Below are 144,179 nucleotides of genomic sequence, written 5' to 3' on the forward strand. Positions count from 1 at the left end.
CTTGGGGGTCAGATTTAGAAGTTAAGTTAGAGTATCCTGTAATTGCAAACTCATCAAGGGAAATAGCCTGTCCAATGCCAGTTTCACTTAAAAATAAAAGGTCTGGTTTAGTCTCCTGTAATTGGGTTTCAACCTCTGGAAGGTTAGAACGTAGACCCCTGATGTTGGAGAAGGAGACATGGTAGTAGGGGTCTACGTTGGAAGTTGGAGAACCGGGTTTAATCGTGTATTTTTTCTTGAAACTTGTCATGATGAAATTTTGGAATTTGTGGACTAGGTCGACAGATTTACTTAGAGCAGGACAGAGAGGGGAAACTAAGAGAAAAAGAAACGAAGAATTTTTTTTTTTTTTTTTTGTACCACATGATAAGGTAAAGCCGTAACAATTACCCACTAGTATGGCATCGAGAGGCCCCACCAGAAGCTACTACATGGTCCAGATTCCATTCACCAAATGGCAATACAGCAGCCCCAGTACTTTGCACCTGCTGATAGGACAGCCTCCTTAGTGGTTAATCCAAGGTTCGGGTCCCTGACTATCAGGCGGATAACGTCAGCCCAGACAAAACGTTTACCTCCAGCACCCTTACTAGTGACATGGCTACAAGGATAGACATAGAAACAGAAAATTTCCACCAACTCTGCCAACTGTTCGCGCAAAAATACTGCCAACCTAGAAAACAGCTTTTTCTTCTCCCTTTGTCAGAAAAATCACTCATTTAAAAATGAGGACTGAGGGACAAATAAGAAGAAGCGAGAGTAACAGGAGCTGCCGATAACGCATCCACAATGCGTTTTCTACTCTCCATTAAAAAAATAAAAATAAAAAAATAAAATAACTATTAAGTATTGTACTTAATAAAAGTCCAACGGACCTGTTTAAGGGAAAGCATGGTGATAGATTCCCCTCCCACGAACTAAAAATGAGTACAATTAGGTAATCTATTTTTGCAATCAACTCGGTAGATAAATAAACATTTATGGACGAGGAAAAAAAAAAAAAAAAAAAAAAAAAAAAAAATTAAAGCTAGCATTTAATACAACAGAAATACATAAATTAAATACTGAAATAAAATGTAGTTATTAATATTTGAATCTTAAAATAAAATGTGCGAATTAATAGAGAAAATCACTTATCACAACAACGCATTCCGTCTCCAAACTAGTGAAGAATTTAACTTTTAATAGCGTTCAGAAGATTTTTTTTTTAAAATTAACCGTTAAGAGAAAGCGTGATTTTATTCTGAACTTTAACTAATCACGTTTTAAGCAACTTATGATATAAAACAAAATCGGATGGGGGGGGGGTTCTTCCGAAGGTTAGTTGGTGACGTTATAAGTAATTGCGAGATAAGATGGGAGCCAGAAATTAGGGGTGGGGGACTGAAAATGATAATATAATGGATTGATTATACAATATTTAAGATCAACTTGGTAGATAAACATTTATGGACGAGAAAAAAAAAAAAAAAAAAAAAAAAAAAAAAAAAATTAAAGCTAGCATTTAATACAACAGAAATACATAAATTAAATACTGAAATAAAATGTAGTTATTAATATTTGAATCTTAAAATAAAGAGTGCGAATTAATAGAGAAAATCACTTATCACAACAACGCATTCCGTCTCCAAACTAGTGAAGAATTTAACTTTTAATAGCGTTCAGAAGATTTTTTTTTTAAATTAACCGTTAAGAGAAAGCGTGATTTTATTCTGAACTTTAACTAATCACGTTTTAAGCAACTTATGATATAAAACAAAATCGGATGGGGGGGGGGTTCTTCCGAAGGTTAGTTGGTGACGTTATAAGTAATTGCGAGATAAGATGGGAGCCAGAAATTAGGGGTGGGGGACTGAAAATGATAATATAATGGATTGATTATACAATATTTAAGATCAACTTGGTAGATAAACATTTATGGACGAGAAAAAAAAAAAAAAAAAAAAAAAAAACTAAAGCTAGCATTTAATACAACAGAAATACATAAATTAAATACTGAAATAAAATGTAGTTATTAATATTTGAATCTTAAAATAAAAAGTGCGAATTAATAGAGAAAATCACTTATCACAACAACGCATTCCGTCTCCAAACTAGTGAAGAATTTAACTTTTAATAGCGTTCAGAAGATTTTTTTTTTTAAATTAACCGTTAAGAGAAAGCGTGATTTTATTCTGAACTTTAACTAATCACGTTTTAAGCAACTTATGATATAAAACAAAATCGGATGGGGGGGGGGGGTCTTCCGAAGGTTAGTTGGTGACGTTATAAGTAATTGCGAGATAAGATGGAAGCCAGAAATTAGGGGGGGCTGAAAATGATAATATAATGGATTGATTATACAATATTTAAGATCAACTTGGTAGATAAACATTTATGGACGAGAAAAAAAAAAAAAAAAAAAAAAAAAAAAATTAAAGCTAGCATTTAATACAACAGAAATACATAAATTAAATACTGAAATAAAATGTAGTTATTAATATTTGAATCTTAAAATAAAATGTGCGAATTAATAGAGAAAATCACTTATCACAACAACGCATTCCGTCTCCAAACTAGTGAAGAATTTAACTTTTAATAGCGTTCAGAAGATTTTTTTTTTAAATTAACCGTTAAGAGAAAGCGTGATTTTATTCTGAACTTTAACTAATCACGTTTTAAGCAACTTATGATATAAAACAAAATCGGATGGGGGGGGGGGGGTTTCTTCCGAAGGTTAGTTGGTGACGTTATAAGTAATTGCGAGATAAGATAGGAACCAGAAATTAGGGGTGGGGGACTGAAAATGATAATATAATGGATTGATTATACAATATTTAAGATCAACTTGGTATATAAACATTTATGGACGAGAAAAAAAAAAAAAAAAAAAAAAAAAAAAATTAAAGCTAGCATTTAATACAACAGAAATACATAAATTAAATACTGAAATAAAATGTAGTTATTAATATTTGAATCTTAAAATAAAAAGTGCGAATTAATAGAGAAAATCACTTATCACAACAACGCATTCCGTCTCCAAACTAGTGAAGAATTTAACTTTTAATAGCGTTCAGAAGATTTTTTTTTAAAATTAACCGTTAAGAGAAAGCGTGATTTTATTCTGAACTTTAACTAATCACGTTTTAAGCAACTTATGATATAAAACAAAATCGGATGGGGGGGGGGGGGTTTCTTCCGAAGGTTAGTTGGTGACGTTATAAGTAATTGCGAGATAAGATGGGAGCCAGAAATTAGGGGTGGGGGACTGAAAATGATAATATAATGGATTGATTATACAATATTTAAGATCAACTTGGTAGATAAACATTTATGGACGAGAAAAAAAAAAAAAAAAAAAAAAAAATTAAAGCTAGCATTTAATACAACAGAAATACATAAATTAAATACTGAAATAAAATGTAGTTATTAATATTTGAATCTTAAAATAAAATGTGCGAATTAATAGAGAAAATCACTTATCACAACAACGCATTCCGTCTCCAAACTAGTGAAGAATTTAACTTTTAATAGCGTTCAGAAGATTTTTTTTTTAAAATTAACCGTTAAGAGAAAGCGTGATTTTATTCTGAACTTTAACTAATCACGTTTTAAGCAACTTATGATATAAAACAAAATCGGATGGGGGGGGTTCTTCCGAAGGTTAGTTGGTGACGTTATAAGTAATTGCGAGATAAGATGGGAGCCAGAAATTAGGGGTGGGGGACTGAAAATGATAATATAATGGATTGATTATACAATATTTAAGATCAACTTGGTAGATAAACATTTATGGACGAGAAAAAAAAAAAAAAAAAAAATTAAAGCTAGCATTTAATACAACAGAAATACATAAATTAAATACTGAAATAAAATGTAGTTATTAATATTTGAATCTTAAAATAAAGAGTGCGAATTAATAGAGAAAATCACTTATCACAACAACGCATTCCGTCTCCAAACTAGTGAAGAATTTAACTTTTAATAGCGTTCAGAAGATTTTTTTTTTTAAATTAACCGTTAAGAGAAAGCGTGATTTTATTCTGAACTTTAACTAATCACGTTTTAAGCAACTTATGATATAAAACAAAATCGGATGGGGGGGGGGTTTCTTCCGAAGGTTAGTTGGTGACGTTATAAGTAATTGCGAGATAAGATGGGAGCCAGAAATTAGGGGTGGGGGACTGAAAATGATAATATAATGGATTGATTATACAATATTTAAGATCAACTTGGTAGATAAACATTTATGGACGAGAAAAAAAAAAAAAAAAAAAAAAAAAAAAAAAAATTAAAGCTAGCATTTAATACAACAGAAATACATAAATTAAATACTGAAATAAAATGTAGTTATTAATATTTGAATCTTAAAATAAAAAGTGCGAATTAATAGAGAAAATCACTTATCACAACAACGCATTCCGTCTCCAAACTAGTGAAGAATTTAACTTTTAATAGCGTTCAGAAGATTTTTTTTTTTAAATTAACCGTTAAGAGAAAGCGTGATTTTATTCTGAACTTTAACTAATCACGTTTTAAGCAACTTATGATATAAAACAAAATCGGATGGGGGGGGTTTCTTCCGAAGGTTAGTTGGTGACGTTATAAGTAATTGCGAGATAAGATAGGAACCAGAAATTAGGGGTGGGGGACTGAAAATGATAATATAATGGATTGATTATACAATATTTAAGATCAACTTGGTATATAAACATTTATGGACGAGAAAAAAAAAAAAAAAAAAAAAAAAAAAAATTAAAGCTAGCATTTAATACAACAGAAATACATAAATTAAATACTGAAATAAAATGTAGTTATTAATATTTGAATCTTAAAATAAAAAGTGCGAATTAATAGAGAAAATCACTTATCACAACAACGCATTCCGTCTCCAAACTAGTGAAGAATTTAACTTTTAATAGCGTTCAGAAGATTTTTTTTTAAAATTAACCGTTAAGAGAAAGCGTGATTTTATTCTGAACTTTAACTAATCACGTTTTAAGCAACTTATGATATAAAACAAAATCGGATGGGGGGGGGGGGTTTCTTCCGAAGGTTAGTTGGTGACGTTATAAGTAATTGCGAGATAAGATGGGAGCCAGAAATTAGGGGTGGGGGACTGAAAATGATAATATAATGGATTGATTATACAATATTTAAGATCAACTTGGTAGATAAACATTTATGGACGAGAAAAAAAAAAAAAAAAAAAAAAATTAAAGCTAGCATTTAATACAACAGAAATACATAAATTAAATACTGAAATAAAATGTAGTTATTAATATTTGAATCTTAAAATAAAATGTGCGAATTAATAGAGAAAATCACTTATCACAACAACGCATTCCGTCTCCAAACTAGTGAAGAATTTAACTTTTAATAGCGTTCAGAAGATTTTTTTTTTAAATTAACCGTTAAGAGAAAGCGTGATTTTATTCTGAACTTTAACTAATCACGTTTTAAGCAACTTATGATATAAAACAAAATCGGATGGGGGGGGGGTTCTTCCGAAGGTTAGTTGGTGACGTTATAAGTAATTGCGAGATAAGATGGGAGCCAGAAATTAGGGGTGGGGGACTGAAAATGATAATATAATGGATTGATTATACAATATTTAAGATCAACTTGGTAGATAAACATTTATGGACGAGAAAAAAAAAAAAAAAAAAAAAAAATTAAAGCTAGCATTTAATACAACAGAAATACATAAATTAAATACTGAAATAAAATGTAGTTATTAATATTTGAATCTTAAAATAAAGAGTGCGAATTAATAGAGAAAATCACTTATCACAACAACGCATTCCGTCTCCAAACTAGTGAAGAATTTAACTTTTAATAGCGTTCAGAAGATTTTTTTTTTTTAATTAACCGTTAAGAGAAAGCGTGATTTTATTCTGAACTTTAACTAATCACGTTTTAAGCAACTTATAATTGGCATAGTAACATAACGGTGATTAGAGAGTTTAGTTCCTTTTATGTGATGGACGGTTTCAGATTATTTTTCCACCTAAACTCCAGTCTTGCCTTTATTTTCTTTCTTTCTTTTTTTTAAAAACGAAATGAAAAGAAAAAACTTCATTTATTTTCGGGGTGTTTTCTTTTTTGTTTGTTTTGGGTTTTTTTTTTCTTTCCTTACGGTGATAAGTGCCACAATTGCAACCAAGTATTGCAGTAATTAATGAAAGAGATAATAAATTATATAATATACGGAAGTTTCGTTTCATTTTCGTTTAATTTCCTTAGGATAGGATTCCATATTTTCATTCTTAAATAAATTACTACTCCTCAATAAGACTTTGAGACGAACTAGTTTTAGTCGCGGAGACCGGTAAGTAACCAGTCAATATTACCACAGATTCAACGGCTAAATGGATGTTTTTTTTTCTTTCTCACTTGTGGGAAGCAGCAGCAGCAGCAGCAGCAACAACAACAACAACAACAACAACAACAACAACAACCGTACTATACTTTTTTCGAGATAGAGGACACGCTTCCACAAAGCAACGCCGGTTAGCGGGTACTGCTATTTACTAATATTTTGACTGTTAGTATTATATTGCTTTTTATATTTTGCTATTTTTTGTTTTTATTATTTTGATTTGTTTTGTTTTTCGATTTTATTATTATTATTATTATTATTATTATTATTATTATTATTATTATTATTATTATTATTATTAGTAGTAGTAGTAGTAGTAGTAGTAGTAGCAATAACATCAACAATAATTGTCTTATTATGTTTATTTTTTATTCTATTATTACTATTTATATTATTACTATTATTGGCTGTATTACTGTTTAAACGGTCATCTCTTAATGCATATACAATGCATTTGATAATACAGAGAAAGTTAGGGCGGTAGTCCTTGATATATCCAAAATCTTCGAAAATTAAATCATATAAGAATTTGGGATAAATATTTAACATTTCAGATCCTTCCTAGACAAGAGACAAATCAAGGCTGCCTTCAATTGGCGTACATCCAAACAACATGATATTAATACACATGTGCTTCACAAACAGGAAAGCACAAATTGGAATTCTCAAATTATAACAAAGCTGCATTTACGGCGGATAATCATCTCTTGTTTATCCAATAAAAGTAAACCATGAATCTCGTGTCTAATATTAAAAGAGATTTTAGACTGGAGAAAATATGTAATCAATCAAATCAATTGGAATTTCTTTCTTTATATTAAGAACAAATACCGAGAATTTAACGAATTTACAGGCTAGAAAGTATTACATATTAATTGATCAGATGCAATGCTATGTAGATCTAATTTATTGAATCCGACCGACTTTTCATGTATTAGATTAGATATTTTGTTTAAGAGTGAAAGAGAAAACCTACCGAAATGAAGAGAGTGAAATTTGTCCTTAATGATGCAAACTATGAGAATGTTTGCACAGTGAGTTTATAGTTAGACAGGGGTTGTGCAATCACAACCGCATCTCTCTTGAACTGTCATTGCCGAAATCCAGCGACAAGGAGAAGTAGAGGCTGACAGGGAACAGTGACGGAATAAGTAGTTAGTATCATTTTGGAAAATTGCACAACGAAAACTAGAGTCTAGTCTGCCTTACTATTTAACTCATAGCTGGAGGCAGGATATCTGTATTTGTACCTTTCCCAAGTCTATTAATGAAACTAGTATAGTAGCACTGGTAGACCTCGAATCTGGATCATCCGAGGCCAGCAGCATGCAGAGAACTTTTTCAGATCATATGAAAAAAAAAGGCAAAAATATAGTAATGTTGGGGCACAGGCCTATAATATATTCCTCTGAAAAAGGCACTTTAAAACAGGAGTAAAAGTGGCAGTTGCTTGGGAAGCTCTAGCACCCTTCCCCCTGTACGTCCCTGTTCGAGGCAACTATTAAGGATAGATAAAAAGAAAAAAAGGAAACACAATGATAAAAATAGAATAACATTTTTTTCTTTGTAAATAAAAATGAAACTGAAACATATTTTTAAACCGGAAAAGAAAGTGGGATGGGTGGGGGTCTTGTTTCATTTTTTTCTTGAAAAGGAAAAACTTACGCAGAAAGTGTCTTCATAAAAACGAAACTTTCACAATGAAATAACTTAAAGAAAGTAAATTAATCCTTATTTTGATTTGATATAACACACAAGAAAACTATTGAATCAATTTTCAGGTAATTTTTTTAACAGAAACACAGAATATAATCATTGAAACATGGCTAAGCGTACAGTATTTAGTATAAACTTTGCAGGCTTTGGTTTGAGCTACGCCAATGAATCGGTAAGATGATGTTTTCTACATTTTTTGTTTCTTCTTGAGTTTCCATATTTATTTGCCTCCCCACTAAAGTAATGTTTCCATATTTATTTGCCTCCCCATTAAAGTAATGTTTCCATATTTATTTGCCTCCCCATTAAAGTAATGTTTCCATATTTATTTGCCTCCCCATTAAAGTAATGTTTCCATATTTATTTGCCTCCCCACTAAAGTAATGTTTCCATATTTATTTGCCTCCCCATTAAAGTAATGTTTCCATATTTATTTGCCTCCCCATTAAAGTAATGTTTCCATATTTATTTGCCTCCCCATTAAAGTAATGTTTCCATATTTATTTGCCTCCCCATTAAAGTAATGTTTCCATATTTATTTGCCTCCCCATTAAAGTAATGTTTCCATATTTATTTGCCTCCCCATTAAAGTAATGTTTCCATATTTATTTGCCTCCCCATTAAAGTAATGTTTCCATATTTATTTGCCTCCCCATTAAAGTAATGTTTCCATATTTATTTGCCTCCCCACTAAAGTAATGTTTCCATATTTATTTGCCTCCCCATTAAAGTAATGTTTCCATATTTATTTGCCTCCCCATTAAAGTAATGTTTCCATATTTATTTGCCTCCCCACTAAAGTAATGTTTCCATATTTATTTGCCTCCCCATTAAAGTAATGTTTCCATATTTATTTGCCTCCCCACTAAAGTAATGTTTCCATATTTATTTGCCTCCCCATTAAAGTAATGTTTCCATATTTATTTGCCTCCCCATTAAAGTAATGTTTCCATATTTATTTGCCTCCCCATTAAAGTAATGTTTCCATATTTATTTGCCTCCCCATTAAAGTAATGTTTCCATATTTATTTGCCTCCCCATTAAAGTAATGTTTCCATATTTATTTGCCTCCCCACTAAAGTAATGTTTCCATATTTATTTGCCTCCCCATTAAAGTAATGTTTCCATATTTATTTGCCTCCCCATTAAAGTAATGTTTCCATATTTATTTGCCTCCCCATTAAAGTAATGTTTCCATATTTATTTGCCTCCCCATTAAAGTAATGTTTCCATATTTATTTGCCTCCTCATTAAAGTAATGTTTCCATATTTATTTGCCTCCCCATTAAAGTAATGTTTCCATATTTATTTGCCTCCCCATTAAAGTAATGTTTCCATATTTATTTGCCTCCCCATTAAAGTAATGTTTCCATATTTATTTGCCTCCCCACTAAAGTAATGTTTCCATATTTATTTGCCTCCCCATTAAAGTAATGTTTCCATATTTATTTGCCTCCCCATTAAAGTAATGTTTCCATATTTATTTGCCTCCCCACTAAAGTAATGTTTCCATATTTATTTGCCTCCCCATTAAAGTAATGTTTCCATATTTATTTGCCTCCCCATTAAAGTAATGTTTCCATATTTATTTGCCTCCCCACTAAAGTAATGTTTCCATATTTATTTGCCTCCCCATTAAAGTAATGTTTCCATATTTATTTGCCTCCCCACTAAAGTAATGTTTCCATATTTATTTGCCTCCCCATTAAAGTAATGTTTCCATATTTATTTGCCTCCCCATTAAAGTAATGTTTCCATATTTATTTGCCTCCCCACTAAAGTAATGTTTCCATATTTATTTGCCTCCCCATTAAAGTAATGTTTCCATATTTATTTGCCTCCCCACTAAAGTAATGTTTCCATATTTATTTGCCTCCCCACTAAAGTAATGTTTCCATATTTATTTGTCTCCCCATTAAAGTAATGTTTCCATATTTATTTGCCTCCCCATTAAAGTAATGTTTCCATATTTATTTGCCTCCCCACTAAAGTAATGTTTCCATATTTATTTGCCTCCCCATTAAAGTAATGTTTCCATATTTATTTGCCTCCCCATTAAAGTAATGTTTCCATATTTATTTGCCTCCCCACTAAAGTAATGTTTCCATATTTATTTGCCTCCCCATTAAAGTAATGTTTCCATATTTATTTGCCTCCCCATTAAAGTAATGTTTCCATATTTATTTGCCTCCCCACTAAAGTAATGTTTCCATATTTATTTGCCTCCCCATTAAAGTAATGTTTCCATATTTATTTGCCTCCCCACTAAAGTAATGTTTCCATATTTATTTGCCTCCCCATTAAAGTAATGTTTCCATATTTATTTGCCTCCCCATTAAAGTAATGTTTCCATATTTATTTGCCTCCCCATTAAAGTAATGTTTCCATATTTATTTGCCTCCCCACTAAAGTAATGTTTCCATATTTATTTGCCTCCCCACTAAAGTAATGTTTCCATATTCATTTGTCTCCCTATTAAAGTAATGTTTCCATATTTATTTGCCTCCCCATTAAAGTAATGTTTCCATATTTATTTGCCTCCCCATTAAAGTAATGTTTCCATATTTATTTGCCTCCCCATTAAAGTAATGTTTCCATATTTATTTGCCTCCCCATTAAAGTAATGTTTCCATATTTATTTGCCTCCCCACTAAAGTAATGTTTCCATATTTATTTGCCTCCCCATTAAAGTAATGTTTCCATATTTATTTGCCTCCCCATTAAAGTAATGTTTCCATATTTATTTGCCTCCCCATTAAAGTAATGTTTCCATATTTATTTGCCTCCCCACTAAAGTAATGTTTCCATATTTATTTGTCTCCCCATTAAAGTAATGTTTCCATATTTATTTACCTCCCCATTAAAGTAATGTTTCCATATTTATTTGCCTCCCCACTAAAGTAATGTTTCCATATTTATTTGTCTCCCCATTAAAGTAATATTTCCATATTTATTTACCTCCCCATTAAAGTAATGTTTCCATATTTATTTGCCTCCCCACTAAAGTAATGTTTCCATATTTATTTGCCTCCCCATTAAAGTAATGTTTCCATATTTATTTGCCTCCCCACTAAAGTAATGTTTCCATATTTATTTGCCTCCCCATTAAAGTAATGTTTCCATATTTATTTGCCTCCCCACTAAAGTAATGTTTCCATATTTATTTGCCTCCCCATTAAAGTAATGTTTCCATATTTATTTGCCTCCCCATTAAAGTAATGTTTCCATATTTATTTGCCTCCCCACTAAAGTAATGTTTCCATATTTATTTGCCTCCCCATTAAAGTAATGTTTCCATATTTATTTGCCTCCCCATTAAAGTAATGTTTCCATATTTATTTGCCTCCCCACTAAAGTAATGTTTCCATATTTATTTGCCTCCCCATTAAAGTAATGTTTCCATATTTATTTGCCTCCCCATTAAAGTAATGTTTCCATATTTATTTGCCTCCCCATTAAAGTAATGTTTCCATATTTATTTGCCTCCCCATTAAAGTAATGTTTCCATATTTATTTGCCTCCCCACTAAAGTAATGTTTCCATATTTATTTGCCTCCCCACTAAAGTAATGTTTCCATATTTATTTGCCTCCCCACTAAAGTAATGTTTCCATATTTATTTGCCTCCCCATGAGAGTTATGTTAGACACGCGAGATCGGTTTTTGATGTGGAGAAGTGAGGACGCTCTGGATAGAAGAAAATGCCTATTTAGCGCTATCGACATTCCCCTACTAAGTATGAGGTCAGCTAACATGCAAACTGATCCACTCACCCCAAAATAAGAAGATATTGCTCGGGATAATAGACTCCTGATAACGAACAGGAATCTTTTGTAGAAGAATCTACCCACTCACCTTAAAAACAGACAAAACGTGTGTTGTAGCAAAAGAGTATTAATCCTAAGCCTACACACAACGCATGAGTAGTGGGTCGTTTTGTGCAAAATAGTAGTAGCACAAATAGTCTACATGATCCCTTCCTCAAACAGATACTACACTTTAAAATATTTATTTGCACAAAATATATATAAAAAATACAATTTGAATAAATTAGGCACAAGTCTAATAAAAAATGTGAGGATAGTGTGTGTGGTTATTCATTCTTGTTCTCAAGTCATTAAAATTGTCTATCCTACTTTTAACTAGAAATATATCAGTCAACACAGTATCACATTCACTTCAGGGGCTGCCCTAAGATCAAACCAAATTTGAAAGAATAGGTCCAATATTATTGTTATAAAAACTTCTTTTTTTTTTGCCACGGTGAATGTACTAAAGAAAACAATTAATAAATTATAATCATTTAGTAATTTTATTATTTTTCCAAACCATATGGCAAAAAGTAGAATACATAATTTACGTTTGTAAATTATGTAGAGTCAAATTGATTTTAATGTGTAAGATCCCTAAAGAGAATTCCATTTTATCGCAAATAACTTATTATATATATTATTAAAGTTGATCATCGTAGGTTGAAATCAAGTAAATATTAATGAAATGGTGGAATTTAGCAGCTTTATTATTTATATACGAAAAATTTAGGCACAAAATATATATTAGATATTAAAAAAAAATTTACTCGATAAAGAAGAATTAAAATATATTAAATCAAAAATTTATGTATTTCTTTGAGAAAAGAAAAAAAAAGGCATCGAGTGTTTTTAAGGTAAAAACTTGTAAGTAAAATTTGACTAGTTTTCATCTATGGGGTCATATATTTCTTCACGCACAAGGCTAGACGGCTAACGCGAACGTGTGGTTTTAACTTCCTTCTGCCCATCCGTAGTTCAAAACAACAACAAACACTACTTCCAGTGTTTTGATAACAACGTAAAAATGCTTACATAATGGCGGCTTTTTCAAATAGTCGTTTAAAACAATTCTTTTATTTAAAAAATAAATGGAATTTAGAATATAAATATGGATAAATTCTTAACAATGAAGAATGGAAGTACACATTGAATAGTATTTTTATAGGCAAGTGATTTTTTGGAATTTATATATATTTTTTATAATCGAAGTAAGTAAAATTTCGTTGATTTTCTTCCAATCTTTTTAAAAGAAAACCGATTTAAAAAACAAATATTGCATAATTTGCTATTAAACCAGTTATTTTTTTGTTTAAATTTGGTCGTTACTCCTTTAATTGAAAAAAAAAAATAGGGTTTGAATTACATTTTTCAAGTAGTTATAAGCTTGGAAAGATAGGAGGTCGAATTATTCAATTTTTTTCACGCATTCTTAATGTCGATTTTTGACACTGCTACTGCATCTGCAGATTAACGTTTAGGCATGACAATATTCAGTATGATACAATTAGGCTCGACAAATTTCGGCAACGCGTATTCAGGCATTACATATTAACGCACGAAAATTTAGGAACAACTTTAGGAAAAACAAATTAAGTTACGACAAATTAAGGCATAACAATTTTTTTTTTTTCGCTAAAAATCATGATAAACAAATAAACAAGATTTTTTTTCAGGCTTGAGGAAAATAAAAAAGATTAAATGTTCCTTTCAGTTAAAAGAAAAATATTTCATTTTTAACGTGGTAAATGTGCCTTTGTCTTTCTATAGTAATTTCGTTTTTGTATAGTAATTTTTTAAATAATAAGTGCTTAAAAAAATGACAATAAAAAGGAAATATATTAACAAAGTATTTAATGATCATAAATCTTGGTCAGTCTGAAAGAAAAATTGTTTTAAAATCAGTTGCATCTTGTTATTCTTGGCATAATAATCCCAGGTTGCTCAAATGACGTGCCTAAATATCACACTAATAGAGAATGAGCAGGAGCCAGTTGTCATGCTTTAATTTGGGCGATTTACGTTTTTCTTTGTTTTGCTTAATTCATTAAAGGACTTTTACACTTCCAGAATAAAAAATCGAAAATAAATTCAGTAAATGAATAAATAACAAACAAAGTATAACGTTTCTGAATTTTTGAGATGAGGATTGGTTATTCGTATGATATGGATTCATCGGACTGCTGTTTTCATCTTTTCCGCAAGGACCCGTGGCGCAGTGATTGAGTACTTGGAAAAATCAATTGTAAAAGTGATATTCACCTGAAGTTTGATGGTTCAATTCTCGGTGTGGGTGATCGAAAAATACAATTGCGAATTACTTGGGACCTCTATCCAGTCATGGATAGACGGAATAAGAGCATGCTACTTCCGTGAAGTAAATAAAGGGTTTCGTTCGAAATTCCGTCCAGATTCCCGAGTTCAGCAGAAACATTCCCGAGTTCGACAAGATACACCTGAAGAAGGTCATAGGCTACATCGACCGAAACGTTGTGAAAATTTAGGTGTGTCAGAAATTTCGTAAAAAATAGTGAATAATTCCACCCCGTCTTTCCAAGCTTATAACTACTCGAAAAATGTAATTCAAGCCCTAATTTTTTTTTCAATTAAAGGAGCAAGGACCAAGGTTTCATTAAAAAAAACAAAAAAACAAAACAAAAAAAAAAAACGAACAACGTGGGTTTTTTAAAAAGGTTTTAAACTTCGGACTTTACAGGTAAATTTATAAAAAAACACTACTTTTTTTGTTTTAAATTTGAATATATTATTTATTGACCTTTTCTCTTCAATTTGCGATATATAACACTTTGGTGAGTAAATTAATTATTTACTTTTTAATAGACATTTCAAAATGGGAGGCGTGAATTATTCGACCCCCTGTCTTTCCAAGCTTATAACTACTCGGAAAATGTAATTCAAGCCCTAATTCTTTTTCAATTAAAGGAGCAAGGACCAAGGTTTCATTAAAAAAAAAAAAAAAGAAAAAATAAACAACGTGGTTTAAAACAAAAAAGGTTTCAAACTTCGAACTTTACAGGTAAATTTCTAAAAAAACACTACTTTTTTGTTTTAAATTTGAATATATTATTTATTGACCTTTTCTCTTCAATTTGTGATATATAAAACTTTGGTGAATAAATTAATTATTTACTTTTTAATAGACGCTTCAAAATGGGGGGGGGGACGTGTATTTAAAAAACGTTTGTCTAAAATATTATATTCAATTTATTGGAAAGAGCATAAAATTTCACATTGACTCTGAAAATATCGTAAAAATAGAATCAATAGAAAAATTTTGATAGATTTTAAAAGTTTAAAAATTGAAAAATATTGAGTTCGTAAAATTCATTACTGTTTTTAAAAAAAAATAAATAAAATATATTCCTATTACTTTTAAAACAACTTTAATAGTTTATTTTGGAAGTATAATCCATAAAGAAAATAAACAACCACTTTTAAAAGAGAAATTACGAGTTGTTTATATTTTATTTGCAGTTTCGTGTTAGGGGTGTCAAAAATTCCTACAAAACTTCTGATACACCTCATACTCCAGATGTCCGATGAATCCAAATAATACGGAAAAAGCATATTTTTGCATACATAGATTTCTTATTAGTAAATGTTTACCAAAAAAATAACAATGAAAAGTAATATATCAGTAAATTAAGTAATTCACTTAAATCTCAACCGTCAATCTGGAAAACAAAACAAACGAACAAACAAACAAACAAACAAAAAAGGAAAACGAGTTCATCTTTGGCAAAGATTTTTAGTGAAAAAAAAAAAAAAAAAAAAAAAATAGCATAAGCGGTTGCTTCTTGTGCGTGACATAACAATCCCAAGTAGCTCAAATGATGTGCATTACATAATTTGTAAAACCCTGGAACTTAGTACAGTCCTATGTCATCAAATTTCATGAGTGGGTTGGATGAGATTTTATTTTTCTTGTTTGTGTTTGTATCGGGTGATTATGTGTGTGTGTGTGTGTGTGTGTGTGTGTGTGTGTGTGCGCACGCGCGTCAGAGATACTTTTTTCTTTTAATTGTTACCCTTTCCTTACTGTGCTTATTTTTTTCAATTGTCGTCGTGTGTGTACTCAAAACACATTTTTAAAAATTAATTAAATTTAATTAATTCAATTTTTTATCAATATGAACCTTTTTGACTAATTAAATTTATTTTAAATTAATTAATTTGATTAATTAAGAATTACTTACTTTTATATTTTTCTACTTGTGCGTCACCACTTATCAAGACCCGAAGTCCACTTGAGGATAAAGGTTAATGAATGTAAGATGGTAGTGTTGTAACCGTTAATGGTTTAAATTGGGTAGCATTTGATTATTTATGGGGACTGCTCAACAAGAACCTAATAAAATCAAATAAAAATATTTTGTTTCTTTGAATATCTTTCTAATTCACTTTAATATTAAATTACTTCAATCTCTCTCTCTCTCTCTCCCTCTTTCTCTTTCTCTCACTGTCTATTCCTTCCGCTCTAATGAAAAATGTTGCTATGCGTAATCGAATGAAAGAGAACATAGTTTTCGCTAATAATCTTTACACTAGTATCTGTTGCGGACCAGGATATAAAATACCCTAACTCGCTACAAGAAAAAATAATGAAACGAATTGAATGAAGGAAACAAAAAACTCAAATGCTGGAATAAAATAAACATGTTGTTTATTTTCTGTTGAGAAATGAAAGTCTTCGGTGAAAACGTGTTCATTCAGCCGTTGACGACTCAGCACGTGGAAGGAAAGGGGGAATGCAATAGAGAAACGCGAAGTGGCAAGCCGGCCTGTAGAAAGAGAGGGTTAAGCTCAGTAGAGCGTCACGCACATGTCTGTTTTGATGGACCAAAGGCGAAGGCGAGATAGACTGACGTTAGAGCACGCGGTCGATTCGTCGACTAAGCAGCTCAAACGCTGGTCCGGACGAAAAAGGGAAGTTGACAGGCTTTGTTGACTTTTATACTGGGGTCAGTGTTCTGACTGCGCATGTCTGGCTTTGACTTTAAAGGAAGTGACGTCACAGCTCGGGGGGGCACGTTAGCGTGTGTGTGTATGCGCATGAATGTGAGTGTGTGTATGAGGATGTGTATATGCGTGCGTGTGTGTGTGCGTATGTGCGTGCGTACGTGTGGGTGTGTATATGTGAAGAAAAACGTGTTCGAACATATCGCAGCAATATTGAAAAGTATGATAGTACACACACGCACGCACGCACGCACGCATATTCATACACACAATTTGTACTGCGCTCTCCCCCCTCTCTCTCCCCCCTCTCTCTCTCTCTCTCTCTCTCTCTCTCTCTCTCTCTCTCTATATATATATATATATATATATATATATATCAGTCTCTGCCTCTGCATCTGTGTTTTCAATGGAAATAAGCAGGTACTGAAGTAATAAGCAGGTACTGAAGTAAACACGCGATTAAAATATTGTTGTCTGTAATCGAATGAAAGGGGTAATTAATGGGATTGATATTCTGAAAGAAGAGAATGTAGCAGCCATGTTGAATGGAATGAAGACATTCTCTAATATTCGATAAATATGAAACCTGAAATGACGGATTATGTCCGTTCAGCAAATGGAAATGTTGCTATAAGTAGTCGTGAAAGTAACAGAGACCGTTCATTATTAGCCAAGACAATGCACTTTGTTCGAATGGTGAAAGCAGGTAATGGGCAAACAAAATAATTACGGTGACTAAGGCTAAGCATAGACTATGAAATAGTGGCTCTGGTGATGACTGGAGTAGTGAGAAAATAATTAGGCTACCACCTATAAGGATGTTTAATTGGGAGAGTGAATCGGAGCGGAGAAATTGTAGCAATTTATGAATAGTAATTACACAGAGTGATTAGTAGCGGAAAACATGTCTGAAATACATGCTGTTAGCGTGGCCATTTTGGATTCATGTCTGGCTCCAGTTTTTATTTTGCTATGATGGTATGCTATGATGTCATTTTGTAGACGGGAATAATTTATTGTATTTTATCATATTAGAAGAAAGATAGAAAATTAGCTAGAAGAAGAAAAGGTGTCTAAGAAATTTTACGTCAATATCATATAGCAAGCTTTTCAGAATAATTTTATTCACTTGTGGAAATATTACAATTTGCAACGAATTTTACTCTATATCGCTTTATGAATTTTATCATATCCACACATATGAACATAAAAAACTCTCCATTTGGTCTGGATTATACCAGTCTTCTGCCTTGGAACTGACGACTGTGTCTCTACTCTTCTTCATTTAACCTAACCACATCATGGAATATCCTTTTTTTAATCTTCTTTTAGACTTTTCATACAAGCTTTTTAGTTTTCAATCTATGTGCTAAATGGCAACATTTATGACTTTCTATGAATAGGAATGAAAAGATAAGGAAATTAAACGAAGAAAACTATTTGCTTGAACTCTTGCTTTCCTACGACTAAATTCAACTGCAATTTCTACCGTCCGCTCTCTCTCTCTCTCTCTCTCTCTCTCTCTCTCTCTTTCTCTGCTGTCGAAAAACTAACTGCCGTTTTAATAAGATTCTGTCTTCTTATGCAAATTTATGCCATATGTATATTATTGAGCCTTCTATAAACGAAAATTTGTCCTTTCTTTTTCCTACCCTCATTCCGTTATTCGACAGGAAAGAGAGGAGCACATCTGTTTGTGTAATCCACTTTCTTTATTACTTTCACCACATAATCAATTTCTCTAATGTTCTTGTTCAATTCCGCTGCAGAATATTATTTTACTAAAAACATTTCCTCTGGTGAGATGGGCCATTTATTGAAAATCCATGGATAAAGGAAAAGACTTTAAATTTTGTATTCCTTGTCGAATAATACATTTGACGTAATGTTTTTAATCTACAGAATTTATATATATATATATATATATATATATATATATATATATATATATATATATATATATATATATTAGTGTTAAATCGATAAATCCTGTTGGCAGGCGCAGTGAAGGGAGATGTGTCGTCTCTTGGTGTGATGTTATACCAGTAGACAGCTTCCTGTATGAGACAGCGCATTCTAGCCGCTATTCGTTTCACTGTACGGTGACATCGCTCCGCTATGCCATTCCCGGCTGGAGCGTACGCACAACGGAATCGCAAGTGAACTCCCCATTTATGTGCAAATGCTTGAAATGCGTTGCTGCAGAAAGCCGTGTCATTGTCTAAAAGGATTTTGTGCGGCGAGCCACGCTCGAGGAACACTGTTTCCAACTGATGGATCATGCTTGCTGAGTCCTGCCTTGCCAATTTCCTCCAAATGGAGAAACGCGATGGACCACAGTCTGCCAGAGTTAAAAAATGGAAGGTGCTATAATGCGTGATATCTATTTCAATTCTTTACCAATTCTCGTTAACTTCCAGCTTTCCCTTTTTCCACCTGACTGGCGCTGGGTCAATGGACTGACATTCCTTACATTTCCGTATGACCGTTTTAACGGTTGCTTTTGTCGTGGTTGAGCAACTTCTCCTTTGCATAATCGCGCGAGAGCAGATGTGATTCAACGATAATCACATTGGGTAAACGCTAATAAAAGCCCATGGACGCCATCTTGGAACTCTCTTTTCGCTCAACCCAAAACAGACGTATCCGAGGTAAGCTCTATTTCTCATTTTGGTTACTGCTAATTCTGCTACATAAGGGAAAAATTTTTAGCCGATAAAACCTTAACTCTAGATAAATGCCTGCAAATGGGTAACCTCAAAGCAACAGTAACATGAAACCTCAAAGCAACAGTCACAAGCTATATCCTCAGCAGAACCAGATACACAAATAAACCGTGTATTTAGAAAAAAGAATTTTCAGTGCAATAATAAAATGACTAAAAGAAAGTGCATACGATGTGGATATTTTACCTCACACGGCAGAGATGACTGCCCAGCGATGCATGCAACATGCAATAAATGTAAAAAACTAGGACATTATGCATCGGAATGTAGAACAAATCGGTAAGGGGAGTTGCAAAAGAAGAAAATGACTTCCTAGGGTCGATCTCATTGGGAAACATTAAAAACGGTGAAGAGGAAGAAAAAATTGACTGGCAAGCCAATATAAAGGTCACCACCACGAAGAACAGCAGAATAGTCAACTTCAGGTTGGACACAGGCGCTGATGTTACTGTAGTGCCGGACCAGTTATTTAGGAAAAATTCTCCTATAATAAAGCAGACGGATAAAAGACTATATGGACCAGGTCAGAACAAGATAAAGGTGATTGGAAAAGTAGATGCTACACTTCGTTATAGAGAAAAAAATTCACTGCAAGAGTTGTACATCGTTAAGGACTTGATGGAACCATTGTTGGGTGGACCAGCAATTAAAGCTTTGAACTTGTTGAGCAAGATCAACTCTATAGAAGGCAGAGATCACCAATACAAAAAAAAGTTTTCAAAAGTATTTATGGGACTAGGAAAACTGAAGCATGTTTATAAAATACATTTGGATAAGAATGCTCAACCTTTTTCAATTACAACTCCCAGACGACTAGCACTGCCTATGAAACAAAAAGTCCAGGATGAGCTTAAAAGATTAGAAAGTGAAGATATCATCCGCCCAATCAAAATGCCTACTGATTGGTGTGCTCCTATTGTAGCAGTTCCTAAGAAGGATGGTAAAATCAGACTTTGTGTTGACTTCACTAAACTTAATGAAAGTGTGAAGCATGAACATTTCCCACTACCTTCTTCAGACCAGTTATTAGCTCAACTTGATGGAGCCAAGATATTTAGTAAACTGGATTGCAACAGCGGATTCCATCAAATTATGTTGCATAAGATTCTCAGAAGCTTACCACTTTTATTACGCCATTTGGAAGATATTGCTATAAGCGCGTACCATTTGGAATAAGTTCAGGCCCTGAAATTTTTCACCGCGAAATGACACACATTTTGTCAGGAATACCAGGAGTCATCTGTGACATAGATGATGTTCTTGTCAGTGGGAGAAGCTAACAGGAACATGACCAGCGTTTAAAAATAGTGCTAGAGAGAATGGAGGCAGCAGGAATAACATTAAATGATAAATGTGTATTCTCTGTTAGCAAAATTAAATTTATTGGGCAACTCATTTCCGAAGAAGGTATCCAAATAAACCCAGAGAAGATTAACGCAATCATGAACATGACCAGACCACAAAACGTGTCTGAACTGCGACGACTGCTAGGGATGGCAAATCATGTTGGTAAATTTGCTGAAAATTTAGCAGAGACCACAAAACCACTCAGAGATCTCCTGAGGAAAGACAATGCATGGATTTGGGATGAGCCTCAGGAAACTGCAGTTAAAACACTAAAGAAAAATCTGAGTTCTGCACCGGTACTGCTCCATTATAGTGCTGATAAGCCAACAAAAATTTCAGCTGATGCATCTTCCTATGGCTTGGGAGGAGTACTGCTCCAGAAACAAGGGAATGACTGGAGACCTGTATTTTATGCATCGAGAGCACTTACTGAAACGGAACAGAGATATGCTCAGGTTGAGAAAGAAGCCCTTGCAGTCACGTGGTGTTGTGAAAAATTTGCCGACTTTTTGATTTGCCTGCATAAGTTCATAATTGAAATGGATCACAAGCCATTATTGGCATTATTAAAAACAAAAGGGCTTGATGAACTAACCCCAAGAATACAGCGTTTCCGTATGCGCTTAATGAGATTCACCTTTGAAATCATGCATACCGCTGGGAAAAATCTCATTACAGCAGACACTCTATCTAGAGCTCCAAACAGCCTACCAACCAAACATGAATTTGAGCAGGAGACAGAGACAGACATGTTCATCCGTTCAATTATACAAAACATCTCTGTTACCGACAGGAGGTTGGAAGAAATAAGGGTGAAACAACACTCTGACAATATCTGCAGTCAAGTCATGAACTATTATAAAATGGACCATTGGCCTGAAACTGCTACACAAGGCCCTCAGCTAAGACCCTACTGGTTTATAAGGCAGGACCTTACAGTCTGCCAAGGACTTTTACTGTATCAGAACCGACTAATCATCCCTGTGGATCTTCAAAAAGACATCTTGGATCGTCTTCATGAGGGACACCAAGGTATAGTGAAATGTAAATCATTGGCACAGAGTAATGTTTGGTGGCCAGGACTTTCAAAGCAAATAGGGGAGAAAATAGAAAAATGTAGTATTTGTGAAAGAGAAAGAAGATATCCGCCAGAACCCCTACAACCAACCAAGTTGCCAGACTACCCTTGGCAAAAAGTTGCAATGGATTTATTTGAATTGAATGGCCACAAATACCTCATAGTTATAGACTATTATTCAAGATGGATAGAAATATTACATCTTGAAAATACCAATGCAAGTTGTATCGTAAACCACTGCAAATCAATATTTGCTAAGTGCGGTATACCTGAAATGATAATAAGTGACAATGGCCCTCAATTTATATCTAAAGATTTCCTGGAGTTTGCAAAAATCTATGGTTTTATTCACCTTACCAGCAGCCCACACCATCCTCAAGGCAATGGCGAAGCAGAACGTGCTGTTCAGACAGTCAAAAATCTTTTTAAAAGTCAAAGGATCCTTACATTGCTTTACTTAATTACTGTATTACTTCACTACAGCATGGCCAAAGCCCTGCAGAATTGTTGATGAATAGGAAACTCAGGACTCGCATTCCAGCACTTCCTCACCAAAATGAAAATTATCAACAAAGTGTCGAAAAATTCAAAGAAGCAGACGCTCGGGTCAAAATGAAACAAAAGTTTTATTTTGATAAACGTCATAGAACTAGAGAACAAACCCCTGTTACCCAAGGACAGGCAGTTTGGGTGAAAACACCCAAAACGAGCCCAGCCAAAGTGGTAGATACTGTTACTCCAAGATCAGTCCTGGTTGAAACGGACTCAGGATTGTTTCGTAGAAACAGAAACCATCTTCAAAAAAGAAATGAGCACATCGATTTTCCTCAAATAGCTGCACCGACAGAATTGTCTGCCTTACCAAATGCATCCAGAGACATTCCTGGATGCAGCTACAATAATTTAATGGGACAAACTAACCAGACATATGTGCAGTAAACTGTACACGAGGATATTCAATCCTTTAACTCAGAAAGTCCTAAAGTAAAATATACAAAGAGTGGTAGAAAAGTTTAACCACCAGAGAAACTTTCACTATGAATTTGGGACTTGAAAGGGGGATGTGGAATAATCGGAATTATCTCCCTTGGACAGTTAACCCTCTTTCTTCTTATTGAACTCTTTTGGAACGAGAGACAAAAAAATGTAATGTAGTCGAACTCCACGCGGGCTGTAAGAGTGAGTCAATAAATCCTGTTGTATTCCATATTTCTCTTTTTGTTCTGTTCTTATACTAAACCCTTCAAAACCTTACAGACATATAACTTGATTTGTTCCTTTTTATCGCTCTCTCTCTCTCTCTCTCTCTCTCTCTCTTTATATATATATATATATATATATATATATATATATATATATATATATATATATATAGCGTGTCCAGGGGTATCGAAACCAATGGTACGACCTTGAAATATGTATATATAGTGTCATAATAAATATTGTATATATATATATATATATATATATATATATATATATATATATATATATATATATATATATATATCCTAACAAGCCAGCTTTAGTTTTGTTGCCTTGGAATGAATTTTGCTTTCGCCCTGTGGCCCTGCCATGCCATTAATATATGACAAAAAGTCTATATTCCAACTTTCAAGATGTTATCCATCTTACCATTTAATTAATTATGTTGAAATGTTTAATGTTAAAGAAACAAACGGTAAGATGGACAACATCTAGAAATTTGGAATATAGACTTTTGTCATTTATTTGTATATGCTTTGTAGTTACATCGAGCTTCATAAATGAAAGGATTGGTATAAATAAAAGGTGAAATGTAATTGAATGAGCATATTCCTCCCCCATATATATATATATATATATATATATATATATATATATATATATATATATATATATATATATATATATATGTAAATCTAATTCTTGGTTCGTTATTTATCAATAAAACGATATTTCTACATTACCAATTTAAACAAAAAAATTTTTTTTATTACATTTTCACCCCAAAAAGGCACATTGTCTCTTTGATGTAGGGGGCTACTATCAATGACATAATCTACAGGAGTACTATGTGGGGAGTTGGGCAACAAGATGTCGGTTCACGTTACACTTGAACTTTTGCATGTCAGTACAGTTGGGGAAGCAGGAACCCGAAAGGGAATTCCAAAGTCTAGCTGTTCTGGGGAACAAACTACTGGAGTAGAAGGCTCTCTTGTATCTAGGGATCTCTACTGTGTAGGAGTGGGATTTAGCTGCTTGTCGGGTTTGTCGGGGTATTTATGTCGAGGGGGTACAAATGCTTGCAGTTCATCGGAGCATTCACCGTTAAAGTACTTGTAGAACAGGCAGAGGGATGCTAAATTTCGTCGATGGGACAGAGGCTTAGGCTGAGGCTTAAATGACAGTTCAGGACCTATCAGGATGGCTTTTGAACCTTGTCTAGGAGCGAGAGACTAGTAGCAGAGGCACCAGCCCAAATATGACAACAATGCTCCATACATAGGCGAATGGTGGCCTTATAGAGGTACAGTATACTTTTAGGCGTTGGTAGCTTTCTAGCATGGTAGAGAGAACCTACTCTTTTGATCATAGCGTGTAAGTGGTTAAACCTGTTTAATTTATTTCACCTGTGTTGGAGATCATTTTTAGGATCATGCGTGACTGAACATATATGACACGTATTAGATTTTTCCAAAAACTTGCTGAAATCGTGATTCATCTAGTATTTGATTTGTTACAAAATGAAACAAAATGTGTTCTTAATATAGCCCTAAAATAATGGGTGTTGTCATGTTTTTACAAAACACCTATTCTGAATGTAATATATCTTGTTTCTCTTTTGGTCATAGTGTGTATGTGGCCAAACCTGTTTAATTTGTTTCAACTGTGTTGAAGATCATTTATGTAATACGAATTAGGTTTTCCAAAAACTTACTGAAGGCATGATTCATCTAGTATTGTGGTGAGATTTACATCATTTGACTTGTATCAAATGCATTGAAGGACACTTGTTTTATTATCTTTTTAATAATTCAGGTTGATTCAATTTTGCTTCCTTGTTACAAAATGAAACAAAATGTGCTCTAAACATAGTCCTAAAATAATGGGTGTTGCCATGTTTTTATGTCTGTATTAAAGGCACTAAAAACGGCCACTAAATGTTCTTGTAAATTATATGTTACTAGCTATCCTGAATTGGTTTGAATAGTGATCTTAGTGTGTGCGTAGTCATACCTGTTTGACTTGATAAAAATCACTTTTCCATTATTGCTTATCATTTTATTTTAATAATATAAAAGAAATTTGTGATTAAATTTTGCCTTTTACAAAATAAAACTAAAATGTTTCTATATCTTATAAACAACGTCTAACTCTAAAATACCATGGGTGTTGTTGTTAACTTGTTTATGTTTGCATTCAAAAAACGATTATTTTATATATGCAGAACAATTATATATTATTACAATAGTACAATGCGAGCATGGAAAAGTAAAGGACTAGTTGTTAAAACTGGAAAAGAAAAGGACAAGATGTTCTAGTAAAAAATATAATAAATTTATAACTTAAAATATTGCAGCATTAAGAATTGACTATATAATGTAATAAATTGAATTTTTCAAAAATTCTTAATGCTTAAAGCTTAACCATATTACTTTTCATGCTCGCATTTTTCTATTGTAATCCATGATTTTTCCAGGCTTCCTGTAAATTCACTTGTTCTTTGTTCAATCTCAGTCTTATTTTTTGCATCCATAAACATAAAATGCCCATATGTAATAACAATGTACGGCACTCGTCTGCTTTCAATAAAATCCCTCCAATTATCTCCTTTTCATTCTTTCATTCTCTCTGTTTCACTTGTTACTTCTCTTTTCGCGAGAGAAGTGCATTGGTAGCAACAGTAGTCACTGAAGCGACATGTTTGCTTTGGAAACCAGTCGTTATTGTTTTTTACAATTTTGAACACCAGTAAATTCATCATACCTTTTGTTTTACTGAACAAAAATTTAATTTTTTTTTCACTTTTTTTTTTTTTTTCATTTTTCTTAAACTTTTTCTTCTAGGGGATGGGACATCCAACCAGATGTCTGACATTTACCCCTATTTTAGTGAGTCCAACCAAGAGATCTTTTCAGGATTCTAGCCGTCCCTTTCAGTGCAATCGTTTGTATTTCACTTGCACTTGGTTCACCGGGTATGCTTGCTATGTACTTTTTAAAGTTCTTTTTCATAAGCCCAGTTGCTCCTATGATGACTGGTATAATTGAAACGTCTTTTTTTTCACAGTATAGCTGAGAAGGTGATCTATAAACTGTAATAACTGTTTGAAATTTGGTCGAAAAATGAGTGAGCTGTGAAGCTTTAAAGCAGTTCTAAATGACTAAAACTGCCACTTGACCATATATTCAAACACGGTAATGTTTGAACGATTAGCTGTCGCGACCCGGATTTGCCCAAGGTTTCAGTGTTATACATCCTACATTAGATGGAACCGATTCCATCCACGAAATATAATACTTTCATTTATTTTATATTAAACTAGTAAATATATGTGACTAGAGGGAGAATATTTTTGCTAGACTGAAACGATACATTACTCTCCACGCCAAGCAAGGATGTAATGACTGAGAGGATGATATAATGAACAATTACCACACTAATTCTTAAAGGAAGAAGTAATGCCAGACTGGATAATATCATGATAATATAACAGGTACCATAATAATTCTTCCTCTCCACTGTGTAATTTGGCCACAGACTGACCAATCAGGGGTGTGGCGCATTGATCCTTTCTCTCTCCTTCTGGTTTGAAGGAAAAAACTCCTTCTTACTGAGAGAGACGCCAAGCAGATCGGACCCTTTCCTCGCTCTTTCCATTTCTGTGTTATCTCATCCAGTATCGACGATTTCCACTGGGAATAACTGCCGTGACTGCACCAGATGGCCAGAGTTGGATTTTGACCAGGAATAATATCTCCCTGTGAACATTCGCCAGAATAAACCTTCCTTTCTTTGTTACATTTATTGAAGTTGTTGTGTTCGTTGTTTCAGTAGCTTGTGTTGAATTATTTATTTTCTTAGGTTGTGCCCCAAAAACACAAACCTTAAAATGGTGACCCCGACGCGATTTCGCCTTTTATATACTCGGTCACGTGACCGAGAGCTAGCCTGCGACTGGACAAGCCAAGGAGAAAATGGATTTCAAATCTCATGGTTGTAAGAAGTATTTTCTGCCTGCATGTAGCGGGTGTCGACTGCTACACCTTTGTTATTTCTGATATTCATAAATGACTTATCTAATAAAATTGTCTCTGAGATGGGTATATTTACCGATGACACTACGCTCTATAGCAAGCACGTGAGGAAAACTAATGAGCACATATCTAAGGCAATGGCCAAAACCCCAGAGAAAGATCTTCAGTCTGTTGTAGAATGGGGTAAAAAATGGATGGTAATGTTCAACGCTGCCAAGACAAAGCTCGTTTCCTTTAATAATTCCATGAAACCTTACCAACCACCAATAGCTATGGCTAGAGATACTTTACCTGAGAGCACTTCATTCAAGCTCCTTGCTTAACGTTCACAGGAAACAGGAGTTGGAATAGATACATCGAGATTATTGCTAAGGTTGCTGCAAAGAAGGTGGGCTCTTTCTATCGCGCTAGAAAGTTACTTACGTCTGAAAGTATCCTGTAGCTCTACAAAGCCACCATTCGCCCATGTATGGAGTATTGCTGTCACATTTGGGCTGATGCATCTGCTACTAATCTCTCACGCCCGGTCAGGGTCCAAAAGAGAGTCGCCAACCTAATAGGTCCCGAACTGTCATCTAAACTTCAGCCCCTGTCCCATCGACGAAATGTTGCATCCCTCTGCCTGTTTTGCAAGTATTTTAATGGTGGATGCTCTGACGAACTACAAGCTCTTGTATCCCCTCGACGAAAATACCCCCAACAAACCCAACAAGCAGCGAAGTCCCACCCCTACACAGTTGAGATCCCTAGATGTTAGAAAACTTTTTACACTAATAACTTTTTCCCCAGAACTGCGGGCTTTGGAATTCTCTTCCGGTTTCCTGCTTCCCCAACTGTACTGACATGGAGAAGTTCAAGTGTAATGTGAACAGACATCTTGCTGCTAAACTCCCTATATAGTACCCCTGCAACTTAGGTCCCTGATAGTAGCCCCATACATCAAAGTGGCAACGTACCTTGTTTGGGGTAAAAATGTGATAAACATTTTTTTTTTAAATAATTCAACATGTAATATATGTTCTTAGTATTTTATTTTCTCTTTTACTATCGACGAAACTATTATGTTAAAAATAAACATTGAATATTGATAGCAATAACAAAATGACACGGCGTTGTTAATGGTGTTATATATGTATATATATATACATATATATACGAAAGACATTTACTGCGGGTTGACAGTTGAGGACACTTCCGGTAGCTGGAACTTCCGGTAAGATGGCATTCTGGAAATAAAAAGTGTTTTAAACTATTCGAAGTCAATCTCTTTCCTCATATCTCTTCCACAGGACATCCTGATCTCTACTCACTCATAATGATATTAAATAAGTATCTGCGCGGTAAGACAAACTTATTTTATTGTCACACTCACGAATAGATAAACTTTGCTTATATAAATCACATACATAATGATGTATGTATACAACGCGGTGTCACAAGTTTAGAACCCATTTGCTTTTTTGACAAAAAAGAAAAGAAAAAATAATAATAATAAATAAATAAAATGGATTCGCATTTTATTCTGCCTCCTCCTCCTCCTGATTTTTCCTCAGAAAATTTTTCTGAAGACTGAAAGGCTTTTAAACAAGACCTTAAAATATATTTAACGGCAACGGAAAAACTCGAGAAAAATGACGAAGTCAAAACAAGCATTCTTTTGCAATGTCTAGGCAAACGAGGCCGCAGAATTTATGGAAACGTTGATTTTCAAACTGAGGAAGACAGCCTTAAATTTGCAACAGTTTTAGACAAATTTGAAGAATTTTGTAACCCTCGAAGAAATGTAACACTCTCTCGTTTTCAGTTTCCCACTGCTCGTCAGGAAGACGCGGAATCGTTTGGTGAGTTCATTACTAGGATAAAAACACACAGCCAAGAATGTAAATTTAGTGAACTCTGTGAAAGTTTAATAAGAGATGTAATAATAATAGGTACTAATGACTCACGTTTACAATAAAAAATTATTGGCCGAATCTGATTTAACTTTGGAAAGAGCTATAAAAACGGGTCGAACGGCTGCATTTACTAGACAAAGACAGGGGGTATTGCAGAAAGAATTAAAATCGGTGAACTTTACAAAAAAAAAAAAGTTCGTAAAAAAGGAAAATACTAATAAACCACAACAATCCGGAAGTGATTTACCACACTCTTCAAATAATAACTACAGTGAATGACGAAATCAAAAAAAATTGTAGATTCTGTTCGTTCTCACATTTTCGTGGAAACTGCCCTGCATACGGTTGAATCTGCAATAAATGCAAGAGACAAAATCATTTTGCAAGTAGATGTCCTGCTAAAAGAGTAGTACAGAAAGTGTACCAGGAACACAGTGAGGCATCTTCTACAGACGATGATAATTATGAAAATTATGTGAACAGCATCTCTGCCAAATTCTCATCCAAGAAGAAAAAAGTAACAAAAATCCACAAAGTTAATGCCTTAGCTGAAGATTGGAACATTAATTTACAAGTCAATGTGACGAACATACAATTTAAAATGGACTCCGGCAGTCAAGTTAACATTCTTCCGATAAAAGATTACTACAGAGTATCGGTTCGTCCAAAATTGCATTCAACACAACACTTTCTGCCTATAACGACACAGCAGTACCAGTTCAAGGTAAGTGTGTTGCTCAAGTAATAAGAAATAATGTCAAGTATCATGTCATGTTTGTCATAGCAGATATAGATGCATCTCCAATACTAGGACTAAATACCTGTACTAGTCTCAACCTAATAAAAAAAAGTATGCAAAATTAACACAAATAACAATGATTTTCTCTCTGAATTTAAGGAATGCTTTGGAGAACTTGGGACTCTCCCTGGTATTCATCACATCACAATGGACTCAGAAATTAAACCTGTCATAAACCCTCTACGGAATATTCCAGTTGTACTAAGGAAAAAATGAAAAAAGGAATTTATAAAAATGACAGAGTTAGGTGTCATTAAACCTGTATCAGAACCAACAGAATGGGTATCATCACTGGTGATAGTAGAAAAACCCAATGGTTCCCTTCGTGTATGCCTTAACCCACGGAATCTTAAGGCTATAAAAAGCATTATAGGTTACTAACAGCATCAGACATAATACAGGAAATGGCAGGTGCAAAGTTTTTCACTAAGCTTCATGCATCTAATGCATTCTGGCAGATTAAAGTTGATGAGGAAAGTTCCAAACTTCTCACTTTCAACTCACCTTTTGGACGCTACAGATTCACATGTCTACTATATGGCATACACAGTGCCAGTGAAATATGTCATGCAAAAATAGCAGCTATCATTGAACATGTTGAAGGATGGAGAAATTCACAGGATGATATCATCATTTGGGCAGACATGTCAGAACTCTTTCAAAAGAGAACTACTGAAGTTCTGAATGCTATAAGAAAATCCAGCATGAAACTAAATCAATCAAAGTGTCAGTTCAACATAACTGAGTTGACATTCCTAGGACACAAAATATTCAGTAGAGGGATTGAACCTGATGACAAGAAATGCAAAGCGATCATGAACATGCCAGATCCAGCAAACAAAACAGAACTCCAGCGTTTTTTATGCATGATAAACTACTTAGGAAAATTCATTCCTAACTTATCAACTGCACCTCTTCACCTCTTGTTATTAACTGCACCTCTTCACCTCTTGTTGGAAAAAGATAATATGTGGTCTTTTGATAAACCACAGAAGGAAGCTGTTTGACGACTAAAAAAAATTAGTTACACAGAGTCCAACATTAAAATACTTTGACCCAGCGCTTCCCATCAGAGTCTCTTCAGACGCATCAACCCTAGGACTTGGGGCTATGTTGGAACAAAAACACAATAATAACTGGGCTCCGGTGGCATTTGGTAGCCGTTCTCTTACATCACCTGAGGGCAACTATTGCCCACTGGAACTGGAAATGTTGTCTATAGTATTTGCATGTGGACATTTCCATGAATTCTTATATAGGCAACGCTATCTAATAAACAATGATCACAAGCCTCTCAAAACCAAAAAAAAACAATTTCTGAAACCCCACCCAGAGTGCATTTCCTAATAAGGTTACAGAAATACAATTTCGAAATTGAATACACCCAGGGCAAACTAATGCACGTTATTGACACACTCATCTGTGCAGCACAAAAGTACAACAATCCAGAAATCTCTGACAAAGAAATTGACTTTTTTGTCCACTTCCTAATTTCTTCAATACCCATTAGCGACAAACGTCGACAACAGCTTATAACTTAGACGGCTAATGATGAAACATTACAACAACTGCAACAGCAAATCAAGTCAGGATGGCCACAGCATCGAAATAATCTCGACGCCTGTCTTCAACCATATTTTAATTACAGAGATGGTATGACATACCAGGAAGGACTACTATTAAAGGGTCAACCAATATGCGAGCAGAAATGTGCAGAATTTTACATCACGCACATCTTGGTATTGAGAAAACCAAATCCAATGCTAGGCAGTCTCTTTTTTGGTCAAACATGAACAAAGAAATAGAGGACATGATAAAAAATTGCGATTCATGTCAACGCTATAGCAATCGACAAAGTTCAAAGCCAGAAATATGGCATGACATTCCTGACCAACCATGGCATAAGGTTGGTACAGACCTCTTCAGGCTGCAGGGGAAAGATTATCTCATGGTAGTGGATTACCACTCAAAATTTTTTGCAATCAGCCATCTCACTGATACAACAGCATCAACAGTAATAACTTGTACAAAACATATCTTCTCGAGCCATGGTATACCCAAACAGGTAATATCCGGTAATGGCCCCCAATTTAAGTCTCAACAATACAAGGAATTTGCTACAAAATGGGATTTTTTTCCATGTAACTAGCAGTGCAGAATACCCACAATCTAATAGTTTAGTCGAGAGAATCATCCAAACAGTGAAGAAAACACTGCACAAATGTTTCCAGACTGGAGACGATCCATATCTTGCTCTACTAACCTTACGTACAATGCCTGGCAAAAATAACTCTCCTTCACCAGCAGCTAAACTGATGAACCGCCAACTGAGAACACTTCTTCCAAGCATAAGAAATAATGGTTATGATATTTGCAGATCATCCCCAACTAACATGCAGAAGGTAAAATAACATATCAGCAATAAGCATGTGCTGCCTTCACAAAAGATAGGGGACCACATCAGAGTATGTGATGGGAAAACTTGGTCCAGGGTAAGCAAAGTGATTGAACATTGCTCTCAACCAAGGTCATACTTGGTACTGATGGGTAATGGCAGAACTATATGCTGAAACCGCCGAGATCTACTGCTAGCACCTCGTTCAAAGGTACCAACAGCACAACCTTACCCTGACACAATATTTGGTTTATCCAAGCAAGTTCATCAACCAAGATCAGGAGCACCAAACCCAGCATCTCCAGAGTTAGGAGTTCGATCAAGGTCAGGACGACCAATACATCAACCCAGATGGATGCAAGATTATATATGTTAAGTAAACTGCATTTCAATAGCAAAGGACCTTGGGAGGGGGATGTTATATATGTATATATATACATATATATACGATAGACATTTACTGCGGATTGACAGTTGAGGACACTTCCGGTAGCTGGGGCTTCCGGTAAGATGGCGTTCTGGAAATAAAAGGTGTTTTAAACTACTCGAAGTCAATCTCTTTCCTCATATCTCTTCCACAGGACATCCTAATCTCTACTCACTCATAATGATATTAAATAATTAAATAAGTATCTGCGCGGTAAGACAAACTTATTTTATTGTCACACTCACAAATAGATAAACTTTGCTTATATAAATCGCATACATAATGATGTATGTATACAACAAATGGGAGACAGAGAAAAGGAGAAAGAGAGAAAGAAAGAGAGAGAGAGAGAGAGAGAGAGAGACGGCCAACAACCAGAGAGAAGGAGAGAGAAAGAGAGAGGGGGAAACTTTTATTGCGTGCTTTTAAAAATCTTTTCTTTTAAAAAAATATTTAAATCGTGTATATGTTTATTTTCATTTATTTATTTTGTAAGTTTCACCTCGATTAGTTGTTTCGGTTTTTACAGTGGGGCTTATCTCGCGTGTGACATTAAAAAAAATGGTTATTGATAAAAATAAATTTCTCTCCCCCCCCCCGTTCCCGGAAAAAAACAAAACGTGTAACCCTCTTAGTTTAAATTTTACAAAAATTTCAAACACAAAAATTTAACATTTTTGATAATTTTATAACATGTTTATTAGGCACTGCCAACCGAATGTGAAGAATTGTGAAAAAAGGATCGCATGATTCCGTGACGTCAGACTTCTGTTAACTATACGAACTATGGAAAAGCAGAAGCGACTTAATGATTTTTTAAAACCTTTGTTTATCTTTTTCAAACTGTAATTAATAATTAATCTTTGTTATAATTTTATTATGTTTTAAGCAGTGGCGGCTCGGCTCGTTCATGGAGCTGTGGGACTGCAGCACCCCCAAGTTATTTCTACACAGTATTAATGATAAAATTAAAAATAATACGTTTGTTTATTATTATTATTATTATTATTATTATTATTATTATTATTATTATTTTATTTTTTCTATGTGTACATTATAAAATCATTAACTTTAATGTCGGTATCTCCAAATTCATATAATAACAAAAATAAAACTTGCTTGGAGCTGTGAAATTCACAGTTACACTTTCTTAATGAAATTCTCTTGTGCGCATCCGCGGATTAGACGCTTTAGGCAGCCGATGAAAACCGCTTGAAGAACTGTCGCTTGGCGCAGTTCCGTGTCGTGAAATTCGTTGTTTGCTTAGAGTGTGCGCCTGTATAGATATGATAACATTGTTATTGAAAGAAAAAAGGAGGTTTACTTATATTTTTAAAAATTATTATTAAAATCTGCACATAACGTGTTCTTGTACATAAAATATTGTGCTATTTTTTTTTAAATACGCACACTTTTAGCGTTGCGATTTAAGTCGGTAGCAGACGGAAATATATAATATGCAGAAACTGTTTATTTTTATTTATTAAAAGTATTCGGGAAATTAGCAGTGAAGCTAACACGCGGCCAAGGGTAAAAACCAAATATACAATAAATAAATCTTACCATAAAAATAAAGTTACTTTTCCATCTACCTGCCTTTTTGTTTGTTTCTTTAAAGTAGTTTTAAATGCTATTTATTTTGCAACAACTAAACTTTACAAAAAAAACTGTTTACATTTTTTCCTAGAAACAAAAAAGCGAAGAAACAGTTTATGTCGAAAATATATTTTAGTTAGAAATCTTTTTAACGTGTATGTTTTAGATATTAAAAAATTAGCATTTATTTGCCTCCGACAAGGACAATGTTAGAAGTTTTACACTTTGAAAAATGGATTTTTTACACAAGATTTTTTTAATTAAAATGTGTTTGTAAGTAAAAAAAAAACACAGTTTTTTTTTTATAGTTATGCATGTTTAAACTTTACATTGAATTTGTTAGTAGATGGGTCAGATAATACGCATTAAAAAAAGTAAATAGAAATCCTTCTGGACTGAGACAATTTTATTTTTTTGTTTTTTGGGGAAGAAAGCTACATTTAAAGTCGATGTTTTATAATGCTTATATATGACATTCTATTTTCTTATAATAAATCACTTTATGTCGATCTTTACCAATTTTGTATCTTTAAATATTTTTGTTTGTTTGCTCACTATATAAAAATGTAAACTTTTTTATTTTGCATTTTATTTACAAATACGTTTTGTTATAAATACATCTTTAAAAATAAATTTTGTAAATAAAACTGTTATTAAATAAAACGCTATTTTCAAATAGTAAACTCCTAAATTAACCCTCGTAGGGAGGCAGGTAAATTTCAAAGTTTTTCTTTTTTGTTTTTATAAAAAATAATTTACTTTTAAAAATGTTTTTCGTTTGTTTGCAAAAAAAAATAAAAAAATAAAACGCAAACTTTTATTTAATCTGAAAAGTTTAAAAGGAATAAATGTATATATTATTTTTATTATTCTGTAAAGTGTACATAATTTAAAAAAATCTTTTTAATAAAAAGTTTTTGCGTATTATCCATTTCTGATTGATTATTTGTCTTTGTTATATAATTGAATATTTATTTGAATGTTTGTTTATTATTTGATTAAATATTTATTTATATATTCGAATTCCTTTACACGATATTAAAAAAATACGTAAAATTTTTGAAGCAGCACCCCCCACCCCACTAATCTCAGGCACGAGCCGCCACTGGTTTTAAGATTTATAGTTTAATGATTAATAATATTATAAACATTTGTATATTAAATATGAAATACGCTTTTACTGAATGTTCATGTTCGGCTTCCATACTTTTGTTCGGTAAAAAGAGACAAACAAAATATGAGGGGGCCTACAAAATACTTAATATTTGTGCAATAATATTTTAAAATCTGTTTTAATTTGGCGATAAAATAGCTGACAATAGCCATGTTTATATGAAAACTTAATATTAAAAAAAAAAATTTAAACACAATTAATTAAATTAATCTATGTCGTAACGGAACATTTTGAAATAATGGAATTTTAATCATTTTAATCTTTTAAAAATTAATTCATTTTTAGGAAGTTTCTTTTTCTTAGCAATTCAACTGATTATAATATATATTAATAAAAAAAAACGCTATTAAAAAAACGTAATGATATTATATTTATATAATTTTTTAATTGCAACTTCAAGGTAAGTTTTTGTTCAATATGTGTATTTAAATTTAAAAAACATAAATATTTTTTACTTAGTTGAACTCTTATGTTTCATGATAAATAGAAATTTTGATAGATTTAAATATATTTTGTTCGAATTTCGAAAAAAAATAAACGGAGGGGGGGGAGAAACACGCACTAAAAAAATATTTCCCCTCGTATATTTTATGAAAACTGCATTTTATATGTAATTTCATTCTAAAATGGATAAGCATCGAAAACTTCCCGAAAATCTTACCATTAGTTGATTTTTGCTAGATTTATTGAACACGGGTATGTTTTCACGTTCGAAATGCTTACAACATGAGAACGTTATTTTAAAGCGCCAATTATGTAAACATGATTTTTGTCTCGCAATTTCATTATTTTCGTACGATGAAAAAAATTTTTTTTTAATTATTACTAGTTTATTTTTCCCTTTTGATTTTAAATGGTACAAAAGTTGTATTCATAATATTAATTTATAATAAAGTTACATCGTTTTACATATAGGGGGGGTAATTCTGTGGTGACTTTTGGCGGTGTCTAATGGTTATTTGCCGTTGGAATATGACCTAAAGAAAGGAAAACGAATTTGTTTTTTTATTTGCAACTTCAAGTCGGTCGCTCTGAAGATAGGATCGTTTTAACACAAATGCTAAAATATTGTTGAGAAAATATAACAATGTTACGAAACAGAACTATTCGTTATATCAAAATAAAGGAAACCAATGAATAAGAAACAATAACAAATAATAATTATTTAATTAAATTAACATCTTCAAAACCAATACGCAAATTAGTTAACCTTGCGTATTTGATATTGCATCGACATCAACACTATATAAAAAGATGGTGTACTTGATCCCTACCAGAGTGCTCCTTTGAGTCACATTTTGTTTTTGTGGGGAAGCAATTAAATATTATTATTTTTGGTCCCTACTAGAGTGCCGCTTTTTGGGGAGCTGGTTTTCTCCCATATAAAATGACCTTGTGTCACATTTTGCTTTTGTGGGGAAGCAAATAAATATTATTAATTGGAAATATTCCGTTTTGATTGTATTGTTTGTGATAGAAATGGGTCTAACGTTCACATTCATTCATTAAAAAGAGAAGTAACTCATTGCCCTTTATTATCTCCCATGATTAAAACAGCATTTTGGCAAGCAGAGTTACTTGCCTATACATTGGCCAGTCAATAACAGGGAAATATCTAATGGGCGTTTGCTCAGTGACAGGCGATTAAATATGTCATTTTCAAAGTAATTCTTTCCAGTTATTATTTATGTAATACATAATTATTATTGCTAATCTACAGAATCGTTTGCATCCATTTTATTTTTTCATGTTTGTGTTTCACCACCCACAAAGAACCGTTTTATTTCGCACTACATAACAACATTCAATGTAAGACTTATTATGATACCATGATTGATGTCAAACTTTCAACCGGTTGAAAGTTATATGGAAATCTACCCTCTCGGAACAGATAAAGAACAACTTTTTTAGAGTGAAAACATTTTATGGGTTACCAGCATGGACTCAGAGTAAAAAAACTTGAAAGTAAGTCAGATGGAACTTACATTAGAATGCTATGGGCAGTGTTAAACCGGAAAACACACCCAAACATTAGCTGTCTGTATGGTCGGTCGCCCAGGATCTCTTCAGTAATAAGAGAAAGAACACGATATGCTGGGCATTGCTACTGAAGAGGTCGTCAGTGATGTGATACTGTGGGATCCTAAACACGGATCCACTAACGTAAGAAGGCCTGTCAAGACGTACACAAAATTATTGACAACGACACTGGCTTACAAATTAGGAAGATCTTCCAAAGGCCATAGAAGATAAGTATTTGTGGAAAGAAAGAGTCAATTTAGTTCAGGCTATACGATGATACGATGATTGGTGTCAAACTTCATCTTGTGATAGCAGCTTTGTTTAAAATATTTTAAGGTGTCATATCGTGTGTGCAATAGTGAAAGGTCAAAGGCGAAAGTTAAACTATGTTCTGAATAACTTTTTTTATTTATGAATTTTTAACGATTAAGTATGAGTCTTGATACACCTGGAACTCGTTGGATTGTTCATGTGACAAGAGAGGGAATTGAGAATGATTAATGAAAAGAACTTAGTTTGCTTACTTCTACATTGGATTTGAAGACGATCATGTTCTAATCTGAAGGAAGCAGTCCTGCAGTAATGTATGCCACAGAAGAGAAGACTTTACAAAGAAGCCTTGTTAATGGATATTTCACCTACTGCTAGATACACGGAGGAAAAGGGGACTTTTTTCTTGTTGTGGTATCGAAGCGAAATTTTGCTAGTAATGTTTTACAAGAGTAAGTCAGAGGTTGAAGCTCAGTCGACCACCTACTATGGATATAAGGATAGAGTAGAGAGAGACCAGCAACGTAACCTCTGTGAGAAAGTTGCTGTAAAGAACAGAAAAGGTAATCTGCCACTAGATTTCGAAGTTGATGCGGCATCAACACTCCATGTTAGGATGTATCTGACTCATATAAGCGGGGGTCGCATCAGGAGTAACATACTTTCTGGAGAGGTAGAATGATCCAACCATTTTTCTTGCGAGCTTAACAGATTGGATGTATGCTTTTCAATGATGTAAAGTCTGTCAGTGCATCTTGTGTAGATCCGTACATTTAGCCTTGCACACAGATTTACGGATAGATAATCCATGATACCAAAATAATTTCTTCTGCTAATTGTTTTTCTGTGGAAATTGACAATTTAAAATATTTAATTTCAGATAGATGCAAGTACACTCGCTGCATCACAACAACCAGCAATTGCAGGTCAGTAATATATTTTTTACTACTTGAATACTAGCTTAAGCTGGGTGAGACTTTATAGTTATACGTTTTTTAATTTGCATTTGTAATGTTGTTAGACAAGACGGATTTGAGATCAAAATAAAATCAATGAACATTTCAACCGTTTTTGACCCATTGGGGATGCAAACAGAATTTTCCCAGAGTCTAATATAACTTTACTGGATATATATATCCAAATGTTCTCGCTTTTGAGTAATTTTCAGAAAAATCTAATGGTTGGAAAATCTTTTATATCTTAAAAAGTGATATTTTGGGCCATTTGACCCCTTTGACCTGGAAACGCAACCAAAATATTAATAAAAAATCTGAGAATGTTACATTTCCTCCCTTGCCTAGTTATAATTTCATACAAAATTTCAGAAAAATGTAGTCATTGAGAATTTTAGGAACGAAAGGACAAGGGTGAATTCTAAGGTCCAAATCCGACTAAGTCAGTGGACCAATTTGAGTTGAAAGTCCTGAAAGGGGTATACGAACATTTAATTAAAACATTAGATTGGTGTGATATTTAAATGTGAAATATTTACGTCATAGACGATTACTTCGCCCCCTTAGCAACACTACTGTTTATGTCCCATTCTGAAGATTAAAATCAAGATATAATGATAATAAATCTTGTGTCTAGAATTCGATTTTGAACAAAATCCATTACATAATTTTCATTCTAGAAAACGCTTAAACTTAAGGGGGTTTTAAGAAATTTAGGAAATATTGCTTACTTGAAGTTTGGATAAATTCAATGTAAATCTAATGTAATATTTGAATTTTCAAATGGGAGGTTGCATCCATATTGTGGCATCTAAAATACTTTAGAATACTTCAAAGAATCTAAAATTCTAGGAACATTTATTAGTTTACGTTTACTACCTATTTTAAATGTCAAAAAATCAGAGTTATCTGAATTTCCACACTCCATTTTACCTCCTTTTGAATCAACCTAAACTAAATATAGTTCACATTATGCTCTCTTACACCTATTAGTCGTGTTTTCAAATTTATAATATTTCATCTGTCATCTAAGCTTCAGCCTCTGTCGCCCCTCTGCCTGTTCTACAAGTATTTTAATGATGAATGCTTTGACGAACTGTAAGCATTTGTACCCCCTCGATGTACATATCCCGACAAACCCAACAAGCAGCAAAATCCCACATCTTCACAGTTGAGATCCCTATATATAAGAGAGCCTTCTACTCCAGTAGTTTCTTCCCCAGAACCGCTGGACTTTGGAATTCCCTTCCGAGTTCCTGCTTCCCCAACTGTACTGACATGCAGAAGTTCAAGTGTAACGTTAACCAACATCTTGCTGCCCAACTCCCAACATAGTACCCCTGTAGCTTATATCCCTGATAGTAGCCCCGTACATCAAAGTAGCAATGTGCCTTGTTTGGGGTGAAATTGTAATTTAAAAAAATGCTTGATTAATTAGTTTAGGAGTGAATCCTGTACATACAGACATCAGGTTAACGAGAAAGTTTTTGCGGTTTTTAACTTTTAAATTCAGATGAACATATCTCGACTCAAACAAAATTTATTGATTGAAATAAACACCATCAGAATCAACATCCTTTGCCAACGCAAAAGGAGTTTATTTATGCCAATAATGTAAAAAATCTTGTGTTCTGGTGTCAATGAAGTCCCTGAAAGCGTTTTTGATATTGCTTAGGTTTTTTAAGCATTTCTCACGCAAAAAGATTTTTAGATGCTTGAAAAAGTGGTAGTCGGTAGGTGAGAGGTCTGGAGAGTATGGCGGATCAGGCAAAGTTTCAGAGTCGAATTCGTTCAACTTCTGCAAGATCAGTTTAGCAATGTGCAGTCAGGCATTGTCGTGAAGGAGAATTGGGCCTTTTCTGTTGACTAATTCTGCGTGTTGTTGTCGAAGTTTCTGATGCATTTCATTCATTTGCTGACAGTACTTCACCGCCGTAATGATTTTGCCTGCATTCAAAAAAACTGTAATGAATGAGACCGGCCAATGACTACAAAACAGTCAGCATGGCCTTCTTTTGGTGCAACTCTGGCTTTGAGAAATGTCATAGAGTTTCGTCGGCATCTAACCACCGAACTGAGCATTGCCGGTTGTCGTAAAGAACCTACTTTTCATTACAAGTTACAACCCGGTCGAGAAACGCATCGTACTTGTTATGTAAAAGAAGGGAACATCGCACTTCATAACAGCGTTTCTTTTGGCTGTCATTCAATTCGTGAGGCACACATTTATCAAGTTTTTATCATTCCAATCTCTCTCAAGTGGTTGGAAATCGTTGTATATGTTACATCTAATTCAGAAGCAAGTTCTTGTGCGTGGATTAATTTCAACTTAGGCTCTTAATTGATCGCTGTCAACATTCGATGGCCAACCACTATGCTCATCATCTTCAAGACTCGTTGCCATCACAAAATGTCTTAAACTACCATTGTGCTGTACGTTCAGTAGCAGTTCCTATGCCAAATGCTTCATTGATATCGTGAGCTGTTTTTTTTTTTTTGGCCTAACTTGAAGTAAAGTAAAAAATTGCGCCAATGTGCTGTTTTTTCCATCTTATATTCAATGTTCTGAAAAGAAGACAATTGTTTTAAAACGATTGTAATTTAAACAATTAGGTAGAGCACTTTTTCAAACGGTATATAAAGTAAAGAATTCATAATGAAAACTTATTAAAAAATACATCATTTGAAATCAAAATTAAAAATACCGCGAAGACTTTTTTCTTAACTTAATATATAAATATACATGCATACTTAACTATAAATAGATAAATATTTAAATGATTTTCTATATTTCGCTGATGGATATAGATTACTACCTAATAGCTGCACATGTGCATCGGCTTTGACTTTGACGGTTATTTAAGCTAATTCTTGATGCATGTTGGTAGAATATATGCGTTCTTCTCATTCATTTTTAATCATTTTTATATTTTCACCCAGCTCGACATCGTCTAACATAGTCATGCATGCAAGAAGTTGAATTAATTTTAACTCACATGCTTAGAATTACTACCACTAACACATTTTAATTCATTTGTACTGTTATGCTCACTGTGCATAGATTTTGTTTTTTTAATCTTGTTTATTACCTTAGGGTTACTGTTGTATGGAAAGAAAAATAGCGTTTTTCTGTTATTTCAAGGATATTTTTAAAGAAATTGATCGGTAAAGGGCCCTTAAAGTATAAATTTTTTTCTTATATATATTTTCATTCAGTCTGAGAGATAGTGACAGAGTCAACGTTTGCGTATAGAAATAATGAATTCCCCTAAAAAATTGCTTACTTGCCCCCTAGTGTTCTTAAAAACAAAAACTTATCGGTCCCCCAACAAAAGGAGGTGAACCTGTAAATTCACACTTGTCCGTTCGTTTGTCCACATTTTTCTCAATAACTACGTCTTGGAATTTAAAAAATTTTTGCACAAACATTAAACATGATATGAGTAAAAAAGTGACAGAATGGGGTTTCCGGGAAAACTCTGGTTGCCGTCCTAGGGTGCATTTTGGGTTAAAATGACTAAAATTGACACTTTTGTGCTTATTAAAAAAATGATGCCTTCGATTTTTATAAAACTTTTTTTGAAAAGTTGTAACTAACTGATTTCTCTATAATTTTGTTTGTCTATACTTCACGATAACTCTTGGGTGTGGCTTAGGGACTCTTTTAGGGCTAATAAAAACACTCCAGTTTTGGGACTATTTTACCATATTTGTCCAAAATTTTCTGTGTATGACTATTTAGCAGTTTTGCATGGTGCTAAACTCAAATTTAAATATGTTAAGGCCTTGGGGACTTTTGGGGCTAAATGAGCGGGGGGCAAATGACGGACTTAGTCATTTCTTTTTTTTTTTTTTTTTTGCATGGTGTAGAACTCAAATTTACATATATTAAGGCTTAAAACTGCATCGTTTGTTCATTTTCACCAGGATTTGACGTCTCCCGGGGACTTTTGGGGCTAAATGAAGGAGGGGGGGGGGCAAATGCTGAACTTAGTCATTGCTTTTATGCCTCGTTCACTATGCACTCCCGGCGGACCATGCATGCTTCACTTGTTTTAATTTGATTTGATCGATTTAAAAATTAAATCCGCATGAGTTTTTTCGCATTTGCAGACATATATTCATCACTAACCCTAACCTGTCTTAACCTCTGCATCTACTTTGCTTAATCTCCAAGCTTTCATGACCATTTTATTCTATCAATATGTTTTTCTTTTTATAATTTTTGTTTATCACCAAATTAATCACCAATTACAGTAATATCGTGGGGATGTGTAAAATATAAATATATTTATAATATAAAGATAACAAGATTCCAAGATAACAAGAAGTTGATTAAGCTACTACATTATTACATGCTTTCAGTCTGTTTTTAACAATTTTTATTTATCTTCAGGTACAAGTTCGGTTCCTGCGATTGAATCAGCAGCTGCAAATAGTGAGTATAACTTTCTTAAATATACTAGAAAACTAATTTATATAAAAACTGAGTTGTCCGGGTGTGGTGAGGTGTGATGAATCAAAACAATAATAAAAGGGAAAATAAAGAATAAGCGAACGAAAAAATGGCATAAATAACCATGTTTAAATATTAACACTTTAAAAATCGAAAAAAAATGTGCGTTATATCGGCGCGTATGTACAACCTTAAGATAATGATGCTGCCACGATAACCACTGCTCTACGATGGCGTCAGCAAAGTAACGTCCTTTTTTTTCTAGTTAAACCAATTCAAGAAAGAACGTTATTCACGCACGAGTGTTTGGCTAAATTGTCATGAAGTAGCGATTTTTTGCTACCCTCCTTCATTGCAAACGTCTATTTCTATAGAAAATAATTGCTCGTTTTTTTCTAATTCTCACATATTATTCGACTGAGACATCGCCCTTTCAGATGGTACCGGTTTTGACTCGGTCCGATGCCACTGAGAAAAGTTTTAGGCAGACATACATACATACATACATGATGATTGCAGCGTCTTGTCAGACGAGCGCCACTCCCTCAGACACTTAAAGTCCATCAGCCTAAAAATTACTTTTTTTTTTTTTTTAGTCTTATCGATGAATTCACACACTCAAGCAGGCATGGCACTGAAGACTGTCATTCAGATCAATTATTACATTATTACATGCTTCCAGCATTTCAAGCCTCCACACGTCACAGGTTTTCCATCGCCACAGGACCATTTTTATAGACAAATGATCGAGGGAGTATCTATATACAGATTACAGAGTCTTAGCTTTCTACGACAGTTAAGTCTCTCTTTCTCGGTTCAAAATGTTGAGATCCAGCAACAAGCAAGAGCAAGATAGTCAGCAACAAGTTAAACTGCAGACTAGCTTAATGTGGGAACTGGTCTCCCACTTTATGGTTTTTTAAATCAGAGATTTGCTTCTCCTAGAAGGGTTGCCTTCACCACGGCTTATGGGAGCCCTCTCCACCCCAGCACACACATATAAACACACACGGTGCTAGTTGGCCATTAACTCTGAAAAAGGGTTCATTCGCCCTGGTCGCCGGTGACCCGACCATGAGGCAGGTAGTACTGGGTTACAGAGTACCAGTAGCATATGATATGACCTGACTGTAAAACACATACATGATGATTGCAACGTCTTGTCAGACGAGTGCCACTCCCTCAGACATTTAAAATCCATGAGCCCAAATGCCTGAGGGAGTATCTATACAAAGATGATGTTACAGAGTCTTAGCTTTGTACGACAACTAAGTCTCTCTCTCGGTTCAAAATGTTGAGATCCAGCAACAAGCAAGAGCAAGATAGCCAGCAACAAATTAAACTGCAGACCAGCTTAATGCGGGTACTGGTCTCCCACTTTATGGTTTTTTAAATCAGAGATTTGCTTCTCCTAGAAAGGTTGCCTTCACCACGGCTTATGAGAGCCCTCTCCACCCCAATACACATATACACACACACACACACACAAATATACACGGTGCTAGTTGGCCGTTGACCCAGAAAAAGAGTTCATTCGCCCTTTGGAAGATCTTGTTTTTAATCCTTCAGGGAGACTAGCCGCCCTCCTCACCAAACAAGTCTGGTGGGGGAACCAGTTTAGTCGCCGGTGACCCGACCATGAGGCAGGTAGTACTGGGTTACATGGTACCAGTAGCATATGACATGACCTGACACAAAACACATACATACATACATACAAACAGAAAGGTGAGATTTATATAACAGATGATCCTCATCATCATCAATGCATTTTTGCATTCTATTGAATTTTGTTAGGATCTGATGTGTTCTGGCAGTCTGCAATTCTAATCTCCAAACTCGGCAGTCTTCAGGATGGATTTTATTCATTTGATGTACGTTCAAGTTTTCATGGATTTCTAGACTTTCCTCCAGCCTTGCACCTCAAGATTTCCGCATTTTCTCTCATGGGACTTCTCTCAACATAACCGAATTAATATAGTCCAGTGACTGCTAGGATATCATCAAGCTTTGGTATATTTAAGGTAATGCAGACATTGGCAAGAGTGATGACCTTCTATGGCGACTATGGAGAAGGTACTAGATAATATTTCCACTAATAATTACCAAATAGCAAGAGAACCATCTTATGCAAGTTATCTTCTAAACAATATTAAACGCCCAGTCGAACTAAAGACGTGGACTACATGTGATCGGTGTTTACTGTTTCTCCCAAAGATATTTTATCTTTATTTGTAAAAGGGGAAACCTTTCTTGACCAACACACTGTTTAATTTATTTGAATAGCGAGATTTTCTACAAATAATCTAGTAAATAAAGGAAAAGCCAACGGATATTTATATTAGGAAATGTAATATTTCATTCTCTGACAAAATAATGCTAGAAAGGTTTATGTTTAGTAATAATAACATTTTTATTTATTATAATATTTTATTGTTTTTTAATGACGTGCGATCTAATACAAATATTTCCAAAGAATATATTTGTATTCAGTTTACGAAGATATTGTAGTTTGATATGCACTGATTTGTATATCAATCCTAAAAAAACCCTAAAAAGACGTTATAAAAGAACTTGAAGTCGATGCGACCACGACGAAAGTGGGATTTGTTGAAAATTGAATGCTGACAAGAATCCTTTTTATAATTATAAGCTATTCTGGCATAAAATAAAAAGTCGATGCGACCGAGACGAAAGTGATATTTAGAAAATTGAAAGCGTCGAAAAATGGAAGTATTAAACGATTCACGCTGAATTTTGAAAATTTAAAGAGTCGAGTTCTTATAACCGAATTGAACAGGTTAGACCGTAGAAAGTAGTACGAATGCTGCGTGTTGCCACGACATTGCCTTCGCCACTGAATGGCTTTATCATATTGTTCAGGCCGGTGGCCATTGCTGAAATAGCTTGATCGTTTGTTGATCAACTCGTGCAAAGTCGTGGTAGCGGTCCTCCAAACGCATGGCTAGAAATCCAACAATCACCAAAGGTCACACTCCTACTTCTCAATTCGGGCTGCTTTTATACAGCCTATCTTACCATTTTGCATGTGTGCGGCGAGATTTTGTGAGACCGCAGTTTATAAAACCAAAGGTGCCATCTTTAATCTCTCTCTCTCTCTCTCTCTCTCTCTCTCTCTCTCTTTATCGCTCGACTTTACCCGACACACACGCGTGGTAAGACTTCTGTTTCTTTAACTAAAGACACCACTGAGAACATTTCTTTTTTTTTTTTTTTTAAATTACATCTAATTGCAAGAGTAATGAATTTATAGTTGTTTTTTTTTAGTTTCAAAAAAATATATAAAATAAAAAATGGGACAATTAACGTCCAAATTCTACTTACATCTAACAGAAACATGGCCCACATTGTTAAGATTGTTAAAACTTAATCCGGTTAATCAAAATGTATAAATTTTACGCAGTTGGAAGAACAGAATAGAATTCTTGGAATCTGGAATAAAACGATCCATCAGGAGAATGCTTTTTTCTATAAATGGTGGACACTATGTAGAAGAGTGACGTGAAAATAGAAAATCCATATTGAGGGAAAATGGTTGACACCTTCTTTGTGGAAGACATATTTGGAAGAAGCAGATATCTCGGAATAAATGCATTAAATTTTGTGGATGGAAAAACGTCAAAATATTCTTGTGCAACACGCTTTAGAAAGTGATTGTAGGTCATGAATGCAAAGATTTGCATATGCAGTGTTTGTAATTTTTTATTGTGACTAAACTTTCAGGAAAAAAATCGAGTTTACTTTATTATATAGATAGTATCAATCTGTTTTTCTTTTAGAAGTGCTGTTTATTTCCAGATTAATCACCAATTATAGTAATATCGTGATGCTGTATGAAATGAAAGGATAAATATTGCAAGGCAATAACAAGTCTGTTCAGCTAGTACAGTATAACATGATTTCAGTCTATAATAGCTTTTTTATCTTTAGATGCACTTCCAACTCATAGGACTGAACCGGCAGCTGCAAACAGTGAGTATAACTTTATTAAATATTAGCCGTACCCGGCCATGCGTTGCTGTGGCTCAATTTGTTTAAATGCCCCCCCCCCCAGGCCAAATTTATGTTTTGTATAAGAAGGAATTAGTGTGGCAAACTGTGTTTTTGGCTTCATTATATGAAAATATTCGTAAGTTAATTAATAAAGAAGATAATTTATTTCAGACTGTTATCCTTATAGTTGTGTGTGTGTGTGTATGAGAGAGAGAGGGAGAGGGAGGGAGAGAGAGAGAGAAAGAAAGTAGGGAAGAGTACACACACACACACGCACATATATATGTACATACATTCAAAAAGCGCAAATTTAAGCTAAATTGAATGTAACTGTTTAAACAACCTATGTCTCATTTGATTCGCCTTTTATTCCTCTAGAATTTTACCTGTCCATATTTGCCTTTTAATCGAAGTGTCCTAGTGTTCAGGTCAATTTAAAAAATTAACTTTAAATCGAGAAGGCAAAAAGAAACCCCGCAGCAACAAATGAGCTTAAAACCAGCTTAAAATATCCACCTTTTAGCATCTCTAATCGTAAAATATCCCCCTTTTAGCATTAGTATTAGAAAATGTAAACAAAAAACGATTTACAAATTCGTTTACTGTAAGTAATGCTTTGATTTTGTTTAGTTTTCGTCAAAAAAAGAAATGTACAAATGTGTGTATTACTTCTCTCTCTTTCTCTCTCTCTCACTCACTCGATCTCTCTCTGTATCTCTCTCTATCTGTATCTCGCTATACCTCTCTTTCTCTGTCTTTCTCTTATGCGCTCTATCTCTCTCTTTATGTCTCTCTCTCTCTCTCTATATATATATATATATCTTTCTCGCTCGCTTAAAAACAAAAACATAACTCTCTCTCTCTTTTTCTTTCTCTCTCTCTCTCTCTCTCTCTTGCTAGCTTAAAAAGGAAAAATATAACATATGTGAAGGATTCACATTTTAAAATTGTGAAAGTAAATTTATGAGTAACTATATCTTAAGTTTTTATTTTAACGATTGCATGGTGTACAGAGAGCCGCCATATTTGTAAAGGTTTGACGGGTTAGTTTTTGTAATAAGATGTGTATTCCAGAATAATGGATTAGTCATCTCTCAGCTAACGAGGATTGCCGGAATTTTAGAAGGGAGGAATTATAATTTTTTAACAGGGAAATGGAAAGATAATTGTATGTCAATGAGTTTATGACCCAGTTACGAATGGTGAGACCCCATATCTGTGCATAGTGTAAAATTCCTCCCGATGATTACTGGGTATAGTAGGAGGACTTGTTATTTAGAGGGGAAAATAGGAACTAATTCCTCTAAGATGGTTGCGATTGTGATGATGTTGCTCCTAGGATGTAATGTAGCACTTTATTATAACGATTGAATGTATATGTAATTGCGTTCTAAAGTTAAAAAAGGTAGTGGCTAATAGTCTAGACATAATAAATTTGTATGTGGCATCCGTTGTTGCAAACCTATGGTACTTTGGTTCAGAGGGAAATTTCTGCAATCAAAATATTATATAGGGGATAATAGAAAACTTATATAAAAGTAATCCTCATTACCGTCATCATTTATAATTCTAGCATTTTATTTCATTTGGTTCTGGCAGCCTGCAATCCTAATCTCTTAGCTTAGCGACGTTCAGGACTGAATCTTTTCATTTGATGATGTAGGTCAAACGTTTAATGGATCACTTGACTTTCCTCTGGCCTTACACTTCAAGATCTTTGTATTTTTTCTCATAAAATCTCTCTTCTCAAAACAACCAAATTAACATAGTCGAGTCTCTGTCAGGATCTCATCAAGCTTTGGTATATTCAAGTCAATATAGAACTTGACAAGAGGAAAATTGCTGCTTTTGAATTGTGGTGTAAGTTGGGTCGACAAATGTACAAATGAATGGGTTCTAGAGAAGACTGAACCACGCCGAAGACTGCTGAACAGCATCAATGGCAAGAAAATGTGATTTTTGGGACATGTGGCCAGAAGAGACGGCCTAACAAAAGATCTGCTCTTTATAACAACGCCGGACAAAAAAAGGACATGGAAGATCAAAAACAAGAATGTCACACATGAAGAACATCACAGACATTAGCATGGCTGAGTTGTTCAGAAAGGCACAGAACTGGTGTACATAGTGACGATTCGTGAAGAGTGCCGCGGCTGGTCAGTAATGACCATTCTGTTAAAGAGAGATAGACTTAGCAAGAGTGATGACAGTCTATGGTGACTATGAAGAAGGCACTGGATGAGGTTTTCACTAAAATTACCAAATAGCACGAGAAAGTCAACTCTTATAAAACATTAAACACTCAATTGAAGTGAGGATGCTCTGGTTCTTTTCAGGATCAGTTACACAATTGTAATGGTTTTAGGTTGCCTTTGTTTTTGGTTGACTTACCAGTATAGGGCACCACATGCTTTTCCACATCTTTCAAAAGAGTAACCGGCAACTTAGAAGACTATGTTGAGTTTGTGTCCTCTGGTATCAAGCGTGGGATAGAAAGGATGGATGTAGGAAGGCCATACATGTCGCAGAAGAACTCAGCTCCATGTAACACATCCGGTTTGAGAACATCCACGACTGCACATACGTAATAATCTGAGACTCAAACTCACCTGACTGCAGCCCCGTAAGCTATTATATGTAGGTGCAGTTCATAAAGGAGTACCATTTGATATGCCAGGATCAAGCAGGTGTTCCTGCATCTCTTGATGGACACCATAAAAGCTGATTGCTCTAGATACAGATCCTGCTTGGAGAATGTGCTGTAAGCTCACATGCTGTACAACGATTAGAAAGAATACAAATTAGATCCTGCCCCATCTTTTTTCTCATGCGCAATAAAAACATCCATCTTCTTTTACCTCTCATGAAATCCCTAATCACTCCCTATAAAAATACTGATGAGAAATGTTTTATATTTTGAAACTTTAATTTCATTATTAAAGTATCATTTTGGCATTAAATTATTAATTGAACAAATTCTCATCAAGATCATCATCATCATCGCTTTAATGCTCATTTTACATGTTCTGACTAACCCATCTCTGACCAGGTTTTTACTTGTTTCTGAAGCCCGTTTTTATCACTTTCTAACATTTTTCTTGGCCTTAGCCTGCTATCTTACAGTTTTTCATTTACTAACTCAAGAACTTTCTGTTTTTCAACATGATAATAACATGGGAGAAAACTGTTTGGCTCACATCTCTCTATACCGTCCAGATTGTGAAGGCAGTTAGTAGGCTGTGGTGTTGGCACAATGGCTAGTCCTTCTCCCTCGTCATTCACACTCATGATGAACATATACTCTATCCCTCTGTTATAGACTCCAGAGTCACTCCTTATATATGTCTGCTCCTAAAAAATGTTGAGAGAAAAATAAAAATTCATAAGGATTTTGAAACTTAAATTTTATTATTAATGTATAATTTTGTCATTAAATTATTACAAAATATGTCAAAACGTAAAGCTGTCATAGATATATATGAGTTAATATTAGTTGTCGTGTGGAAATCATGAAAATCAGGTTTTTGTATGAAAATTATAAAATTGTTAAAATAAAAACAATTGGGTTTTTTTGTGTAAAAGTCAGGAAAATCCGGTTTTTGGAGGGAAAATCATAAAATCAAATTGTGTTAAAATCATGAAAATCATGTTTTTGTCTAAAAAATAATTAAAATCAGTTTTTGTGTGAAAATCATAAAAATCAAGTTTGAATTTGAAATCAGATTTTTCTATTAAAATAAAAAAAATCAGATGGTTCTATATAAATTATGAAAATCAATTTTTTGTGTGAAAATTATAAAAATCAAATTGTGTGAAAAATCATAAAAACAGGATTTTCTGTGTAAATCATAAAAAAAACAAATTTTTGTGTGAAAATCATAAAAATAATGGTTTTGTGTACAAATTATGAAAATAAGGTTTTTGTATGAAAATTTGAAAATAAGGTTTTTGTATGAAAATTTGAAAATAAGGTTTTTGTATGAAAATTTGAAAATGTGTTTTTATGTGAATAATTATAAAAATATGACCCTGTGTACAAATCCTAAACAGGTTTTGTGTTATTATAATAAAATCGTGAAAATCAGATTTTTGTATGAAAATTTATCAAAATAAGTTTTTTGTAAAAACATGCAAATCAGGTCTGGGGGTGAAAATTATGAAAATCAGTTTTTTTTTGTAAAAACAAGGAAAACATACTTTTGGGGTGAAAAGTATGAAAATCATTTTTTTTTTTTGTTAAACATGAAAATCAGGTTTGGGGGAGAAATTTATTACAACAGCTTTTTGTGTGAAAATTCTTAAAATCAGTACATTATGTGAAAATCATGAAACTGAGGCTTTTGTTTCAAAATCAAACCTTTCTGTTAAAAATCATTAAAATTATATTGTTCTATAAAGATAATGAAAATCAGGTTTTTGTCTAAAAATCATAAAAATCTTTTTTTTTTTTGTGTGAAAATTATAACAATCAGATTCGGTGAAAATCATGACCAACACCTTTTTGTGTGAAAATCATGAAAATCAGGTTTTTAATGTGGAAATTGGCAAATATGGTTTTGTATGAATAATGACGAAAAAATGGTTTTATGTATAAATCCTTCAAATTAAATTTGTGTTCAAATCAGTTTTTCTATGAAAAGCATAAAAGTCAAGTTTTCTATGAAAGCATAAAAGTCAAACTTTAGACGGAGGGAAGAAAGGAGGGGTCGGATTCAGCAACGGGATTCTGCTAATGGTGCTTTGTAACTGACTACTTGTACTTCCCTGCTTGTATAGAAGCGTGCACATGAGGCAAACAAAAAATTAATGATTTTATATTTTTCTAATAAACGAATTGTGTTACGAGTTTGTTTTCTGGCTGACGAGAAACTATCAGCGTTCAACCTGGCTGTATGACCTGTTCTATCGCAGGTGTTTCGACCATACAGCTGTGGGGGTAAATTACTTGAGCTATTCATCTCTGGCGACATCAGTTTTGACAGCTTTACTCCATCGCTCAGTGCGTTTTGGTTGCTGACCGTCATGCATATATGTGCATGTGTGTGCACAGTCTCAACATGCGACATTAGATTCTATATTTAGCTTGCATAGCAGAGACCATCTATGAGTATGAGAAAACCCCATCCCACCTCATACGATAGAGACCACAACAAAGTGTTGCCTCACGAATTTGAAGAGAGAGAGACATGCTTTCAATACACTGAGCATATTCTGGCGTTGCTCAAATATTTCTATAATATTAAAATAGACTTTACACCCAGTGATGAGTTAATGGACATTTTATGATCTTGCTATTGTTAGTGTTCATATTTTCTTTGCATTTGTCAGCATATTGAATAGTGTTGTATTGAATAAATGCATATATTTGTATTCGATTTCAATACTAGTTAGTCAATGTGCATTATTTATACTTGCTAAATATTTCTTTCTATTTCAGGTTTATTAAAATAAGTAAGAGGTCTTAATACTAGTAATTTTTTACTTGTTCAAGGAAAGACAACATGAGACCCTCACTTTTGATCTGTGAGCTAGGTGACAGCTACTTTTAAATTTGATTGTCTCCTCACAAAATCTTCCTCAAGAATCCTTTACTATGCAACATGCTTATCACATTCTAATGTTCTGGTTTTTAATGACTTAACTAAACATAACCAAATACTCGAATAACTTGTATTGGTGTGCCAGAAGTTTTAAACCATAAGACTGCTTTTCAGATCAGGTCGTGGTCAGCATTTATAAAGGGCATTACGTGTTGTTGTAGGTGTTAGTAAAACTATGAACTCAGAAGACATTCAAAGTGTACAAATAAACGTTTTTGAGATCTCTTTTTTCAAGTGCCGAGATAAGATGAAAAGAAAACAATGGAGAATTACTCATATGTTGTTTTGTTTTTTCTTTCTTAATTTAGGAAGCAATACCCGATCTAGAGTTATCGCCTTTTATAAGAATGAAATTCCTTCACAACCAGATGGTAAGAAACAACGTTTTGTTAATAAAATAAATTATATTTCGTTTAAGTAATCTCTTTGATTTTTTGCTTTAATGTTCCTCAAGGTCGGTTTTTAATATGGGGAAATCCACCTCCCCAAAAAGGGGTACTCTAGATAGGAACAAAAATGAAAGTAGTCTCAGTCACGAAGGATTTCTCCTCCACTGTCTAAGAACAGAAAAAGTGAAGTATAGTATCATAACAGATACTACACTTTTTTTTCTAACCAAAAGGCCAAGAAGGCATTTTTTCCTTTAATTTTGTTAAAACTTGTTTTTAATGTAAATAAAATGAAATGACAGCTCAATCCAAAATAACATTCAAACCAGACACACACTCGAAGAACAATTCGCCTCCTTCCTTGAGGCTTGCATCTACAAATATCCATGAACTTAGAACTAACTTAGATGATGTAGAATCATGTTTTTTAGCAAACTCCCCGGATATCTTAGCACTAAGTGAAACTAACTCGCACTCCTGCATCCCCCCCCAAATTTTCAACATGTCTAGTTTTCTTCACCTTTGTCAAAAGGATTCTGATTGACATATGCAAGGACTTGGAATCTATATTCATAACACCGTCCCCATAACAAACTAGAATCAGATTCCAGGCCTTCATGTGCTTTAAACATACTTCATAACATAGTGTTAGTTACTCTCATCAATCATGTTTCTGACTGCATAAATGTAGCACTCTCCCTTGACACTAATACTCAAATACATGTATTTGATTACTTTAACGCCCACCGAAATAATTGGCTTGGCTTCTCTAACTATACAGACACAACTGGCAGCATCATCAATAACTTTTCTATATTTCATTCCTTGACACAGTGTAATGGGATGATATATTTTCCCCTTTTGATATGAATAAATTAAGATTTATTACACAAAAAATAATATTAATTATCCAAATAATAACATATATTAAAAATAAAATATAATAATCAATAATTATTAATATAATTATTAATTATAAGGATAATATTAATTATTCAAATAATACCATAATAAAAATAAAATATAATAAAATAATTATAACAAAATAACAATACTTAAAATATTATATAATAATATAAAATAATAAAAATAATAAATTACTTAATTAAAAGGGAAAAACAAAAAAGATTATATAAAATAATATAAAAAGTATTACTTAAGAATTTGAAAATAAAACATTCAAATTAGCGTCTCCGGAGACTTTCAAAAGATAGAACAAAAAATCATTCTTTTTTCGTTCTTTCTGGAACCGTCTTGAACGATCGACATAATAGCGAATGATCGTATATTTTAACTCAGTTATAACACGATGTTGGGACCCAAATAAGAGGCGACCAATTTTTATAACTCTGACCGAAAGAAAAGCAAGAAAACTCTAGTTGTTAAAATAACCGATGAACCAAACAAGTTACAGAGAAGAAATCTCTTTCCTCATCAAACTGGTAAATATAGATTTTTCTGAATTATATTGAACCAAAGCGCATGTATGTCTAAAAGATCCCAAACCAAACATTACTTAAAAACCTATTCATATAGATGAAAAGGAAATAACCAGAAAACAGAGTTATCTCCCTTAACACTATCGATTATAAACACCTTATCGAAATACATTTCTTTTACTATTTTTAATTTTCTTTTTCTTTCTCTGTTAATAAAAATTTGTTTTACTTTTCAAAATATCTTTTCTTTACTCTTTTACTTTTTATTTTTTTATTTTTTTAAAATTTTTTTTTTACATGGGTGTCACCACTTATCAAGGCCCAGAGGCCACTCGAGGATAAGGGTTAATAGGTATACATTAGTCATTGTGATTTTAGCATAGTAAACAGTGGGAATTTTGTAACTTGGATTACTTAGGGGGACGATTCAATTAGAACTTGTTCACATTGGACTTTTTCTTTTTTTTTTTTTTCATAGGTATCAACACATTATCAAGGCCAAGAGGCCACTCAAGGATAAGGGTTAAAGAGTATACAGTAGAAATTGGACAATATAATAATCATTAGTAATGAAAATTTGTTAAATTTGATAACTTATATGGAACGGCTCATCAAGAACTTATTTACGTTAGACTTGAAGACAACCATATTGATTTGATTATGTTTACGGTGCTCCGATACCCCGAGACTGAAGGAAACCATAACGCACAGACAGTAACATTCCCGACCCGTCTCTCAGATCGTCAGGACCAACAAGCCTCACTTCTGGATCTATTTCTGACAAGACTTCCTGAGGATTGTGTAACAAATGCCCATTGCCCAAACGGGAATGCTGACCATGCTGTGATAATGACAGACATCACTCTAAAATCTTGACCCCAAGTTGAATAGCCATTGCTCAAAACGACAAGGTACTACCATAAGGCTGACTGAGATGCCATTAGAGATCACATCAGAGATGTCCCATGTGGAAATATCTTCTCTCTTCCTGCGAAACAGTGTGCAAATGAGACCACTGAATGGTTCAAAGCAGCAATTTAAGCACATTCTCTAACGGAAGTTCTATAGTAAATCCTACTCTCCAAAATGGTTTACTTCTACTTGCACAGCTGCCATTACTCAGAGGCAACATGCATATCACAGATTTATCAGGCATGTCCAGTACAAATAGACAAAAGTTTATAGAAGCTAGAAGTAATTGTGAGAAAGAAGTGACAACAGCTAAGAGAGAATATACTAAAACTATCAGAAAACGCATTGAAGCACAGAAATTAGGAACACGTGATTTCTGGAAAATCTACAGCAGTATAGTAAATAATAGGCAGTCAACAGTTCCCCCATTATCCAGCAATCATGTGGTTGCTTGCACGGCAACCGAGAAAGCTAAAATGCTTTCCCATCAGTTTGCCTCGAACTCTACTTTGGACCCAGCAACCACTCCCTCCCTGATTTTCCATTGCAGACTAAAACTACACTAGACGATCTTAAAATTACCCCTGCTCAAGTACATGATATCATAAAAAACCTAGACACCTCAAAAGCATGTGAACTTGATCTCATCCCGGCTGTACTATTAAAAAAATGTTCCACTAAGGTTGCTCCAGTTCTCTCCAAACTCCTCAACAAATGCCTTAACAAATCATGCTTTCCTGACAAAACTGCATCTGTGGTACAGTTTACAAGAATTCTGGCAAAAGAACTGACTCATTAAATTATCACCCCATTAGCCTCCTCCGTCTTTCCACCAAAATCTTTGAGTCCAAAATTAATCAAGCTCTAGTCTACCATCTTACAGATGCTAAACTTCTGTCCAACCATCAATATGGATTTAGGCAACCCTGTTCTACTGTAATCTCTGAACGTATATATCATGTACTGGATAAGGCAGGGAAGGGGAGGGCAGGCAATAGCCCTCGATATATTGAAGGCTTCTGACAGGGTATGGCACGATGGTCTTCTCATGAAAATCAGATCCTATGGTATTACTGGACGAATGCTTAACATAATTAAATCCTTCCTAAACAAGAGAAGAATCCAGGTTGTCCTCGATGGTCGTACATCTAAACAATATGATATAAATGCAGGTGTACCTAGGGGTCTATCCTTAAACCTTTATTATTCTTGATATTCATAAATGATCTCCCTGATGAAATAGTCTCTGAGATGGGTATATTTGCTGACGACACCATGCTCTATAACAGGCATGATGGGAAAACGAATGTACACATATCCAAGTCAATGGTGGAAACCCTAGAAGAAGACCTCCAGTCTGTAGTGGAACAGGGTCAAAAATGGATGGTAACGTTCTATGCTGGCAAGACTAAGCGCATTTCCTTTAATAATTACAAGAAACCTTCCCAACCACTAATAGCTATGGCTAAAGATATATTACCTGAAAGTATTTTGTTCAAACTCCTCAGCTTAACGATCATAGTAAACATGAGCTGAAACAGATACATCGAGGGCATTGCCGCAGCTACTGTGAGGAAGGTGGGCTTTCTCTTTCTACTGTGCTAGAAAATTACTCATGCCTAAAAGTATCCTGTACCTCTATAAGGCCACCATTCGCCCATGTATGGAGTATTGTTGTCACATTTGGGCTGGTGCATATGCTACTAGTCTCTCACTCCTGGGCAGGGTTCAAAAGAGAGTGGCCAACGTGATAGGTCCTGAACTGTCATCTAAGCTTCAACCACTGTCCCATCGACGAAATGTTGCATCCCTCTGCCTGTTTTACAAGAATTTTAATTGTGGATGCTTCAACGAACTACAAGCCTTTGCACCCCCCCCCAACAAACCCGACAAGCAGCAAAGTCCCACCCCTACACAGATGTAAGAAAGCCTTCTACTCTAATAGCTTCTTCCCTAGAACTACTAGACTTTGAAACTCCCCTTCCGGGTTTCTGCTTCCCCAAATTTACTGACATGCAGCAGTTCAAGTGTAATGTGAATATATATCTTGCTGCTCAATTCCCTTCATAGTATCCTTGCAACTTATGTCCCTGATTGTAACCTCCTACACCGAAGTTGCAATGTGCCTTTTTTGGGGTGAAAATGTAATTTTAAAAAAATGGGGTCTTTTAAGTACAAAACCAATTTATAGCTGTAAATATATTTTTACTGCAAGAAATAATCCTTATCCCCTAGTGACTTCTGGGCCTTGATAAGTGGTGACCTCCATGTAAAAAAAAAAGGAAAAAACAAAACATAAAAGCAAATAAATGGCCACCATCAACTACAAAATTGAATGAAAATCAGATTCTTAATTCTTTAAAAAGTAAATTGGATTTTGTTAACTTTTGTTATATGAGTTCCTAGTTACTTACCATTCCATATGAACAAAGTCAGACACAAGATGATTTTTTCATGTGGTAGTTATCCAGCTATTCCAAAAGGGACATTTTGGATTGAACAAAACTATAAATACTCTAGTCAAGGAGGATTTCTCCTCCTTTAAACGAGGACAAAGCAGATAGTATACTTTGAATTGTTATTCGCAAATATAAAAACTCAATTTTATTCATAAATTATGCCATCAGAAATGTGTGAAGTGGGGTCATCGGCTGATTATATTACTCTTAGCTAGAATCAGTAGTAGTCATCACAATACCACATTTACTCTATAGGGTTATCCTATTTTAAATATCCCCAAATTTTGGAATTTAATTTTATTTACAAACTAGAAGAATAACAGCCTCAGTTTTGCACAACTTTTATGTGCGCTTACCCTGATTAAAATCAATAATACTAAGCTGATCAAAATCGTTGCATTAATTTTAATTTTAGAAAATGTCTAAAATAGCACAATGTAGAATCAAGGGTAAACAGACATCTTGCTGCTTAACTGCCTAGATAGTATCCCTGCAAATTATGTCCCAGATAGTAGCACCCTATATGAAAGTGGCACTGCGCTTTGCTTGGGTAAGAATGCAATAATAAAAAAGAAAAAAAAACAAAACAAACAGAACAACAAAAAAAGCAGGTGTTGGCAAACATTTCCAATCCCTTATTGGGAAAATGAAAACAATAAGAAACTATATATTTAATAATATCCTCTATCATGCTAAAAAAAAAACGCTCATTCAAACTGGAGGAATTTAATAAACAAAATGATGAATTGCAGCTATATGTAAGCAATAGAACCTTTTTTCTCTCTGTCTACCACCCCCTCTCTCTCTCTTTCTCTCTCTCTTTCTCTCTCTCCCTCTCTCTCTCTGTAATTCTCATAAGGAAATCAATGATACTAGGTATTAAGGAATTGCTCATTGCTCATTAGGTAAAACAATTCAAACTCTTCGGCAATTGATAACATTTACATTGAGCTTATATCGAGATTTTGCTTATATTTACAGCTTAAGGCACCTGCTTGTCTATCTCGACTGAATATATATATATATATATATATATATATATATATATATATATATATATATATATAGAGAGAGAGAGAGAGAGAGAGAGAGAGAGAGAGGCAGTATTTTTTCTCTAAGGCATATTTCATTAAATAGATTATTTTTGTCAATTAATTCTATTTTCGATCCTTTCCAACTTCCGAATAATAGTCTTTTAAGCAAAACTTGGGCAAAAGCGTTTTCTTTACATGTTAGATAGTGTACATATTTGTTTTAGTAAAACAATAAAATTATAAGAATGCTTAATATACATCAAATTAAATAATTATCAAATTTTACACAATCAGAATAATAAGAAAGAATGCTAGTTTTTCAATTCAACATTAAGGAAGCGTATAAGTCTTAGATAAAAGTTTTACAAGGTTTGCTAACAGTTATTTCTCTTCTATTGTGAACATTTAAATGAATTCAGAAATAGATTTAAACAAAAAGGTTATTATTTTGTGCATTAGTGGACAAATTCGGATTGTAAACATCACTTCTGGTCAGTGCGGTTTGGGACCAAAAGAGTTAAAATAGCAGCCTTTCATATATATATATATATATATATATATATATATATATATATATATATATATATATATATATATATAACACGGAAATTACATAATTGTCGATGCAATAATTTATTTCAACCTTATGGTATTTTCAAGCATCTAAACCAGACAATTACATTTTTGATACTGAAAGAAGGAAAGAAAAAATCGGGCCTCGACCCTCAAAAAACCATAGGGGGTGGTAGTAGCAATCCACTTAATACATTTTATAGAGAGGGTGGGAGGGATTTAAAAAAAATTATGACACTTATAAACGGCAGCTCGATGTAACCATAGATACACACACACACACACACGCAACACACACACACACACACACACACACACACACACCTAAATATGTACGTACTTACACGTAAATGCCTTGACACGCGTTTACTAACCTAGGAAGGAAGGGGAGAAAATATACGGATATAGATAGAAAGAAATAGAATAGCGCGTAATGGAAAAAGAAGAAGGAAAAAAAGAGAGGAAGGAAAAAAGAGGAGACAGTGATCAAACGCTGTCTTTCATATGGTTTCATTAGTCTAGAATCTCTGAGAAAGATAAGGGAAAGAAAATGGAGATATACTCGCGTCCTATAGTTAATTGAGTCATGGAAAGTAAGTCTATTAAAAGATAAATAAAAAAATAACAATAAAAATATTATATACAAAGTTTTAAAACTATCTGTGTGTTATTATGTTAAAATTAGTTAGAAATAAATATTATCTTATAATACATTTAAATATTGTATTTGTAATATATTACTATTAATTTTAAAAAATTGAGTCTTATGTAGTTAATATTTTATATATTTTCATGAAATTAATTTTATTGGTGATTATAGCGGTCGTTGTAATTTTGCTCACTAATATTTCACTTCTTAATTGATTAAGAAGTAGAAAATTACAATATTAGCCGCCCCCAATTCGATAGGACGTACCAAGTTTCGGTTAATATATACTTTTATTCACTCCGTTCACAAAAGTACTTTCATGCACGCATAAAGAAATAAATAAAATAATTATTATTTTACAGTTTTGTGTTGATTTGTATTAAATCTAATAATGTCTAGTTTTAGTATTTGATCTTTTTGACTTAACTCAGTTTAATAACTAATGTATTATCTGCAGAGAAAAATTATTTTCTTAAAGCTATCTCATTTATTTATAAGTAATTTGGATAAAACAGGTACTTCGGGAAAAAGTACACCCAACTTAGATTTCGGACAACAAATCATCAAGTAGTTATTATCGAGTATATACCGGACAGCACTATAATTGCCAGTGGGGTGGGGTGGGAGGGTTTATCGTAACTAATCTAGTGGTGTTAAATTCGGTGTCTTTACCATTATAGAATTATCTGTTCGTTGGATCTGGAGTTATTGGTTATTTTAAATTTACATTTATGTCTACATCTGGCCATCAGTTCATCTCGTTTGTTTAGGAGATTATTGTGTTCGTACTTCAGGATTCTTATTTTTTCCTCGAGGCATAAACTGCATCTCTGCCTAAAGCCGTTTGGAACGTCCGAATAACATAGGATTGACCATGAAATCACTGGGGATCGGTTCTCATTTTTTAATAACCACCATTGTTTAGCTAACTCGGTTTTGTTCTTAAGTTCTGGGTTATTGAAAGAATGTTTATGGTCATAAAAACGCTGTTTCCAGTTTCCGGCGGAGATACTTCGGTACCTCCGCCGGAAACTGGAAACAGCGTTCCGCCGGAAACTGGAAACAGCGTTTTTATGACCATAAACATTCTTTCAATAACACAGAACTTAAGAACTTTTATTAAAAAATGAGAACCGATCCCCAGTGATTTCATGGTCAATCCTATGTTATTCGGACGTTCCAAACGGCTTTAGGCAGAGATGCAGTTTATGCCTCGAGGAAAAAATAAGAATCCTGAAGTACGAACACAATAATCTCCTAAACAAACGAGATGAACTGATGGCCAGATGTAGACATAAATGTAAATTTAAAATAACCAATAACTCCAGATCCAACGAACAGATAATTCTATAATGGTAAAGACACCGAATTTAACACCACTAGATTAGTTACGATAAACCCTCCCACCCCACCCCACTGGCAATTATAGTGCTGTCCGGTATATACTCGATAATAACTACTTGATGATTTGTTGTCCGAAATCTAAGTTGGGTGTACTTTTTCCCGAAGTACCTGTTTTATCCAAATTACTTATAAATAAATGAGATAGCTTTAAGAAAATAATTTTTCTCTGCAGATAATACATTAGTTATTAAACTGAGTTAAGTCAAAAAGATCAAATACTAAAACTAGACATTATTAGATTTAATACAAATCAACACAAAACTGTAAAATAATAATTATTTTATTTATTTCTTTATGCGTGCATGAAAGTACTTTTGTGAACGGAGTGAATAAAAGTATATATTAACCGAAACTTGGTACGTCCTATCGAATTGGGGGCGGCTAATATTGTAATTTTCTACTTCTTAATCAATTAAGAAGTGAAATATTAGTGAGCAAAATTACAACGACCGCTATAATCACCAATAAAATTAATTTCATGAAAATATATAAAATATTAACTACATAAGACTCAATTTTTTAAAATTAATAGTAATATATTACAAATACAATATTTAAATGTATTATAAGATAATATTTATTTCTAACTAATTTTAACATAATAACACACAGATAGTTTTAAAACTTTGTATATAATATTTTTATTGTTATTTTTTTATTTATCTTTTAATAGACTTACTTTCCATGACTCAATTAACTATAGGACGCGAGTATATCTCCATTTTCTTTCCCTTATCTTTCTCAGAGATTCTAGACTAATGAAACCATATGAAAGACAGCGTTTGATCACTGTCTCCTCTTTTTTCCTTCCTCTCTTTTTTTTCCTTCTTCTTTTTCCATTACGCGCTATTCTATTTCTTTCTATCTATATCCGTATATTTTCTCCCCTTCCTTCCTAGGTTAGTAAACGCGTGTCAAGGCATTTACGTGTAAGTACGTACATATTTAGGTGTGTGTGTGTGTGTGTGTGTGTGTGTATGTGTGTTGCGTGTGTGTGTGTGTGTGTGTGTATCTATGGTTACATCGAGCTGCCGTTTATAAGTGTCATAATTTTTTTTTTAAATCCCTCCCACCCTCTCTATAAAATGTATTAAGTGGATTGCTACTACCACCCCCTATGGTTTTTTGAGGGTCGAGGCCCGATTTTTTCTTTCCTTCTTTCAGTATCAAAAATGTAATTGTCTGGTTTAGATGCTTGAAAATACCATAAGGTTGAAATAAATTATTGCATCGACAATTATGTAATTTCCGTGTTATATTTTTATGTTATTGCTCTGTATACCACATTGAGCTCTCACTCATACCCGGATTTCCTCTGGAATTATTTCTATTATAACACTATATATATATATATATATATATATATGAAAGGCTGCTATTTTAAAAGCCTGACGAATCCTATAAGTGGATGAAACGCAGAATATTCAGTGTAGCTTAATCGCCATATATATTATATATATATATATATATATATATATATATATATATATACCATCTGTGTGACGTCAGATTGAAATGCTCTGGCCTTTTATTTAAGCATATTCAGAAATACTAGTAGAACCTGTGGAAATTTCACAGTGACATCTTTCATATGTAATATATTGCTGCTGGACATTCTATGGATTCTAAGCCTGAATGGAGACCCTGTTGTTAAAACCATAAAAGTATTTATCTAAGTAATCTTGTTTATGTAGCTACAGAATATATTTAGTTATTACGGTTTATCTCCAATATCCTTATAGTATTCTGTGACATATTGCCATTGTAGGGACGCCCGGCACAAACAAAAACCCCATGATATCATTATACCATCTTTAAACAGAATAGATACTACCTTTGGATCCTAGCCAGAAAACCAAAAGGGATATCATTTTTTTTATTTAATTTATAATTTGTTTTACATTGCGTCTCCGATGATCAGGAAATCTTATTTATTAAAAAGGAGGATACATACATACTACGAACATTAAATTAGCTTATGTATATACTAATTTAACGTTCGTAGTATGTTATAACTTTCTATCCTCTTTTTTAATAAATAAGATCTCCTGATCGAATATTTATAATCTGGAAACCGTGACATACGTACATACCTACGTTAAAGGTATTACAGTATTAATATACAGATATTTAAACAAAGGATTATCCTTTCCGGTCAAAGTTTTAGCTGTTATAGAATATTACGACTTAAAACATGTCTCCTATATCAGTAACCTTTCATGTACTCCGTCTGTGACGTCATGCTTGGGCTTTTGTTTTTGGTGGCCTTGACGAAAGTTAGTATCTATTATTACTGTCATATATTTACCACTTGTAGAACGTCACAATGAAATGCTCTAGCTTTTTATTTAAACGTATTCAGAAATAGATTTAAACAAAGGATTATCATTTCCGGTCACAGTTTTGGCTGTTATAGAATTTTAAGACTAAAAACGTCTCCTATATCAGCAATCTTTCTTTCATATACCCCTTGTGTGACGTCATCTTAAAATACTTGGGCTTTTGTTTTTGGTGGCCTTGATAAAAGTTAGTATCTATTTTTTGTTCGTTTACACTTGATAAGGGATATCGCCACTTGAATGTAAGGGGCGACTATTTGGGACCATGCCAAGATACTGGTTTACATTACATTTAAACTTCTGCATATCAGTACAGTAAGGGAAGCAGGTAGCAGGAAAGGAATTCTAAAGTCTAGCTGTTTGAGGGAAGAAACTATTAGAGTAGAAAGCTTTCCGGCATTTAGGAATCTCAATAGTGAAGGGGTAAGATTTTGTTGCTAAGCAGGTTTGTCGGGGATATGTAGGTCGAGGGAGCACAAGTGCAACGAGTTTCTCAGAACATATTCCATTAAAATATTTGTAAAACAGGCACAGAAATGCAATATTGCGGTGATGGGACAGGGGTTGGAGCTTAGTTGACAAAGTGGGACGTATTATTAGATTGAAGACTCTTTTTTGGATTTTATCCATGAGGGAGAGCTAGTGGTAGATGCACCAGCCCAGATGTGGCAACAATACTCCATACATGGGCGAATGTTGGGATTGTAGGGGTACAAGATACTCTCAGGTGTGAGTAGTCTTCTAGCTCAATAGAGAGAATCCACCTTCTTTGCAGCAGCCTTCGCAATGTCCTCAATGTATTTGTTCAAGTTCATAGTGTCCGTGAATGTTAGGCTGAGGCGTTTGAGGGAAGAATTCTCAGGTAGGGTATTATTTGTCATGAATATATTAATGCGTTTTTGTACTTGTAACTTCTCTCTAGCAGCTAATGCAAATCCGACTGCAATGTCAATTCGACTATTGAACCACTTAGTTATTTTACTGCGGCCGATAAAATGGTGCATTGGTTCAGAGCACCGCTGATTGTTTTCTCTTGATTGTGTCTGAAAGGGAGCAACGAGTATTAAGAATTCGCCATGTTTAAACCTATTTTGTGAGGTTCACAGAAAAAAAATCTAGGACGCCTCTGTAATTAATGTTTCTACCTTAAATGTAGAGTAATAACTCTTAGGTTGGCAATTAGTTTTAATGATGGATATGTTTAAAATATAAGCTTAATGCATATGAGCTATGAATTAAAATAATGTATATCCAAATATCCAAATACAGAAGAATCTCAGATGACCAGGCGCTCCTAAAGGGAATGAAACTTGAATGATTACCAATGCAACTGCTATATTTTTAATTAAGTAAACGAAAAGGCGATTATGAAAAGCTTAGAATCAGATTCAAAGATGAAGTAAAATGAAAATATGTACATGAGAAAATATCAACAGAGGTGATTAGCATGAGTATGCCAAAGATAGGACCAAATGGCAATAGATAACCATGGCCTTGTTGTTACATGATAAGGGCTGTCCCCTTTTCATGTAAGTATAAAAATAGAGAGATTAGTTAAAGTGAAAATAAAATGAGAGAAAGCAGAAATGGAACCCTGGACATAAGTTTTAAAGAACAATAGGTTTAAATGGAATGTCCAGTAAATTGTTAATTCGGATGAAATAAATCATAAATAAACTATTCAATTGTTAAAAGAATGTGGATAATAAAATATTGGTTAAATAAATTAGATATGTAGGATGAATTCCTTTGTGAAAATAAAGAAAAAATAGGTTATTGAAAAATCAGAATGTTCGGGAAACGTGCAAGTCCACGCATGTTGATGGCACGTGAATTTTAGTCACGTTGGCCGGACATGCATGGATTTCTCAATATAGGAAGTGAGAGTTAGTTAGTTAGAGAGACAGTCAGGAGAAACTCAGAGAGGGGCTGGGAATTCGAACGTCTAGGAAGCGAGACGATCACTTTGAAACTAAAACGTGAAGCTTTGAATTCTTGATGATGAAAACCACGGCCGGTCATGAAGAAATAAACCCATCATGTGTTTTGATAAAACGTCGTCTTGTGTTTGTGATTCTTACAAAAAGGTAAAGTGAAAATTGTATTATATGTCTATATATCTGTGTTATAAAATGTCATTACATACACGTCTCGACATCTCATATCCACAATGTGAATCTACATCTCATATCTACACTAAGACTTTCTGAACACTATCTCCTCACTCTAAGAGCTTTCTCATTCCATCTACACGTCTAAGTAATGAACAGTTTTAATATAAATATGAATCTTCATAGAACGAACAATCTCTCTCACAACATCCCTCCCTAGAACTCTTACCATTTCAACATCTCTCTCAACAGCATCACTTGTAATAAGACTCTCTCTCAACGACAAATACTCTAATAAGACTCTTTCTAAGCATCACTTATAAGACTCTCTCAATGAAACCCAAAATATAACATTGTGGCCTATGTGAAATAGTCATTGATTTGATGTTTCAATGCCTGAATATGATGATTATGACGTTGTAGATGGCAACATGATGATGATGATGATGATGATGATCATCATCATCATCATCATCATCATCATCATCAGCAGCAGCAGCAGCAGCAGCAGCAGCAGCAGCAGATGACAACGAAGACGATGACGATGATGACGATGATGATGGCATTAAAAATATAAACTGATTTTTTTAAAAATATTTTTCATCGGATTAATCTAGTATAGTATATTGGTATGGTAAAAATTATTTTCCTATTCCTATTTTTTTTATCGTAGAAAACTTTAAAAAAATTTTTTTTTTTTTTTTGCTATTTCAAAGGCGATTTAATCGAGAATATCTTAAATAACTGGAGTGGTGATTATGAAAAACTGGATACTTTTAATCCTTACATTCAATGGTAAGTAAAAATGTATATATTAATTTAATACTTTCTTTTGCGTTGTTATTAGTGAACATATATTTTAAGAACATGTGTGACATAGGAAAGAAGAGGTACTCTATCTTAAAGCCGTGAAATGAAAGGCTACCTCAACTTGCTCTCAGATGTATACATTAAATTAGCATTTTATTTTATACTTACGATTTAAATTTCATAGGCGAGGTTTTGTCTTAAAAGCTCCCTTAGAAAATTCAGTTAGAGATTCCGGATAACTTCCATTGCTTTCTGGAATGTTTTATGCATATGATTTAAATTTCATCAACATAGGATATATTTGAAGTTTAAAGAGGATTTCTGCTGCTACAGCTTACATTGGAGGCTCTTAGAGATTCGTGAACACTTTCATTGTTTTTCCCTGCAAAATTTTACATATCCATACATTTTTAGTTTTTTCCACCCCAATTCACTCCCACACACAGATACAGAAACAAACATTAACATTTATACATTATATATATATTTTTAATTATTTTTTATTATTTTGCAAAAATATGCTCTCTCAGGTCGAATATTTTTATTGACTAAGAGGATAGACTATGATGAATTTATATATACTACGCTGACCACCAAAAGATACGGTAAGATCATATTATGATGTACAAACATGACCCCCCCCCCTAAAAAAAAACTGGGAAGATAATATCATCACAACAGAATAGATAATACATTTCTTCTCATCAAATAAAAAAAAACTAGGACGATAATATCATCAAAACTGACAGATACTACATCACACTCCCAAAACTAAACTAACCGAGTAAATGATATCATCAGAAGAAAAGAATAATATATAGAAACTGTGGAGGGAGATGGGAGAACTTCAGTAATTAATGCGATAGAGAAAAAAGATTGCTGATATTACAAAACATTTTCCTCTTACGCCCCATTATTTCACTCCTAATGTAGTTATCGCTAGACGTTGCATCTTTAATATGTTAGCTAGCATCTTCCCTCGTCTCCTGATGAGAAGCACTAGGCTTCGAAATACCTAGGTATGAAGAGTTTACATATCTTACACCCGTACTTGATGTAACATCTATATGCATATATTGTTGTTCTTTTATTTTTCATCTTATATATATATATATATATATATATATATATATATATATATATATATATATATATATATATATATATATATATATATATAGATCGACGATAATATTTGGCCTGAAGACGTAATCCCCCAACGCGGGTGATTACAGAAACATGTATGCACATATGTAGCCATCAATGTTTGTATAAATAAATTCAATTATATATATATATATATATATATATATATATATATATATATATATATATATATATATATATATACTTTTCCCATTAGTTGCTTGAGTTTATATATATATATATATATATATATATATATATATATATATATATATATATATTTTCAAGGAAAATAAGGTAAAAAAAAAACGATAAAAGTGCTCGATATGTTAATAGAGCGGTATATAATTTTTTAATTTTTTATTGAGCCCATAATAAATTTACATTACTGTTTCCATTGGATTTTCACCCCAGGAGATGAGGTAGAGTACCAATTTCATCGGAATTTATAGGTGGACTGAAGTTTAAACTTACAGAAACGGATAGAAAGTTATTGAGGGGGTATTAAATAGAGAGGGAGGTCGTGTGGTAGTGTGAGGAGGTTTTATATTAGAATTTCAGTTGTGAAAAGACGCTAAAGAGCTTCTATTAGATACGTTTGAAAAAAGAAAAAAGAAAGAAAGAAAAGTAGACGTTAAAGTTTTAAAAAATACTTAGGGGGAGTAGTGGGAGTAGAGTTTTTTTGCGTCATGGTATCTGTTGTTGTGTAAGAGGGAGTGGGAGTAAGTGATCAGTAGCCACCGTAGCAGTTGGTAAATATTGTCACCATGGCAACGTATTTTTATGAGGACGCCGGGTTTTAGATCCTTTGGAGGTGTTATTGATATCTGCATAAAATTAAAACATATAATTATATAATTCGAGATGGATGCGGATGCTGGGGGGGAAGGGTATGAAGGGGGGGTTCGACATATACCTGGGGGAGGAGGGGGGAAAACATTTAATGCGGATTAAAGTTGATTATTGATGATAGTAAGAAGGTGGAAAGTGGGGGGGGTTATATAGACGGGGAGGAAGGGGGGAAGTGCAATTAATGCAGTATTTAGACGTTGTAGACGTTGTTATTAAGGATAATATATGTTGAGAAAAGAAAAAAGAAAAAGGAGAAGGGGGCAGCTGTGGGCGGATTGAGGATGATTGTTGATGATAGTAAAGATGGGAATTATTAATTAATGATGGGGGGGGTCGACATAGACCGGGGGGGAAGTGCAATTAATGCGGTATTTACATTTTGTAGACGTTGTTATTAAGGATAATATATGTTGAGAAAAGAAGAGAAAAAAGAGAGAAGGGGGCAGGTTCAGGTAAAATAGATAGGTAGGCGGATTTAGGATGATTATTGATGATAGTAAAGGTGGGAAAAGTAGAATTATTGGTTAATGAGTCGGATAATATTAATTGGTGAAGTTATTAGATGTATGTAACAAGGTTAATGGGCGGTAGAGGTGAGGGTAGATAATTAAGTAGGAAAGTAGTAGGTAAAGGTTATTGGTTGTATCCAGGAGGTAGTGGGTAGGATATTTCTGTTATGCTAGTTTTTATATTTGGAATGGAGTAAAATTACTAAGGAGATATTGTTTGTAGTGCTTGCAATTTATTGATGTTTCGTATTTTTATTTAAAAGTTTATCCTTGTCTTTAAAATTTGTGATAAATAATTTTTCATATAAACAAAGATGACATGGGGAGTTAATTGATTTGCAAGTGCTGGATTTTTTTTTTTTAGGATTTCCCAGGTGATAGTTGGGGTGAGTTGGCTTCTGGTTAGCTGTAGGTAGTGGTTGGTGAGTGAAGTTTTGTTTCGGTGATTAGAGTTGTTTATGGAGCATTTGTGGACTCTGAATCTTTCCTTAAAGGAGGTACTTGAGATGCCTATATAGAATTTTTTATTATTAGGGTCTTCTGTGGGAGTAATAGTTGCTTTATATACTACGTTTGTTGCGAGGCAGTTTTGTTGGAGTGGGCATCTGGATTTAATAATGCAGTTACATTTGCTTTGATTGTTAATTTTATTGTTGTTGTTATTTAGTATTTTGTTGTTGTGTTTTTTAATTATATTTTCAAGGTTATTGGTGCAACTGTAACTTAATTTGATAGTGTTGTTATTAAAGATTTTATGCAAAATATTATTGGGGGGGAAGTGCTTTTTAATTAACATGAAAAATTGTTTGCCTAGTTTAGATTTTACCATATTATTGTAAGGAGGGTTGAACCAGAGGACTTTGCGGGTTCTATTCTTTTTCTTCTTAATATTAGTAGTATTGTTATTTGGGATGTTAGGTTCCAGATATGTTAATGTAGTATTGGGGTAGCCACATTTTTTTAAAGCGCTCTCGTAGAATGGTTTGTGTTTATGAAATATAGTTGAGTTGGAGGAGTTAGTGCTTAGTCTTTTTTCTATAGATTTGGGTATATGGTTAATTACGTGTTTGGGGTGGTTGGACCTGGGGTATATATATAGGGGATACGTGGTGTTTTTTGTATAGGGTTCATAGGTATCATTGGATAGGTTAAAGGTAACATCGAGAAAATTAACAGTTTTTATATTAGAAGTCACCTCAATTTTCAGGTCCAGTTTCTTCATTTCCTTAATCAGTTTTTTCTTGACGCTTTCACATTTTGGTCCGTTGGAGTTTTCCACTAGTATTAGGCCGTCATCTCTATAAATTTCCACGTTATTGTTGGTGATGTGTTTTGTTAGATTGTAGAGGATGAATAGGCCCACCAGGTCAGTGGCCTCCGCTGAGTCAAACTTTTCACAACTGAAATTCTAATATAAAACCTCCTCACACTACCACACGACCTCCCTCTCTATTTAATACCCCCCCATTTAACTTTCTATCCATTTCTATAAGTTTAAACTTCAGTCCACCTATAAATTCCGATGAAATTGGTACTCTACCTCATCTCCTGGGGTGAAAATCCAATGGAAACAGTAATGTAAATTTATTATGGGCTCAATAAAAAATTAACAAATTATATATATATATATATATATATATATATATATATATATATATATATATATATATACAGCCTTTGAGATTTGAAAAAAAATCACTCGACCGCTGTTTTCATTCTCCTCCCTCGCTGGCGAAAAAATAAAACTAAATTTATGTTTTTTTTTTTTTAAGAGAAATAATTGAAAGGAAGGAAGTGTTAAATTCCATTCCAGTTTTGTAGGCGACTGTGTTCTTGGCACAGAAATACAAGGGAATCTAGGTTAGTAAATGGAAAAGAAAACGTACATAAACTTAATGAAGGAAAGGGTGTTTAAGAAAAAAAAAATAACTACGGTAGGTAGGCGCGAACGTGAAAACATAATGTGAAGTGTCCAGCATGCTAACCACTATGCCACGGAGCACTGCAACTGAGTTTAGTGATTTTAAGTAACAAGAAGTGAGCGGTTGTATAATGCAATGTGATATGAAAGTGCATGGATGAGGGTACGCTAAAAGAAAAACAAACGTGTTATAAGTAAGACTTGAGACCAATTGAGGTTGTAGTTAAACATGAAATCAAAGGTTAATTCGATTCGGTTAAGTCCATGGTGCGTTTCACCCAGTAGAAAGCATAGAACGAAAAAGAACGTTAAAATTCCATTCCAGTGTTTTTAAGCAACTACAAAACAAAATAAAACGGAAACGATGTTTTATATTTTTATTTTATAAAAAAAAAAAAATGGAAAGAATAATTTTTTTTTTAGTGTAAAAATGTTGGGAAGAAAATGACATTATCGTTTATGTTCCCAGTAGGCCCCTCTCAGCAAAGAAATGAAACTCAATTTATGTATTTATTTGTTCCCCTCTCCCCTGGCAATCAGATGAAACTGAATGTTTTGTTTTCAATTGTATCTGAATGTTTTTGAGCAGAAAATAGAAAGAATCACTAATAATTATAATTTATGGTTTCAGCCCCCCCATTCGCTGGCGAATAAGTGAAACTGAATGCATATGGGGGTTTTTTTAAGAGAAAAATTTGAAAGGAAGGAAGTAGGAAATTTTAATTGCGTTTTTAGGCAACTGTTTTCGGCTAGTTTGGGGTATGTTAGTGTATTTCATGTAAGAAAGAAAAACGTAAAATGAAACTATTGAAATCCGGCATTCTACAGTGGAAGACAGTGAACGGGGTAAGCCTAAACGGACTATACATTTTGTAAGCGTGAATGGCATAATCGATAAAATTACATGGAAGAAATGAACGGTTGTATAATGCAATGTGATATAAAAGTGCATTTACCTGAATATCGGCTGCTAAGTATTATTCGATGAGGCTACGCTGAAAGAGAAACAAACGTGTCATAATTAAAGTTGGATAAGTAAGTAAGGGTTGGAGACCAATTGAGTTTGCAGTAAAATAAGGAATCAAAGGTTAGTTCGTTTCGGGGTTTTTTCAGTAAACGCGATTTTCTATGTGTAAACTAAAATCGTATTGCAGAACACGAATTTCTGTAAGAGAGTGTTTGAATAGTATGCTATGCAATTTGTTGAAGTAATATAAATGGTAGTTAAGCAACGTAAAAGTAAGCTTGGGATAAGAATTAATGTTTATGGGAATGTCAGTATCGGTTAATTCCGTGGTGTGTTTCACCCAAAAGGAAGCATAGAATGGAAAGGCATGGTAAAATTCCATTCCAGTTTTTTTTAAGCAACTACGAAGTAAAGAAACTCCAAACTGGCTTTTCTTCATAACTGTCCCTTGTGACCGATCCCAGAAACGGTGTAAGTGGTGGCAGTTGAAGGAAAAATTAATTAGAGAAAAAAGATTTTACTACTTCCATTGATTTTAACCTATTGCGGCAGTGAACTCTCAGCAGAAAAAATATAGAAATCTACGATTATCGAGGAAGTGGAGAGGCAATATGCCTGTAACACACCTCAGATATTGTGCTGCAGTTTGTGCATATTACATTTGCATGAAATGTCTTGATTTTTAATCCTATTAAGGTCAAAATCATAGGGGAAAAATGAGTTCATTTTATATTTATACTAGCGGGGGTACCCGGCGATGCCCGGGTGTTTGGAGGTGTGTGTGTGGTGTTAAATAAAAAAGAACCGGGGGGGGGGGATCAAACCCGAAGCCCTGAGGTGAAGTTTGAAAATAAAATCGGCCAGCCAGAATGAGTTAGTGAAAGATGTTTGAATTTATTTAAGAACCAAATTGACAGGGGCGCGGCCGGAAGTCGTCGAGCGTTACGACGATGACGTAGGTTTGTTTGTTATAAGCAAAGTAAAAAAAGAAAACAACGTTAACACTAAGCAGGGAAAAAAAACACAAAAAAACTAACGTAAGGCAAATGAACGATGAAAACAGAAAAAACGAACGCGTGAAAAATGGCTTAAATAAGCCTGTTTCGATATTAAAATTTAAAAAATCGAAAAAAAAAACATCTCACATCACAATTCGAAACCAAAACGTTTAGATAATGAACCAAAGGCTTAACCAACTGAGCTAACACGACATTCACGAAATTTGTTTGGTTTTTCAACTATTTAAAGTAAATCAAGTCACGACGTCATCTGACGCATGCGTAAAATCGGTCATTGTCACAAGAGGACCGTTTTTGTTGACCCCCCCCTGTCGAAAATTGTCGATTTCGGGGTGAAAAAAGTTAACGTTTTTGGCCAATCTTTCGATATTTTTCGAGCAAAGGATGGAGCTTTGATGTGATACCGAGTTTGTGAATTTTCTTCGCGTCTGTCGAAAGTTTTTAGCAGACATCCAAACATACATACATACATTTTCGCTTTATATATATAGACTAGCGAGGGGTACCCGGCGTTGCCCGGGTGTTTGGAAGTGTGTGTGGAAACTTCGGGGCCGAACCCTTGAGGCAAAGTTGTAAATTAAAGTGTGAAAAAAAAAAAGTGCGACGTTAACCATTGCCCCACCGCGATATGCTAACAGAAACACGTTTGAATTTATTTAATTACTTGGATTTGGCAGGTGCCCGTTTTAATGAGTTAATGAGGTCAAGTTTGACTGCGGGGATAGTATTTTCCCAAGATGTTATAGGAAAAAGACTAACCCACATGCGGCGAACGACAAATGTTGAATATTTATCTTCCCGAAATCGAGCAAATTAAATAGACAGGCGAGCTTCGTTGTTAACTGTGAGATATTATGATTTATATGTGATATAAAAAGTTTTAAAAAGTTGTGAACCGACCGACCGCTTCTCTGAAAAAAGCCTTTTGTAGACAGACAGAAAAAGCAAACAAACATACATACGTTTTCGCTTTTATATTTATAGACAAGCGAGGGGTACCCAGCGTTGCCCGGGTGTTTGGAGGTGTGTGTGGAAACTCCTGGGGTGGGGGGTGGGGTGGGGCGGTTAAAAAAAAGTAAGTATGAGGATCGAACCCGAACCCTTGAGGCAAAGTTGTAAATTAAAGTGTGAAAAAAAAAACAAAAACGTGCAATGTTAACCATTGCCCCACCGCGATATGCTAACAGAAACACGTTTGAATTTATTTAATTACTTGGATTTAGGAGGTGCCCATTTTAATGAGTTAATGAGGTCAAGTTTAACTGCGGGATAGTATTCATTTACTGCAGAACGCTTTTTTTATTTTCATTTTCCTAAGATGTTATAGGAAAAAGACTAACCCACATGCAGCGAGCGACAAATGTTGAATATTTATCTTCCCGAAATCGAGCAAATTAAATAGACAGCCGAGCTTCGTTGTTAACTGTGAGATATTACGATTTATATGTAATATAAAAAGTTTTAAAAAGTTGTGAACCGACCGACCGCTTCTTTGAAAAAAGCCTTTTGTAGACATACAGAAAAAGCGAACACACATACATACATACATTTTCGCTTTTATATTTATAGATATGGGGATATATATAGGGATGACAATGAATTCTATGGTTTGTATATATTTTGTGACAACTCTTGATATTTGTAGAGGGTCCATGTCTCATGGCCGTAGAGTAAGATGTTGAGGACACAGGCTTAATATATCCTCATCTTTGTGTTTATGGTCAGCATGTTACTATTCTACGGTTTCGTGGTCCGGCGGGTCATAGCTGTTGCTGCTTTCCCGATACCAGTGTTTAGCTCAGCGTCGAGTGAGAGGTTGTTGAAAATAATAGAGCCTAGATATGTGAAGTTGTTCACCACCTCCAGTGTGTCATTGCCAATGGATATGCAGGGGACGTTGCTAACATCTTGAGCCATGACCTTTGTTTTCTTAAGGCTTATTGTCACACCAAACTCGATGCACTCAATTAGTTGGTGGAGGGCTTCCTCAGAATGGTCCGCCAATGCTGCATCATTTGCAAACAGCATTTCCCTGATGAGAGCCATGCGGACATTCCTTTAATGAGTACATCCCTTAATAAGAGTAAAGTTAATGTTAACTTTAAAGTTTTAAGTCACAATAAATACTGGAATTCTAGATATTATTAAATATTATAATTATCATAAATTCTTGAAATGAACAAGTTTGATATTTTAACCATTTTGTAAGAAAAAGTAAACGGGCGATAATTCATTACAAAAGGCCAAAATATGTTAGATAAGGATTGCTCAGAGATAAAATTTTTCAAGGGAAATTAGCCTTTTATTATAAAATTACAAGCCAAAAGTAATACAATATCCATACTTTGATTTTTAATTTTAATTTATTCTTAAACTCTAATGAAATTTTGAGATCCAACGGAACGATATGTAAATGTTTATATTTTAATTATGATGTATACAACGCTGTGTTATTGTGCAAGGGAAATTACTTTAACTTCTTATTTATTAAGTATTGTCATACTAAAGTGCAGCATATGAGAACAGGTAGGACCTTAAATTATTTGCGACAAACAAGGCTTCTGGATTCCCTACTGTAAAACCAGAAATATATAATTGCACAATCTCCAAAAAGTATAACGCATTGGCTTATAAATATCCTTAGGTAGTGGACATGCCTAAGCATCAAATGAATTTAGTAAAACCTTTTAATTATGTTGGAGTAAATTAAGTAAGTTATGGTCAATTTTGGGGGTGAAAGATGACGTAAATGAAGACACAGTTAAAAGGTTTGCTTTAATTTTTACTTGTCTTAATATAAAACCAGCCCATTTTGAACTTTTTATCTGGCATGTCCACTGGAAATTTTGTGTTGACCTTTAAGAAGTTTCGTAATATCTACTCCTTATCTTAAATATTGTATAGCGATAATGCTAAAACTTTTAAAAAGGAAGGTGGTATTCTTGAAAGTTATCAAAGGGATTTCAGGACAAATTTGAAAGTCTGATATATAACACATCAGAATCCCTTTATATTCTTCTTGGGTTGGTTTTACTTGGGAAAGATTAATAAAAGTTCTTAAAAATTGTTTATATAAGATCATAGAAAGACTAAACCTTAGTTATTTTGAACTTTTAACAACATTATCAAATATTGAATTGGCTATAAATTCTTGACCTTTAACTAATAGATCAAGTTCTGCTAATTTGCAATTTATAACCTAAACTCATTTTTAGAAATACATGAAAATTCTTCTTTAATTTTAAGATCTGAAGAGGAAAATGTATGACAAAAGCAACCTGAACCAAACTTATTGAATAAACCTTAGAATTGCAGGAGGAATTAATAGATAATTTTAAAACATTATGGTATGAAAATTATTTAAGTCTAAGAGAATATGGCAGGAATATTTGCATATTTATATTTATTTATAAATGGGAAAATAGAATAAAAGTATTGAATATAATATTAATCAAGTCCATAAATAAATCTAGATCGTTTTGGATGTTGGGCAAAGTTTTGGAAAGTATGAGAGGGTTTATCAATAAAATAAGAGTCGTCATACTTAAACAAGCTAATGGGACAATAGCGTATCGATCAATTTCTAACTTATACCTAATAGAAATGTTCTGTCTCCAAAATGATTCTCAGATAGTATTTGCCCAGGTGGATGTTAAGAACAGTTCTTTAAAAGGTCTTAGAATATAGTAAATGATAATGGATGTAGTAGCATGGAGGTGGTTCTTCTTGAACCCGAAACTAACATCTTTGTTAAACCTCAACGCAAAACCACTGCAAAATTACATCAAATAATGAAGGAAAAAATAATTATCTTTAATAAGTATTAAATTATATATTAATAAATCAATTCAAATATTTTCCAGTAAAATAGGAAAAGAGGATAGGTAATCCAATGAATAAATAATTGCACAAATAAAATACTTCTGTTGATATACAATAAAATATGTTGCAATGTTTATGAGAGAGTATGTTTGAAATAAGTATATTCCTTTGATATAATATTGTGAAGTAAAAGAAAGCTATCTTTGCGCATGTCTAATTTTTTTATGAATAATTAAGAAGATGTTCTTTTTTTTTACTAATTAAGAATACTCTTTCAAATAGTAAAGGTGATACTTTAATGATGTCTCCTCATATTGTTAATGCTTTGAAAAAGAAGAAAATAACTTTAAAGATAGCTATTCTTTGAAATGTCAGAAGAAAATCAGATAAGTGTAATGTTAATAGGCATTGAGATTAATCTTTAGTATTTTGACTTTGTTTTGGTTGTTTACTCTTACGAAAGGTTGTTTTAAAAGTAAGTGCTAAGGTAGTTGTTATTCGAAAATTTGGGTTAGAATTAATTAACTAATACGCCACCTACACCAAAAGATCGGAAAGTAATCCTAGGAGTACTGTATCATAAGCATATACTATGCTCTCCACTAATAAAAGAGAAGGTAATGTGTGGCAAGAATCTATTATAATGAATGAAAATATACTACACTAGCCAACCCCTCCCAAAGGAGGAATAAACCTGCTAGGATCCATCTATCAAGAAATGAAGGTGGTAATATCAGTAAGGGTAGTGTCACAATGATTGAACAAACGTGTACTACACTGACACACTAAACGAGGAGTTAATGCCTGGTAGGATGATATAATGACAACATATACAAAAAAGGGAGAAGGTGATCTTTGGGAAGACTTTCTCATATTAGGACAATTACATTATTACCCTTTTCCTCAAAAGAAGATATCATATCTGAGATTTGTATTCCTAAGAATTGCTTCCTTTTTAAAAAAGAGAGATAATTCTTTGGAAGACAGTTTTATGACACCATAGCCATAACTACACTACTTCACTAAAACATTACAGTAATAGATTTTCTATTAAATCCGTCTTTTTCCATTCATTGAAAAATGCCCAGTTATAAAAACATTATTTTTATGCTTTCTTGACTTGGCGTTTAATATCTGTTCTCAGCCTCAAGTGCTTTTCTAATGTTATAAACCAGAAATTTTTGTGTAAATTAACTTCTTTGAAAATTATTGAAAATTAAACTCTAAGAGAGTTTTGAAACGTTATCCTTTTTGATTAAATCTCTTTAATTGATATTATTAATAACTTTAATAATATTACCATTGACACTACTATTACATATATTTCAGAAAATATGACAATACTAATTATAAATGTGCATTTCAGAACATTAATTTACTTGCAACTGTTTACAAAATAAATAAAACAAAAATAGTAGTTTAAAATGTAAGATATTTTTTCTGTAGATATTGTTTACAAAGGTCAAGTTTCCTGATATCGGAATAAAAATATAAATTTTGTTTCTCAGTTAATTATTAACAAAGGAAAAAGAAAATGTATTAATAATACTAATTAATATTATTAGCAGGATTGGCTTCTATCTTGAATTTACATTTGCTGCTTAGAGGAAAGGTTTGTTTCCCTGTGGAAAATAATCCAACCAGAATAAAATATATTTACAAAGAAATGAAATCTAATTAAAATTTATCATTCTCAATCATATGCACCAATGTTCAACGAAAGATGAAGGCTAAGTAGAATCAAATAACGAATTTTCGTATGTAATGCTATTTAGATCTAAAGTAGGCTAAGTAGAATCAAATATCGAATTTTCATATGTTTTTTAACGTCTAAAGTAGGTTTGATAGATTCAAATATTGAATTTTCAGCCATCATAATTTTATATAGATGAGAATTTTTAAGAAATCCAAGGTGAAGTAATTTGCCTTAACAATAGACAGTATCTTCACTAGTATATATAGCATTACCTTTCTTTATAGAATACAGTTCTTCAGTTAACCGGTAGTATGAATGTAAATAAAAAAGACATAAGCACTATAATCTCTCTTATACTATCAGAGCAAGGTCTGTAGCATGGGAATAAGAGTTCTGATGGTTACAATTACAATCACCTTCTAAACTTGATAATCAAGAATTATCTAGTTTAAAAAGATAATAGCCAGAAAACGATTTGGCCTCTATTGCAAAGACAACAAACGAAATCCTCCACTCTTTGAAATAGATGTCGGCATACTGAATGTAAGCAATGGGCAGTTGCAATCTGGAGGTATCTGGCATCTACCCAGATACTGAACTAATACGCACAAGGCGTGTTTGAATCAATTCCTGCTTTATTTATGCCGTTATATTCATTTATTTACAACTGAACGAATTAGTTCGACCAGGTCATAAAGAGTTAAATTTAAAATAATTTTCAATGTTCTATGTTTTGCTTTCTTCTAACTTGTAATAAGTACCATTTTCAATACTGGGCAACGGCGAGTATCTCTGATAATTTACAATAATTATTTTCCCATTTTGAATTTTACACCATTTGCAACAAGGATCTGTCTTCCAATTATTTAGAATTGTATTTCTTTTGACAATTTCAGGCTATTTCCAGGCAGAGAACGTGGACAAAATCCTGATGCACCGCTTCTGACGGATGGCGATGTAGAAGTAATTAACTAAATGCATCTTTTTTTATTTTAGTTTATAAAGTTTTCATTTGTGAGGTGTCAGTCTGTCTGTCTGTCTGCAAACAAAGATCTTCATGCAATTTTTACTAGAAATCAATCTTTTAATAATGTTGTATGCAGTAAAAGGAATGAATTGTTGGTTGTGGTTTTAAGGCATATCAACCGTCATTGAGGTCAGTTTATGTTGACACCATACATAGGTGTTATAGATGATGATGATGATGATGATGATGATGATGATGATGATGATGATGATGATTGTTTTTAGATAAATTTGTTTTGTAAATAGATGGTCTGTGAACGGTAGTGTCTATTTAACTCATAGACAATATTCTGACAGGTACTACCACTCCTTCGAGTCAGAATGAACTTAGAAGTAGTGGTAATTAAGGGGCGACTCCATTCCCTCCAAAGTTTCATGAGTGCACTGTTACGCTCTGCACGATTAATGGGCTTGAATAGTTGATAGAATTGAGAAATGGTAGGTAAAGAAAAAACTAGCATGCACAGAGAAGGACAGGTCTTTGAGTAGTGAGGTAGGATAGAGGCAAACACCTTGCCTAAGGCTGCTCGAGGTTGGGCGTTTGAGCAGATTTTGATGAAAATCTGTGGGAGAAAATTAGACTTTATGGTTCACCAAACCAGACAAAGAGGCAAATTCCATTTTGGAAAAATCGACATCTTTATGTTAATTGTTTTAAATTAGGAAATAATTTGATTAAACTAAATTAAGAAATCCTCAAGATTCTTATTTGCTACGTAGGATATTTTATTTTTATTTAAATTCGGCAAACAACTTTATGAGTGACTCTTTGGATTTAATATATTGTTAATTTAGTTAATTGCGTTTGGGAATATCAAATTTGAAAACAACTTTTTTATAAAAAAAAAAAAACGTTTTTATTATTAAATTAGGAAACATCAGCTTATTACATTATTATTATTAGTGTGGTACTGATCAGTTGTATAATTAAAAAAGTAGACACAGGCAAAATACGGCAAATAGCAAAGAAAAAGAGACACACGCAGATAAACAGTTGTAAAAGAAACATATTTATTTTGCCATAAGTACAAGAAGAAGATATAGAATTAGAGAAAATCGATTGATTTTGAAAGTAGGGACATTGAAGGACAGGAAATGTTGTATCTTGGCAGCAACAGAGATAGAATAGACGGGAAGATGGAAACTGAATGACAGAAACAGCTGGGAATGTTGAAACTGGATCATGGACAGCATGGAATAACGTCACACACAGATTGAAGTGGACATTTCTGAGGTGTGATTAGATGCCGCAAGTAGGTCTGGTCCGTGTGGACGTGGCCAAGTGCTGGATCGACAGGAATAGAAGTTGCAAGAAAGGCTGGAAGTGAATAAGCTGAACTTGAAGCCAAGCATCAGCTGTAACTGGAACAAAGACCTTGATGTTGACGGTCACTGGAACAGGGTACCAGATGTTGATAAGCATAGAAATAAAAAACCGAACCTCAACAGACACTAGTAAAGGGAACTGGAAGATATAGGTAGGAATCGTTGGAAGGAGCCGAAGCAGGCACCACTAGAAGGGCTGGTATAAAAATTAGCTTGAGCCGTTGAAGCAGGTGTTGCTGGAAGGAATTGTTGAAAGTTGCTGGAGAATAAAGCGCTGAAACCAGAGCAGTTGGAAGGTGCTGGAGCAATAGGAGTGAGCTGGAACAGAAGCTTGAACTGCAGGAGTCAGAGCAGGAATTAAAGAAGTCGGAGCAGAAACTGAAGATGAGAGCTGGTGTATGGTAGATGAAACAGGCACCAAAGGGTGAAAGATTAAATCGCATTTAAGTAGTTGCAACCACCCTGGAAAGTGCGATTTGATTACTGCTGATGCCTTCTTCTTTTGGACTCGACAACTGCCTATGCACTCGGGAGTTGAGACTCCTGTCCACCATCCGACTAAAGTGAATCTTTCTAGTCAAAGTTTGCTGTATTCCTTTAGCATTTTGGCTCAAATCAAAGTAAAAAGTTTGATCCATGTCCAAGAAACCTACATCTAAAATTTCAAGTCTTTAGACCCAAAAATGACGGAGGAGTTTGGTAGAGTTTTCAAAGGTCAAATCGTTGAACTTTGACCCCTTGACAACCAAATTTCTGACCGAAAACAGATTAAAAAGATTTTTCCAAATCTCAATACCCCTTATGTCAAGTCTCGAGTCTATAGACTGAAAATTGACAGAGTAATTTGGTAGGAAAATGTACATGCACAGACAATTTCACTTTTATAGATATATAGATATATTAATAATCAAATTAGTCTCGATCAGATATATCGAAAGTATTGGTTGATTGTATCTACATAGTTTTTTGTCACTGGTATTTGATTAGATGCGAGAAAAGTGTGTGGGCAGATGAAACGCCTGCATTTTTAGCAAAAGCAAGGGTCAAGGTTTTGAGAATGTGGCTTAACTCATTCATTTGTTGAAAAAAAGTGTACGGTGTTTGTAAACAAAGAGCGATCGAACCGATTCTGCGACAAGCTTTTTTATCAGTTATGTAAAAACTTTAATATTTTTAATTGAAATTATGTAAACAACGTTTTTATTGGCTATTGGAACATAATGTTTCGACGAATTTATCAGTTATTTATAAATCTTAAAACAGTATCAAATGTCAGACGTCCTCGAATCAGTAACGATGTCACTTTTTTTTCAAAGTTAATGAGAAATGAGGTCTATTTTACAACTCTTCTAGGTTTTATAAATAATTCTAATACGGGCAGAGCATGCGGAAATAATTATTTTTTCCTACAATAAAATTAAGTACGGAAACCATTTTTAATGTTTTAGGATACCTTTTTTCTGCGCCCTCGCCTGCAAGCTTAAAATAAAACTTAGGTTAGAGTTAGGTTTCAGTTAAGTTAAGATTAGGTTGAGGTTCAAAGAATGAGTAAAATTATAATCCAAAGCCGAAATGATACCGAGTTGGCCTTAAATGACTTCATCGCTTCCGGAACTCTGGATTTCTATGCTATGCTAATGGGATGAATAAACTTGTTTCTCGTTGGCAAAAATCTGTCGATTCTAATGGTTGCTATTTCGATTGATAAATTTTATTATGAACAGAGTTATGATCTTTTGAAGTTGAACGTCAAAAGACGACATTATTTTTGCACCAACCTAATAATAGCCATAAAATCCTAAGAACAACACCGGAGACATATTCATAGGGTTTTTTGGAAGAATCCAAGAATATGGATTTAAAGTCAAGAAATCGAAGTGTGATTTTTTTTTCTTAAACAAGATTAGATATCTTGGTCAAATAATTAATGAAAATGGAATACTATCGGATCCCAAGAGAGCAACAGCTTTTAGAAATTCCGGCAACTCCAAAGCCTTTTGGGATTGGCAAACTACTGTCAGGTTTTTATCAAGTATATGCATGACTTACGTGCTCCACTAAATTAATTATTGAAGAAAGAAAAGGTCTGGAATTCGACCCCTAATGTCAGAAGGTATTCGAAAGAAACAGGCTTTAACGATGGACCTTTTTCTGACACTACGACTTAAACTTTAATATAATCGTAGCAAGCGATGCCAGTTCATACGGCATTGAGCATATTCCACAAAATGGCTGCCGGCACGAAAAAGCCAGTCACACATGCTTCAAGAACACTATTACCCACCGGGAGACAATATTCGCAAATTGAAAATGAGGGTTTCGGTATCATTTTCACCATATCAAATTTCATAGGTACATACATGACCTTTCATGCTACAAACCAACAAACCTTTACTTACGATTTTTGGATAAAAAAAGGATTACCAATATATACTTCCAACAGATTATCAAGATGAGGTGTCATATGTTAAAGTACAATTTTAAACTGGAATGCCTGTCATCGAAACAAATTAGCCACGCTGATGGACTATTTTGATTAATACCTAAGAAAAAAGAACTTTTCGAGGACTCTATAATAGCGACACCTCGCACCGACTACGGAATTGAAACAAAGTTATCAAACACCGTTACAGAGTTCCCGTTCACAAGAAATTTTAAAAATCGCAAAAGGATAATTTCATTTGTGACATTAAAACTAAGATTGTCGAGGACGATAGAAATGTTTCAGATGTATCCTCATAATAGAACGAGGTCCTGTTGCATAATGACATTGTAATATTTGCTGTTATCTCGTTTGAATAAGACACAACACATATACTAATTTGAAGGATTATTTTTATTTTCTGTTAACACTGCGAACATGGTAAGATGACATGAGTATAGCAGTCGTCAAAACACGTGTGTACTGGACGTCGACTCAGTGAATTCTGCCTCGTTCTCGTTGAAAAGGCACCAGCGTGCTCTACTTGGATGGTAGCAGCAGGCTGGTAGGGGAAGAGTCAGTAGGGTGACTAGGTGTAAGAAAGGGTTAAGCAGTGAAAATTGTCTTTTACACTGTAGGGAAGGGGAAGGTTTAATATAGTGCTGAAGAGGATGGTAGTAGTGGTTTTGGTTTTGTGACCGAAATCTTTGGTAAGTACAGAGAGGTACCCTGCCAGTAGACGGAGTGCTCACACACACACACATTTTTATTTTTATTTTATTAATTATTATTATTATTATTATTATTATTATTATTATTATTATTATTATTATTATTATTATCTCTTCTCTTCTTATCTTCTTATCTTATCTTCTTATATATATAAATAAAATGAACTCATTTTTTCCCGTCTGATTTTGACATTAATAGGATTAAAAATCAAGATATTTCATGCTAATATAATATGCACAAACGGCAGAACAATATCTGAGGTGTGTTATAGGCTTATTATTTCTCAAATTCCTCGATAATCTTAGATTTCTATACTTTTTCTGCTGAGAAGTCACGGCCAAAATCGGTTAAGATCAATGGAAGTGGTAAAATATTTTCTCTCTAATAAATTCCTCCTCCCCCTGCCACCACTTAACACCGTTTGGGGATCGTTCACAAGGAACAGTTGAGAAGAGAACACCGGTTTGGCTTCGTAGTTCTTTCATGTGAAGTTATTTAAAATCACTAAACTAAGCTGCAGTGCTCTGTGGCGTAGTGGTTAGCGTGCTGGACAATTCACATTATATTTTCACGTTCGCGCCGACCTACCGTAGTCGTTTCTTTTTTTTTTTTTTTTTTCCTAAACAACTGGAATGGACTTTTCTTGGTGGCCGAACTGTTAACGTTGCAGATGTTTTTTTTTTTGTTTTTTTTTCACACTTTATTTTCCTACTTTTACTCATGACTCCGGGTTTGATCCTTCCTACTTACCTACCATAACATTTTTTAAAAGTCCCCCCCCGTCCCGGAAACAAACACTTGGGCAACACCGGGTACCCCCGCTAGTTGATAATAAATGTATTCATTATCTTTTTTTCACGTAACTCTCCTACTTGAAGTTCTTATTTTTATTTTATGTTCCTGCATTTTTTCAGGGAGTAAAATGTCATTTTTTTAAATTTCTGTTGTTAGTTGTATTTTGCGTACATTTTTGCTTGTTTTAAATCTAAGGTTTCAAACGGTCTATTGGAACTTGTGTATGCGGCTTTGAGTTCGTTTCTATTAGGAAATAGTTCGATGTTCGTTCGAGTACAATGTAAGGACTTGAATAGGGTGCTTCAACTGGTTTTCGAACGCGGTCTATCCTAATCTAAACTTTATCACAGGTTTAAAGTTGATTTGGTACGTATGCTTTCTTTGTTGATTTTTCTTTGTTTGAAAAGTCTGTCAGATAAAATTTTGCCATAGTTTTGTTTAGTTCTCTTGTAAAATTTTGTGTAATTGTTTCTGTATTTTTTGTACCAATCATTAGTTGTGGTAATAAGATTTGTGCACTTGTGGCCGCATAAAATAACACTAATTGATCTTTTTCAGATAATGTGAATTTCTTTAAGTCTGGATAGGACTGTATTTCGATGTCTGTTTTCTGTGCATCTGCAAGAGCTGGGAGGTCGTACATATCTATTTGTACAGCAAATGTTGGGCAAGATAAACAATCTGCAACTATATTTTTGGCACCCTTCACATGGGTAATATCTGAGATTAATTCTGTGATAATGGCTAGTTGTCTTTGTTGCCTATCTGATTTTGCAGGTTTTAGAATGTGAAATGCACCGCATATTGGTTTATGGTCTGCCAGAAGCAATACTTCGCGACTTTCTATTACGTGGCAAAAGTGTAATACAGCCAAGTATGCTGCTAAAAGTTTACGGTCGAAAGTGGAATATCTCGTCTGTGTTGCTGTGAGTTTTTCGAGAAAAACTGTATTGGTACTGGGGTTCCATCTATGACTTGATGTAAGGCAGCACCTACTGCATGTTTGCTGCTGCCCGTGACTAGTTGATACTGTGTACAATTTGGTTGAGGGTGGGGTAATTCTGTAAGGTTACCCAGTATTTTTATCATAGTAGAAAGGCTTCTTTTTTCGAGGTATTTAATGTAATTAAACCTTTCGGTGTTAGTCTCATTCTCTCAGATAAGGGTAAGACTAATTTCACAAATCCTGGTATTAATTTTCTATAAAATCCTACCATACCAAGAAATCTGCGTAGGCTTTAGGCATCTTTATGGCACGGAAAAGATTCTATTTCTTTAACTTTATTTGCAATTGGTGTGATTCCTTTTGAGTTGATTCTAAATCCTAGGAAGTCAAGAGATGTCACATTGAAGACGGATTTGGAAAGTGATATTTTTAGGCTGTTGTTTTCTAAGATTTGAAAAACTGTCGATATTTTGTTTGTGGGGTTGTTCGTTGTTACTGAAGATCAATATGTCGTCTATATAAATGAAAACATAGTCAATATATCGGAAAATCTTGTCCATATATCTTTGAAATGTAGACGCTGAGTCTTTTAGTCCAAACGGCATGTATTCGTATTAATAGAGTCCCATCGGCGAGATTACGGTATCTGTCACTTTTAGTGATGCTGTTTAAGGCGCGGTAGTCTCCACAGCAGCGGTAACCTCCACTTTGTTTGGGCACGAGATGTAGTGGGCTTGACCACTCACTGTCTGAAGGGGTTATTACACCTTCGTTTATTAAACTTTAAATTCCTCTTTCGTCGCCTCCAGCCTTTCAGCAGACAGATGCCTGGATTTAGCAAAGACTGGGGAGTGGCTGCATGTGTCGATTCTGTGATAAACACAACAGTACTCACTGTTTTTGTTGGTGTGCAGAGAGATAATTTCTGGGTGTTTATCCAGGCTTTTTCTAATGAATACAGGCAGTTCTATTTCATTTATGACCACATTTACTGGTGCTGCAGCATTTAATAGTAATTTTTTTTTGTGGTAGTAACTGGGTCGTAAATTGTTCTATTTTTGCAGTCTACTGTAAGGCCAAATTTATTTAAGAAATCAAGTCCGAGGAGGGGATTGGTGATGTTTGCGATAACAAATGTCCAGGAAAATGACCTTCTCAAACTTGGTATCCCAATTTCAAGGTTAACTTGGCCGTGGCATTCTATTTTCTCACCGTTGGCAGTGGTTAGTGATACTGGTGTTGGGTGTAATGGGACACCGTTTATCATGGCTGCTGTTATTATCGAGATACTTGCGCCCGTATCTACAATAAATTTCAACGTTTTTGTCCCTAGCCTTGCTATGGCTTGTAGTAGTGGCGAACTCAAGGGGACGAACATGGCTCGCGCTGCTAGTTTCCGAGTCACTTCGTGTTGGTGTGGGTGGGCGTGATCTTGGTAGTATTTTTATGTTTCGCTTCCCTGGCCATTTGCACCAGGGTTTTCAGGTTCTGGCTTGCTCCGCAAAGTAAATATGTGCTCTGCATATCCTTGTTTTTTGTTCAGGGAAAAATGGTTTAACACCTATCGGTATCCGAACGTTGCTCTTGTTTTTTGTCAGTATTCTGAGCGGTAAATGCTGTTACATTTATATTATTCAACATGGGCATTAGTTCGTCTGCTAGTTTTCCTAGTTGAGATGCGTTTAGCGCTTTTTGAGAGGCAATGACCGGGGAAATTGTTGCGGGTAAGGCTTGCAAAAATTTATGAAGAACAGTCTCTTCGCCAATACCTATCCTTTTTGCAATAGACAGCATCTCTTGAAGATATGCGGAAGGACCGCCAGTTATAGTGTTAGGTGATATTAGCTTATCGAGCAATTCAGGCTTGGTCCTTTCGTGGGACTCAATCAAGGAGCATTTAATTCCTCATATTTCCTGCCTTCTAAAATATTTATCGATATTTTAGCTACCACCTCTCCAGGTAGGGATGATATGACAGCGTGAAATTTGGTTGTTGATGCTGTTATGTTGCGCAGGTGGAATTAGGCTTCCAAAATGGAAAACCAGCCATTTACTGCCGTTTCCATAAATTTAGGTTTATTTGTTGCACACTGGATTCTTCCATTTTCTTTCTTTCTTTTCTTTTTTTAAGTATATATATATATATATATATATATATATATATATATATATATATATATATCTTTTCTTTTTCTGTTTTGTGCGTGTAGGCAAAGAAGGAAAGGGAATATAGTATTGTTGTACTTACGTCGAAGGTTCTCTTTGAAACGTCACTTGTATTTTCCTGAAGATTCCAAAGTGTGTTTCGTTACTTTTCGGTCCAGTTTATGCTGTTCATTTCTTAGTGCAAAGTTCTTTTGACGAGGTGCAGTGTTCTTTAGCCGGGGTCACCATTGTAATATTTGCTGTTATCTCGTTTGAATAAGACACAACACAAATACTAATTTGAAGGATTATTTTTATTTTCTGTTAACACTGCGAACATAGTAAGATGACATGAGTATAGCAGTCGTCAAAACACGTGTGTACTGGACGTCGACTCAGTGAACTCTACCTCGTTCTCGTTGAAAAGGCACCAGCGTGCTCTTCTTGGATGGTAGCAGCAGGCTGGTAGGGGAGGAGTCAGTAAGCAGGATGAATAGGTGTAAGGAAGGGTTAAGCAGTGAGAATTGTCTTTTACACTGTAGGGAAGGGGAAGGTTTAATGTAGTACCGAAGAGGATGGTAGTAGTGGTTTTGGTTTTGTGACCTAAATCTTTGGTCAGTACAACATTGTCTTAATTCCTAAAATCATTCGTAAAAGGATCCTGCGATATTTCCTTACCAAACACTCTGGGAAAAACGATTAAAAACTTGATGAGAAGCTACGTATAGTGGTAAAACATGGACAAGAACATCATAGAGAAGATTGATGCTTGCAAGGGTTGTGCTTAAGCGACAAAAGTAGTACCTATTGCATTTACATTCTGATTAAAAAACGAACTAACCGTGGTCGAGAATCCACATAAACTTTGCGAGTCCTCGTGAGGATTATTACTACGTAACCATAGCTGATAGCTATACCAAGTGACCTGAGGTACTTAGATGTAGATGTACAATAGGGACAACAATGAATTTTTTAAACGAACGTCCGTTTCGTTGTTGTAGATTGTATTGTGAGTAATGACGGAATTCAGGGCACATCTGCAGAGTTTAAGGAGTTTTGTAGTATTTTTTCAAATAAATCATATGACTACGTCCCAATATCACAGTAGGTCAAATGGCCCATCCGAAAAATTTGTAGATACCCTTAAAAGGGCACTCCAAGATACATCTATGGCCGGAGCCTTACAACAATGTTTTGCAAGTGTATAGAATTACACCGAATTCAAACACTCTAACAGCAGTCTCTTCTGTCGAAAGCATGTTTACACGGAAGATGAGATTAGTTTTGATAAACTCTTTCCGAAACAAGCAAAATTGCATAAACCTACGTGCGTACCCACAAGATGTTTTAACTCTGAAGAAAAAGGTTTGGGGAGCTGGGTACGATCAACGAAAGCATTAGTGATATGGTTAGTATCATACAAGATCCAAATCCTACTAGAAAACGCCATCAAAATCTGTTAAAAAGCGTCACTGAAATGACACGAGACACATTACTCGTAGAGGAAGAACTGATCGACACCATTTTTGAGACGTTCGATCTCGTTTCACTCCAAACAACCCAGGAACAGTGAAGATCGGGCTGAAGGAGAAAATTTACCGACCCATTGACTATCGATTCAAAACAGAAAAGAAAGTAACAAACATTTTGTGGTGCAAAAAGGCTTGGGAGGGGTGTATTGTGTGGATTCATCTATACACAGATGAACTCTTCTTAACTGTATTAATAGGCCGAGAAGTATTCACTCCCGGGGTTGTCTGTGTACTTTGTAGTATGCCATCTTGGCGTTACGTGCTACGATTGTTGCTCTTTGTATATTCTGTTGTGTTTCAATATCATTTACCTTTCCGACCAATCTTCATGTCCGTGTTCTTTAGTGGCCCTTCTGGACCACAGCAACTTAGGGACGAAGGACTTGAATTCACAAAGAGGATACCCATAACAACTTTGCGAACAAAGATTCAATAGAGTATGTGACAAATTACACCTCTGAACTAATTGTGCTTTTTATTGCATGTGAAATGGAACCTGTTGAGTGTCACGTGGTGATCCGGTTTTTGTATTTGAAAGGACACACACTAATAGAGACGTCTGATGAAATGAATGAAAGGTGCGGTGATGATATCTCATCATATCACCTTGTAAAATGCTGGCATCGTGAATTCAAACGGAAATCTGGAAACATCTCCCAGTTTTGTTCTCCCACTTCTGTCATTAATGAGGCATCTGTCAGTCAGACTGAGGCTTTCATTTTGGAAGACCGACTATTTTGGAAGAGTGACTATTCGCCAAATAGTCCAAGAGGTCAAGATTAGTACAGACTGTGGAAACTATCATCTGTGACCATTTGCATAAAGTATCTGGCATATAAATTCCAACGTTGCTGACAACCTTTACAGAAGTAAGAACGCATCAAGTGTTTGAGGATGAATTTGGAGATGTTCCAAGAAGATGAGTGAACGTTTTTCAAAAGATTAATTACACTGGATGAAACCTATGTTTATCACTATGACCCAAAGACAAAAGCCCCGTCAATGCAGTGGAATCACTTGGAATCACTATCTCAAAAACAGACAATAATGCGACCCTCTGCTGGCATGATCATGTTCACAGTTTTCTGGGACTAGGACAGAGTAGTGAAAATAGATTTCCTTACAAAACGTACCACAATTACAAGAATCAATGATGCTTCGCTGTTAAGGAAATTAATAGATGCTATCAAAATGAAGAGGCGGAACAAGATGAACAAAGGTGTCTTCTTGCATGATAATGTTCTATCTATAACGTGAATATCACCAGATCAGAAGCACGGGCGACCTTGCATCCTCTGACTTCCACCTTCCCAGTCATAAAGTTGTTTTTGAAACAGAAAGCGTTTCCCAAATAATGCAATCTTGATTTCTGAAGTCACTTCGTGGTTGGAAGAACAATCTAGGATGTTCAAAAAAAAAAAAAAAAAAGAAAAAAAAGATCTCCAAAGATTCATTAATCAATGACGGAAATGCGCAACTCTGGGTAGTTCCTGTGTAGAAAAAGTCTTATAATTATGATAAATTTCATTGCTCAACTGCCAAAAGAAGTTGGTCATTGACATAGCTTATCAAACGCCACTCACCCCGTTCATGTATTTAAGTCAGTGTAAGACGCTATGTTGTATGGAGTCTAAGGTGTTCTGTAATATATTCTAGTATTATGAAAAATGATTTTTAAAAAGTCAGGATTCAATAGTTAAAATCAATCTTTCTGACAATATCATATTTTTCGAATACAATCAGTAGGCTAGGAAGAATTTGATAGAATTTAAGGGAGCGATTTTATCTATTTTCAAAATCTAGTGTAACATGTATGAATCAGTATGAGGTTAGAAATGAAGTATGATGCGGTGATGTAAAATAAGTATACCTGTTACGGAAGTTTAACAACTAAGTGAGTTAACATAATAGATAAAGAGTGGAATTGTTTGCTACTTTCCCTGTGAGAAATACGCATTTTAGGAATGCAGTTTGTTCAGAATAAATGTAATAATTTTGAAACGAAGATGTAATGTATGCCTAGTTTCGTGGTAAGCTGTAAGTGGTGAGAGTGAACGATTTGTTTAGGAAATATTCAGTTGTTTTCCTATTGAAACTGTAAATGAAGGAGGAAAAGCAGGATCATTTTGTTATATAAGTTATTATTTGTTGCCATTCATTGAATAAATCTATTTCTTCTATTAATATATCTGACAATTAATAGCGGATTTCGAATTTCAGATAATCATGAGTCCCGAATTTAAAAACCGTGCCATGAGAGCTTTTGCAATGATGCTCGATTTCTATGGAATGAAATTGAAAAATAACACAATTGATTTGGCACCAAATCATAAAGAACGCCTACAAAAGATAACATCGTAAGTATTATTAGTATTCCTTGAAGAAAAAGAAAGAAATTCACTCATCTTCTTTCCTTTCATCCCACATTAATCTTCCTTTTTTCTACCTTTTCTTTTAATTTCTTTTCACTTTTGTCTTCTTTTCTTTTACTCTTTCCTTTGTTTTTATTTTATTTTACTTTTCATTATTTCATATTTTTGTTTTTCCTTTTTGTTTTATTATTTCTTTCGTCTTTTTTTTTCCTTTTTGCTCTTCTATTTTGTCTTAATTCTTTTTCTTTTTATATTTCACCTTCTTCCTTTTCATTTTTTTCTCTCTTTCTTTTACTTCTTTTCTATCCTTCTGTTTCTTTTTTTACTTATTTCCTGTTAATTGTTACTGTGACCCTTTGATCGTTTAAGTCAGTATCTCGGTCAATAGCGACAAGATGTGACTTCGTGTGGCAGATCCCCGTTGATCGCACGTTGGTCTTCAATTCACAGCCGGGTATTCGTCGGTGCTTTCTCGCATCAGGGTTGATATGCCATCGCCTCGACAGTCTGTCGTATGCTAGAAGAAAAATTCACAATTCGTCCTTCGCCAGGAAGACGATTCAATGCACAAAAAAGAAAACAGCTCAGTTCTTCTAGTTTACTCATTAATTTTCAAGAAAAATTATACATATATATATATATATATATATATATATATATATATATATATATATATATATATATATATATATATACAATTGTCTTTACAGTACAATATTCAATAATGTCCGACTTCACTGAGTCTATATTTAGATTTCACTTCTGCCTTCGATATAGCGATGAGGTTTGCGTGGAAAGAGAGGGGGTAGTGGTGGAGATTTTCAAACTCTCAAACTCACTTGCTGTCATTTGTCGACTGTGTGCTCCATTAAATATTCAGTGGTGGGGGTGAAACCAGGGGTGTTCCCTGGACCAATCATACCCAACAACGTCGCCCCAGTTGAAAGTGCACCTGTGGATCTGTAAACGTTTCTCATGACCTAATGGGGTCAACTCCGTGATCTCTATGTCGAAACACTGCGCTTGAATTATAAACATAATTACTCCTGAACCCTGAGTTTTATTTTATTTGTTTTGGAGTACAAACTTCAAAAGTGGCATTGTTTGTCGATTTTCATAAAAATGAAAGTTACAAATCCTGATCTTTTCTCTCAGCAGGGTTTTTGCTGTCACCCAGGCACACCGATGATAAATAAAAGAATAAAAGAATCATATCTGTCCGGTTTTTCCAGTACTCCGGGCGTCTCAGCCTCCCCTAGTGGGGAGCTAAACCGCTCTCTGGGACAGTTACGTCATATACTACTGTTTAGTTTTTTTTCTTTTTCTTCCCTCTATTTTATAATTTTTTCATTTTCTTTTTCATCTTCTGTTTCCTCTTCTTTTCCTATTACTCTTTTTCATCAAATTTATTTCCTATGTTTTCCATTTTTCAGTTGAGCTGCTCTTCTTTCAATAATTTCCCTCTCTCATTTTCTTTCTCTTATCTCTCTCTCTCTCTCTCTCTCTCTTTCTCTCTCTCTCTCTCTCTCTCTCTCTCTCTCTCTCCCTTTCAGTCTGTCCCCATTCTTTTATTTAATGCCTATGTCACTTTCTCAAATCTATAGTCATTATTTACATTTTCAACTTGCATGGCCGTCTTTCGCTTATTATATAATACACAATGCAGCATAATCACGTTCATACACCAGTTCTCGTTTGATCACCGAAGTTAAGCAATATTGAGCCTGGCTAGTTCAAGATGGGTAACTATTTGGGAATTCTAGGTTCTGTATGTGTTCTCCGCTTATCTTGGCATTGTTTTCAGCCGTCCTGAACCTCTACTCGCCACTGGTATTTAACAACACCGACTCAGGAGAGATATGGTTGGAGATTGCACAACTCTTGCGACAAGAATTCCACCCACAGGCATCCTTTCAGTGGGTGTCCAAAGTCTGTTGAGACTGAAGGGAGCTACTATATGATACACTATAACCAGCACATACGTTTTATTTTCCAAATTGCAAATCAAGGACATAACATCCGAAAACTTGTGTCGGAAGTTTTGCTTTTATAACTGAGTTAAATGTTTGTCCCAAAATATTCATTGTATCTCTATGTATACCAACATGAATACTGCATATTTACAAATATTTTATCAAGATAAATCATTGTTTACCTATATTTAACCTTCACATGGATTTCTATTGCTAGTTATATGATGAAATCCTGAGAAAGAGCGATTTGTTTTGCAAATTTAATATGTAGAACTAAACATCCATGTAAAAAATGTGACCTATTTAGCTAAGTTAATTGTTCCCTACAAAGTATTTCTTTTATCTCCAAACTACCTGCACCAAAGATTCAACTATTTAAAAATATTTTTTTTATTGTTTTGCAACTGTAAAGCAGCAATACCTTTTGCTATGAATCCTAATATAATGGAGATATAGCGTCTATCTATAATTAAAAAAAAATCATAATATTATTTACTTAGTGCATTTGTCGTTAATGAATCTATGTGTCTGGTATAAATCATTGATTTTCAGGTACTTTTGTTCTCTCACAGGTGGGGCAATCCATCTGACGGGATCTGAAAATCTTTTAGATTACTTTTTGTTGTACATGAGTTTAAGTTTACTATGATTCTGCTCGTCAACTGAGAAAATAGAATTTATTTTGGAATCTTGTCATTTTTCATTTGTATCACATGTCTAATCCATCACAGATTGTTAATGAGTGAAAAGTGTCTGCACACCCTTCATACTGGCTCTTGCCTTGACTTTCTCATATTTCCTCTACTTCTACCATTTGATGTTCATAATATTTTCATATGTCTTATCATTGTGCTTGGTTACTTCGATGGTGTATTTTACCAGCTTTTCACGCCATGGAGACATAAGTTAATCAAAATAACACGTCCAGAGAGGAATCGGGTCAACTGTTTGACTTCAGAGAGGAGATCAGATACAGCAAGCAAAACTTATTGAACACGTGCACCGAGAACAAAGGCAGATTAACAGGCGGCTGACTTGTAGAGAAAAGGGGAGAATGTCGGTGTGTCGACCACTTAAGTGCGAAACTCGTTTGCCTGTTTGTGAATGCATTTAAATGTGGAATAAAAACACAAAAGAAAATGTCACACTTGTTTTTTTTTTCTTCTCTCAGAATGAAGAGAAACAACTACGACAGAAAATTAGAAAATAATTTTATTAAATGGCCTTACATTTTAGGGTTAGAATTACTAAGACAAGTAAAGACTGGGCCAATCGTGTAACACACTTCACATTTTTGTTTTAATTTTCTTGCCATTCTGTTTTACTGGGGATAGGGAATTCTACCGTATGCCAGACATTCACCCACTATTTCAGTTACTCCATCAGAGAGATCGTTTGAAGTCTTCATATGAATAGAAGGCACAGATTTCATGACCACAGAGTTCTTGTGAATCAGGTTTGGAGGGCAAGTTCGAGTATCCTGTAATCAGGAAGTGATTTAGAGAATCTAATGGCACATGCCAGTTGTTCATAGAAACAATAAATTGGATTTGATTTCCGGTGAATAGATTTCAGCCTCTGGAAGTTTTAATGTAGACTCCTAATGTCGGAGAACGGACTTTCTAGTAAGGTTCTACGTCAGAATTTAAGGTTCTAAGTTTGTGTTTATGTTTTCATGGTAACTTATAATATTGGGATTGGAAAATTTGTGGAAGATGCCAGCAGAGGAGTTTTGAGCTAAGGGCAAATAGAATGGGTAAAAAAATGATCTTTGTAAAGCATTGAATAATGAACAAGAGGTTTGCTTTTTTTCTGTTGTTCTTGGCCTTCGGGCCGCGATCAAAGTGTAGCATCTGTTCCGTCAGATACTGCAAGCAAAGACCATATGTGGGGGGTACCTCACATATAAGACCTTGGTCAATGTAGGGGACACCCTTCATACCAATTGTCACTATCCAGCTTCCCTACTCCCCGGGGAGTTGGTCTCCATTTCCCCTTAACTCCTCACATTAAAAATCGGCACTGTGCCTAATTTGCTCGGTGGGGGAGCAAATAAATACCTTGGCCTTCGGGCCAAGATAAAACTGTAGTATCTGTTCCGACAGATACTGCAAGCAAAGACCAGATGTGGGGGCAACCCCACATACCTGACCTTTAACCAGCTCCCATTTCCCACCTCTCCGGAGCTGGTGCTCTTTTCCCTTCCCCCTCCCTTCACTCCTCACATTAAAAATCGGCCTTGTGCCTAATTTGCTCGGTGGGGGAGCAAATAAATACCTACTGCAAGCAAAGACCATATGTGGGGGTAACTCCACATATCAGACCTTGGTCAATATAGGGGCAACCCTTCATACCAACAGTTACTATCCAGCTCCCATTAACTACCCATCGGGAGCTGGTCGCCTTTTCCCTCCCCCTCCCATTTATTATACAAATTGTCACTATCCAGCTCCCCTACTCCCCGGGGAGTTGGTCCCCATTTCCCCTTCACTCCTCACATTAAAAATCCGCCTTGTGCCTAATTTGCTCGGTGGGAGAGTTCTCGGCCCTCGTGACAAGATCAAAGTGTAGTATCTGTTCTCTGATACATACACAGCGATAGGCAGTCGTGTTCTGGCGACACATTCTCGTGCCCGGAGAGCTTGTTGGGTAGCGTTCTGTCCGCACCCCCACTTTGTCTGTCTTTCTCTGCTCTCCCCCCTCCCCCACGGGGGGGGATCCGAGCTGATAATTTACGACCTTCCCGCGAGGGAGGGTCGGAAACACTTTCTCTCTTCCCTCCACTAACCTCCCACTCCCTCTCTCAGTTCTATCTCCCCTCTTGCCGCCTTTGGCGCCACTTCTTTTTGGCGCCAAAGTCGGCTCCCAATTTGGACGCCGACTCCACGTCACTCATTTTGGTGAATTATACAGAAGAGAGAGAGCTTTTTTCAAAAATGGACACCCCCAGCCCGGGGACCACCAATACAGATACCCCCAGCCAGGAGGCTACCACAAGAAAAACTGCTCCCCAAGAGGACGGCTCCCCAACAGGGGAAGCAAAAAGCAACGGGGCATACCGCCCGGACACGAAACCGAAGGACGCCCCCCAGAAGGGAGAAAACTCACCAGCAGCTCCCCAAGAGGGCGACTCCCCACAAAGGGGAGAAAAAACAATGTTGGACAGGGCATCCCGCTCTGACAACAAAAATCAAGAGGCAGTAGCCCCAAAGGACGATAAGAGAGACAGTGCTCCCCAGGAGGGCTACTGCCCCAAAAGGGGAGCAAATCAAGAAAACGAGGGGGCATACAGCCTAAACCTCCCCAAAACAAAAGGGGCAAAAGCTCCCAAGGACAATGCTCCCCAGGAGGCCGACTCCCCAAAAAGGGAAGTATTTCCTGGAAGAAGTATAGAGCAGGGAGAGTCGGTCCCAAAGGAAAGCGGAAAGGGAAATGCCCCTCAAAATAGCAACCCTTCCGCCAAGGAACAGCAAAAACAGTCCAACCTCACCAAAGATCCAACACCAACAAGAGGGTTGGCATGGGGGAAGACTGTAGAGAAGCAACTGTCCCCTCAAGAGTATAAAGACTTGTACTTGACCAAGTACAGACAATACATAGAGGGGGCAGAAATTAAACCAGTGCCAGGCGCTTGGGAGGCAATCGAAGACAGAGTGCTCTCCCTCATCATCTCGGATATGCCGGAAAACCGCCTCCTAGGGATGAAAAAGGAAGACATGGCAGGGCTCCTACATAAGCTAAATATCCCGGTATTATACCTGTACCAGAGGAGCTACGCCATGTGGGACATCCTCCTACCCACCAAGGAAGATGCAGAGAGACTCTCCCTCCAAGAAATAAAGCATGGGAGAGTCAAACTAACACCTGAATACCAGGGCAAGAGAAGGACTTGGGTGCAGGTATTTAATGTGCCAACCCAAATACCTGCGGAAGTATTAGGATGCCTCTTCAGCCAGTACGGTGAGGTAGAACAGGTGACCCCAATACGGTCAAAAACTGGGACTCACCTGGGCTGCTACACAATAGCAATGAGGCTGAAGAGGAAAGGTTTTCAGGCAATACCACCGCTGCTGACATACAAAGACGCCAGCATAACGGTAGTGGTGGAGGGCCGTCGTCCACACTGTTGGTTCTGCCAAAAGCAGGGCCACATGGCTAGGAGTTGCCCCCAAAGGGTAACCCCTAATCCAATAACCCAAAAGGCGGTCACATCCACTGAGACAACGCCCGCACCAAAACAGGCGGCAACAACCCCTGCAACTGCAGCACCAACCCCAGCTCCAAGGAAAACTCAAACCACCCAGGAGGCCAAGGGGGAAGAATGGAGCACGGTAGTGAGACAAAAGCGGAAACACTTAATCCCTTCTGCCACCGTCCCACCACCAGCCCAAAAATCGAGGCAGGAGCCTCTGCAAATGCAGAAACAACAACAGCCACCGCAGCCAATGCCGCGGAAACAACTGCAGCAGCAACTACTGCAACAGCAAAATCAGCAAGTGCAGCAGAAGCAGCAGCAGCAACGACACCAGCGAGAGCAGCAACAACAAAAACAGCTGCAGCAGCAAATAGAGGAGCAGACACAACCAACGGTCCCCACACCAATCGAGACGGGGATCAAGCGGAGAAAAGACTGCTCCTCTGAGGATGAATCCGCAAGTGAGAGGGAGAGGAACTCAACCTCACCTCTCCCCGGTTCATTCGAAAGAATGAAAAAGAAAAACAAAAGAAGAAAAGAGGAAGAAAAGGTGGCCCCCACTCCCTGTGAACATACACCACCCCTAACAACAAAATCCACTTCCACCCCCAAACCACACACTGCAACAACACCAGACACCGCACCAACACCAGACACCGCACTAACACCAGACACCGCACCAACACGAGACACCACACCAACACCAGACACCGCACCAACACCAACACCAGACACCGCACCAACACCAAACACTGCACCAACACCAACACCAACACCAGGCACCACACAAACACCCGTCCCCACACCAAGGCAAACTGAGCCACTACCCCAAAAAGAAAATGAAAAGAATGAACCGAGGGAGAGGAGAGACTCCTCTGCCTCTTGCAGACCAAAGGTCCTTGCCCCTGAGGAACTATGTTATGTAGACCCTCTATCTGTGGCCACAGACATTTCCCATCGGCAGAGGAAAAACTTAAAACCTCTGCTCGATTACAAACAGATAGAGGGGAAAGATGTAAATATCCCCTCAAATTTCCCGGACGCCCCACTCCTAATAACCTTTGTCAGAACTCCAGAGGCCTGCAAGACCAACTTGTGGACAAGGCTGCAGGCCGCTGAAGGGGCGTTTCCGGGAATTGAACTGGTTAAAAAAAATGACCCTTCTCTTGATGAACTGTCAAAACAATGCAAGGGAAGGGTCCCAGTGTTGGTCCATCCGTCACTCTATAGGGCCCTTAAATTGACCTACCCTTTGGATGTCGGCGGCATTGTGAGAGAAGGTCAGGACATGAAAAACCTGACCACCTTGAGCATTGCACACAACGTCGGTGTCCTTTCCCCGGCTGACTTCGGAGCTGAGTGTAACACACCTTAAGGTAGGTACCATGGCTTTGAATTTGGCTAGTCTGAATGCGAGGGGCTTGAGATCATCGGGCCGGGCGGCTCGCCTCCGGCACGACCTCTTGTCCCTGGGAGTGGATGTCGCTGCGATTCAGGAGACGCATTTCGTTTCCTCTGTGGACTGTCAGGTGCTGGCCCGAGACTTTGAGGTTTTCTCAGCATATGGCAGCCCGCGGGGGAGGGGAGTTTCCGTGCTGGTTAAACGTACCCTGTCGGCGACGGTCGACGTTGTCCATAGAGATGCAGTGGGTAGGCTGGTTGTGGCCGATGTTGCCGTAAAAGATTCTGTGTTTCGGGTGATTGCGGTTCATGCGCCCAGCACCGCTCGTGAGAGGGTCTCATTCTTCAGTCAGCTTGACGCGTTTGTAGATTGTCGGAAGCGGGTAGTGCTAATGGGGGATTGGAATTCCATCTTAGACCCCGACATAGATAAGGTAGGAGGCGGAGCTAGAGGATCGGAGAGGTGCGAGTCCAGCCTGGCTGATCTGATGGCTAGATGCGGTCTGGTCGACAGGTTTCGGGTCGAGCATCCAGGGCGGGAGATGTGGACGTGGACCAATAGTGTTTCCTCCTATCCAAATACTTATTTGGACAGGATGTTAGTTAGGAGAGGCGAAGTAGACTTCTTATCTTGTCCCACGTTCACTTGGCTAGGCCAGACGGACCATAAATTAGTTATGGCCCGGCTGAAGCTAGGAAATAGGCCTAAGTTAGCGGGGTACTGGAAGTTAAACACCTCCCTTCTGGAGAGACAAGACTTCCAAGATCAGTTAAGAGAATTGATTAAAAAGGCACTAGTGGGGGCGGTTACCGGGAGTAAGTGGTGGTTAGGTCTCAAAGCCAAGATCAGAAGCTTCTCCGTCAAGTATGCCCAGCGCCTCGCACTAGATAAGGCCAAGACGAAGAAGAAGCTAGAGCAGAAACTAGCCCAGGCTACCGGGGAGGGTGATAGGGTTAGTCAGGAACTAGCTAAGCAGGACCTTCTACGCGAGACTAGCGAGCGTTACGAAGGCCAAGTAGTTAGAGCTAGGCTTAGAAAGATAGGCAACGAAGCAGTCAATTCTGATGCAGACGTGCGCCGTGAGGTTTCTAGGCGTGGCTCGGACAAATATATTGCAAAAATCAAACATCCGAATGGACGCACCCTGGAATCGACTCGGGAGATCTGCGAGGGGTTTCGAGAACATTTCGAGGAGCGTTTTACGCAGCAGCCCGATCTTCCGGTCCTTGAGTTTAGCGACTATTTGGCCGACTCTCCCCGCCTCGAGGCGGCTAGAGCGGCTGGTTGCGAGGGCCGGGTGACGGAGCAGGAGGTCTTTACTGCGCTGAAGCAGGTCAGCTGTGACAGATCGCCAGGACTTGATGGTCTGCCATACGAACTGTACTTGAGGCTGTCGCCCATGTTTCTGCCTCTTCTGACGGATATGTTCAACCATTGGTTTGCTCAGGGATCCATCCCAGGGCAGGTGACCAAGGGAGTGATCACATTGCTGAAGAAAGGTGACGGGCATGGAGGGGAAGAGTTAGATGACTACAGGCCCATAACTCTGCTAAACACAGAGTTGAAGATTTTGGCCAAGGTCCTGTCGAATCGGCTGCAGGTTGTTATCGACGAGTTGGTTGAACCAGAACAGAACTACGCTGTGAAGGGGAGATCGATTCAGAACAACTTGCACCTGATCCGCATGATCCTAGAGGGGGGAATAGATGACGACACAGAAGCCGCGCTGATAAACTTAGATCAGTCCAAAGCTTTCGATAGGGTCGACCATCGTTTCCTGGCATCTGTCTTAGAGGCCGCCGGTTTTAAACCGGACTTTTGCAAGTGGATCTCCATAATGTATCGGCAGCCCATGGCTGTCGTGCAAGTGAACGGAAAGCGCTCGAAACCCTTTGTTATCTCTCGGTCGGTTCGTCAGGGTTGTCCGCTGTCGCCCCTGCTTTATGTCCTGGCTTTGGAGCCTCTTCTCCGCAAGCTGAGACATGGGGAGGCAAATTCGGCCCTGCGCGGAATGGCTCTGCCTGGCGGCTCAGCTGCCAAGGTATCCGCGTTCGCCGATGATGTCACGATCTTCGTGTCGGGCTCCAGAGACATTGAGGTCGTGTCGGAGGCACTCACACAGTACGAAAGAATTACAGGGGCCAAGATAAACCGCAACAAGTCGGTAGGACTGCGGTTGGGCGCATGGAGTGGCAACGCAAACCTCCCTGCGCCCTTCAGCTGGACAGATGGCCCGGTCCGGATCCTCGGCGTGTGGTTCGGACCGGGTCTCCAGCTTGACAAGAATTGGTTGGAGGTACGGTCAAAGGTGGAGGCTGCAGTCAGTTCGTGGCTTCCTAGGAAACTTTCCTTAAAGGGTAGAGCTGAGGCGTGCGCCACTTACGTCTTTCCTCTCATCCTTTACCGACTGGCCGTACTTCCCCTGCCTGCACAACACCTAAAAGCTCTCGTCGAACTCTTGTCCTCGCTCCTTTGGGACAGAGGAAGACACTGGGTGAGCAGACAGGTCTGTATTCAACGTCCGTGTGAGGGAGGCTTGGGAATGCCGGACTTGAAGTGTCATCGAGATGCTGAGAGACTGGCCTTCCTGAGCAACTATATGCAGGAGGACCAACCGTGGCACCCCGTGGTTACTGCCGCCTTCCCCGACCTCGTTCTCGACCCTTCCATCGAGAGCCGTCGCAGGCCGCGGGGAGAATCTGCCTACATGAAAGAGTGCCGAGCCGCGCTAAAACGACTACCAAGGTCCAGTGACCTTGTGACTGCTACCCGTAGGGAACTCCACAGGGATCTAGTGAGGGAGGCCGCTGACGACCCGCTATGCGCGCGTTTGGGGTGGCAGCAGAGTGAGATCCGCTCCGCGTGGAGCTGGGCGCCAGGTTCGAGTCATCTGAACAATTCGGAGTTCTCTCTGACCTGGCGATTGGCCCGAAATGCACTTCCACTCAACAACATACAATGCAGTTCTGGGTTTCTGGAGTCGCCCGATTGTCCCCGTTGTGGGACAACGGCTGTGGAAACTACGGATCACGCTTTCTTTGATTGCCGCGAACTCCGCCAGTACTGGTCGTATGTCAGTGGGGTGACGGCTCGCATCGATCCTGAGCATCCTCGCCCAATTACTGTATCCAATGTTGTGGACAACGTGAGGCCGCCGTGGGACCGGGAAAGACAAATGGTCTACGTTACGATTCTGGCCGTGGCGAGAATGGTGATTTGGACGTCGCGTCTGCAAGGTTGCCGGGGGGTGTTGTCTTTTTCTGATCAAGATCTGATCGCGTTCTTTAAACACCAACTACGGGTGAAGATCAGATGTGATAGAAGAAGGCTGCATCGCGCGGCATTTGACAGAAGATGGATACATGTGGCAAGTCTGTGTGTACGAAGAGGAGCCAAATTCGAATACGTGTTCCCCGCCTAGGTGTGGAACGCGCAGTTCTGTAAAGTTAAATTAAACAAGTAGTCTCTCAGCTAGCTGAGTGTGTGTTCCATCCCTCCCCGATTAGGAAGCCTCCAAGATCCCCATCCCCTCTTACCTGCAATTTTTGTTTTTCACCCCTTCCTCTAAATTTTACCCATCTTGGAGAAAAAGAAATACAAACTAACCTCCATCCCTTACCCACAAAATTTTCTTTTCTCCATTCACCCCCATCTAGAGGGCATCCCCACCTAGAGACTGACCCGCAGAAGCGAGGTTCCTTTTACAAACCTAGTGGAACGGGCAGTCTATCAACTAGACGGGGTTGGGAGGGTCCTACTAATCACCTTTTGTTTTTTCTTCCCCCTCCCTCGACACAAATGAATTATTGTTACCATTTTATTGTTATCTTTTTTGTTTTTACACGTCAATAAAAAATGTTTTAAAAATTGGGAGTTACTAGGACGTCCCCCAAGATGAAAGGGTGAATGCGGTATTATGGTGAAAGAAGATACTAGCTGGGAGAAACTTTTGACTTTGTTTAGTTCTGGAGCGACAAGGATGACCAACGACCCCCAAAATCCCCCCTTTTGAGTTGGCCATGTGCCTAAGTTTTTTGTTCACCGTTAATTTTACTGTATTTTTTTAACATGAATAAAAGATTTAATATCTCAAAGTGTAGTATCTGTTCTCTGATACATACACAGCGATAGTCAGTGTTGTTCTGGCGACACATTCTCGTGGCCGGCGAGCTTGTTGGGTAGCGTTCTGTCCGCACCCCCACTTTGTCTGTCTTTCTCTGCTCTCCCCCCTCCCCCACGGGGGGGGATCCGAGCTGATAATTTACGACCTTCCCGCGAGGGAGGGTCGGAAACACTTTCTCTCTTCCCTCCACTAACTTCCCACTCCCTCTCTCAGTTCTATCTCCCCTCTTGCCGCCTTTGGCGCCACTTCTTTTTGGCGCCAAAGTCGGCTCCCAATTTGGACGTCGACTCCACGTCACTCATTTTGGTGAATTATACAGGGAAGAGAGAGCTTCTTTCAAAAATAGACACCCCCAGCCCGGGGACCACCAATACCGATACCCCCAGCCAGGGGGCTACCACAAGAAAAACTGCTCCCCAAGAGGACGACTCCCCAACAGGGGAAGCAAAAAGCAACGGGGCATACCGCCCGGACACTAAACCAAAGGACGCCCCTCAGAAAGGAGAAAACTCACCAGCAGCTCCCCAAGAGGGCGACTCCCCACAAAGGGGAGGAAAAACAATGTTGGACGGGGCATCCCGTTCCGACAACAAAAATCAAGAGGCAGTAGCCCCAAAGGACGATAAGGGAGACAGTGCTCCCCAAGAGGGCGACTCCCCACAAAGGGGAGAAAGAACAATGTTGGACAGGGCATCCCGCTCTGACAACAAAAATCAAGAGGCAGTAGCCCCAAAGAACGATAAGAGAGACAGTGCTCCCCAGGAGGGCTACTGCCCCAAAAGGGGAGCAAATCAAGAAAACGAGGGGGCATACAGCCTAAACCTCCCCAAAACAAAAGGGGCAAAAGCTCCCAAAGACAATAAAGAGGACAATGCTCCCCAGGAGGCCGACTCCCCAAAAAGGGAAGTATTTCCTGGAAGAAGTATAGAGCAGGGAGAGTCGGTCCCAAAGGAAAGCGGAAAGGAAAATGCCCCTCAAAATAGCAACCCTTCCGCCAAGGAACAGCAAAAACAGTCCAACCTCACCAAAGAAACAACACCAACAAGAGGGTCGGCATGGGGGAAGACTGTAGAGAAGCAACTGTCCCCTCAAGAGTATAGAGACTTGTACTTGACCAAGTACAGACAATACATAGAGGGGGCAGAAATTAAACCAGTGCCAGGCGCTTGGGAGGCAATCGAAGACAGAGTGCTCTCCCTCATCATCTCGGATATGCCGGAAAACCGCCTCCTAGGGATGAAAAAGGAAGACATGGCAGGGCTCCTACACAAGCTAAACATCCCGGTATTATACCTGTACCAGAGGAGCTACGCCATGTGGGACATCCTCCTACCCACCAAGGAAGATGCGGAGAGACTCTCCCTACAGGAAATTAAGTATGGGAGAACAAAACTAAAGCCCGAATACCAGGGCAGGACAAGGACCCGGGTGCAGGTATTCAATGTACCTATGCAAATATCAGCAGAAATCCTGGGATCCTTCTTCACACAGTTCGGCGAGGTGGAAAAAATAACCCCAGTGCGGTCGAAAACCGGCATGCACTTGGGCAGCTACACTGTGGCCATGAGGCTAAAGAAAGAAGGCTTCCAGGCGATACCAGCACAGCTGACATTTAAGGAGGCAACTATGACAGTAGTAGTGGAGGGGCGTCGTCCGCACTGCTGGTTTTGCCAAAAACAGGGTCACATGGCCAAGAGCTGCCCTCAAAGGTCAAATCCTACTCAAGTGACACTAAAGGCGGTCCCAACCTCTGAGACAGCACCAGTGTCCAAACAGGCTGTCACAACTCCTGCAACCAGAGCACCAACCCCAGCACCGAGGAAACCCAAAACTGTGCAGGAGCCCAAAGGGGAGGAATGGATCACAGTAATGAGGCGGAAACGGAAGCCCACAATCCCATCTGCCACCGTCCCACAACCAACCCAACAACCGAGGCAGCAACAACAACAGCAGCCTCCACAACAGCCGCAGCAACAGCCATGGCAGCAGACACAGCAGCAGCAGCCAAACCAGCCGTTGAACCAGCCGCAGCAACAACATCAGCTGCCGCGGCCAATTCCACAACCAATGCCACGAAAACAGCAGCAACAACAAAAACAGCAGCAGCAGCAACAGCCAGAACAGCAGCAACAAAAACGGCTGCAGCAACCAGAAAAGCAACAGCATCAACCGGAGAAACAACAATTAGAGGAGCAGCAACAACCAACGGTCCCCACACCAATTGAGACGGGGATCAAGCGAAGAAAACACTGCTCCTCTGAGGATGAATCTGCTAGTGAGAGGGAGAGGAACTCAACCTCACCACTCCCCGGTTCACTCAAAAGAATAAAAAAGAAAAGGAAAGGGGAAGAAAAGGCAGCCCCCACTCCCTGTGAGCATACACCACCTCTAACAACAACACAACCCACTTCCACCCCCATACCACATACTGCACCAACACTAGACACCGCACTAACACCAACACCAACATCAGACACCGCACCAACACCAACACCAACATCAGACACCGCACCAACACCAGACACTGCACCAACACCAGACACTGCACCAACACCAGACACTGCACCAACACCAACACCAGACACCACACCAACACCAACACCAGACATCACACCAACACCAGACACCGCACCAACACCAACACCAGACACCACACAGACACTCGTCCCCACACCAATGCAAATTGAGCCGCCATCCCAGAAAGAAAAGAATGAACCCGGGAGGGGGAGAGACCCTTCAGATTCTCCCACTTACGGACTCACTCCAACAGGGACTCTCGCCCTCGAAACGAGAGAGGAACTTTGTTCTGTAGACCCCCTGTCTGTGGCAATGGGCGTACCACACCGGCAGAGAAAAAATTTAAAACCTCTGCTGGACTGCCAACAGATAGGGGGAAAAGACGTTAATGTCCCCTCTAATTTCCCGGACGCCCCACGGCTAACAACTTTCGTCAGGCTTCCTGAGGCCTGCAAAACCAACGTGTGGACAATGCTGGAAGCCGCTGAAGGGGCTGGTCCGGGAATTGAACTGATTAGGAAAAATGACCCTTCCCTTGAGGAACTCGCAAAACAATGCAAGGGAAGGGTCCCAGTGTTGGTCCATCCGTCACTCTATAGGGCCCTTAAATTGACTTACCCTTTGGATGTCGGCGGCATTGTGAGAGAAGGTCAGGACATGAAAAACCTGACCACCTTGAGCATTGCACACAACGTCGGTGTCCTTTCCCCGGCTGACTTCGGAGCTGAGTGTAACACACCTTAAGGTAGGTACCATGGCTTTGAATTTGGCTAGTCTGAATGCGAGGGGCTTGAGATCATCGGGCCGGGCGGCTCGCCTCCGGCACGACCTCTTGTCCCTGGGAGTGGATGTCGCTGCGATTCAGGAGACGCATTTCGTTTCCTCTGTGGACTGTCAGGTGCTGGCCCGAGACTTTGAGGTTTTCTCAGCATATGGCAGCCCGCGGGGGAAGGGAGTTTCCGTGCTGGTTAAACGTACCCTGTCGGCGACGGTCGACGTTGTCCATAGAGATGCAGTGGGTAGGCTGGTTGTGGCCGATGTTGCCGTAAAAGATTCTGTGTTTCGGGTGATTGCGGTTCATGCGCCCAGCACCGCTCGTGAGAGGGTCTCATTCTTCAGTCAGCTTGACGCGTTTGTAGATTGTCGGAAGCGGGTAGTGCTAATGGGGGATTGGAATTCCATCTTAGACCCCGACATAGATAAGGTAGGAGGCGGAGCTAGAGGATCGGAGAGGTGCGAGTCCAGCCTGGCTGATCTGATGGCTAGATGCGGTCTGGTCGACAGGTTTCGGGTCGAGCATCCAGGGCGGGAGATGTGGACGTGGACCAATAGTGTTTCCTCCTATCCAAATACTTATTTGGACAGGATGTTAGTTAGGAGAGGCGAAGTAGACTTCTTATCTTGTCCCACGTTCACTTGGCTAGGCCAGACGGACCATAAATTAGTTATGGCCCGGCTGAAGCTAGGAAATAGGCCTAAGTTAGCGGGGTACTGGAAGTTAAACACCTCCCTTCTGGAGATACAAGACTTCCAAGATCAGTTAAGAGAATTGATTAAAAAGGCACTAGTGGGGGCGGTTACCGGGAGTAAGTGGTGGTTAGGTCTCAAAGCCAAGATCAGAAGCTTCTCCGTCAAGTATGCCCAGCGCCTCGCACTAGATAAGGCCAAGACGAAGAAGAAGCTAGAGCAGAAACTAGCCCAGGCTACGGGGGAGGGTGATAGGGTTAGTCAGGAACTAGCTAAGCAGGACCTTCTACGCGAGACTAGCAAGCGTTACGAAGGCCAAGTAGTTAGAGCTAGGCTTAGAAAGATAGGCAACGAAGCAGTCAATTCTGATGCAGACGTGCGCCGTGAGGTTTCTAGGCGTGGCTCGGACAAATACATTGCAAAAATCAAACATCCGAATGGACGCACCCTGGAATCGACTCGGGAGATCTGCGAGGGGTTTCGAGAACATTTCGAGGAGCGTTTTACGCAGCAGCCCGATCTTCCGGTCCTTGAGTTTAGCGACTATTTGGCCGACTCTCCCCGCCTCGAGGCGGCTAGAGCGGCTAGTTGCGAGGGCCGGGTGACGGAGTGGGAGGTCTTTACTGCGCTGAAGCAGGTCAGCTGTGACAGATCGCCAGGACTTGATGGTCTGCCATACGAACTGTACTTGAGGCTGTCGCCCATGTTTCTGCCTCTTCTGACGGATATGTTCAACCATTGGTTTGCTCAGGGATCCATCCCAGGGCAGGTGACCAAGGGAGTGATCACATTGCTGAAGAAAGGTGACGGGCATGGAGGGGAAGAGTTAGACGACTACAGGCCCATAACTCTGCTAAACACAGAGTTGAAGATTTTGGCCAAGGTCCTGTCGAATCGGCTGCAGGTTGTTATCGACGAGTTGGTTGAACCGGAACAGAACTACGCTGTGAAGGGGAGATCGATTCAGAACAACTTGCACCTGATCCGCATGATCCTAGAGGGGGGAATAGATGACGACACGGAAGCCGCGCTGATAAACTTAGATCAGTCCAAAGCTTTCGATAGGGTCGACCATCGTTTCCTGGCATCTGTCTTAGAGGCCGCCGGTTTTAAACCGGACTTTTGCAAGTGGATCTCCATAATGTATCGACAGCCCATGGCTGTCGTGCAAGTGAACGGAAAGCGCTCGAAACCCTTTGTTATCTCTCGGTCGGTTCGTCAGGGTTGTCCGCTGTCGCCCCTGCTTTATGTCCTGGCTTTGGAGCCTCTTCTCCGCAAGCTGAGACATGGGGAGGCAAATTCGGCCCTGCGCGGAATGGCTCTGCCTGGCGGCTCAGCTGCTAAGGTATCCGCGTTCGCCGATGATGTCACGATCTTCGTGTCGGGCTTCAGAGACATTGAGGTCGTGTCGGAGGCACTCACACAGTACGAAAGAATTACAGGGGCCAAGATAAACCGCAACAAGTCGGTAGGACTGCGGTTGGGCGCATGGAGTGGCAACGCAAACCTCCCTGCGCCCTTCAGCTGGACAGATGGCCCGGTCCGGATCCTCGGCGTGTGGTTCGGACCGGGTCTCCAGCTTGACAAGAATTGGTTGGAGGTACGGTCAAAGGTGGAGGCTGCAGTCAATTCGTGGCTTCCTAGGAAACTTTCCTTAAAGGGTAGAGCTGAGGCGTGCGCCACTTACGTCTTTCCTCTCATCCTTTACCGACTGGCCGTACTTCCCCTGCCTGCACAACACCTAAAAGCTCTTGTCGAACTCTTGTCCTCGCTCCTTTGGGACAGAGGAAGACACTGGGTGAGCAGACAGGTCTGTATTCAACGTCCGTGTGAGGGAGGCTTGGGAATGCCGGACTTGAAGTGTCATCGAGATGCTGAGAGGCTGGCCTTCCTGAGCCACTATATGCAGGAGGACCAACCGTGGCACCCCGTGGTTACTGCCGCCTTCCCCGACCTCGTTCTTGACCCTTCCATCGAGAGCCGTCGCAGGCCGCGGGGAGAATCTGCCTACATGAAAGAGTGCCGAGCCGCGCTAAAACGACTACCAAGGTCCAGTGACCTTGTGACTGCTACCCGTAGGGAACTCCACAGGGATCTAGTGAAGGAGGCCGCTGACGACCCGCTATGCGCGCGTTTGGGGTGGCAGCAGAGTGAGATCCGCTCCGCGTGGAGCTGGGCGCCAGGTTCGAGTCATCTGAACAATTCGGAGTTCTCTCTGACCTGGCGATTGGCCCGAAATGCACTTCCACTCAACAACATACAATGCAGTTCTGGGTTTCTGGAGTCGCCTGATTGTCCCCGTTGTGGGACAACGGCTGTGGAAACTACGGATCACGCTTTCTTCGATTGCCGCGAACTCCGCCAGTACTGGTCGTATGTCAGTGGGGTGACGGCTCGCATCGATCCTGAGCATCCTCGCCCAATTACTGTATCCAATGTTGTGGACAACGTGAGGCCGCCGTGGGACCGAGAAAGACAAATGGTCTACGTTACGATTCTGGCCGTGGCGAGAATGGTGATTTGGACGTCGCGTCTGCAAGGTTGCCGGGGGGTGTTGTCTTTTTCTGATCAAGATCTGATCGCGTTCTTTAAACACCAACTACGGGTGAAGATCAGATGTGATAGAAGAAGGCTGCATCGCGCGGCATTTGACAGAAGATGGATACATGTGGCAAGTCTGTGTGTACGAAGAGGAGCCAAATTTGAATACGTGTTCCCCGCCTAGGTGTGGAACGCGCAGTTCTGTAAAGTTAAATTAAACAAGTAGTCTCTCAGCTAGCTGAGTGTGTGTTCCATCCCTCCCCGATTAGGAAGCCTCCAAGATCCCCATCCCCTCTTACCTGCAATTTTTGTTTTCACCCCTTCCTCTAAATTTTACCCATCTTGGAGAAAAAGAAATACAAACTAACCTCCATCCCTTACCCACAAAATTTTCTTTTCTCCATTCACCCCCATCTAGAGGGCATCCCCACCTAAAGACTGACCCGCAGAAGCGAGGTTCCTTTTACAAACCTAGTGGAACGGGCAGTCTATCAACTAGACGGGGTTGGGAGGGTCCTACTAATCACCTTTTGGTTTTTTTTTTTTTTTTTTTTTTTTTTTCTTCCCCCTCCCTCGACACAAATGAATTATTGTTACCATTTTATTGTTATCTTTTTTGTTTTTACACGTCAATAAAAAATGTTTTAAAAAATTGGGAGTTACTAGGACGTCCCCCAATATGAAAGGGTGAATGCGGTATTATGGTGAAAGAAGATACTAGCTGGGAGAAACTTTTGACTTTGTTTAGTTCTGGAGTGACAAGGATGACCAACGTCCCCCAAAATCCCCCCTTTTGAGTTGGCCATGTGCCTAAGTTTTTTGTTCATCGTTGATTTTTTTTCTGTATTTTTTTAACATGAATAAAAGATTTAATATCTCAAAGTGTAGTATCTGTTCTGCAGATGCTGCACTTAAGATAATTTGTACCAGTCAGTGGAGGGAAACCCTCTATACTAGGACAATTATTATTTTTGGTAACCAGAGTGCCCCTTTTTGCCTACTTTTAGGGGAGCTGGTTTTTACCCCATATTATATATAGTGCCTAATTTGCTTTGGTGGGGAAGCAAATAAATACAATAAAGAATAGTACCACTAATATGACATCGAGATGCTTCACCAGAAACTACTGCATGACTCAGACTCCATTCACCAAATAGCAATACAGCAGCCTCGCTTTATTTTGCACATACTGATAGGAGATCTTCATTAAGAGTTATTCCAACGTTCAGGTCCCTGGACTGTTATGCAAATAACATCAGCCCAGGTAAAACGTTTACTTCCAGCACTCTTATTAGTGACATAGCAAAAAGAATAGAAAGAAAAATTACCCAAGTCATTTCTAGTTACTGTTCATTCAGAAAGAAGACCCGGTTGGAATACCAACCAAAAAAGCTAATTGAACAGAAACACTGTGAAGTGTATTCTTAGTGTTTATGACGGTACTATTTTGACACTAGAACTTGTGTCTTTTATGATCTTTGTTACTATTTTTTCCAATATTCGATTGGCTTTTAGTATTAGTAGTATGACTTCAACATGGATGTCTTCAAGTCCAACATAAACAAATTCCTGATGAACCGCCCCCCCCAAGTAATGACACTTTATCAAATCTCCAATACTAATGAATACTGCAACACTATCCCATTGATTACTGTACACAAAATAACCCTTATCCCCGAGTGGCTTCTGGGCCTTGATAAGTGGTGACCTTCATGTAAAAAAAAAAGTATGCACAAAAATATTCAAATTCTGTGCCATGTCCTGAAATGATTGGTTATCGAACTCCCTGGCGTTATCGATTAGGATATATGCTGAAGTGTCCAAATATGCTGTCCAGTGTTTAAATATAGCACTGATAGTGTCAAATCTTTCTTAAGTAGGAATCTTGATGCTAACACTCTATCTGGTAATATGGTCAAACAAGTGCAGTAATTTGTTGCCATTGGTTTCTTTAATATCCAAGTCAAAAGTTTCATTAAAATATGATTCTAATGGGACTCCAGCAGTGTGTTTAGGTTTGGTCTCTCTGTAGGGAATGCAAACTTCACAGGAAATTGGAAATTAGAGTTTGGATTTTAGAAGTGCTTGCAACATTTTTATGAATTCACTTATTCACTTATTCTTGCATTTTTAACTAAATCACTTAATTTCTTGCTACTAACATGATTAACTTGTCGATGTAACTTTGTTAACATTTAAATTTTTATTCTTTTGTTCTTAAATGAGATTTCTTTAATGAAAAGTATGTATTTCAACTTACCTCTGTCCAGTAGATGTTTAGTCATAGGCATGTGATCAAGAGTCTGCTTAGTGCTGCTACTGATTTCGATATCTGCGATGACACATGCTAGGATAACGTCATAGAGTTCGGCTTATTTCTATCGCTGAATTTAACTATGCACCATTTTGTATCGTAAAACATAGCAGAAGCTTCCCACTAAATATTTTTTTATCAGATTCACCTCAAACGAGGCAAATTGCTACTAAGACGTAAAGTCTAAAAACGATTAAAATACACATCGGAAAACTTTTTTATTAACAATCAAAACAAAATTTTTAATATTAAATGTTTACATTAAAAATGTAGTAAGTTTTGTAAAGAAATTATAATACAAAATTTTTGCACTAAAATTCATATTTAAATATCACAGAAAGAAGGCAGCAATACTTAATAAAGTGCATAAGTTGTAATTAAGGAAAACGAGAATCACATCATTTTTAGGCGTGTAAGAAATTTCGTGAAAAATAGTGAATAATTCCACCCCATCTTTCCAAGCTCAAAAAATGTAATTCAAGTCCTAATTATTTTTTCGATTAAAGAAGCAAGGATCAAGGTTTCATTAAAAAAAAAAATTTTTTAAATAAAAAAAACGTGTTTTTTTTGTTTTTTTTTTAAGGTTTTAAACTTCGGACTTTACAGGTAAACTTCTAAAAAACACTACTTTTTTTGTTTTAAATTTGAATATATTATTTATTGACCTTTTCTCTTCAATTTGTGATATATAACACTTTGGTGAGTAAATTAATTATTTACTTTTTAATAGACATTTCAAAATGGGAGGCGTGAATTATTCGACCACCCCCTGTCTTTCCAAGCTTATAATTACTCGAAAAATGTAATTCAAGCCCTAATCTTTTTTTTTTTTTTCAATTAAATTCAATTTTCAATTAAAGGAGCAAGGTTTCATAAAAAAAAAGAAAAAACAAATAACGTGGTTTAAAAAAAAAGGTTTAAAACTTCGAACTTTACAGGTAAATTTCTAAAAAACACTACTTTTTTTTGTTTCTCTTCAATTTGTGATATATAAAGCTTTGGTGAGTAAATTAATTATTTACTTTTTAATAGACACTTGAAAATGGGGGGGGGGGCGTGAATTTAAAAAAAAAACGTTTGTCTAAAATATTGTATTCGGTTTATTGGAAAGAGCATAAAATTTCACATTGACCCTGAAAATATCGTAAAAATAGAATCAATAGAAAAATTTTGATAGATTTTTAAAGTTTAAAAATTGAAAAATATTGAGTTCGTAAAATTCATTACTGTTTTTTAAAAGATAAAAAAAATATTTCTATTATTTTTAAAACAACTTTAATAGTTTATTTTGGAAGTATAATCCATAAAGAAAATAAACAACCCACTTTTAAAAGAGAAATTACGAGTTTTTTATATTTTATTCGTAGTTTCGTGTTAGGGGTGTCAAAAATTCCTACAAAAATTCTGATACACCTACATCATTTTTTATTTGTAAATAATTAAATATGATGAAAGAATTTTATGCTTTTTATACCAAACGAAACTAATGCTAATAACTGAATGGTTTAATAATGATTATCTTCAACATTTTTATTCTGTTTCATGTGGTTAACTTTTTTAGGTTATCAACAGCAAATGTCACCATTTTATTTATAATCTTATCTGGCTTAATAAAAAAGAAAGAATAAGCAAACAAAATTATATTTAGTAGAAAAAATGGTTAGCCTAATCCAAGTATCTATTTGTCAGATGCATTACTATTTAGGTACAACTTTGAAAGTCCGACTGACTTAATTTTACTTATTAAAAATCCAAACTTTAAACTAAAACTTAGATTTAAATATTGCATAAAATATACAATAAAACTAAAAGCTAAGAAAAATCTTTTTTTTTTTAAATAAACCCTTTTACTTTACTTAAATAAAACAATATTAAATCAACTCAGCATGACCATAATAAAGATTAATTTACGATTTCTTATGTTTTGTTTTTTAAATTAAAACGTGATTTGACATATCGACTACTTAATAAAATATATTTGTTATAAAATGTTGTAATTTTACTAAACTAAAACTAAAGTTCAAAAGTCATTTTCACATTTCACCGTTATCTAATTCAATTTTGTAAATGGTTGCCATTTTTGCATTTCTTTTTTTTTTATTATTTCCTTATTTAAATACTAGTGTTCGGACGATTAAGCAGAATCGAGAATAAAAAAATCAGAACATTTGTGGGTATTGGAAAAAATTGTGCATAATTTCCAACGACAAAAACGATTCTTTTCATGTCTAATTTTTTGTTTCGATTAGTAAACTTTTCATTACTGGTAATACTAATAAAATCATAAATAAAAGTTGACAAGAAAGTTATCGCGGGTTTTAACATTTAAATTCAAATGAACATATCTCGGTTCAAACAAAAATGTACTGATCGAAATAAGCACCATCAGAATAATACAACGCTAACGTAAAGCAAGTGTATTTAGGCCAGTAACATAAAAAGCTTGCGTTCTAGTGGCGATGACGTTGCTGAAAGCGCTTTTGATATTGCATAGGTTTTTGAAGCATTGAGACGACCACTACGCTCATTATCTACAAGACTCTCGTTGCCGCCACAAAATTTCTTAAACCACCATTGTGCTGTGCGTTTAGTAGTGGTTCCTGGGCCAAACGCTTTGTTTATATCGCGAGCTGTTTCAGCAGCTTTTTGGCCTAGCTTGAATTTTAAGAGAGTTGTGCAAAGTTGCTTTTTTCCGTCTTGTATTCAACGTTCTGAAAAAAAAGCATGATTGTTTTAAAACGATGGTAATTTAAATGATTAGATACAGCGAAAAACTCTCTTTAAAATGATGTATAAAGTCAAGGTATTATAACAAAAACTTATTTGAAAATGCACAATTTGAAATCAAAATTTAAAATTCTGCAAGAATTTTCTTTCTCAACCTAATATTTATTGATTTTGAACTACCAGTTAAACTAAAACGAATAGACCTCACCATAAGTGTATTATTTACGTGCACGTATTACATAGGCTTTTATGGTAATTTGAAAAAAATAAAAACCAATCCTACACTTAATATTTAGATGTTTCTAACAAATCGGAATTGGTAATGGCATCGGAATCGGGGAAAATATTGGCCTCGTTCCATCACTATGATATACTTATTTCATTTTTATCAAATAATCTTTTTTCGTTTCAATAATCAATTTTTTAAATTATTTTATCGAATTTATTTGTGTATTTTGTTTCTAATGATGTTTTCCTCATTATATTTTACAGACATGAAAAGTATTATTTAGTAATTTCCAGAATCCTTTCTTTTTTGAAAGAACTTGGTGAGCAGAAGTTAATGATAACTTGGTTGAAATTGCTTGCTGATCTAATTCAGAAAAAACTTTTAGATGAAAATGCGAAAACCAGCTTCAATTCTTATTGGATCAAAACTTTGGACAAGAAAGATTTTGATGACGTCAAAGGATATATAAGAAAAATGAATGAAAACTAATCAAATTTTGTCTCTCTCTATCTCTTTCTCTATCTTTATCTCTATCTATAGGATTGTCTGTTTGTTTCACACATACAGATAAAATAGTTGTGATAATTTAGTTTAAGTTAGATTAAAATAAAACTTTGCATCTCACAGGCAAATTTTCATTTGTCATTGCTGTACCATGTTATTCACAATATAATAACCTTCTTCTTATTTAAAAACTAGCAGTACCCGCTACCCAGTCTTGCTCAGTGGAAGCGTATTCCCCTCGATAAAAATTATAGTACGGTTTGTTGTTGTTGTTGTTGTTGTTGCTGCTGCTGCTACTGCTGCTGCTAAACGGCTTTGAAAAAATTTTAAATTTAAAGTAAGTTTGTTGTTGATAGTGGTATTGTTGCAGCCCAACCCCCAACCTTCTCATGTTACGAATGTCTTTCAGAATAGACACCCCCAACTCCTCATGATAAGAACTGCTATCTGAAGGCCAAGAACGGGTGGAAAGAGGTGGTGTAGTAAGGATATCGAGCAACTCCTAGCCAGTGTTACCAACTAAGATTTTATAAACCCGCAAGATCAGGGAAAATAAATCTCCAGAAAATCGCAAGATTTTTAACTTTTGTCGTCTGTAATTTTCAAAAAGCGCTAATTCACACACACACACACACACACACACACACACACACACACACACACACACACACACACACACACACACACACACACACACACACACACACACAAAATAAATAAATATAATAATCTCCAAAAAAGAAAAAGACCATATTTGAACTTTGTAACATACATAAAAAGATTATGAATATAGTATAGAAAAAAATGTTCCATGAACGCAATAAACTTAAACTTAAAAAAGTAGATGAAATCATAAACGTTGAAAAAATGAGTAAAAATAAGTAAAATTATGAATGTTGGCTCTTTAGGAACAACACAGTCATTTGGTAAAATATAGAATAGTTAACATTCGAGAAAGTGTTAACAATAACAAAAATCAACAAATACCTGATATCAATTTCTGTTATTAATAGTTGTCTTTTAACTATTGTGTACTTCATCTCTTGAAAAATTCTATAAAAAAATCTATGAATACCACTAACTCTAAATTTGGGAGTGCAACGCGAAGTTAGGGTTAGTGGTAGAATAAGTCATTGGTTTCCAACTTTTGGGGAATTAAGCCTCCTTACGCGTTAAGCATTGATTTTTTTGTTTTTTTTAATCAGTGTGTAAAACCCAACATTGAACAACATAATATGTAATTAAAAACAAATTGTTTTAGCACAGTAAGGTATATAAGTTGGTAGATAATTAAATTCTATTGTATAATTTTTTTAATTTTTTTTTTTTTTTTTGCTGTTGATTCTTGCTTTTTACAATTTTCGGCTGTTAAGTTTTCTGCATTTTAACTAAGTGAATAATTAAATCTAAATTAAAGGTGGGTGATTAGATCGTATTTTAAACTACAGAGGCTGACCCCCCCCCCAATAAAATGTATTTTGAAAAGTCGATTTTTTAGCAAGTTAAAGAATGGTAAGGCAAAAAGATTAGGGGAAAAACAAAACATATAATTAGTAAGTAATTGTTAACAAAGGCAGTAAAGAAAGTTACTCCGTGTATTTAAAAAAAAGAAAAAAAACGTAAAATAAAACGGAAGGTATAAAAATGTAAATAAACCCCCTAAAATAAACCAAACTGTTGGATTACGATAATATAATTATATGTATGTATCGGTAATGGAGGACATTAAGTTGTGTAGCGTTTGTTAATTAAAGGAAATATTTTCATTCTAATGATCCATAAATAGGGGAATGGCTTGTGTCAGCCAATCAGAATGTGAGGAACAAATATGGGGAGACATTAGTATTTTTAGTATAGAAGAACGGAAGATAAATGCTATGTCAAATATTAAATAGATCAGTTACATAAGAAGATGTCTAAATTTAAGTCCCCTGTGAGTATAAATACGCGGTGTAAGTGGGTGATGGTGGGAGTACTTGGCGAATATGGGGGAAAATTGGAACTACTTCTTCTGTCGGTTATGACGATGATGATGATGTCGCTCCTAGGAGTAAATCTAATGTTTTAATATTACGAATTAATGTGTCTAAAATGTCGTTCTATAGTTAAATAAGGTAATGGATAATAGTGTAAACATAATAAATTTGTATTTGCCATCTGCTGTTGTAAACCTACGGTGTTTTGGTGCAGAGGTAAAAAAACTGCGTCTCTTTTATTATATATATATATATATATATATATATATATATATATATATATATATATATATATAAGGATTTACTTAGCTTAGTCAAGCCAACTGAAGCATTTTTAAATTATTATATAAAGATAACAATAAGTATTTTAAATTGAAGAATTACATAGGTGTCTAGCTTAAATTTATAAGTTGCAAACATATAAAAATGAAAACTGAAATAAGTTCCCTGTATCCCAGATAACGCCAAGTAAATGAAGCTAATAGATTATAAATAAGTTTCATTTACATTTTCCATATGAAAACAGAGTTTCTTAAAAATCTAATCCATATGCACTGTTTTTATTCAATGTCACTGCTGCTTTAAAATCTAGTTGCTTTAATGAGAAGTGACAAATTATCTATGCAATATTTTAATCTACTTGTGTTATTCATCATGCTCTTTCTATTAAAAGGCTTCTTGTACTTTATGGATTTTTGATACTGATATGTCCTAGAAAGAGATATAATTGTTTGAAGTAGTTGAGTACTTGGCTATAGTAATCGCACATACAGTTTAATAAATTGCCATAATGAACGGGTGTTCATGACCATAGCTGGCATTATGCTTAAGCATTGATTTTGGTATACCTTTCAATGTCTCCCTCAGTCAGCAATATCTACTTGTATTTATGGGTTACACCAGTCAATAATATTCTTGTGAGGAGACACCAGGATGTCTTCATATTCATTAAATCAGGTACAGAAAAAACTCGAAAAATAGGTTAATGAAGTGGATGTGTTTTCAGTTGAATGATGAAGAATACTATGAGGGGATTGAAAATAATGATTGGAATGAATAAAATTTGATTACCCACAGGGACGGTTTATGACACATCTTTGTTGACAGACGATGTACTGTCACGTAAAAATAAAGAAAGGAATTCTAACTTTTAACTTCTAACTTTGGGTTCACTCTTGTTTTTGGAAACTTAGGCTGCATTCACATACTCGTCCATATGCAAATTTGTTATACTGTTTTTATTCAATATCTTCTTTTTCTGCTTTTAAATTCATCTTTTTTTTTTTTAAATATAATTCTCTTTTGCTTTGATTTTTACTTTTTTAAAGTCTCTCCTTCCTCGGAAGTTTGGAAAACGCAATGATTCCAGATGTAGTTTTAGAAATTGTTTTTTGTCCTGAGTTTCGGAAATTTTGAAGTGTTTTTTTTTCTGAGTATTTGAAACCCAATAATCCCAGATTAAAAACAAATTATCTCTTTTGTTCAACACACACCTCTGATTAACTTTTCAATTTACACCTTACATAAATCCTAATATTCCTGTTAACCCATTATTTTTGTAAATTTTTTAAGAAAATAAAATGCAGTTCTCTTGGTTGTAAGTTATTCGCAGATTTTTGAACGTCTTTTCTGGCCAATTGTATGAGTTAAGGCTTTTCTAGATAAGCAGCAGCTTTTTTGTATTATTCTTAGGGCGCTTACTTACTAAGGCCAAAAGCCACTAGAAGATTAGCAATACTAAAACAAGAATGATTGTTAGCCGAATGAAGTGGAACACAATGGGAGTAATATTATTGATCAATGTTATGAATTGCATTTGATTACTTATGGCACTGTCTATGTCAGTTCTAGAAGACTACATATTGTGAAAGTGAGGACAAAAGAAAAATCGGATATTCTTTTGGCAATTTACTGTCAAGAGATACTGAAAACTGCTGGGTCCTTCAGCCTCACTTTCTTTTTCACTTTGAGCCGGGATTATTTTTTAGGTAGGGACTTTCCTCTCCTTTCACTGTTGTCTCTGCTTGAGCAAAAGCACGGTCGTCTGCCCGTCCAAGTTCGGTTTTGTATTCTTCTCAAATCTCGAGAATTCTCGCGGTTAGTCTCGCCTTCTTTCCTATGAAACCAACTACGCCTACCGGTTCTTCTTCTTCCTCTTCTTCCTACTCCAGACTCTGTGTATTGACAGCAAACAGAACAGACTTTTTTTTTCTTTTGGAGGTGAATGCATTAGGAGAATTACTACTACAGATACATTTTATACAACTGAATCAGATACATTTGACGCACCAAAATCTAAACAGGAAAATGCGATCAGACATTTTTGTCCTAACATTTTGAAGAATTAGAAAACGTTAAATGAATTTCTATCTATCCATAACAAGAAGTTTCTGCAGTACTTAATGTTTTATCGGAAATTGAAACTGAAATGCCGATCACAAATAATACATCATCCTTTTGAAGGATAACACGGACGTGTGTCGGTTGTAATTCTTCCAGACTATATAAGACTCACTAATTAATAAACCAGAAAGTTTTGTGAACTAGAACTTATCCCTGAAGTAGTAATAAAGAAATACTCTGTTATGTTGAACCCCCACCCCACCCACCCCTGTCTTCTCTAAACTCTATGACAGAGACTTTGTTGACTCTTGTTTCCCTGAGAACTGGAAAATTGCCTCTACGGTATAGTTTTCAAGAATTCTGGTGTAAGAACTTTTTTAAATTCTCATTTTATCCCAAACAAGGCATAGGGCCATTTAATCGTGAGGGTCTACTATTTGAGAACAGATTTGCAGGAATACTCTTTATGAAATTCAGCAGCAAGATATCTGTTCACATTACACTTGAATTTCTGCATGTCAGTACATTCAGGGAAGCAGGGGTTTGAGGGAATTCTAAAGTGCAGCAGCCCGAGGGTAAAAAGCTATTTGAGTAGGTTTTATGGCATTTAGGGATCTCTACAGTGTAGGGGTGTGAGTTTGCTGCTTGTCAGATTTTTCGAGGGCATTGTTGTCGAGGGAGTACAAATACTCTAAGTTCGTCAGAGCACTTGCCATTGAAATATTTATAAAACAGGCACAAGGATGCCACGTTTCGGTGATGGGACAGAGGTTGGAGTTCAGATCCTACAAAAGTATCACTCTATAAGTTTATTCCCACTCTTCACTAAAATCTTTGAATCATTAATCAACAGTCCACCACCTTGAAAATGCTAAACTTCTTTCCGAACAACAGCATGAATTTAGGTAATCTTGTTCTATTGCAGATATCTTAAGTCATCTCGGAATACATCTATAATATAAAGCTGAGTGTGTGTGTGTGTGTGTGTGTGTGTGTGTGTGTGTGTGTGTGTGTGTGTGTGTGTGTGGTCATGAATAGGCTACTATATGGTTGACTATTTTAAAAAACTGATTACATATAATGATAGAAGATGTATCGAGATACAGGAATGAGTATGTTTGATCCTGCAGAACGGTGGTTCATTAAAATTGTGGGGTCTGCGTTCGTGCCTGGTCCACAAAGTATGGAAATAAAAAATTTAAAAATAAAAAAAAACGTTTACAAGTGTTTTTGATATAGATGTACATAAGAATACTTTGATAAGTATGTTTTAACTTCAATAGGGATGGTATAATAAAATTATGGGGTGTTCGTTCGCACCTGACCTCCATAGAATGGAAATATGTCACAAAGTTTAACAAGGTTTTTTAATATAGATCCACAGAATATTGTGATAAGTGTTTCAGTGTGAACAGGTATGGTATAATAAATTATGGAGTTTATCTATTTTAATTTTACTTTCGTCATATTTTGCTTTGGTTTTGATACCCCCAAATTCGAAGCTATCTGTTTACAACCCTTCCTTTTCATAACCTATCATACTTTCATAAATCAGAGTCCATTTTCTGTAGGTTGCTTTTAAACCCAGTCAACGACGGGTACTTTTGCTAGTATACTATACAGTGGATAAGACAGGTAAATTTAGAGTGGTGGTGCATAATATAATTGCAGACTTTGATAAGGTTTGGCATGAAGGTCTTCTAAGAAAAAATATTTTGTATCGTATTATTGGACAAATATTTAATACAATCAGATCCTTCTTAAATAAAAGAAAGATCAAGGTCATTATCAATTGTCGTATATTCAAACAACATCACATTAATGTGATTGTGCCCCATAGATTGAAATTCATACCTTTATTATTCGTAAATTTTCATAATCGTCCTCCCTGATGCAATTGCCTTCAAGATGGGCATATTTACTGTTGATATCACACTTTATTCACAATACAGACAAATCGAATCCACACACATATCGGAGGCAACCTTAAGAAAATGCCTCCTAGTCTGTAATATAATTGAGTAAAAAAAAATGAACGATGATTTCAGTGCTATCAATGTTATATATAGGAGATCCCAGGCGTCGTTGAGTCATCTAACCGAAAAGATTATTATTTTATAGAGTTCTAGATGTTTTGAATGCAAAATATTAATTAGTAAAAATATTATTGAAACATAATATTTTTATAGACGATTGGAATTTGGTAAAATTGAATGTTAGCTAAATATCTACACAGGAATTTAACTTAGGAAAATAAGATTTAGTTAACAGTAACAAAAGAATTGGTTATGTGACAAGTATCAGGTGACTGTTCTTTATGCTAGGTTGCATATAATTACATGGTCTCGTAGGCAAAAAAAAAGAGCGTTTTTTAGTCTGTGAGTTGGCGAGATGGAGTTTGGGTTCCAGAGTTAGTCTCTTGGTATTCTGGGAAGTTGGGTGTGGGATAGCAGAATGTAGACAGTAAGAAGTATTATATACTTCAAAAGGGATCCATTCTGTTAAAAATATAATCGCGTCTTGGTGTTTTCCCTTCAGAGGGAAGAATTTCAACAGCAGTGCAACATGCAAGAACCAAAGAAAAGAACAAAGAAAAGAAACAAGGTATGTGCTTTATCTCAGCATATTGCGACAAGAATATATATGTATAGGCTTTGAATAAAATAAAATATGCATCTAGTGCGCTTGAAAGCCAAATCACAACGTAATATTAGGAAATAAACAAATATTTTACTTGTTTGAAATTTATAACATAAATATATTTCAGAGCTAAACTCCATCTTCAGTATGTTGTTTTTATTCTCTATATACAAAACTAATGTCTCTAAAACGTAACGAAGATGAGATTATTACTGACTATGTTATAATGGCAGAAACAACCGCCAATGCCTTAAAACTCTCGGGTGAAATAATAAGCCATAGTTAATATCAATGACGCTCAAGGGACTTCCAGCCGATTGTAAACCATTTACAACTGTTATAACGCAAAAAAGACAAACTCATAACTTTCAGTGAATTTAAAGTGGCATTGCGTAGTTATGAAGAGACAAATCGGATGTTTGTGGACAATAATAACTCTAGCAATATCATGAAGTCCAAAAATGCTTCTCGAAAACTAACACAATCAAATTACACATCTCACTGCAATGTTTTCCCAAAAAGTAATTTTCCAAAGAAAAAGAATAAAATTAACTGTTATAATTGTGGACAACCCGACCACAAAAGTTTCCAATGTCCATATAAAAACTCAAAAATTGACTCCATCAAAAAGGACTTGAGGAAGAACATACATTTCTATTCACATGTAACTTTGACAATACCACAAACGGTAAAAATCTTTTTGTAGATTGTGACGCTACAGTGCACATTATCACTAAAGAATCTGATTTTATTAATTTTAATTCGAACTTTAATCCACATAGTCATTTTGTCGAACTGGCCGACGGTAGTCAAATAAATGATATAGTCTTGAAAAGAGGCGATGCTAAAATATCACTAAAAAAATAATAAAGGCAACAGTGTCTTAAAAATGCCCTTTTCATACCTACATTTAAGCAAGGCATATTTTCCATACAGGCCGCCATTAAACAATGCGTGAATATAAAATTTGGTCATAAGTCAAAATTGATGTAACCTGAATGGAACTGTATTTGACATTAAAGAAAATGGCCAACTATATTATTTAAAAAGTATGGTTCCCTCAAAAACTGCCTGTCATGACTTGGAAACCTGGCATAAAATCCTGGGACACTGCAATACAGCTGATATTAAAAAGTTACCAAATGAAAATAATACCTTCAGACGATCTCCTAAATTGTAATGTTTTTGCACAGAGAAAAATGGCGAAATACAGTTGTGCGCAAAAGTATTCGACCCCTACCAAAATTATCTTATTTCTTTGAATGGATACTTCAATAATCTTTAAAACCTTCTTTAACGACTAAGTTCGAATAAACTGTATAGTTTTCAACAAAAAATAATAAAAAGTAATTAGTGCTTGATTATATAAATAAATTTATTTACAAAAATAAAAATATGGATGTTGCAAAAGTATTCGACCCCTTTTCATTAATACTTGGTTGAAGCTCCTTTGACCTTGATTACTGCAAGTAAACGTTTCCTATAACATCTAACGAGACTTCTATATCTGTCCACTGGAATTTTAAACCACTCTTCTTGACAGTACTGTTTTAATTCAATCAAATTAGATGGTTTTCTCTTATGTACCGCAATTTTTAAATCATGCCATAAATGCTCAATCGGATTTAGGTCTGGAGACTGTGAAGCCCATTCTAGAACTTTCTCTCTATTATTCTTTAATCATGCCTTAGTGCTCTTTGAAGTGTGTTTAGGATCGTTGTCCTGTTGAAAGGTATACCTCCTTCCATGCCTCAATTGGTTCGCATACGGAACAAGATTTTCTTTCAGTATGGACTGATATGTTACTGAATCCATTCTGCCATCGATTATGGTTAATCTTCCAGTTTCATTTATACTGAAACAGCCCCACACCATGATTGATCCACCTCCATGCTTAACGGTTGGAACGTTATTCTTCACATTATAAGCAGTATTTTCTTTTCGCCAAACATAGCGTTGCTGGTTGCGTCCAAATAGTTCCACTTTCGTTTCGTCTGACCAAATTATATTATTCCAGTAATCTAGGAACTTTTTTGCAAAATTTAATCGAGCCTTTTGATTAGCTTTGGAAAGTAAGGGCTTCCTTCTGGCAATACGTCCATGCACTCCGGCAAGATTTAATGCCCTACCAATAGTTGACAAGTGTACATCTGAGCCAGCATTCTTCAAAGCGTTCTGCACGTCCTTTAGGTTAGATTTAGAGTCTATTGAAACTTGTCTAACAATTTTCATAGCCCCACGTGTCGTTATTTTTCTTGGACGACCTGATCTTGGAAGAATTGATACAATCCCTTCTACTTTCCATTTTTTGATAATGGACATAATAGTCGACCGTGGTATAGAAAAACGTTTGGATTTTTTTATAACCTTCTCCCAGACTGGTAGGCATCGATTACTTTCTTTTTAATGTCTTCAGACTACTCTTTGTTCTTTGTCATAGTTGCAGATTTGTTGACGTTGTAAAAAATATTTTTTTACTTGAAACAATCATTCAATCATCTAATATGGCACTGAAGTTCAATTTGAACTGATTTTAGATTCAGTAGAGTCATAAATATTATTTATAGGAAATAAATACAAGGTCAGACTAAAATAATAAACTTAATGACGCTTTTATTTAAACTTTAAATTAAAGGGGTCGAATAGTTTTGCAACATCCATATTTATATTTTTTGTAAATAAATTGATATATATTATTAATCTCGAATTAGTTTTCCTCATTTATTGTTGAAAAATATACAATTTATTCATAATTAGCCGTTAGAAGGCGTTATGAAGATTTTTAAAGTATAGAATCAACGAAACAAGAAAATTTAGACAGGGGTCGAATATTTTTGCGCACAAGTGTATATAAGCAAAACACCAGACAAAAAGGCCACGAAAATTCTCTCACTTGTGCATTGTGACTTTGTAGGCCCGATGTTAAGAGAGTAAACCTTAACATCCTGAATTATGTCCCTTTGGTTTGAGAACTCTCCCCTTAAGGAATCATGTTTCTTTCTTTCCGGCGTTAACCCTTTTGAGATAAAGACGTTGATAACCCGTCTCCGAGTTCTGGGCCTTCAGTTTTGCTAATATCGACCGCCACATATTTAACATGTCTAATTTGACGAAAATTTCTGGGGGTGTCGCCAAAACTCGTCTTTTTGGGAAACGATCGGGGTAAAAAATGAGAAAATAATGTCATGCAACAACACAAAGAGAAATAAAAGGTAATTAATTGAGACCCTGTAAACTGTTAGAATTATAAATGTTTATTTAAAGAAAAAGGTGGCTGGTTGCTTTGAATTCCCAAAAGCTTGTAAAATAAAATTTACTAAGTAACAAATAGAGAGAAAAAAAATGGGAGAAAATATCAAAGACAAAAAGGCATTCAATATAAAAAGGAAAAAAGGCAACTGGGCAAAAATTCACTTTAAAATGGTCTCCCAAAAGGGAGACTTTTTAAAATATATAAAATGTTCTTAATATCAAAGGCTTACTTGAAGTCTGAATGAAAAAGAGAATAAATATTTCAAAAAGGGAGTCCTTTAAGGCGTGGTTTTTCACAAATAAAACGAACCTTCAAAGGTTTTTTTAAAATGTCGCTCTCGCTCGAAATAGGGTTCCAAACAAATGGTCCACTCTCCTTTTCATGAAGGGTTGTCAGTGTCTCTCTCTCTCTCTCTCTCTCTCTCTCTCTCTCTCTCTCTCTCTCTCTCTCTCTCCTTATTCCTCCTTTCTTTGGAGTAAGCAGTTTTACTAAAAAATTCCGACACAGTTCTTATAGTTGGGCTCTCTACCCAACGTTTAAATAAAATGAATTTTATCGACGGCACGTCGAATGTTCTTCTTTGAAAGGGAGGTGCTTTACAAACACTTCAATACAGTTCTTATAGTTGGGCTCTCTACCCAACGTTTAAATAAAATGAAATTTATCGACGGCACGTCGAATGTTCTCCTTTGAAAGGGAGGTGCTTACAAAACACTTCAATACATTCCTTTAAAAAAGCACTCCACTGTCAGAAAAGGATAAAAAATATACAAAATACGTTGCCGAAAAACGGTCAGCAACGGAGTCTAAAGGATGCTTCTTCCAAGATGGCCAACCTCCAAACTGATTTCTTTTAAAAGGGCACATAAAACGGGGCACTGTGGCGTTGCCAGAAGTTCCACAAGGATCGTGATTGGCCAATAGCCAAGGGCAAAAAGGAGGAAGAACAGACAGGTCGTTTCAAATTGGGAAAGAGATAGAGAAAGAGAGAGAGAGGTAAAGACGGAGATGGGGCGAGAGAGAAGCGCACACACTCACAGGTCAGTTAAACGGCCGACTACTAGATACGTGTACCAGGCAAAAAGGGGAAGGGAGTCACAAAGCCAGCGAGTCAGTCGCTCAAGGCAGCCCATCTCCCACCCCACTTGCACTGTGTGATGGCGACAAGAATCTTTAAAGTAAAATTTCGGAAAAATTTAACAGGTTATGGCTCCAGCTGACCAATGTTTGATGGCGATGAAAATAATTACGAGATGTTCGAAATTTAATTTATGGGACACCTCCACAGGCTAAAATTAAAAGCCGGGTTAAAAAAGGAAGATCATGAAATTGACCCACAGAGAAACGAGGATATATTCGCGGAACTTATCCAAGTTCTAGATGATAGAAGTTTGGCATTAATCATGCGAGACGCGAAAGATGATGGAAGGAAAACTTTAAAATTTTTAAGAGAACATTTTGTCCCAAGGCAAACAAAAAATCATTGCCTTTTATACCGAACTGTCTACCCTCCAAAAACACCAGGGCGAAGATGTTACCAGCTACGTCATACGTGTTGAAAAAGCTATCGCTGCTTTACGAAATGGTGGAGAGACAATTTCAGACGCATTGACAATAGCTATGTTACTTAACGGACTGCCGTCGACGTTCAACACATTAAAAGCTATAGTCACCCAAAGAGACACGACAAACTCTGATGGAATTCAAGACATCACTACGATCATATGAGGAAAACACGCAACCAAAAAATGGAAGACACTATCATGAAGACACCAAATAAAAAAAAAACTCCCACGTGTTTTCGGTGGAACAAATATGGACACTTTGCAAAAAACTGTAATAAAAACAGGTGGTGTAAATTTTGCGAAGTAAGAACTCATGATACAAAATTCGGCAGAAAAAGACAAACTGAAGGAAACAGCCATTCATACTACAAGGTAGGAATAAACCCTCATATTATTTCTGATAGCGTTGAACTATTAGTCGATTGTGGGGTTACTGTCCATATTAGTAATGATTAAAAAATTTGTGTTACTTTCGAACGTGACTTTAACCCAGTAGAACATTATATTGAGCTTGCTGACGGATCAAATAAATAAATAAATAAATAAATAAATAAATAATAATAATAATAATAATAATAATAATAATAATAATAATAATAATAATAATAATAATAATAATAATATAGCATTAAAGAAAGGAACGGCAAAAATAACGTTACACAATATTTATAAAAAGAGATATAATATTTATTTAAAAAATGTTTTATTCGCACTAACATTTACACAAAACATATTGTCGGTACGAGCCACTGTAGGGAAAGGCTGCAGCGTGGAATTTGCACAAAACTATGCTATGCTAACCACCAAAGACAGCGTTAAATTTAAAATAAAGAAAAGAGGAAAACTTTATTATTTAAATAAATGCATAACAAATAGTATTAATAACACGAGGCGCGACTTGAACATGTGGCACAAAATTTTCGCCCATTGTAATATTTCCGATATTTTGAAAATGCCGACTATTGTTGAGGGAATGACCATTATTGAAAAAGACAATAACATACCACCGTATGAAACTTGTACTCTTGAAAAAATGCAAAATTTGCGATCAAGAAAACTAGACGAAAGAGCCAGCTTTCCATTAGACCTAGTGCATTGTGACTTGGCTGAGAAAATAGAACCTGTTAGTAGGAATGGTTACAAGTATGCCATAACATTTACTGACGACTATTAAGGCTATGTGATGGCATATTTCCTCAAGAAGAAAAGCAACACAGTCTACGCTACAAAACAATTCTTGGCCGATAGTGCTCCTTCTGGAAGGGTTAAGAGATTCAGAAGCGATAACGGTTCTTAATTCACATCAAGAGAATTCAAATCACTTCTTGTTCAACATAAAATCCGACACGAGACCTCGGCCCCCTACTTACCGAACCAAAATGGAATTGCGGAACAGGATGGAGACCGTTATTTGAAATGTCGAGATGCATGCTAATAGAGTTTCATGTAACTCACGAGCTTTGGCCATACCCTTTTCTGTATGCTACTTACATTCGAAAAAGGCGCTATAATCACCGAATAAAATTAACATCTTATGAGGCACTAAAAGGGAATAAAACCAAATGTTAAACATATGAACATTTTTGGTACAACGTGTTACGCCTATGTGCAAAATTTAAATAAAATTAGATCCTCGGGCAGAAAAAGGAATTTTTGTAGGGTACGACAAATACAACCCAGCCTATTTTGTATATTTCAATGATAAGAAATCTGTTAAAAAAATACTGTTAGTGACAAATGAATTTAACGATGCAAGGGAGACCACTCAGGATATCACAAACCAAAATAAATATATTAATCCAAATTTAATTCCATCAATATATCCTAACGATTTCAGTGAACACATAGTCGATGAGAATAGAACAAACGAACTTCTACCTGATCCATACGAAGGAGATATAGATAATAGCAACAGTCAAGCTAGCGAACAGACAAGTAACAGAACAAATGACAGTTCTGAAAACAGAAATCGAAGGTACCCACTGAGACAGAAAACCACCCACTTATTTAAAAGATTACATCACTAGCAATAACTTAAGTGATGGAGATGAAGAATGTATGAATTCTTGTGAAAATAAAACTATCCGGAGGCTGAAAAATGGAAATTGGCAATGGAGAAGGATCTGAATTCTTTAAAGGAAAACAATACTTTCACTCTGACAACCCTTCTTGAAAACAAAAATTTAATTGGGGGAAAATGGGTGTATAATATAAAAAAAAGATGACAAAAATAATGAAGAATACAAAGCTAGATATGTTGCCAAGGGATACAGTCAGATAAAAGACATAGACTACCATGAAACATATGCACCCACCACAAAAATGGCCACCATCCGAATTCTAATGCAATTTACTGTGCAGTATGATTTGATAATTCACCAGATGGATGTCAAATCAGCATGCCAAAATAGACTGTGATATTTTTACCCAACAACCCGAAGGATTCATTACTCCAGGCAATGACGGGCTTGTTTGGAAATTAAACAACCCGAAGGATACATTGCTCCAGGCAATGATGGGCTTGTTTGGAAATTCAAATCACTCTATGGTCTAAAACAGAGGGGTAAAAATAGGAACGATCTACTAAGTAAAGAACTTCTATAAGAAAAATTTAATAAATGCACTATCGACCCATGCATGTTTGAAAAAGTTGATAAAAATAAAAGAATTATTATTCTCGTATGGGTTGATGATATCTTGATTGCCGCAAATAACTTAGACACAGTAACGGAAGTCAAGACCCTACTCAAACAAAAGTTCTTCAGGAAATGGGAAGGCGGCCTGAAGTTAACAGGATTTACCGATGCTGATTGGGGAAGCTCTGAAGACAGAAGAAGCACGTCGGGTTATTGTTTTTCCTTAAATGAAGAAGGACCTTTTATTGCCTGGAAAAGTAAAAAGCAGTCTACCGTAGCTCTATCTACATGTGAGGCTGAATATACGGCAATGACAAGTTTTTGATGAGCCGTTCCATATAAGTTAACAAATTCCCCAAATTTCTATTACTAACGATTACTATATTGTCCAATTTCTACTGTACACTCTTTAACCCTTATCCTCAAGTGGCCTTAAGCCCTTAATAAGTGGTGATGCCCATGTAAAAAAAACAAAAACAAAATGACACCAGCGATACAGGAAGCACAATACCTCATGCAATTAATAAACGAAATGAACAACACAAAAAATGGAAAATAACAACAATATAATTCTGACAACCAGAGCGCAATCTGCATTGCAAAAAAATTCTATCACAAATTAGCGGATAAAACACATAGACATAAAATATCACTACACACGGGACAAAATAAACAATAGTACAATCGAAATGAACTATGCGACAAAAATACAGCAGACTGCTTCACAAAACCCCTGGCAAGGACCCGCATGGACTGTGTAAAATTAAATTTATCAGGCTGTAAAGTTTAAGTGTGGATGCTAAGAAGGTAAACCTGTTGCGAGGGTATAATAAGCATGTTCACGACTTAGCAATAAAGAAAACTATTATACCAGTATATATATAAAACTACATTATTTATTTAAAACAAAACAAAACAAAGTTCATATTTTTTTTTTTCTTTGTCTATTTTCTCTCCGATAGGCTCATAAGAGTAGTGGCTGATGGTCTGAAATCAGAGGCCCACAGTATTAATGCTAGAGTCTCTCAGGGATCCATCCTGGGACCAACTCTTTTCCTAATCTACATCAATGATCTTCCTAAACACATACTTAAATCATTCGTTGGCATCTATGCTGATGACACGACATCTATTGCAACACATCAAAGGCTGTAAATGACAAAGTTCTCTCGGATTCTCTCTCCTCTGATCTCGAGCACGTGGCTCAGTGGGGGGAAAGGTGGCTGGTTACCTTTAATGCATCTAAAACCAAACTCCTATCCTTACATCATCAACGCTCTGATCCCCATCTGGCATCAATTGAAATGGATGGCTCTCGTCTAGGAGACGCCCCATGTTTTGACAAGCTTCTGGGTTTGACCTTTACTCCTGGTCTGAAATGGAACATGTACATCAAGTCTGTTGCCAAGGTCGCTGGAAAGATGGTGGGATCCTTCTACCGCTCCAGAAGATATCTCACTACTGATACAATTCTCTATCTATATAAAAGCCAAGTATGCCCAAGGATGGAATACTGCTGCCATATCTGGGCAGGGGCTGCTAAAAACAGCCTATCATGCTTTGACAGAGTACAAAATAGACTTCGTGGCTTAGTGGGGGATGCCCTTTTCTCTTCTCTGCAACCTCTCTCCCATAGAAGAGACGTTGCGAGCCTGTCTTTGTTTTATCGTAATTTTCATGGCATGTGCTCGTCTGAGCTCCAATCTCTAGTCCCCCCCCCCTCGCAAATCTTTTACGAAAAACACCCGTCTAGCTGAAACCACTGTCAAAAATTTTCCCCACTCTTTATCTGTGCCTAAATCAAAACGTATATTCCATGAACAAAGCTTCTTTCTTAGAACTGCACGCCTGTGGAACTCTGTTCCGTCTGCTTGCTTCCCACCTGACTACAACCTGGATGTCTTCAAGTCCAATGTAAACAAATTCCTGATGAACCGCCCCCTTAAGTAGATATTTATTAAACCCCCACACTAACGTACTGTACATGCAATAACCCTTATCCCTGAGTGGCTTCCGGGCCTTGGTAAGTGGTGATCGCCTTGTAAAAAAAAAATACATTAGTGCAATAATTGGGTAGTCCGTAAGGACGTGTGATTGTGGCTTGTACGTGTTGACCTCTGTGGAAGTGTGCACAAATAGAGGTTATAGTTAATATTTTACACAAGTGATATGTAGCTTAATTATAAGCCTTGGATTGTTCATATTGTATTAGTTCTACGTGTAAGCATCTTACAGGTAACAATGTTTATATAAAAAATATGCAAGTCTACCTCATAATTCTGTTTGTTGCTCTTCGAGTTCATACTTACGAAGTGTGCGGGTTTATACGTATGCACTGCTTGGTGTCAAGCGAAAAAAAGGAAGAAGAGAAGGGAAACGGAAGTTTACGTCAAAGGTCAGCGGAAATACATGCATATCAAAGTGATGTGACGTTTGCACGTCTGTATGTTTGATCTAGACAAAGCAAATGTGGCAGGTATAAACGGTTCACTATAAACCTTAGCATTCTGAGTTATATCTCTTTGGTTTGAGAACTCTCCACTTAAGGAGTCATGTTTCTTTCTTTCTGGTGTTAACTCTTTTGGGATAAAGACGTTGATAGCCCGTCTCTAGTTTCTGGACCTTCCTTTTTGCTAATATCGACCGCCACATATATTTAACATGTCTAACTTTACACTCGGTGAGACCAAGGAGAAGAAATAATTTAAGGTATGCATTGATATTTGTTGACGATTGTTCAGGTTTAATTATGGTTTATTTCGTAAAAAACAAACCGACACTATCCTCGCCATACTTACCTGATATCATCTCGTACGGCTCGATAAGATGTATTCGCTCAGACAATGGGACTGAATTTACTAATAAAGATTTTGAACTTCTATTAATTAACCAACGTATTAAACACGAGAAATAAGCGCCGTATTCCTCATTTCAAAATGGCACCGCTGAAAGTGCGTGGCGGACCCTTTTTGTGATGGCAAGATGTCTACTTATCGAATCGAAATTAGCCCACAGTTTATGGACGCACGCTTTAATGGCGGCGGCATATATCAGAAATAGATCATTCAATAAAGGATTGGGTAAAACCCCTATGAAGCGTTTAATGGTGTAAAACCAAAATTGAACCGAATGCATATATTTGGTTCAAAGTGCTTTGCATTTATACAAAATACCCGTAAACTACATATTAAAAGCGATAAAGGTATTTTCGTAGGTTACGATAAAAGCAGTCCGGCATATTTAATCTACTTTTCAGACCAAAATACCATATAAAAGGTTGGATGTGTAAAATTCAATGATACATTGAATTTAAAAAATAACGAACCAATGGACGAACAATGTGAGGAAATATTACCTAGTATTTTAATTGATCACAACGAAAATATTAATACTGACGACAATTGCAGTAAAACTACTGGCGTAAATATTAACTGGACACGTCAATAAGGGAGCGAAAAAGGCCAAACTTTTTAAAAATTGAAAAGATACAAGACTACGCAGTGGATTATTGTTACTTGTTGAAAAGCGTACCAGAAAGTTATAATGAGGCGATTAATTCAGAAAATCACCAAGAATGGGAAAACCTATAAAATCCGAATTGAAAGCTTTATCTGAAAGTAATACACATAAAATGTGGCAAAATCAAAGGATAAGAATATAATTTCTTCTCGCTGGGTTTTCTTTAAAAAAATTACAGCCTCTGGCAGTGAAATATTTAAAGCAAGATTTGTTACAAAAGGATTTTCACAAATTTTTGGAGTCGAATATTTTGCCACATTTTTACCAACGACAAATTTAACGACAGTTAGAATTTTATTGCAATTTGCCGCTCAATACAATTTAAAAATACACCAAATTGATGTAAAAATGCTTATTTAAATTTGTCAGGCACATAAGTTGTTAATGAATTAGGTTCGTTGTTTGTGTGTGTTTTAATGCTTAAATAGCATTAAAGAGAGCAAAACAATTTCAACAACATTAAAATAAGATGTGCGTGTGTGAAGAAGATGTACTTAATTCACGCTCATAATATTTTATTCATCTTTTTATGAAGTACGTCTTAGACATGTTTCGTTGAATAGTGGCAGTCGACTAAACAACTCACCAGAGACATATGTACGCCCCTTAAAAACAATTGGAAAATATTTTATATGGAATGGAAAAGGATTTGGTGAATAAAAAAATATAGATAAAAGGAAATTAAAATATTTAAAGTCTGCAAAGACATAAATATAAGAAGACACTTATTGTAATGTTTATAGACACCGACCCAAAGAAAAATGATTAAATTCAAAGCACATGCGAGGAAACCGTCTTATGTCGCTATAAGCATTAGAGCCATATTTCCAAGATTTCGTATTTTGATTCTAATAAAAAATAAGAATTGTTACAAAACACTAGGAGATACTATTTCTAAAATATTTATAATAAAAACATCAGTCTAAAATTTAATTAGATTCATTAGCCAGTCGAAAGTTCTAAAACATAATTTACGAAACTAAAACTAACTGCAAAAAAAATTAATTGTTATTAAAACACGTTTTTATTCTTATAAATAAATATGTTTACTTCTCATTAATTATTCGTAATACTTTATATGGGATGTGGAAGCAGCAGCAGCAAACATATCAGACAGAAGAGAACACTACAATCATCGTGACGTCTTTGGTCAAGATCAAAGTGTAGTATCTTTTCTTCAGATGCTGCATTGCTGCACTTCTATTTCTTGTTCTCTTTCGGTGGAGGAGAAATCCTTCACGACTGAGACAATTTTTATTTTTGTACCTTTTCTCCGCGTTAAAAAACGACCCTGGTGTCTAACTCTGTCCCGTGGGGAGGCATAGTAAATAGGTACAATCATCGTGACGTCATAGCGATTGCTACTACTGCTATGAACTTTTTTCTTCGTGGGAAAGTAGGCCTTCATCTCGTTTTTCTGCAGATTTGGGAGCTAGTGGTTAATGACCTGGACTGACCACCTGGATGAACCCATTTTCAATCCAGTTTGTTCCACAAACATCACCTTCACTTATGATGTTGGCAACCTTCACTTGGTTCCTCCCATAATTCTCAGTATCTTTGTAGAAATAATTCTACAAAAAAATATCGGCAAAACTAATGCTCGCAATAGAATCTTCAAATTCTTATGATATGATGACCTACAAATTTAACGTACTTGATTTATTAAAGCGAATTTCGCAAATAAATTTGGATTTTCCATTTGCATGAAATACTTTTGTCATTTTTATTTGTTTTTTTTTTTTCCCCTTACAAAGGTACAGATAGTTCAAATCTAGCGTTTTCTAGAGATTTTTTTCCACGATCTTGTTTTGAAAATCTCTCTTGTTAACACTGGTAATAACACATCAGTAAACAACGAGCCATGCTAGAAAGTAAAACGCTTTGAAGAGTTCATCCACATAGTAGCTTGTTCAAACATGATCAGGAGATATAAAGTCAATATGTGAACTGAATAAAAAGAAAATTATTAAAACAATTGGATCTTTTTTGTCTCCTTCAAGTACAACAAAATTTATAATCTTTTAATATAACCATTGTTAAGAAATAATCATTTATGTGCTCTCCAATAATTTAGCATAGACAACTAATGTATGTACAATTGTTTCTGAGATAATACAAATTTTTATTGAAATAAAGCTCTTCAACAGCACAGAAATTGGATATCAAGTTTGAAACATATGAAGATAATAAACTTTTTTCCCTACGTGTGTTTTGAATTCAATTATTTTATATTGGAGGGGGGTGTCTATAAACACTGCAATAATTATTTAATTTATATTTCTGCAGACTTTAAATGTCACTATTTCCTTTTATCTTTACTTTTACTCTAAATCTCTTTTCATTCCATATAAAAAATTCTCCAAAGGTGTTTTAGAAACATACGTTTGTCTCTAAAGAGTTGTTTAGGGACCTTCTAGTATTTAATAAAACACGTGTAAGATGTACTTCATAAAAAAAATGAATAAAATATTATGAGTGTGGATTGAATACACCAGGTTTTGGAATGATAATGTTAGAACACTGTTCAAAGTGTTGCAAGGCAAACAACAAGAAATAGAGCAGTAAAATGTATTAACAAACACATACAAAAGTGTTGGTCCACCGGATATCGACTTCCGCCTTACGACCTTGTCTTCCATCCCCAGTTGTATCTCCAGTAATTATTGCTTTCTATATTTGTTGTCTCGCCATATTTTGGCCGACGAAACCTCTGGCCTGCTTTGGGTAGGATTGAAACTGCTATCTTCATGCTTACCTGTAACCGTAGAGATTCAATGCATCTATCCATTGTGCTACGTGCTTGAGGCGCTGATCAGTTCAATGGTAGGTAACAAAGGTAATTCCACCACAACAGATAACTAATGATAAATCTTATATGACAGCAATAAAATAGAAAGAAGATCTTTTATTTTGTTGATTTGTTATGAATTCTTTCTAACGGCTGGTTGTTGCAGATAGAGTAGAAGTTTATCTATTAAAACGAGTTTTCCATTAAAAAATTATATGAAGTTCCATCAAATTTTGAAAATACTTTTTCAATTTTTATTTTTGCACAAATCCTTAGTAAACTTTTGCGGGGGAACTGGATTTTCCTCACATTAAAACCGACATTGTGTCTGCCTCCGTGAAAATAAATAGGGATACAAAGCATAAAAAATGTCGAGACAATGAAAAAAGTAGAAAGGGATAGCCCATTCTTTCTCGGGTCCTTCTTTAAATTAAGAACAACAACCAGTCTTTTTAGTTGCACTTTACTGCAAGCAATCACCAGTATAACGAGTGTGACATTTAAACCAGCAAATTTAGTTATATAACGTACTTTGATATCTCTTCTCCCTGATCGCACAAACTCTTGAAACGTAGACCGGGCAAGATACAAAAGAAAAGAGAGAAAGTGAGAAAGGGAGTGAGAGTGAAACAAGAAACGTAAACTATAATTGGATATTCGATTTTTAAGTTTTCATGTTTGTTTGCATTATAACTACTTCACAAACTATAAATGGCTAAAATTAATTCACGATATTATTTCACATGTTAAGATGTGGTTAACAATTAATTTATATTAACCTTTTATTTTATTAATAAAGATACCCCAATAATAGTTGTAGGAACGCATCCGATAATGTTTCGTTTTATTCGGCTTTCCAAAGTCCAATTCGATTTATATGTTTCCATGTTTGTTTATATACACAAACTATAAATGGACAAATTCGCATCACGCTTTTATTATACATGTGAGGATGTCACTAAATTTTTTGTAGGTCGAGGGAGCACAAGTTCAATGAGTTCATCAGAGAACATTTCATTAAAATTCTTGTAAAACAGGCCCAGGGATGCAACATTGCAGCGATGGGACAGGGGTTGAAACCTAGTTGACTAAGTGAGACCTATTAGATTGGAGACCCTTTTTTTTGGATCCTATCCAAGAGGAAGAGACTAATGGTAGATACACCAGCCCAGATGTGGCAACAATACTCCATACATGGGCGAATGGTAGCCTTATAGAGGTACAGGATTCTCTCAGATGTGAGCAGTTTTCTAGCACGATAGAGGGAACCCAACCTTCTTGCAGCAATTTTCGCAATGTCAATTTATTCATTCCAGTTCATATTTCCTGTGAATGTTAAGCCGAGGAGTTTGAAGGAAGAATTCTCAGGTAGGGTGTTATTTTTCATTGATATCGGTGATTGGAGAGATTTCTTGTAATTGTTTAAGGAGAGCAGCTTAGTCTTAATAGCATTAAATATCACCATCCATTTACGTCCTCATTCAACTACAGTCTGGAAGTCATTTTCTAACAATTCAGCTATTGACATGAATTTGTGTACATCCGTTCTTCCCTCATGCATGTTATAGAGCGTTGTATCTATCATCAGTAAATATACCCATCTCGGACTCAATATTATCGGGGAGGTCATTGATGAATATCAGGAATAATAGTGGTCCAGGGATCAACCCTTGAGGCAGTGCCGCATTTATGTTATGCTGCTTGGATAAACATCCATCAATGACAAAGTGAATCATCTTATTATCTAAGAAGGATCTAATTATATTTAGTATTCGTCCAGTTATACCATATGATTTGAATTTCATTAGCTGCCTATCATGCCAGACGTTGTCAACGGCGTTGGATATATCAAGGGCTACAGCCCTGGCTTCATCCACCTTATCCAGTGCATGGTATATACGTTTAGGGATGACTGTTAAAATATATGCAGTAGAACCTTTCCTAAATCCGTACTCTTTGTCAGAAAGATTAGCTTTTGCAAGGTGGTGGACTAATGCTTGATTGATTAGCGTCTCAAAGATTTTAGCAAAGAGGGTGAGGAGACTTATAGGGCGATAATTGAAAGGGCCGATCCTTTCACCAGAATTCTTGTACACTGATACTACAGAGGCCATCTTTCAGTTGTTAGGAAAGCGGAATTCAGCAAAGCATTTGTTATAGAGTTTGGAAAGTACAGGGGCAGCTCAGCTGAGCACTTCTTAATTACTATAGCAGGGATGAGATCAGGCCCACACGCCTTGGAGGGGTCTAAGTTTTTTTATGACATCGACATGTGAAGGGGTGATTGTCAGATTATCAATTGTGGTTTCTGTCGGCATAGGAAAATTTGGGAGGGAGTTGTTTGTTTGGCTCTAGGGTGCAGTTGGAGGCGAATCACCGAGCAAACAGTTTCACCTTTTCGGTTGCTATTCATGCAACCTTCTGATTGTAATCTTTTGGTTGTTGTATAGTGATTTATGATAAACTTTGTTTTTTATTTTGATTATAAACTTTGCGGACTTTCTTTTTTCCACCTTGTATTTAACGTTCTGAAAAGAAGACATAGTTGTTTAAAAACAACTGTAATTCCAACAATTCAAAAAAAAAAAAAGAAAACGCTCTTTAAAATGATATATAAATATAGGTATTATAACGAAAACTTATTTGAAAATACATCATTTGAAATCAAAATTAAAAATTCCGCAAGAACTTTTTTCTCAATCTAATACATATGATGGTACATTTTTTTAAATATTGTCATGAAATTTCAAATTTCATTAATAATTAAACTTTTACAAATCTTACTTTGCTAAGGAGAAACTCTCTCTTTTAATTGCATGTATCCAAATATAACGGCTGACGAAAACACGCTGGCTTCGAAACATCAAAAATGGTTCAAAATTCAAAAAAAAAAAAAAAAAAAAAAGAAAAAAAGATATACAAAATACTGATAGAAATCCATCCAATAAGACTCACTATGACACTTTCTGTTTTGTCATTAGACATTATCTACTTCCGGCTGTTTCTTGGGATCCGTGACCAAATTTAATAGACGAAATTAAATGACATAAGCATTGTACATAACTTTAGTTCCTTGGCCTTCTTAATATATTACGAAGGCCACACTTCAATCCTCATTGGTCAAGTTTCACTTTCATATATCATTCAACCGCATACACAGGTCTGATTGACTGTTCCCTTGACCGACAATGGCAACGCTCTGCTAGTTAGTAGTTGCAGACATTCACTGAACTTACTCCATCCATTTTTAATTCTTGCAATGACATTAACATTTGCTCCATCTTATACTCCAATGTCCTCACCAAGGTAACAAAACTTCTTGATAATCTCAATAGCTTCACAGTCACATATACTTTCTCCACATCTAAGTTCTATTGCCTTCCAAATAAATTACACTAAAATGAATTTCTTCAAAACTGTAAAAGGACATTGTAATTTCTCGTGTTCGCTTACCACTCTCGTTGTGGACATAAGAGAGTGCGAAGATAATTACTAGTACTTAGATCGTTAAAAATCGAGTGATTAAGTAGGTTAGTGTAAATGAGAAACTGATTTTCTTAACGGTTGGAACGTTTGTAATTGTATTCCATCCGTAGTTGTTTAGTGGTCTGGAAAAGTACATTGGAACTGGAACAATGAAAAGAAACCTGTGTAAAGATTTCTCTTCGAAAAGGTTGTGTTTTTTCTCCTTTTTTTCTTTTTTAACTTTTAGACTTTTGTTTCATAACAAAGTAATGAACGGCCATAAAAGAAAATAGTTGTATAGCTCAATGATTTTCAAACAGTTTCGTTACAAATTAACAAACGAGTCTACACGGCGTCGCCTGGGAGTATGATTATCAACATAGAACAGTTAACATTTTTATGGAAAATGCTCCAAACAAGTCATGAAGCCACTTGATGTAAGGAGCGAAAAAAAAAAAACACTACTGTAAGGTTAAAGACCTGCCAACGATAAGTGTTAGACGGAATTGATTCTGACCTAGAAAACAGCAATTCTTCTTTCTTTGTCAGAAACATCGCTCATGGGATGTGAGGAAAAATAATTAAAGAGTTATGCAGCTGCCGAAAGTAAACTCTATATCCACTTTCTACTCTCCTTAAACCCCTCTCTCTCTCTCTCTCTCTCCTCTCTCTATCTCTCTCTCTCTCTCTCTCTATATATATATATATATATATATATATATATATATATATATATATAGAGAGAGAGAGAGAGAGAGAGAGAGAGATAGTCGTAAGTTATAATAATATATATGACAATTAAGCTATACAGAATATTCCGCGTTTCATTTTCGTGAAAATTCGTCAGGCTTATACGAATTCCTACGAGAATGAAACGTGGAATACTCTGTGTAGCTTAAGTGTCATATATATTTTCATAACTTACCACCTAGCTCTCCCTATGTATTGAGCACTGTTGAAGTAAATACTGAAAAAATTATGCATAAAATTATATTTTCGTATATTAATTTATGTGATTAAATGAAATAATCACATATATGTATTGTAAATTATATATATATATATATATATATATATATATATATATATATATATATAAGGCAAACACTGCAGTGTTTGAATATATCGTTAAGTGGTAGTTGTAGTCATTTAGAACTGCTTTAAAGCTTCAGAGCTCACTCATTTTTCGACCAAATTTCAAGCAATCATTACAGTTTATAGATCTCAGCTATATTGTGAAAAGCAAATTTCAATTTTCGTTCAGTAAAACAAAAGTTACGATGAATTTACTGGTGTTCAAAATCGTAAAAATTCGTAAGGAGGTGAGGGACGTTTTTTATGACTGGTTTCTATAGCAACCACATCGCTTCAGCAACTACTGTTGCTACCAATTCACCGCACTCGCGAAAAGGGAGGAAACTAGTGAAGTAGATAGAATGAAAGAATGAAAGGGAGATAATTTGGGGAATTTTATTGAAAGCAGACGAGTGCCATACATTGTTATTACATATGTGTCTGGAATCCATATTAAATAGAGAAATAGTCAACCACCTCATCAGGAATAACCTTCTTAGTGACACACAATATGGTTTCCGCTCTGCAAGATCTACCGCAGATGTGCTGATGGTTATATCCCACAGGATTAGTGAATCTCTTGACAAAGGCTTCCTTTCTAGGGCAATTGCTCTCGACATATCAAAGGCCTTCGACAAGGTATGACATAAGGGTCTACTTCACAAGATTTCCAGCTACGGTATAACTGGAAATGTTTTCTCAATCATTAAATCATTTATCTCCGATAGGCTCATAAGAGTAGTGGTAGATGGACAAAAATCGGAGGCCTGCAATATAAATGCTGGAGTCCCTCAGGGGTCAATGCTGGGCCCAACTCTCTTCCTGATCTACATTAATGACCTCCCTAAACACATACTTAAATCATTCGTTGACATCTATGCTGATGACACGACCATCTACGGCAACACATCAAAGGCTGTAAATGACAAAGTTCTCTCTGATTCTCTCTCCTCTGATCTCGAGCGCATGGTTCAGTGGGGGAAAATGTGGCTGGTTACCTTTAATGCATCCAAAACCAAACTCCTATCCTTACATCATCAACGCTCTGATCCCCAGCTGGCATCAATTGTGATAGATGGCTCTCGTCTGGGTGAGGCCCCATGTTTTGGCAAGCGTCTGGGTTTGACCTTTACTCCTGATCTGAAATGGAACACGTACATCAAGTCTGTTGCCAAGGTCGCTGGAAAGATGGTGGGATCCTTCTACCGCTCCAGAAGATATCTCACTACTGAAGCAATTCTCTATCTATATAAAAGCCAAGTATGTCCAAGGATGGAATACTGTTGCCATATCTTGGCAGGAGCTGCTAAAAACAGTTTATCCTGCCTTGACAGAGTACAAAATAGACTTCGTGGCTTAGTGGGGGATGCCCTTTTCTCTACTCTGCAACCTCTCTCCCACAGAAGAGACGTTGCGAGCCTGTCCTTGTTTTATCGTTATTACCATGGCAGGTGCTCGTCTGAACTTCAATCTCTGGTCCCCCCTTGCCAATCTTTCATGAAAAACACCCGTCTAGCTGAATCCACTGTGAAAAATTTCCCCCACTCTATATCTGTGCCTAAATCAAAACGCGGATTCCATGAACAAAGCTTCTTTCTTAGAACTGCATGCCTGTGAAACTCTGTTCCGTCAGCCTGCTTCCCACCGGACTACAACTTGGATGTCTTCAAGTCCAATGTTAACAAATTCCTAATGAACCGCCCCCTTAAGTAAACGCTTCATCAAATCTCCACACTAACGTAATGTACTTGCAATAACCCTTATCCCTGAGTGGCTTCCAGGCCTTGATAAGTGGTGACCACTGCGTAAAAAAAAAAAAAAAAAAAAATGTGTATGTTATGTTTATGGAGGCAAAAATAAGACTGAAATTAAACAAAGAACAAGTGAATTTTCTGGAAGCCTGGAAAAATCATGGATCACAATAGAAAAATGCGAGTATGAAAAGTAATATGGTTAAGCTAAAACATGGAAAAGTAAAGGACTAGTTGTTAAAACTGGAAAAGAACAGGACAAGATATTCTAGTGAAAATATAATAAATTTATAACTTTCAATATTGCCGCATTAAGATTTTTTAAATCCAATTTAACATTATATAATCAATTCTTGATGCTGCAATATTAAATCGTATATATATATATATATATATATATATATATATATATATATAATCTCACTTGTCTGTTTAAATGTATGTATGTATTTATGCATGTTTATATGTCTGCCTAAAACATTCGACAGAGGCAACGGATGTTCACGAGATATCGTTTTGAAGTACGATCCTTCGGATGCCAAATATCGAAAAATTGGCTAAAAACATTAATTCTTTCACCCTCAACTCGGCACTTTTCTACAGGGAGGGGTCGCTTTTTTCGCTGATATTTTCGAAAGTCATCCCCTCTTTTCGATTGACTAGCCTTAATTTAAACTTTCGGCACTTCCGGTTTGGCGATGGACACAACAGCAAAGACATCACATTTTTTTCTCACCCGTTCTTTTCCTCTGTTCAAGCCTGCCTGCCTACTAACCCGTTTTTTTGTTTTTGCTCAATACACACAAGGCTACACAACACACACTCAGGCTAGTATATATATATATATATATATATATATATATATATATATATATATGATGATGATGATTGCAACGTCTTGTCAGACGAGTGCCACTCCCTCAGGTACTGAAAGTCCATGAGCCGAAAATTACTTTAGTCCTACCGGCAA

The 144,179-nt window shown here is 36.0% G+C and overlaps 1 protein-coding gene across 8 annotated transcripts; it reads left to right on the plus strand.

The window, feature by feature from the left end:
- The first annotated feature begins 7,539 nt into the window (after positions 1-7,539).
- On the plus strand, positions 7,540-116,892 carry LOC145252842 (opioid growth factor receptor-like protein 1). 8 transcript variants are annotated; one of them, XM_080112829.1, is made up of 9 exons: positions 7,959-8,249; positions 38,715-38,760; positions 43,184-43,225; positions 47,195-47,236; positions 53,166-53,228; positions 66,883-66,961; positions 79,805-79,871; positions 92,053-92,189; positions 115,956-116,892. In XM_080112829.1, exons 1-9 carry the CDS (start codon positions 8,184-8,186, stop codon positions 116,179-116,181), a joined length of 768 nt encoding a protein of 255 aa, XP_079968955.1. In that variant the 5' UTR covers positions 7,959-8,183; the 3' UTR covers positions 116,182-116,892. The 8 variants fall into 8 exon arrangements, with proteins under 8 accessions (XP_079968956.1, XP_079968962.1, XP_079968955.1 ...); XM_080112835.1 differs by lacking the exon at positions 115,956-116,892 and adding an exon at positions 95,060-95,317; XM_080112828.1 differs by lacking the exon at positions 7,959-8,249 and adding an exon at positions 29,432-29,875.
- Positions 116,893-144,179: the final 27,287 nt, after the last annotated feature.

The sequence above is a fragment of the Euprymna scolopes genome, chromosome 29 (assembly GCF_053919585.1).
Source record: "Euprymna scolopes isolate OS-2025 chromosome 29, ASM5391958v1, whole genome shotgun sequence".
Lineage (NCBI taxonomy): Eukaryota > Metazoa > Mollusca > Cephalopoda > Sepiida > Sepiolidae > Euprymna > Euprymna scolopes.

Excerpts from the sequence above, each read along its gene's own strand:
- LOC145252842 (XM_080112828.1), top strand. The coding sequence starts at position 29,753 with ATGGACTCCGGCAGTCAAGTTAACATTCTTCCGATAAAAGATTACTAC. Across the intron at positions 29,876-38,714 it reads CACAGCAGTACCAGTTCAAG|ATAGATGCAAGTACACTCGC; the intron begins GTAAGTGTGTTG and ends ATTTAATTTCAG. Across the intron at positions 38,761-43,183 it reads ACAACAACCAGCAATTGCAG|GTACAAGTTCGGTTCCTGCG; the intron begins GTCAGTAATATA and ends ATTTATCTTCAG.